Source organism: Neopsephotus bourkii, unplaced genomic scaffold (genome assembly GCF_033783945.1).
Source record: "Neopsephotus bourkii isolate Nb327-2 ecotype Australia unplaced genomic scaffold, CSIRO-AGI_Nbou_v1 NB_1328, whole genome shotgun sequence".
Taxonomy (NCBI): domain Eukaryota; kingdom Metazoa; phylum Chordata; class Aves; order Psittaciformes; family Psittacidae; genus Neopsephotus; species Neopsephotus bourkii.
The window spans coordinates 3,564,444-3,686,339 of NW_026901808.1; the positions used below are offsets into that span (position 1 = coordinate 3,564,444).

At 39.3% G+C, this 121,896-nt stretch overlaps 2 protein-coding genes and 1 long non-coding RNA gene across 7 annotated transcripts; 2 read left to right on the forward strand and 1 right to left on the reverse strand.

Moving 5' to 3' along the window:
• Positions 1-2,154: 2,154 nt before the first annotated feature.
• On the forward strand, positions 2,155-3,918 carry LOC133219222 (coiled-coil domain-containing protein 146-like). Its single transcript, XM_061366392.1, has 2 exons — positions 2,155-2,429; positions 3,567-3,918. Exons 1-2 carry the CDS (start codon positions 2,223-2,225, stop codon positions 3,768-3,770), a joined length of 411 nt encoding a protein of 136 aa, XP_061222376.1. The 5' UTR covers positions 2,155-2,222; the 3' UTR covers positions 3,771-3,918.
• Positions 3,919-16,433: 12,515 nt separating this feature from the next.
• LOC133219206 (uncharacterized) lies at positions 16,434-18,648 on the reverse strand. The gene is made up of 3 exons (XR_009727378.1): positions 18,545-18,648; positions 17,170-17,240; positions 16,434-16,514 (listed from the first exon to the last, which is right to left on the reverse strand). It is a non-coding gene; the product is annotated as an uncharacterized LOC133219206 (long non-coding RNA).
• Positions 18,649-34,017: 15,369 nt separating this feature from the next.
• Positions 34,018-107,489, forward strand: PTPN12 (protein tyrosine phosphatase non-receptor type 12). Of its 5 annotated transcripts, none has more exons than XM_061366341.1 (18): positions 34,018-34,060; positions 65,428-65,536; positions 70,253-70,329; positions 71,327-71,422; positions 72,410-72,448; positions 73,236-73,307; positions 76,000-76,059; positions 78,403-78,545; positions 79,843-79,909; positions 80,522-80,599; positions 80,699-80,797; positions 90,029-90,114; positions 97,590-98,554; positions 101,860-101,937; positions 103,274-103,362; positions 104,336-104,366; positions 105,430-105,546; positions 106,172-107,489. In XM_061366341.1, exons 4-18 carry the CDS (start codon positions 71,399-71,401, stop codon positions 106,231-106,233), a joined length of 2,010 nt encoding a protein of 669 aa, XP_061222325.1. In that variant the 5' UTR covers positions 34,018-34,060; positions 65,428-65,536; positions 70,253-70,329; positions 71,327-71,398; the 3' UTR covers positions 106,234-107,489. The 5 variants fall into 5 exon arrangements, with proteins under 5 accessions (XP_061222325.1, XP_061222324.1, XP_061222323.1 ...); XM_061366337.1 differs by lacking the exon at positions 34,018-34,060 and adding an exon at positions 34,109-34,433; XM_061366339.1 differs by lacking the exons at positions 34,018-34,060; positions 105,430-105,546 and adding an exon at positions 34,108-34,433.
• Positions 107,490-121,896: the final 14,407 nt, after the last annotated feature.

Here is a 121,896-nt window from a genome sequence, read left to right on the forward strand (position 1 = left end):
CTCTTGCTTCCTTCTGCTTGCTCAATGAAACCAAATTGTGAATTTCACTTTCTATTTATACTTGGTTTCCTTTTCTGATCACCATGTTCAGTTAGTTTGGATTTCTAGAGCCAGGCTGAAAGTGTGTGCAGGCACAGGGGCTGATCCTGATTGAGCAACCTCCAGGACAGGGATGTGAAACTAAAACTCCTAGAAAAAATGATTAAAGTTTTCCTTTCTTTAATCAGGAATCTGTTCTTGCCTTCATTCTCCCTCGAACTTTTAGCCGGAGTGAGTCTAGACCATAGTCAGGTAAATCATCAGAAGTTGTAGCAGCCCTGCTGATCACACTGCAGTCAGCATCAGCATTTTTTTTCCTACTAACAACAATTTTTGTGTTGATTGTGTGCCCACCATCCCTTTTCAGACAGCTCATGTGGCAGGAATGACAAAATCACACCAAGAAACAAGCATGGGGCTGATGAGGGATTGCCCCCTGTCCTGGCATGGACGAGTCTAACTTACCTTTCAGCTCTCTCAAGCAGAACAAAGCTTCTTTCATGGAAAAAAACATACAAAGCCATAAATCATCAAAGTGTTCCACATCAGGAAATTATACTCGAGACTTTGTATGAAGAATGAATATCTGAAATAATTATTTAAACGCGTGACAGCCTGGCAAACAGCTCATGACTACTTTGGGAAGTACTGCTTACTGAGGGCAACCTCTTTTCCCGCCATTCCAGCAACAGAGGGTTTATTGTCATCATGTCTAGACAGTTGCTTCCTTGAAGAATATTTTCAGCCAGTCAAACACAAAATACATAAATAAATTGTTGTCCTCAAGGAGGTGGCTGGTATGTTTATTAAACCCTCTAGGAAACATAAGTAAGATGCAATTAGAAATATACTGGCAGTAAAAATAAAGGCTGTGATTCAAGGTTGGTGGAATAAAATACCTTCATTTCAATGTGTGAGAGTAACATTTTGTTCGGTGTCTTTAATCACAGAATATCAAAATAAATCAGAGTAGTTTCACTGAAGTCAGTCAGCATCTGTTACAGATGCCAGCGCTTCACGAACGTGCTTTGCTATGCTTTGTTTAATAATTAATCATAAGAAATAATCTTTTAACTACCAAGGAAAAAAAATCCGTCTTGCTATTCGTACTCATGTGGAACAGCACCTTCGCTATTTAAATACCTTCACTGAAGTCAATAACATGCTCAAGCCAGTAAAGTATTTCAACTCAATGAGGCTTCTGAAACAATTAAGGTATTCCTCAAAGCCAAGGAAGGAAGAGAACGGGACCTAGTGAAGTCCCTGACTGTCATCCAAGTGGCCTTTTTGTTTCCGCTGGTTGTCCCTCAGTGGCCCAGGCTCTGAGGCTCCTTTGTTCCTTCCACAGGCTAACCCCTGCTAGCGCTGATGAAAGCTCTGTGAGTGCACACTGTCTCAACAGCTGCTGAAGGAGCTCTTTGCTCTGCATTTATACTTCCAGCTACAGCCTCAGTAGGACTCATCAGTACTGTTTAGAGACTTGTCCTTTTTTCCTTTGTGATCGTACAGTTTTGACTTCATTTTGCATTGCAAGAGGACGGTGTTGGTACACTGCAACAGGCTTCCAGTTCCTTTGGGAACAGGTATAATAGTGCATTTATCAGCAGATGGTTCAAATTTCTTTAACTTTTTAGGTGTCTTTTCATTGCCATTCTTCTTGTAAAATATAGAAGAAATAGCGCAAATGCATTCTTTCAAAATGTAAGGCTACAGCAAGGTAAAGTGGGGACTACAGACAGGGGCAGCACGAGATGAATGAATCAGTTGAATTTCATCTCACTGACTTTCAACTGGTTTAAAACCAAGGTTCTAGTAGGAGTTTTGTCCAGGCTCCCTCTAGTTAATGAGGAAAGTAAGAACTCCAGAAGGCAGTTGATTCAACCTGAGTGTGACACTTTATGGTGCATTTTGCCCCAGGCGGGATGCTGAGTCTCCTGTCCCTTTCCATCTACAGTTATGCCAACTGGGAATGTGCAGCTAGAGGCCTGGTGGAAAGTAAGACCATCCCTTTCTGTGTCTGCCTCCAATTAGATCATGTACAATGTAATATGGAACGGATCCCTGAGGAAGGATGGGAGTGTCCTGCCCAGCAAGTGTCTTTAGGGAAGCCCTAAAGAAAATGTAATTGTTATTTATTCCAGACAAACAACACGAAGAAGAAGATAAAGGCAAGAACCCAGAAGATGATGGCTCTTGTTGCAGAGTTATCCATGCAGCAAGAGTTTGCCCTGAAACTCCAGCAGGAAGTGAGAGACAAGGAACAATTTTTGATGATTGTTTCATCAAGGATAGATCAAGGCCTTCCCCCTCCTGAAGAAACAGAGAATGAGTGCTTGAAGATACTACACAATGAGAAGATGCAAAAAGAAGCAGCTGAAGCCAGAGCTAAAGTAAGTTTTTGCCACACGTTGCAATTAATCTCTTTTCACTGCTCTAGCTTGTCTTTTGGAAAGAGCTGTGCTCACTTGCTGCGTAACTGGTTGCTGCCAAACACAGAGCTCCAGGACTCTGGAGATGATGGCACAGGCAGAGATAACTACTGAAGTGGTACACTGCAGTCCAACAACACCACTTAGAACTGGCCCTTGAATCTTGGGGAGACAGTACACTAAAAGGAAAACTCACCTTCGGTTATTAACGTAATTTGTGAGATCCTGTTGAGGGCTGAAGGGTGCATCCTGTGTTCCACTTGTTTTCAAGGTAAAGCTGCAGAAGGTGGGTGTGGGCTTCAGGAAAAACAAATTTAGTGTCTTCCACACACCAGAGGCAGTGAACATCAGATGAGAAGTAGCAAGAAACCAGACTGCTGGGCAAGGCACTGAGGGGAGGCAGGGCAGTGTAGCAAAGAGTGCTTCAAATTGTACCCTGCTGGGTACTTTCCTCTGTGGTTGAGACCATCAGTGATCCCAAAGAAGAAAAAGCAGTATCAAGGAGAAATGCGCATATAGAGGGAACTCTCGCTGATGGGAAATTAGCTTTGCTGTACGACTCCGTTACTTGATCATTGCAAGGGACCTGAAAGGTGCACAAAGCTGGGAGAGGTACACACTGTGCATACACTTACAAGAACCTGAACTCATACAGAAGTGCTGCAGTAAAATTGGGTTTAGGATAGCAAACTTCTCTGTCATTAACACTTCTCATGCTATGATTTGGTTTCCTTTCAGTGCTGTGGATACAGCAGGTATGTCCGTGTATGCAGGTATGTCAGTGTAAATAAAGCCATTTTGAAAAATAAAAACTATCATCTTGTTCCCAAGATGTTCTGTGACACTTCCTACAAGTTTTAAAAGTTCATCTAATCTGTTTTCTTCACAAATACCAAAAACATTAAAGGCTCAAACTGCTTAGTATTTGAAAGGACAAACACATCTACATAGTCAGTAACTCATGCTTTTCTTCTAATCCCACTCTGGGCATCCTGGTTTGCTAAGGATTAGACAAGGCACTTCCTCTGCAAGGCATCCTGTACACTGGCTGAAGAGAGCACCGCAGTGTGAAGTACATAACCCCTGTTTGTTCCACAGCGCGCTGCAGAAGAGGAACAAGCTGCAGCACCCAGATACATCCGCACGACAGCCGAGCCACTGCCCACTGCCTACACCCCCAGTGACGAGCACAGCTTCCCGCTGTCGCGGCCCTACGGTGCTCTGGCTCCCTTCAAACCAACTGAGCCTGGGGCAAACATGAGGCATTTCAGGAAACCTGTGGTGAAGCCAATCCAAGTCTGAACAGGCAGCACCTGAGACAGCAGAGACATTGCTGGCTGCTGAATCTCAAAGGTCAACAGCATTTACACTACACTGAAAGCATGTCTGTTACCATTCAGCCAAGTTAAATACTGACCACAAAGTAGCTGTTAATGTCACAAGCACCGTGACTCCATGTCTTGGTTTAAACCCTGTCGGCAAGTCAGCCACACAGTCCACTCCCTCACTCTCCCCCGCCTTTCTCCAGCAACAGCCCCCAGCTCCTGAAGGGACAGGGAGGAGAATCAAAAAAAATGTAACTCCCACGGGCTGAGAGAAGAACAATCCGGTAACTAAGGTATAACACAAACCACTGCTGCTGCCACCAATAATGATGATCGTAAGGGAAATAACAAGGGAAGAGAATACAATACCACCTGTCGATACAAAGCCTGACCGAGCAGTGAGCCAGCCCTTCTGGGTAACTCTCAGTTACATGCTGGGCATGACGTGCTGTGGTATGGAATACCTCTTTGGTCAGTTTGGGTCAGGTGTCCTGTCTCTGCTTCCTCCCGGCTTCTCCTCCTCCCTGGCAGAGCATGGGTGTTATCAGCGCTGTTCCCAGCTGAAAGTCAAAAACACAGCGCTGCACCGGCTACTAAGAAGGATAAAAAATGACTGCTACTGCTGAACCCAGGACAGTATCCACCCCTTATTCCATACCATTCATGTCATGCCCAGATCCCACATTTTCAGTATATCATCGCTCTTACATCCACACACACACAGACAGAGAGAGATCATTCCTTAGTGCATGGACCAATCCCTAAAAAGCTGCTGAGTCCATTTGGCCCATGATGCCGGGTTCCATCCCTTGTAACAATTTTTCAGGGCAGGAAAGGCTGTGTGCAGTGTTGGATCGTTGCCTGCTGATGCTGGTTGTTCCTTTACCGCAGAACTCATCTGGTTCTATCAAAGTTCATTCTCTGTTGGTATGGTGGTTGGGGGGAAGTCAGGGCCAGTTGCTGGTGACTTGAATCCATCTAGTTGATGGTCTATAAAAGTATTACATAGCAGGCAACAGCATACAATTGAGTTCATTGGCTGTTCTCCCCTAAAATCAAATCCCCTTGAGGCATACATCGGACTTCCCCATCTTCCCGCATTACCCACCAAATATATCCAGGTCCCTGAGCAAAAGCAATCCCATGAGTGGGTTTGCCTTTACCTGAAGCAGGAATAACCCAGACTTCCTTCCCCAGCAAATTCTTTATGTGCACCACAGGAACTTCAGTGCCAGTGATTTCTGAAGCAGCTCGAATCCCTTCACAGGCTGCCAGTATTTCTTTCTCAGTTGGGGTATAGCTGGCTGCAGATCACATGCAATGTAATATGGAAGGGAGCCCCGAGGGTGATTGTCGGAAGGATGGTTCCAGACTTCCTTCCCTTCTCATTTTTCCCTCCTACCCTCATCCCCAGGTCATACAGCCTCTTTATTTGCCAGATGTGCTGCACATCTGACATCCCTGTCATCCAACTCTGCTGCTAACCCACTAAAATCTATTTACTTTTTTTTTTAATGGCTTAATTTTCTGCCAGGCTATGAAGGTGTCTCTGGTCACAGAGGGCTTTTTACAAGTGCCATAGCCATTGCAAAGGGAAGTGGTGGTAGCATGCAGTTGGCAGCAGGGAGGGAAACAGAAGAACAGAAGACCTTCCTGTATTGGTAGCAGTGAAGTGTTAGATCTGTGTGGCTTATTCAGAGCCTTTGCCAAATGCTTTCCTCTACCTCCCAAGTTGAAAGAAGCAATCATTTTTGCCCAGCATGGCTCTGGTCTGTTGCCCAACTGCTGCTTTTTCCCTTGAGGGGAAAATGGTGGTGATGGAAGGGGCTAGTTTCAGTAGTATCGGCTACCTATCAAGTTTACTGAACCCTTATGTCAACAAAATAAAGATACTTTGCAGAACTGGGAACAAATAACTTATGCTGGGCCTTGGGGAGACTGCTTTTCTTGGAGTTAGTGCTTTGTTAGGCCAGTTTAAGCTTGTGCCAAACTACAGCCTTAGGATGCAGTTAATTGTCCATGGAGGCAAGTGCTTCTCTCAGCTTACAGTAAGAGGAGTCTAGGTATCAGCTCTTGGCTGATGTAAATCAGGGGAATAAATCCCATTCTTAGTATCCTTGGCCTGATTTCCCATTTCCACTAGGATCAATAGAAAACACTAGTTTTTAATACCTTATTTGTATGCAGTAACAACCATTCCTTTGATACAGTGGAACACTTTAAATACATTCAAATTTCTCTCTCAAAATCTGAATAAATATCCCTGGAACATCCTAAAAATATCTTTTATTTATTATATGTGTTGGTTCCAAACAAATGTCACATTAATAAGCAGAGAGGCTCGAGTAGGTGTACATCATTAGTCACGCAGTGGTTTCTTTTTCCAAAATAATTCCAGAATTCAATCCGACCTCTTTTAACAATGAACTATTTATAGGATTCATAAGGGCCTTATCCTCCAACCCTGACTCAGCCAAAACTCACCACTGACCTTGACCTCCTCTAGTCTATTCTTACAGCCTTACTCATGTGGGGAGCTTTCATTCACTGACCTGACTTGGGGAGGGTATTCTCATGAGTATGATTTTGCAGGCTTAGTTCCCAGCACAGTGGGACTTGGTAAATGTCACAGAATCAACTCATATATGCATATATTATTTTTACAATGTAATAAATACAAAACCAAGGGAAAAATATGCAGCTAAGTTCTGCTTCAAGTACCAAAGCAACAAACTGAGTGTAATTACATGTTTACAGCAACAAATGAAATCACTGAGTTCTCTTTATTTTGCAAGAAAATGCATATCGTTTTAGAAGAAAGCAGTCACTAGATTTCTGAATCATAACAATTATTAATAAAGTAGTTGTTTTTTCTCAGCAACATACAGTTGTGTTTAAGTAGAATATTGTTGCAGTATTAGGTGATTACACCAGCACAGTATGACAAGGGTAATTTTTTCCTTCATTTTTTGCATCTCCTTCTGTAACAAATAAAAAACTCTATAATTAGTGTTGATGTCCTTAGTAATTTTCTATTTTTCATGCTTATGTGGGATGATACCTTTTTTGCAAGCTAATATATTGTCATTAGTGAAGATGGGTAACAAAATGTGCCATCTATCAAAAAAACCACTCTTAGTAGTATACTATCTTTCAGTTTGTTTGAAGTCTTCCACTTATAAAAGTTATAAATAGGTATACTTGGTGTGTCTTCTTTCCAAAATGTACTGTGTTACATATCTCTTTCATTTCCCTTCTTATTTTCTCACTTTAAAGTGAAAGAGTGCAACTCTTTAGGTGCTTTTTCTTAAGTTCCCAGTACTTTTTTTGTTACCGTCTGAACCACTTCTTTTTATTACTTGTATTTTATTGTACATGGTGAATGTGTGTTATATACTTGAATCATTAGTATATTATATGGTGGTCCTTTGTACCTCCTGTATTTGATTTTTTCTTTTAAATATAAGCATGCAATTAAAAGGTGCCTTCAGTGAGCTGTCTACTACGATGCCTAGGCCATTTTCTTGAGTAGTTATGGTAAAGGTGGAATTCATTATGCTTATGAGTAATTCAAAGAGTTCCTTCCAATCAGCACTGTGATGCATTTATTAGCATTTGACTTTATCGGACTGTACTGCCAGTTAGCCTAGTTTCACCAGCCCTTGCAGTTTTTTATATTCTTTTATAGTTCCAGATACTGAAAAAAATTGGTAACCTGCAAATGTTGCCAATGTACAACATACTTATTCTTCCAGGTATTCTAAAGTATAGATAGATACTTCCCAAAGCCAAGTGGCAGCGTTTCATTCTACAGTAGTTGTCTTCCTGTAAAAACTTAGTGAGATGTACTTGATCGTCATGATAGCACAACTTCTTTGAGGTTTGCTTGGAGATCATGTAGACATACAGACGTACAGGACATACAGAGTTTAGCATCCTTCCCCTCTTGTTTCTTTTCCCAGCTTCTTCACACCATGAGTGTAATTGCCACAACTCACTGTTTTTTATGTTGGAGGCACATGCATCTTTCCTTGCTTCTGAAGACCAACAAACAGCAGGGTCACAGGCAGAAAAGAGCTGTCCTTTTATCAGACATGTTGGAAGCTGAGGCTCTGCTTTTCTTCCTCTCCCAAGATCAGGCCAAGGCCATTGTGGAAAGCAGATCATGTCTGCCCTAACTATTCTATTATTGGCATCAGAGGAGACAGTTCTGTTACTGGACCCCAGGACAATTCTTACCAGCTAGGCCAATACTTAGGAGCAGCATCTACAACAGGACTTGCTTGGTTATTGATTGTATGAAACTCCACATGGATAAGAATTGTAAGAAACTCCACTTCTCTTAGACCTGAGTTCAGCACTTCTATCCATTCCAGCTCCTTCATGTAGTCGTAATGTTTAATGACCATTGACCCACATGTCTGACCAGCAGCAGTTTTCATACCTTGTCATTTTTTCCTTCCTACATCTCCAGCCTGCCTCCATTCCCTCCAAAACACAGCTGCCATAGATGTCTGTGCAAAGTTCCCTACAAGCACAACTAGCAGCCTCCTATTTCATCTTTTCCTCTGTGCACTCCTCCCATTTACCCCCAGTCAGCAAACACAAGCATTCAAATCATCATATCTGACATGCTTAAGCTGCCCAGCTGTCCTGGTGTCTAACCAAAAGACTTCTTTCTCTCATTTTGTGCTAACGGCTCCTCATTCCACTACAAATGCCACCAGTCCTAAACTGAGGAATGCTGCAGCTGGGCTTGATTCTACCTCTTCCCACAGCACTACTCTATTTATTTTTTTTTGCCATGGGAGGAGTACAGAAATTGAAAATGTATTTAAAAATGCATATGGATCACACTGTTGTACCTTCAGAAATGGTCAATTCCAAATGCTTCTGAGACAGATTGCAAGAAGCCCTGCGGCTGTCAACTAAAGATATTATGCACCAGTCTTGGACATTAAGTTTAATTCCAATCTCTAATAGTCAGAGACTGATTTATGCCTCAAAGTCTGACATTTATATTCCAGGATATTCAGATTAATTTTAATTCTGCATATTCTTGAAATCCATAGAAATGTTTAATTCCTTTTTAACTTCTAGATTGAATGACCTTTTTTATCCACAATCTAATTACAGGGCACATGACAAGTAAGAGAGAAGTAAGAAAGAGAATTATTTAAGAAACTGCCATCATTTAATTGCTTTGAATTAAATGCAAACTCCTGGTTGAGCTTCCCTATAGCACTTTCAGTCTTCTGTGCTCTTTCCTAAGTTAACCAGGATAAATCTTTTCAGTTTGTCAGGAGAGAAGATGCTTTCCATGCTCTGGAGCATTCTTATGGCCTTTCCTGGATGTCTTCTGAAGAGGGCATTTGAAAAACTTTCTTTAAAGAGCAGAAGTAAGTTATATGCACTCATGTTTCCATTTTGTCAGCACACTTAGATGATAAGGCAGATGGTTTTCCTTTACATGGGCAGAGCTGTTTGTCTTATCATGCTCATTGTTAGGCCTTTTATGAGTCTGTCATTAGAGTCTGTGTTGACCACTTGACCTTGTGATAAAGACTCTCATCTTTTAATTCCTAGAAATCTCTTGTGGTCTTAATTTCGCAGATATATACCCATGCAACAGCCTGGGTTTTATTTTAAAGTTATCAGTTTATATTAACATCTGTGTTATTTACTCTGTGGCCCTTCTGCTATTGTATTTTTATTACAAGAAAAATATGATCTTAGCCAATCCTGGAAAAAAGCTTAACAGGGGTTATTATTTGCTTTGCATAAAACTTCAGACTAACTGTGTCAGTCAGAACAAAAGTCCATCTAACCAGCATCTTGCCTCTGACAGTGGCCAGTAATAGAATACTAAGAGAATGTATACATAAAACCATAAAAGATTATATTTCCTTCTGATATAACTCCCAGGTCATAAAAATTAGGGGTCATGACAACCTGGAATATATTCATTCTTCTGGCATCCAAAAAATCCTGTGATGGTTAGTTTAATGATTTAATAAATGTGAAAAGTTTATTTAATCCTCCTGCCTGCTAACTCTGTGTAATGTACTCTAGTTTTTATATTAAGAAAAAATAGTGCATAAGCATTTTTTAATCAGGATTTTATACACATTTATCACATTTTCATTCTCTACCATCTTTATTCCAAGGTGAAGAGTCTATTTAATGTCTCTTAATGTGAAATCTATGCCCTACCTCTTATCATCCTTATTACAGTACTTTGAGTTTTTCTGTGACTACATTTTAATTGGGATACAAAAGCCTTATTCTTTTTAGTTGTTGTTTTATTTTCTTGGGAGTCTCACTGATAAGTTATATCTTTAATATTGTAATAAAGTTCCCAAGCAATAGGTCAATGCCTGTTTGCTTGGCAAATTCTCACGTAGGTCTTCTAATTTCCATTTTATACATTATTTCCTTAAGTACCTTATATGAAGACATGTAAATGAGTGGTTTGCTTTCAACAGGCACAAAAGCCATCTAATGTTAATTATCACTTGTAGTTCCCACATTGCTTTTAGCTTTAGGCCCAGGGCAGGTAGCAGCTGTCTGGAGTGGCAGATATGGGGACAGTGAAATCGCTGTAGAAACAGCCTGTACTTGGCACCATCCACACTGAAGACTTCAGAATATCAAGGTGAACTGTATTCCTCAGCCCCAGTAGTAAGACAGCACAGCATCATGTGAACTTCATGAGGTTCAGCAAGGCCAAGTACAAGGTCCTGGTCAGGACAATCCCCAGTATCAATAACACAGTGACAGTATCAATAACAGGCTAGAGGATGAAGGGATTGAAAGCAGTCCTGTGGAAAAGCAGTTGGGAGCACTGGTGGATAAAAACCTCGACATGAGCCAGCAATATGTGCTTACAGACCAGAAACAAACCATATCCTGGGCTGCATCACAAGAAGCATGACCAGCAGCAGGTCGAGAGAGGGGATTCTGCCCCTCTGCTCCGTTCTGGTGAGACCCCACTTGCAGTCCTGTCTGTGGCTCTGGAGTCACCAGTTCAAGAATGTTATGGACCTGTTGAAGTAGATCCAGAGGAGGATCACAGAGGTGATCAGAGGGCTGGAGCACCTCTGCTATGGAGACAGGCTGAGTTCAGCCTGGAGATGAGAAGGCTCTAGGGAGACCTTATTGTGGTCTTTCAGTACTTAAAGGGGGATTATGTGAAAGATGGGAAAAGATTTCTGACTGAGTCCTGTGGTGACAGGACAAGGGATAATGGTTTTAAACTGAAAGGGAGTAGATTTAGATTGATATAAGGAAGAAATTATTTACTATGAGGGTGGTAAGGCATTGGCACAGGTTGCCTAGAGAAGCTGTGGCTGCCCCATCCCTGGCAGTGTTCAAAGCCAGGCTGGACGGGGCTTGGAGCAAGCTGGTCTAGTGGAAGGTGTCCCTGCCCATGGCAAGGGGTTGGAACTAGATGAGCTTTAAGGTCCTTTCCAACCCAAATCACTCAATGATTCTATGGTCACTACTTGTCAATCGCATTTTATTACCTGTTCTTGCCCAGCAGGAAGAAAGTGGCCACAGAAAACAGCAATGTCATGCGGGTTCAGTAGGGTTTACACGTTCACACATTCTTGGTGGGGGCTGTGGGTAGAGAAATGTGCTGGGCACACAGGCAGTGAGGCCATGGTTCCTGGTTATGGGAACAGGAAGCTTGCTTAGTTTTCATGCTCTGAACTGTTTGAGGTCCACAAATTAGATACTCTGAACTACTTTCTGGACTGAGAGCCTAAGGAGGTTAGGCAATGAGTTGTATGTCCCATATTGTGCAGAGTGAATGTTTCTACGCAATTTTATTTTAAGAACTCCATGAATAATAGCCTTGAGTGGTATTCTCAGGATGGGAAAAAAAAACACATTTACATCAAAAATGTAAATGCAGCTTAAGAAAAAAGTTAATTATTTAGCAGCTAAATGCACCAAAGAATGATCTAATTGTCTGACTGTTGTGTGACTTCCCTTTGAAGTGAGGTTACAGTTGTTTAGGTACCTTAAGGATACAGTGCTATTTTAACTCATTTTATTTCTATTGTATCTAACCTGGGCTTCAAAAAACCCCCGGTTTCTTTCTGTTAATTACCACAGTGTTATTCTTTATTCTCCACTTGATTTACTGCTCCATACTCTGCATCAGTATCAGTTCTGCTTTTCTCAAAACCTGAAATAATATTTTTGGCTCTCAATGTAAAGGTCAGCTTCATAGGTCAGTTTAAATATCAGTACATCTCAAATTGCCTGAACTGAAGCCAGTGAAGTCAGTTGAAAGTAATATAGACGACTGCTGACCTGCTTTTTGTCATTTCTAGAAAGGTTTGAAGCCGTGTAATGTATGGAAAGTTTGCAAAAGTGTAACCTTTCTTAAAACCTAGGTGGATTTAGGAAATCTACTCCACAAAGAAACCCAAAGATGCACTCATCAGGGTCACTGGGAAGGGCAGCCAGCATCGTGCAGAGCTGCACTTCCAGCTTGCTGATTGGGCTCTGCTCATGCCGCTGGGAAACGTGTTGAAGAGCACTGCGCAAATGCACAACATGCAAATCTAACCAGTTGGTTGCACTTTGTGTAGTTCTCACATGACCAAGAAGCTAATGATGATGAGTAATGTATTTCAGCCTTTTATCCTATGTCTTTTTATCTAAAGATGGCATCCCCAAGACCCCAGGTTCTCCAAACCATGGGGGAGCACAGAGCACTGATTTGTAGAGATCCTCTCAGTGCCACATATTCACATGTGTCAGTCCATAAAGCCAACACTTCTCCAGCACACCTAATGGGCTCACCACGCACACAGGATTTACTACTCACTTTCAAATAATCAGCATGAGTACATTTGTGTCATTGGACTGCACTACTGTAAGAGTAGCTGTGTGTATGCTAGCTTTCAGGGCTGCAGCCCTGCAATAATGATTGCTCCATCTTTTTAGTAAGAGTCATCACAAGCAGGGAAAGCTGAGTGCTTTGAAACATGCTGTTGCTCCTGGATGACCAGTTTAGTCAGTGCAGACTGGTCCTTTCAGGTAAAATGCCATTCCTTCACTTAGATGTCCAGGATGCACAAAATTTGTGGCTACTTCAGAGGGTGAAGTAAGAGTCATTGCCATGATAGAAGGGGATGAGAATGAGGTGGAAAGCTTGATCTTCTCCAGTGGGGGCTAAAAAGTTACAGAACACAGCTAAGGTTAATGAAATAATCTAAGTCATTGAGAATTACCTAAGAGACTAAACTGTTTAGCCAGTGGAGGAAAAGGGAAAGAGTTGTTCCTCCTCCAGGTGCTTTCTAACTGTCAATCCTGTAATACAAAGCCGTGCAAACAATGTGTAAGAATAATGAACTCAGCTAGCAAAACAATTGCCTGCTGCTGAGCTATATAGTCTGCAAGGGTGAATTGTGTTCATAAAGGTAGGGGAAACCTGTGGTCTTTTCTTACGGGTTTGTGGTTTTGGACTGGACGGGGCTATAAAAGTTGCAGAAGCAGAAAAGCACAGGAATTACTGCTGGGGCAGAAAGATAAAGCTGCAAATTTTAGCATAACTGTGCACATGTAAGCCGTGTCATTTCTTGCTTAAAATGAGCTGTCTTTGAACAGTAAGAATCAGATATGTTAGGGTCTGTAAGTAGCACAGTATTTATCTTCTGGTTTTATTTGCCCAACAGAGAAGAGAATGTTGTTGAAAATTAACTGGCTTATTGGTCTCAGAGTGTCCCAGATGCTAGATTCATATTTCAGCTGCTGTTACCCCATGAGTATATAGCTGAAGCTATTGGGAGTTACATTTTACAGCATGCTTTCTAAACACCATAATCCAACCTTTGGTTAGGTTTCCACCTCTCCCAACCCACCTAAAATACAGGATAAGTGCAAAGAGAATTAGAGGCAGATATTAAAATCTTGTAAATGTAACTAATAAATATAAAATCTGGGAAAAACCTCTGTGCGGCAAACCCAAATGAACATGATTCGTGTAGCATCTTTAAACTTTCCTTTTTTTAAATTGAAACAGTTCCAGAATTAAAGTCACTTAAGGCTTGTCTTCAGGCCAGACTGACTGGAAAATGTTTCAATTTCAATAAACCACTGTTTGGCTTAGTCTAAAACTGGTAGGACGTGAAAAACTTCAACAAAACCTCATTTAAATATAGTAATGCCCAATTTCGGTAATGTAACATGTACAAACACGATGTCCATCGGTTCAGTTGGCAATTTCCACTAAATGCTCTGAGAACCACAAATACCATGCACTTTTTTGTCTGCCATTTAGAGAATAAATTTAGCTTATTCTCCACTATTATTTTATGTAGTACTTTTTATACCTGCTTCAGTGTAGTTGGTGCAGGAAAGCTTTTGCTCAGTCTTTCGTTCTGTTGGCTACTGGTTGTACCTTTGACCTGCACAATCTGGGCATTTACTAGTGCAAAACTGGAGCATAATTTGGTTTTGGTTTGGACCAGGATTTGACATAGTGTTTATAACATTTGCATTCTATTTGCATCTTTACAGGTCACACTTACAGGCAAAGTATGGATGCATATTTCAAAATCAGCTATTAGCTTTCCAGACACTAGCTAGACAGGTAATTTTGCTGGTTGGAATAAAATCAGGATTTAAGGGGAACATTAGTAAAGTTTATCTGATGAGGGGGTTTTGGTTTGCTTTCTCTAATATTAATTATAATGACTGTAAAAACATGTCATTTCAGCTTTCAGTTTCTAGTTTTACAGTATTAGATGGCCAAGACTGCATTCAGGTCAGAGCTTGGATTTTTATAGACAAATTTAATTTAAACCACAAAAAAATACATATGTAAATTCAAGTCACAAATTTGCACAAACTGAAGAAAGCAAAAATCAGGTTTATACACATCAAAGGAGCTACAAGGAGAAGAATTTGGTTCAGAGGCTGGGCTCTGACTACTCAAAAGGATTTGCCTTCTCTAAAGGGGTGATGAAGACAACATGACTACAATAGGGCATCAGCTTTCAGTTTGACTCACTTAAACTGTTTCTTTACCAGAAGTGCAGGCAGTTAGCCATAAAAGTGGCCAAACCAGGAATGTATTGTTCTGATGTTTGTGCAGTGAAAAAAACCCTTCAGCCATTCTACCCCACTTTGCCAACGTTTCTGAAGTCTTGCAAAGGCAGTGATGCAAAACATGGTTCATTTGCAATAAAATGTTCCCAGAGAAAATTCTGAGGCCATAAGCCACATTTCTGAAAACTGCAATGACTCAAGTGACCTCTTGTTCTGACAACTGCAATTTTAAGCCTCTACTACTCTGATCTGTAATCAAGATAGGGAAAAAGAAACAGTGATGTGGGCAACACAGGCCGGACTGGATTGCGTCAGAATATGGTATTTGCTTTCTTGGCTGACCCAATATGATGCATAACTTCGAGATGAACACTAGTAAGAAAACTGGAAGGACATTTCCTTTCCCTTGAATTTATTCAGTTGTTCAGTTGTTTCCAGTTGGTCATTTACTTTCAGGACTGTTTGTACTGCACTGGCCTGAGGGCAGTCTGGCCCCTATGGAATAGCAGTGCTGAAAAGCCTAATAGGATCTCAAGAGATCCATGGTCCATTTCCCTACACTGAGCTGGCCATTCTAGACCATCCTCAATAAAATGATGCCTAACTGTTCTTAAAACTTCCAGTTTCCTAAGGTCTTCCTAGTCTATGGCCTTCTGAGCTAACCTATTTTGGTGTTTAACAATCCTTTATGTTGGAAAGCATTTTCCTTATGCTCAGTCTATGCTCAATCTCCCATGCAATAAATTAAGCCAGTTATTTCTTGGGTTTCCTCTTGTGGCCATGAGTAAGAATTAACCATCTGCACTTCATTTAAGGACAGTTTGTTTCTTTCTTTTTTTTTTTTTTAATCCACAACAATATACATAAATTTTTAATATAATGATATGCAATAATACTGGAAGGATGAGGATTTGCTGTGTTGGACCTAGTTAGTGATCTGCGGACTCACTCCCCTTTCTCTGTGCCGCTCTACAAGCATGCCTCTGCAGTAAGAGAAACCCTCCCTCTATTGGAGTAATATCTGCAAGTATCAGCATGCACTGGTGTAGCCATGGGTAAATTCAGTAACATCTTGCTGTGCTCTGAATCTTTATACTTGTAGTGCATATGTAGCAAGGACCTGGAGTATTGGCAAATACCTGTATTTGTATTCAGTGATTTTGTCTCAGGCATAGATTTTATCCCACAGAGTAATCTGTTACCCAAGCTGAACCTCAAAATGAGTAGATCCTGTCATGGCTCAAAACTATGGAATCCTGTAACCACTGCAGTGGCTTTGCTGATCAGGACAACATTTGGTTTGGTGTTTTAACCTCTTTATAATATTTGTAAAGACTAAAAGCCAAATTGTATTATCATGTAGTATAATGGAAAAACTGAGCTCTGCTGAGTTAATCCTAGTAACACTGCTGCCCATGAAAACAAGTTTGACCTCAATGTGTATGACAGGATTAATCAATTTAAAATGTTTTCAGTATTTCAGAAACATGTAATTCTGTGTAAATGGAAAATATTAATTTCTTTACAGAATGTGTTTTTTAGTTGACAAGGGAAAAAAAGTGTTTACCCCAGTGGTCTTGGTGTGAGTTCCCAGCTTAAGCTCTGCAGAGTGGCTGTGGTCATCCTGCTCCTACTCCAGGCTGTGTAGAGGGAACTTAGTACAAGCATAGTAAGTGCAGACAACAGAAAGCTTGGAATAGTAAAAGCTCAAGAGCAACTCAGTAGAACAGAACTAACTCTGAGAAATAACAAGTGTTTCAGTGGGTCTCACTACTTCTGTCCCCCTGCATGCTTTGAAACAGGGTTATCACATACACAGACTGTACAACGGACCTGTGTCATTTAAAGGGGCATTAATGGGGACTATCAACTAATTCAGACTGTGCAGAATTTCATAAGTCATTATTTTTACCTCATAGTTATGGAAAAATGATGAGAGCCATTTGGTGCAGGATGCAGAACTGATGCTGCACTATCTTATCCATCTAAAGTGTGAATATTTCTGACTTTCTTTAGGTCTTGTGACAATAACACCTTTATAATACTTCTGTAGCAGTATCATCTAACTTGTTAAATGCTGTCCAGATTCTAACCTTCGTTGCTGTAGAAACCGTCCACTGGTATTACTTAAGAAGTGACTGGGGAAGGTGTCTTGGAAATACTGTATTCCTCTAGCCTTTCTGCAGCTCTGAACATCCCTGTTAAGATCCAGCATCATATTCCTGAGTGGAAACTAATGATGATAGCTTCCCCAAAGGCATCCAGGCAACACAGTCTTAGTTATCAGTTTCATACTGTTTCATACAAACCTAAGTATTCTGCTTAAAATTCAGTGGGATTTTTCCAGAAAATTCAAAGTAAGTGGGTATTTCCATGTGTGCTAGAACAGAAGCAAGAAAATGGAAATAACTCTGCAGCTTGCACTCAGCATTCTTAATGGAAACCTCAAGCACTCCATTTCCCAGTAAAACTTCTCAGTGCTAATTTTAATGCAAACAAACTACTGCTTAGAGTGCTAATGTGTCTTTTGCTATGACTTGTGAGACATGTTTTACTGTTTTATGATATTCTTTTGTAGCTGCAACAGCAATCTAGTGCCTACATAAGATTACATTTTCAACATGCAGGCTTTCTTAATGTATGCACTATTGTTCTGCCAATTTGAATTGCATATAAAAATTAGTATGAAATTTTGCATTGTAAATTGGCTTTTAGTGTGCAAATGAAAATGCATGCATGAAAGTTTTGAGACAAAACATTTGGGAAAATAGACATAAAATGCATTTATTTATTTTTGTTTAATAAACTGATAAGGAATTATGTGGAATATGCAGAAATATCTAAGGAAGGGAGAAAGAGCAGATAAAATGTCAGCCCTGACATTTCTGTCACTGCTCATTTCCATTTTTCACAAATGAAATAAAGTTCAATAAAATGCCAGATCAGCTTTTCTTTTCCTTACTTTGGAGATGAATTTTTAATAACTAAGGTTGGACATCTACTGTCTACTGTCTGCTCGGCTCCTTGCTTTCAACTGTTACTTTCTATTAAAGTTTTCCAGAGTAAAGACTTGGAGATTGAGTTGTTCCAGAACATGACATACAAAATCCCTTCTGCTTGAAACAGGCTTTGCTTCTCAAAACAAAGAAGCAACGGGATGGGATAGCTTTATTCTGTGCTTACTGCAGTAAGCAGGAAGTCTTCTACAGAAGAGCATCAACCTCATAGGGAACACTATAATCAGTAGCAAGCATTTTCTGCAGCAGAACCTTGACTGCAAACTTTTCTTTGCATCCAACACAGTCACCAAGCCACCTCCATACATCAGGGCTCTCTGGAGTTGCATAAAGACTCAACTGCTCTTTGAATTCCTTCCAAATGGCCTTCAAGTCTATCTACCTACAGTTAAAGTCATTGGAGCTCTGCAAATGCATTAGTTTTTTATTAAAGTTCTCTTGACTTGTGCACCCAGCACAAACAATGAAAAGATGTTTTAATGCTGTAACTACAGACATCTGAACGACAACCAGATAATAATAATCTCCTTATTTACTTTTGCAATTGATAGAAGCTGAGAAATGAAGCCTTCCAGGTGCTGTTCGAAACCAGAAAGGCCACATGAGGAGAAAGTCCATGTGAGTGTATTGGTAGAAACTACACAAAATAATACAGAAAAGTGAACACCTTGTTCAGATTGATAGGTGGGATTAAAATCAACCAGGCCTCCAAGTGACAAGAAAAGAATAGCTGAAATGTATTCTCATAAACACTTCTGTAAAGCAGGTTCTGTGAAAAACAAGAGACCACTTCAAAAATGAAGAATTTTGCATTAGACAAGTGTGTCTAATGACACATGATGAGTGAGAGGATCAAGTATTTAGCATTCATAGGCTGGAATCTACATCCAGCTAAATCATGAAGTAATAATACTAAAAAAATAAATACCTGAGCTTCAGAAAGCTATTTTAGAAACCACAGGGTTTTGAGACAGATGCTTCACAGGTTTACATGCAGAAGCTGAATGTATTTTGGAATGCTAAAGCTTCCTTGTGTATTCTCTGCCACAATGGATTATGGTATTTATGAGATTGATTTTATTTTTACCTTTTCAAGTTACTGCTAGTGACAGAATGAAACTGCACATCAGAAGCCCCCAGTATTAATGCTCTTAAGCTTAAGTCTTAGGTCTTAATTTCTTGTGGCCGCACCACAAAGAAGAGATCCAGAATTCAGCAGCTACCTATATATTCTAAGTAAACAACTGCCAGAGCCAGTGCTGACTGAACTCCATCAGTAATTCCGTGTACCTCTCTTCCTGTGGTTGACCCAAACAAGTGTCCATGCTGGCTACATCCATTCCTCCTCACAGAGTGGTGGAACAAAAAGTCCAAGCAGGGAGATCTCCTGTAGCAGAAATACTGCATAGGGCAAAAGGCCACCAACCCCTGCTCCTAAATTGTGCCCTCTCTGGCTTTGGGCTGCCTAAGAATCTCCCACAAAAACTGTATTGCAGTTGCTGTTGGGGGTGTCTGCAATCACCAAGTGTTGTCGTTCGGGACATTGTGCAGCTTAAAATATGACTTCATAAAATGTAAACTAGGCTGTTCATTATTGATGAATTGCATTTGCTTAAGCCTTTAGGAGATTAAATGGGAGGAATCTGTAATAACTAACTATACCCATGTATAATACTTCCTTTTAGAAAAGCCAAGCAGTTAAAATCAGTGGCGGCTCCAGCTTTTTGATGATTGAGTGGTTCTGCTGAGCTGACTGCTAACAGCAGGGTGAGCTGGAAAGCCTGATCATTCCTGAACATGTGTGAAACAAGGGAAAATGCTCCAGGTTTATAAGCTGCTTCATAAGCAGCCCTTGGAGCAGCCTTGTGGCAGGAATGGAATAAATGGAGAACACTGGTGCTGGGGCAGCAGAACTATGCTCAAGCAGAAAAAGATTTGACATTGTCAGTAGGTGATGGGAGGTTTATCTGTGATCATTTCGTAACAGCCAAAAGCACCAGCCTCCCCCTGGTAGAAAGTCACATCAGTAGCAGTAAGAAAACTCTCCGTATTTTGTTATGAGACACATGAAAATCATAATGTGTCTACAAGAACTTGCAAGTGAGCCACAGCAATAGGGGACAGCAAGGGTAACAGTCTGGACAAGGTCTGGAAAGGTGAATGGCATAAACAATTCCTATAAAATATCCTTGAGAGAGGTTTGGTAGCTCCACTGCCAACTTTTCAGTGAGAAAACTTAAAAGATGGAAGAATAGACCTTGTAATTTAACATAAGCCTGGAGGCTGACCTTACATTTTGACAAACAGGTCTCACTTACTTCATTTCACAGCATGAGAAGCTGTAAAAGATGTAAGGCCAAGGAGAATCAGGAGCACAATACACTTACCATAATCTACAAATCATCTGTCAGACAGAGAGAGGAGCAGTGTTGTGCTTTTAAGGAAACAAAACCACTTCTGGGTGGCTCATGGAAAACTTCATCAATTCTTAGGGACATCTCAAATGAAAACAGAGGATTGACTGCAGGGAGAGGATTAGTCTTAGAAGAAAAAGAAACGGCTCTTCTGAGGAAAATGCATAATTTGGGGAAAATCCCTCAGAACTTTTGTCTCTTTCCAAAAGTATTGTACTGACCAAAGAACATACAAGAATCAGAAAAATATTTTTTTTCATTGTACAGAGAATATTGAGGATGAACGCAAAATAAATCTGTGCTCATTTGTGAGGCAGCCAGCAGAGCCTGGGAGCATTTGGCAATGGAATTGTTTGAACAGAGGTGACCAGGACCTGCTCAGAGTTGACTATTACATTAGGTTTTTTAAAGAAATTCAGCTAAGTAATCCGTTAGTCAGCAAGGAAATGAGTCACGACAGGCCAGCATTTGCCAACATCTATGGTAAAGTTGTTTCAGATAACAGGACACATTAAATATCTCAGGAATTTGAAATATTTGAAAGGTATGGAGGCTTTATAGGCATGCTTGCAGCCTGTATTATTCAGAGGTCAATGGACTTTGAAAGCTATGTTGAAACAGCAAAGCAAACACTAAGGCAAACTAAGATGATTAAGACCCTATCTTGGTTTACTTCACTGCAAAGCCCCACCTCTGCATTCAAGAGCCTCATTCACGTCTGTAATACGGACCAGGAAGATCATCAGTTTGGAAAAAAAGCAGACATTTGAGGTATTATCAACCACCTCTCATTATGAGTGCAACAAAAATGATGAGGGTAAAGAAAAGTAACTAACAAACCTTTAGATCCTACCACCAAGCAGAGACAAGAGGCTGCTCATTTGCAGACAATGAAAACGAGAACCACCAAATTATGTAAAACCTATCTTTCAAAGTCAGGGAAGTCCCATTAGGTCCAGATAAAAGATCAAATAGGACTACAATCCTGTTTTCTCATGAATAAGTCTTCTCTTTCACTTAGAAATCATCTGGCACAATCCAGAGGAATTCTGTATTTGTCTAAGATTTCAAGGTATGCAGCAGCCTTTTTCCTGGTAGATCTGACAGTTTTGCAATCACAATGAGCATACACAGCTGTGAGTAGAGGCTTGACATAGTTTTGTAAACCCCGGGCAATTACAACATATTGGAGATGCTGGCTCCATGTGTAAAGCAGATTTGATGTTTCCCCAAAAAGTGCAGCCTTGTATGCACGGTATGATGGCATTGCTCAGAAATTCCAAGCTCATTCTGCACATCCAACAGAGGAGACTTTTATTGTGCACGCTGACTCGACACTGACAGTGCATAACCTCAGTCCAAACCTGAGTAAGAGCAAAACAGGTAAGATCAGAGTTTCAGCTGGCTCTGCACCTTGGCTTCAATAGCAACCACCAAGTGAGTGTCCTGAGAAGATTAGTACCCTTTAGAGACCCTTCGCAAAATATTTTCTCAGTATCTAGTGATCAGTTATTCTAGGGCTTCCTAAACTGGACGCAGGGGGTTTGTATTGAATAGCCATTGGTGTCCTTTTCTCCCATCATTTTTTTTGTCCTTATGCCTGTAACCACTCCATATATTTAACCATACTTCCTGCACTTATGTGTATCTTTTACAGCCTTCTGTGTCTGTCTTCAGATGGATGTGTAACTGCAAACACTACTGAAGATGTGAATGTGTCATGTATTTATACAACAGCAAAAGGATATTTTCTGTTCTTGATTACTTTTGTGGTGATTTCTAGCATTGTTTGCCTTCATTTTACATTCCTCTACAGTGAATTTTTGTTGCCTATTCACTACATGGTATAAGGTTCTTAATGTGAGTCTGCAATCAGCTGTAGTCTACATCACTGACTAATTCAGTCTCATCATCAAACATTTGAATCCCTTTTCAGCACTGTTTTCTGATCATCTGTAATCTGTGTTGAGCACAGAGCCATGTGGGAATCCACGTGTGATCTCTTTCTACTGTGAAGAGCAACTATTACTTCCTCTCCCTTCTTCCTATCTTGTGAACATTTCTTCACATCTGATTAGCTTTCTTAAGAGCCTCGGGGGAAGCAACTTGAGTGCCTTCTGGAAATCCAGGCAGATGGTGTCAAAGAGATCTCTGTTGCCAGCATCTTTTATTGACTCTGCCAGAGGAGTTTGGTACATCAGTGAAGCACAACTTCCCCTCAAAAAAGCTATGCTGACTCTTCTTCATTGTACCGTACTTATCTTGATGTCTACTAATTCTGTTGTTTATTATCATTTCCTCTGGTTTAACCAGTACAGGTTATTAGTTCAGAGTATTGAAGATCTGCCCTAAAGTCTTGCTTAAAAACTGGTGTCAGTATAATAAGCACTAAGGTTAGCAGTGGCTTCTCTGAGCTGTCTTTTATGGGAGATGTATTAAATGGATACACAATTCAGCTCTGCACCTTTGAAGTATACACAGGAGATGGCTCCAAGACAACTGTGTCCATACTATGGTATGGGTTGAGCAGTGCTGCTGGGATCACTATGTTTGGGAAACCCCTTAATACAAATCCTGCTGGGTGTTTGCTCTCCTATGTGGATCTCAATTTCTGCAAGCAATATAGAAGAAAACCATTCATGTTTCACTTAGAATGAAATCAGGCTAAAAAACCCCCCACTCAGACAGCATCTAGATTTGAACCTTACCATAGATCAGGCTTTTCAGGAATTGCAGATTTTGCTGAGCATATTAAAAGACTCTTTATTTGGTTCTACTACTTTTACAGTATTATGACTGTTGACTTCACTGGATTTGTATAATGGAAGTAAAGGCTAAAAATTAAAAGCAGATTCAAACCATGACTACAGCTAACTTCATGAGCATTCTGCTCTAGTAGTTGTGTGTGGACCTGACAGTAGTTTGGTTTTCTCTAGTTTTATATTTAGTATTCGAAGCATTCAGCTGTGATATTACCTACTCATTGACTTTGACACATAGATTATGGGAAAAAGTGGCTCATTGTGTTACAGGTTCTTGGGTTATCTGCTGTTTGGAGGGAAAATAATGTAATCTAAAGAGTTTCTAACAGATGCTGCAGGTATTTCCAATAAGACAGCCTGAATGCATATATAGCAGATTTGATCTATTAAATGTTTGTTAATTACATGTCCTATTCTGGCCACTTCTTCAGCAGATATGTCCTTCCAACTCACTGACACCATCGTAATTGTAAAAAATTTCAACAGTCCAGGCAGTGTCTATCACAGGGTATGTGCTGTAATTTAAAAAAGCATTAATGGAATAGATTTGCTCTTACTGGTTTTGTACACTGCCTGTGATTGTTGCTATCATAAATTGAAGAACACAAGTGTGTTCTCCATCACGTAAACTTTCAATCTGGCTTGATGCTATCTGTAATGAAAGGCACAACTTTATCTTTGCTGCTCTGCCTACATGCTTATGTTGTCTTTCTCTTTCTTGACATTAATAATTTCCACCCAGTTGCATTCTTTGACACATAGTGCTTTGAAAATGCTTAGTATATGCTATAATACCTAATAATGATTTGTTTAGTGTGTGAAATTATACCAATAGAGGAGGGAAGGCCATTCTCAGTTTGTAAACACAGAGTCCCTCGCAGTATAGCAGTTATGTCATTTATTCCATGTACAGAGAGCATGTTGCACTTAGAAAATATAACCAGGTAAAATGATTCCTGGCTCTGATCAAGCAGAGTTTCTTTGTGATGAATGGAAATTGAGGTGTTCCCTACTCGTGGAAAATATAAATCGGTACAACAACCAGTAAAGAAAAAACAGTGAGCTGTTTAAATAATTAACCAGAAAACACATATGCAATCAATACTGCAACAAAGTGATGCTAATGCTGAAGTCTTAGCACCTTCAAGCATGCATGCTTAAAAATTATAGCCAAATACATGTGCAAAATAGTTTTATGACAAATTTATTTGAGCAGTTACTGAATTTTTGCATGTAAGAGCTAAATAAAATAAGGAAAAGAGATCACTAAAAGAGGGTCATGTTAATTTTCTTTGATGAGTGATGCTGAAATCTAACAAATTGTAACAGCTATGTAACAGCTACATTGCATTGAAATGTATTGTATGGAAATGTAACAGCTACATTGTATTCTAGCCTCACCCTTTCAGCAGATTTCCTTTTAACACCACTGAATCATTTCTTTCTTCCTCGTTTTAGTTCAGAAATGCATAGATTTTACCATCCACTTTAGCTTGTTATGAAACTAAGGAGCCCAAAGTTGGTACTATGAAGATGGAACAAATGAATGTTGCATGCTAATATTTTTTATTCTCTGGACTCTTTTGTTCCATCAAATTTGATTCAACAAGTGTCAATATAGATGCCAGCAGACAAAGCCCAGCTTTTAAAAGAGAATATTCTATCATAATGGTTCAGTTAGAGAATCTGTATGCCAGCATTTTTTAAAATGATCATGTTATCCTCTAGCTTCAGTGCTGATATTCATTTATTTACAAAACAAAATCAAATAAAATGAGATAAATATAACCTCGATAAACAGGCAATGCTTATCAATGAGTAGTCACAGTAAGGACATGGGGATTAGTTCAGGAGTTGTAAGGTAAATATGAAACCATCTAAAGCAAAGAGTGGGCTGTCCTTGCAAGATGAACTTCTGGATTGCTACTTGCAAGTTAAATTTATCAGAATTCAGTCATGGTCACAGTATCATTCAATGGCTCTATTCATCACCTTCATTAATAGTCAAAAATAATAATATTCCAATGAAACTTTTTGTGGCAGAAGGCTAAAGTATGTCTAGAAGGAAGAAAGGCAACTCTTGAGAACATGAAGACTGGGAATAGGGTGGAAATTAGAGTGAACTCAATTGCACTGGAGGGCAGCTCCTCTACAGCCTTTTGTCACAGAGTCTGCATTTAGATCTTCTAGATGGTGTAAAAATCCTGCCCCTTGAGAGCTGGCATGTGAATGCACCACCTCCACTGTGTTGTGATTCCTCTTTCTCATGGCAGCCACCTAATTCTGCCCCTGCCATCTAAGATGTCCTTTGTGAGTCTCTTGGTCAGAAACGTGGTTCCTGAACCAAGACGTTTGGCCTGAGGCCAAGTCTCTCTGGGCTTTTCTACTTCCACAGCCTCCAGGTTTTCAAGGAAGTTCAACACTCGGGGAGAAAATACCAGGGACCTTACCTATTTATTTATCCTGCACTTCTAGTGGGTCTGAGGTGCCAAGACTGAATCATATGAACTGTTTTCTGAAGAGCAAGCCCTCCTTGAATGCTGGGCCAGTTGACTTGTTTTCTAGATTTTGTGTCAATGTCACAAAGTCCATGGCAATGCCACAGCCTTCATGAGATATTAATGGGGTGTGCCATGAATGTCTATGTTTTATTGATAACTGCATTGTATTCCTAGTGCAACTCATGGCTTATGGTGGGAATGACAGCTATCCATTAGGGCACCTTTGGCCATTCCTTTGCTGTTGTCCTTGGGCAGCAAGCATAGATCCTGTAACATGCTGGTCTGCTCTTGCTTACCACTGAGCAGATAAACTCTAACCAAAACTTCCTCCTGTGACTGCTTCTTTTCCCTTCATCACTGCTGTCTTTTACCCTTCATCACTGGTAAGTAGACCCAGTGGTTAGGGAAGTTTTTCAGTAATCTGGAACTTGGCACATATCTAACCTTCTTTATCCAAGAAAGATTGATTCAGTTTAAATAATTAATTTGATTCTCCAGCTATGGAGAAGACCTGTTAGAATTTATTAGAAGTTTATGGCATAAAAGGGGAGCAAAAATCCAGCTTCTCTAATATAGTAAGACAAATATGACTGCAATGAAGATATTTGCACAGGAAAAGAATATCCTTAAAAAACTAAGGTTGGAAATCAGAAAAGCCTCCCAGCGTTACAGCAATGAGGTTTTGGAACTGTTTTCTCATGTGGCCAGTGGAGGCAGATAATGTGATTTGAGATGAAGCTTGACAGTGTTATTAATTGGATTATATCCAGGTTTACAAGTGAGGGCAGGAGCTTGGAGTTGGTGACTTCTGCTAGTTCTTTCCAGTTCTTATCGTATGTTCATCTACTCTTAAAATTGAAGGGCAGCCATGCCTAATTTCAGTCCCACAGATTTCAGCTATATGTGATGCTATTACATCTTTTTTTTTCTCTGTACAGCATCTGGCATAGCTGACAAAGATGGTGAAGTAACACAGGCCAAATGAATTGCCACATTTTTTCGACATTGTCATTAACAACATGGTATGCATCAACTCACAATATTTAGAACAATACTTCAGATAGATTTTTGCAGAAGGGAAACTTCAGTAATGGTTTGTGTGTAATGTGTATTTCTCATGTCACATAAAGAGCATTTTGAAGAATTCCTCCTTTTCTGAAAGACTTCCTTCTGAGATAGATGTGGTCAACAGTCAGGGGATTCATAGGGAACCGAGGACTGTAGGGGATCTCCCAGGTGAACTCCACACAATGATCATGAAGGCAATAGCATTTGATAATTCTTTTACCAAAAAACCCAGCTTCCTCTCCTCACTCTGTAAAGGCTGCTTGGGACCTCCTTATTCTTCTCAGAATAAGATGCCTATTCATTTCTAGATTTCACAGTCTGTATTGATTTATTCTTATGAAAATGTCTTTTAGCTTAAGTAGAACTTCTTTTCCCTTGATTCTTTTTTAATCCCATGATACATTTATAGAGCAGTCGTATCCTTTTTCAACCTCCATCTCCACATCCTTATTATTCTCTGGAAAGAAAGACTTCCCGTGCTCTTTTCATGCTAGTAGAGCCTCTGGATGTAACTACAATCTCATTACAGACATATTGATAACAGTAAAACTAATTTTATTTGAAATTTTCTATTGGGTCTTGAATAATTCAAGTTGAAAAATGAAATTACAGAGAATTGGTTTTCCTACCTCTATTCAACCTGCTTATTTTTAGCTGTGTATTACTGAATATGGAAGCAGTCCAGTTTACATCCTGGTTTGATTTCCTGTTTACATGAGCCAGTCTGGTGTCACCACGTATTTCTGGACCACTCTGGAAGCCTGTGTACAGCCTTCCCTCCACCTCTGAGAAGAGCTGCCCTACACAATAGAACTATTGTGCTCACTGATAACGCAATATGAATATTGTTGCACACTATAGGTTGGGCTTACGTCACTTTGCTAAATGTGCATAGATGTAACAGCAAACCTCTTGCTGAAATGCAGGAGAAAACTCACATTAGAGACTAAAGTCAGAACTGTACCCCTATTTGTTTGAAGTTAATATAAAAATAGACCTGGTCACATACAGGGTGGCTCCCTATAGCATGACCTTCATGGGCTTGAGGGGGAGGGCATGTCTTTAGTCTTCTTTCTTGTTTTAATTTTCCATCTGGTTTTCTTTCCCAACTATAAAGCTCCCTATTTCCCCTAAGAGACTATTAAAAATACATTGTTTCAAATCTACAAAATAGTTGAGAATCTGAACTGGCCACTGACTACTAATGGTCATAACATCAAGCATTTTGCAGAGGGAACTCAGAGAGCTCAGTTTTCTGTCATATCTAATGCTTTAGTAGCGGCAGTCTCAATCCTTGTTATTATTATTTTAATAGGATTTTCGAAGTAAAATGGAATGATATGAACATCCAGATAATGCTAATGCCAGGTGAAAGAGCTGTGTTTGATCATTTTGCCTCAGATTTTGTCTAATTTTTAGTTTTATTTTCAGTAAAGACGCATTTTAGAGGAGTGAAAATATTTTAATTTGTATTGATTAATATAAAAATGGAGACAAGCACTAGCCTGATATTTCTTTAAGGATAATATAAATATTGCTTCGCTAATGGATCAGAAGCTTGAAACAGAACAGGTAACGAATAGATTCTTTTGTTCTTGAGGCTCATACAAAAAAAGCTAAATATGATAAATGATGTGAAACTTTAGATTTTACACATCTTTTGCATTCATTGATGCAAGATTTTAGTACTCAAGTTTGTTGTTTTGCTTTGTTTATTTTTAAGGGTATTGCAAACTTACTGTTAGTTCAATTACCTGTTTTCAAAATCAAATTTGGAATGAGTGCCTCTCATTAGAAAATCCAGATTCTTCCCTTTTATCTTTTAAACATGCTGAAGTCTTTTAATGATGCTTTTCTGATTCTTGCAGGCAAAGATTTGAGAGGCTTACCTTCTGCTGCTGGTATTTCCATTTCACATGTGCTGCAGCCATGTCTGGGGAATACCCATGATGAAAGCTTTGTCACAAGGAGGCAAATGAGGTTCCCCTGAAGCAGCCCACCGTAGTGCTGCAGCTGGCTGCCGGCTAGCCACAAACCAGACCTGTATTATGTCATGTCAAATGCACGGCAAGGTCACAAGATAGAAATTTCCCTGTTTCAGAAATCTTACGTCCAATTTTAATAAGGTCAAAAGATACAAATGGAAAATGGCTCCTAATATTCCTATCTTATGTCCAGTATTGCAAAGTAGGTATTCAGCTGAAACCAGCGTCCCTGTGTGAAGAATGACGGGCATAAATAACAGCCATCAGGCCTTTCAGTGATTTACAATGAAACTATCAAAAAGTTGCTACTGAAAGGACACACAGCAATTTATTTGGGGCCCATATGCTATTTATTTTAATACCACTAAAATCTTGCTGAAATATTAATTGTATTCTGAACCCTCCTTTTTACATTCACAAAACCCAAACAAAACACCTCGATCAACAATGTATCCTTTAATTCAAGGAATTGTTTTAAAAGGTAAACAGAGAAAAATTAAATCTGGACAGTGTTTCAGAGCTGTTTTCTGGTTAGAACTGCTTGTGGTAGAGGATTACGTTGATGCACACACTTATTTTTGTTTCAGTTGCCTGTTAGCAGTACCTACAACACACTCTAAATGCTGGTACAATAACTACAGCAGCAAGAGCAAAATTTCTTCTGTGTATGGAAATGGTTGTGTGTATGTTACAGTTTGAAAGGAATCCAAATTATGCACTGATTATGAAACTCGGTAATTGTGATAGGAAATATTTATTAGCTGTATAGGAAATGTCACATTTAAGTGTTTTAGCAATATTGAGCAATGAATCCCAGAAGATGGCAAGTAAATAAATAAAGATTAAGGAAGCCAGGTAAAATTAAATTGTAGTAGTGGCATTTTCACTGGTAATTATAGAAGAGGAGCCTGTCATTGCCTGAGACTAATAGAGGCAAATGTCAAGAAATCCAGCAGTCACATGGCACTTAGTTAATATGAATGGAACATATTATGCAGACACTGATCAGGTCTTCGTGACTCATTTAAAATGAGATTAGTTTCAGGTTTAAATCATGAATTCAAGTTATTTGTTGTATACAAAGGATACTATGCATCTTCCCCAGATTTATTGTCCATAATGCCCTTTATGTTCAAAACTAGTATTTTGAGAATCCATGGGGATTGTATTTTGCTAGTTTGTTACTTACAATGTAAGTGGTCAAAATATAACTGAGGATCAGCCACATGATACATTATTTTTATCCTCTTCAGAAACAAAAGTGGCTAAATACTAAAATGTTTTGAGGGTCAGAGCATACACGAAGTACTTGATGCTGATATTCCGGAATGTTTCATTTAACTATTTTCAGCCAGCATGAAACATTTTGACATTTGTGGAAAGACACACTGCATTTCAGTTTGTCAGATCAAAGACAAAATGTTTCATTTGGACTTGGTTTCATGTGTACCCTTGAGCTGTTCAACAGCTTCCTGGCATTTATGCTCCCCGCTCCAGTTCTTTCACGTGCTGGGTCCCTCTCCCAAGTTGTACTGTCTTCAATGGTAAAGACATTTCTGCATCAGTAACTATAACAGAGCATTGTTTTTGTTAAGAAGCAGAAAAACACTGGCAAAAATTGTTTCCTGTGGAAAATTTAAGTTTTACAGAAACAGCATTTTCCACTGAAACACCACATTTTAAGGACAACTTCCAACCAACTGCACATAAAATATATTTCAGGAGTGTTAAAATCTATGAATGGTAGCATCTATTTTTTAATCCTAAATATCTTGATTACACAAACTTTTCAGACTCTTGGTATCCATGAAATTAATTGAGGTTCCATATATGGGATATATTGATCATAATTTATTTATAATTACAGTAATATGCTAATAATTACACACCGCCATAATTAACATGTTGCTCCAAATAAGCAGTTAAACTCTAAGAGTTTGTAGATTACTGGAAGAGGGAGAAATTGGTGACAAAGTGAGCTATCACTGTAATATAGCCAAATTAAAAGGAATGCACAAAGTCCAGTTTAGCTGGACAAAGGAGGAATCAAACAATAGGAGATAATGCCCTTACTCAGAGGTGCAGGGTTCTTTCAGCCTTCCCTCACATCCAGTTCTTTGCTTTCTTTCTGAAACAGTTTTGGGTGAATGTGCACTGGGTTTTGAACATGGCTTCAAGCTACAAAGACCTTGTAGCCAAACAGCTTTGGGGTGAGCCCATGCTCCATCTCAGTCTTCAGGAAAACTTTTGAAGCTCGGTAAACTAGGACATTTGGTACTCCCACCCATTGACTGGGCATAACCATGGTATGCATGCGAAGAAACACATTTGTCAGTTCACACATGCTTACCTTGTGGGAACATGAGAATCCACCTTTGTACAGAAAAAACTGGCTGTCTTCCTTCCCTGCTGGGGCAGTGCACAGCAAGGCAAAATGAGATTAACAGCAAATAAGCTCCGGGTGATCTAGTTGCTTTTCTCCAAGAACCATACTTGTATGGATTGTTAAAACACAGAGTTTTCTTCTACAGATTCAGGTTGCAACTTCCTGTTCTATCTATAGGGTGAGTAATTCACCCTGCGTCTCTTTTTCCGCCTCTTTCCTACAGCTACACAAATACACACTCATGCACACATGCTAGATTGGTGAGATACCTGGGGTTAACCCAGACAGTTTGAGTTTCAAATCAAAAGTCTGGTTAAAGCACTGCTTTTGCCTTGGAAAGTTTCTATGTTCATAGCAGAGACGAGACAGCTTCATGCAACGTTTGCAGGGTGCTGTTGGGTTTGTGCTCAGGACTGTCTGACAGCTCTCACAGGTACACATGCATATGCAAACAATGCCAGCCAAAGTTCTCCACCCAGCTATTTCTAATGTCTTTGTTTCATACATGCCATTGTTTTGGCTTGCGACACATGCCTGGTGGGGAGGGCTTTTTCTTCTTCTGAGATTGTATATCCATCCTTCTTATCAGTTATCTTAAATGAAAGGTCACTGTTATACTTGCTAGGCTACAACAGTTTATTAAAATGCAGTGATGGATTATGAACCAGGCCAGACTGATAACTAGGTCTTTTTCACAGTGAGGCAATAATGACATCAGATTCAAATGCAATAAATCATGCCCTTTCCTTCTCTCCTTTGTAACTGTGTTGTCTAAATAAATGAGCAGACTGAAGAAAACCATACCACATTCACTTGGTTGCTTAGTCCCAGGTATCACTTTTCTAAAGTTACATGCCATCTGGCACTGGGAGCAGGTTTGCCAGAGCAACTGCTGAGCAAACTAAGCGACCTTCCTGAAGCAGATGGAAATGAAGCAAGGTGGCATGAAAAGATATTATATGACAATCCAAGTCACAGCTATCCTTGCTGATGTCTGTGCCCTATCTATCCATCTATCTTGTTTCTTTATTTCCCTTTAATGCTGCTTTTGGTAGTGGAAAAAGAGGAGGCTTGGAGAATGAAAAGGAGAAGTAAGAAAGGGATTAAAGCAAAAAAAGCAGGCACCTTTGTGGCTCTTCAGGGCTGACTGATCAGCTTACTTATGGAGGCTGGTGCAAAGGACCTGGAGAAGAGACAGCTCTGACCACTGTCTTTGTGTGAGCTGCTCAGGCTTCCATAAACCTCAGCACAGAAGTATTGATGATCTTTTCCAGTTCCTTGACATGCCCTTATGTCTGCTGTGCTCCACGAACATCTGCTGCTAAAAAAACATAACCCTTTTATAAAAGTCTGAAGTTGTGAGAATGCTAGCCCTTTCAAATTTCCAACCTGCACTGCCACCAGAGATGACTGCTCTGCAGCAGACGCAGAAGGAAACGTGCCCAACCACCAGCAGCTACAGTTCAGGGTCCTGTGCCACAGCTCATAACTTGCCTCCATTTGGGAGATGATGAGCTGACAGGCATTAAATTGGGCTGAAGGTAGTAACATGCCATTCTTCTAATTCCAGTGTAGAGGTGGTAATCTTTGGCTGTCATCTAAAACAGTAGCATCTTACACCACCACAGGAAGGCCAAGTTTCTACGTAGGTTTGTTTCAGTAACAAAGCCAGCTTAATTAAATCAGCCAAGAAGGAAAAAAACAGTTTTTCTATGGGCTTATACTGCAGCTGAATGAGCTCCCTGAGCTGGTGCAACAAATGGTTGTGCTGGTGTGACTGCAAAAACAACGTACTACGCTGGGTGGGATATGCAGTAGAAAATGGGTGATTTAGTAGGAGTGCCTTAACCAGGTTACGTTTCTCTTCACAGACCTTTATTGTTAGTCCATGTGATAGAGTTTTATTGCATCAACTACACCCATAAAGGCTGTTTAGTTCTTCACCAACAAAAGCATACTTTAAAAGACTTAGTATATTTATTATGCTATAAGGCCACATACACACACCTCTAAAATGACTTTGCTCAAGCAGAAGTTGTAATCAGGACATCAAACATGACGCTGCTTTAATGTTTACCTCTTTTCCATGTAAAAGAAAGACACAGCACTCTCGTCATATTCTGACATTGCCAAACCATCAGGTAGGAAATGAACCCACAGTATTCTCTGGTATGAAGGCCCGAAGAAACCCCGCTGCAGTGCTGAGGGGTGCGGGGACCTCACTCCTCCCGTCAGGCCGCGCCGAGTCCGCCCTGCTCCGGTCTCCCTGCAGCGTCGCTTACAGCCACCAGACCCATCCCGCAGCCCCTCAGCAGCACTTGCCGGCACCAGTTCCGCGTGCGAACGGACATCTTAGTAAGCCCAGACACATACAGAACGCGGGAGCTGTCGGCGGCCCATCACCTGCTCCAGCCCGCCCGCCATCTTCCCTCCGCACGGTGTTTACCACAGCGGCGCCGCCTGGGGCCCAGCCCTGGGGAGCCCTTCATCCCATCTCGGTCACCGCCACCACTGGGACCCCGGTCTCTTTCCACGGCTTCGGGCTTCCTACCCAGGGCAGGAACCCCCTTTCCTCCCGGTGTTTCAGCGCTTCGTCAGGAGGCTACAGACCCTCTCCCGCTACGGACGGCAGAGCGCGGGGAACGCAGCGCTGCCGCGGGTACAGGTCCCGACACGTCGCAACGCCGGCCGCTGCCTCTTGGCCGCGGAGTTGTAAGCACCCACCGCAGCACCCCTGTACTCCGATCAGGCGAAACCGCACCCCGCTCCACTCCGTCTTCCCTTCCTCTCCCCCTTCCCCCCCCAACCTTCCAAGTGGTCCCTTCCAGAGCTCCATTCAGCGCCCTTCGGAAAGTCCCATCCGTGGGAAACGGGAGGGGCTGGCGGACCGGGGCGATTTCCCCCTCGAGGCGGGGTTAGCCGGTGATTGGCGTGTGCGCCATCCACTAGGACGAGGTGTCCGTCAGAGGAGCCAATGGGCGGGCAGCGGCGAAGGGCCGGCTCCCGAGGAGGGGCAGGCGTAGGAAGCGGTGCCGGAGTGGGAGTCGCGCCTGCGCGGGGGGAGGAGGTGGGGACTTCGTCGTGTCCCTGTGTCGGCGGCGGCGTCCAGGGAGGGTCGAGCAGAGGGAGGGGAGGATGGAGCGGGCGGGCGAGCGGCCGTGAGCGGGGTGGGGAGCTGTGCCGCGCCTGCAGGCCGCGGGGCAGGCCTGGGGAGGTGAGAGAGGCGAGGCAAGGGAAAGCAGCCGGGTGCCGGGCTCGTGTGGCGGAGGGGGCTCAAGGCGAGGAGCGGGCGGGCTGCTGGAGCTCGGGCTCCCGCTCCGCAGGGCGGCCGCCGGGGCAGGATGAGCCAGGAGGAGATCCTGAGGAAATTCATTAAGCGAGTCCAGGCCATGAAGGACACGGACCACAATGGGGAGGACAACTTCGCCAGCGACTTCATGGTGAGGGGCGGCGGCGCGGGGCTGGCGGGCAGGCAGCGCTCCTGCCTGCCCTCGGGGCGGTGGGGGTCCTAGGTGCCGGGCTGCCCCGAGGCCCCTTCGCCATCCCCTCCAAGCACGGACGCGCCGGAGGAAGCGCCGCTTCCCTGGGAGTGACCTGCTATTGTGTGCCCCCAGAGCTCGGCCGGCTCCCCCGTGCCCCCCGCCACTTTTTGAGCTCTGCGGATGGCGGGGGGAGGTGGCTGCCTTATTTTACCCTTCTTCCTGCCCCATCCCCAGGGAAGGTTTGTGACTGCAGCCCCTGGCTCCCGCCCTTCTCTGCCCCTGAGGAGGTGGTAGGTGATCGGCTGCTGGAAAATAAACGGGAGCCCCCCTCCGCTCATTCCTTCCCTGAGCAGATAAAGGGGACAGAGCGGCTTGGGGGGTTGGGAGGGGGGCTGTTCGCGCTTCCTCTGCCTTACAGCCCCTCTTCTCGCGGGGTTGCCATCTATAATGTCATCTGGGGATAATGGGGCACTCGTTTCTTTCTGTTCCCCTTTATCTGCCCATGTAGCCGCCTGCTTGAGATTGCTCTTCTTTCCGAGGAGATGTGTTAAATGTACTGAATAGTCCTTGGAGGAATATTCATCTTCCCCAACATCTCCCTTCGCTCCCCATCCCCCACCGCAGCCCTGCCTGTATCCCTCGTCCTTTCTTCCTTCCAGATCGGTTCACCGTCAACCTTTGGTTAACGTGTGTTCTCGGGGGAAGAATTTATTGGAGAATTATCCTTTTTCCTCGTTTATTTAAGCTGTTTAATCGGGCTGTTATGTTTGAGAAGATTTATCTTTTGAATAGATGGCTTGAGCTGTGAGCAATAATGTTGATTGGGCAGATGCCGCTGGCACTTTTCAATATTGTTTAAATACTTAATACCGAAATACAGTTTGACCCACGGAAGAGTTGAAGATGAGTGGGGATAGCCGTCTCCGTATGCACGTATCTTTATAGCTTGTTTTATTATCCAGTGGTGTTTGGGATTAACTCCCCATCCTTAGCCCTTTAAGCTGTCAAGCCTTTGCCAGTGGTCTGGGAACAAAAAAAATAAATCTCGATGTAAATGTCGCATCGGGGATTGTCTGAAATGTGGGGAGGAGGCCGCGGATGTTGCGCAAGGCAGAGGGGCGTTGGGAGCGCTGGCAGGTCCAGGGGTGGAAGAGGAAGTGGACTTTGGGAAGTAACGAGTTCATCCAGGGTGGGGTGGAAGCCCGTGGGAAATCGGCCACGCTCTTTGGGCAGGATTTTGCAAATACTGAAAGTATGCTGGCGAAACATCTGAGTGTGTGGGAAAGGAAGAGAGAAATACGTAGGATGAAGGATGGCGCTGGAGCAATAGGACGCTTCTGAATCTGTTTTGCCGAATAGGATATCTTCACACAAGATTTTAAATGTTGCAGACTTTGACAGGACCATTTCATTAAGTGATTGTTTTAGTAATATAATTGCTATTAAACACAAATTGCCATCTTGTACTGATGAGTCTGGCTTGTTCATGTGCTTTACAGAAAGGGTGGCCTGGACTAGTGGAAAACGCAGGATTTTTGAATGACTTTTATGTTAAATACTTTATACTAGATCTCTGAACCCACTTCTACCATTTCATGCCTGATAAGCAGCCTTATGGTTTAGCTTTGTTCTAGTTGAATGATATACTGTAGTTTTGTCTTCTTTCTAAGTAGTGGCACCTGTGTATGGAAAACCAGCTTTTGTTTCAATTTCTGTATTTGACAGCAAGTTGTTTCTATAGTCAGTAAGCTTTCCCATTGCTTTCACAGGGCAGCAAGGAAAGAGAATGCTGCTAAAAATGGGAAAATAGGATTGTAGGAACTAGTTGGCAAGGCATTTTGGGAGAAGGATGTGTTACCTGAAACAGTGTTAAGTGCTTTGGGAAGAGTCATGTCCAAAATTTCTTTTGTCCTTTTAACCTTTTTTATTATAAACTTTAATTTTTTTATTTTTTTATAATAAATTCCAGGAGAAGCAGGAAACCGTAGTGCTGATCTATGGCCTTAATGCTCACATTAGTCTCAACATTCACCTTTTTAGTAAAGCAGATACAGGTTAGTGTGGTGACAAGAATCCAAACTACTGACATTTTAGGGTTTGTTTTTACATTATGAACATGTTGAGGTATTCTGTTTGCTTTTCTTTTTTTTTTTTTTTGAGAGGGGAGGGTGTAACATGTTAATGTGGGGGGGTTCTGATTGATATTTTTTTTTTCTTAACAGAACCATCCTCTTTAAAAAGATTGAAAAGGGAGAAGAAAAGAGAGGTGAAGAGGGTGAAAAGCTTTAGTATTTTGTTTTTAAGATTTATTAAAGATTATTTGGGAGGGGAGAAAGGGAGGAAGTTGTATTTTCTTATTTAGGTGCAGGATGTACTGTTGCTGCTAAGCAGTGGCAACTTCGTGGAATAGGAATTGCTGTTACTCATCGCTTCATTTCCCAGTCAAGATGGAATCTAAAATAGGAACAGAATAGTGTGTGAATGCAATTGAAAACAATTCTTTGTTTTTACATGTTTATTGCCTTTGAATGTGTTTAGTAATAGGCTTATGGAATTATATTTAGACCTTAGTGAATGAGCTAAACTGCACTTGATAGGCAGGTGCCAGAGAGCACTGGGAGAAGGGGTAGAGAGGCTCCAGTTACATGCAGGTAGACTGATTAGTCTGGCTGGATGCTATTGAAAGCCCACAGTGTGATGACTAAGACTGCTATTTAATAATGCCATTGACATGCCTGAAAATGTGTTCTGCTTGGAAGCTGGAAAGTTGATTATTCACCCTCCCTGCTGCCACTTACAAGATAAATGGTATAATCTAGGTACCAATATCAAGTTTGTTACTGGAAATCAAATGTGTTTAATTTAAATTAGTTGTCCCTGGAAAGTAAGCAGGACTTATTAGGAGATCACTTCAGAACTATGGGCATGCACAATTGGGTTTAAATGAAGCAGAGAGTTTGAAAGCAGTCTAGGCTTGTCTCTGTGTTCTGCCAGTGAGCATGTACGTATGGATACAGGGGCAAGTGGGCTTATTCTTAAAATAATGTAGGTTAGGATTTTACTAGTATGGTTGCTGTATGCCCAAGAGTATACTTTTTCCTTGTTTTCTGCTGACATTGCTATTTGGGCTAAAGGAAGTAAGTATAGATTGCTTCCTCTGGGTGTTTCATGTTGTATGAGTGCAACCAGCATGGTCTAGATGCTGATATTTTATAATGAGCATGTGTCATACATCAAAAAAGGGCTGGAAGTCAAAGCTTTATATGGAGGCAAAGAAAACAGTTTCCTATATCCTAGTTTCTAGAAAGATTTTGATGAATATTTTTTTCTGATTTTTTTCATGTGATTTTCTACAACCAACACATTTTTATTTTCTTGTGCAGCAGCCTCATCAAAAGCATTCCGATATTCTTGTTTTTATTGTTTGTCTGATGTACATTGTCATTGTTATAGGAGAACTGAAACAGAATGGTGTAAAGCTTTATGTTAAAAATCAGATGCTGTAGTTCAAATGTTTTATGGTATATGACAGTCTTGCTTAATCTTTTGAGTCATATCTTTGGCTAATCTATTGTCATGGAACACAGAATAGCTGAAAGTGGTTTTGGTTTTTGCAATGGGTACTGTGTAGGGGACCCTCAGCTGTTGTCTGAAGGTAGTGGTATCAAACGACCTTTATCATTTGTCTTAGATGACATGATGTCTTAGATCATCAATCTAAATAATACTGATTTTTAACAATTTTGCAAGGATTTACTAGGTCCCTTTATGTGGTGTCAGATCTTGTTATGCGTTTTATTCAAGAGGACACTGGTATATTGTGTATCTGTGTTCTTTTCATTCCATCTAAGCTGGAACTCTTAGGTTTGGAGATAGTAAAGAACTCCATGTGCTGTTTGTTTTGTTATTTTTTTAAAGTATGAAGGCTGGTTTGAATGGATCATTGGCTTGAAACAGGTGAAAAGGTAGTTTCTATGCTTTTTTTTAACCTCCTGATGGTTTTATTCTCAAAACTTTTTAAGTACTTCTACCTCCTTGTTTTGTGAAAATCCTATTTAAGAAAAGGGAAGGGGGAATGTGTTTGGATTCTAAGGATAAAAGCTAAGCTGATCATAAGCAGTGCTACACCAGATGTTATAAGATGTTATAAAACTTGCCTTCCCTGTGTTTTTTGTTGTTTGTTTGGGCTCCTTAATCAGTAGAGCCCATCTTTTCTAAAATGCATAACACTACTAGAAATGAAATGTCAGTCTGGACTATTCTAAACCACTGATCAAGGCTACTGAGATACATGAGTGAAAGTCCATGTGCTAATGGCAATTGTGACATTGATTTTTCTTCTAACTCCTGTATATTCTGAAATAGCATTAAATATATTACAAATACCATATTCAGCCATGGCCCTTGAGAAACACCCTACTTAAAAGCTCATTTGTATATTAGTGGGCATGTCTGTAAACTTTTCTGATTCAAATAATGAGTCTTGAGTATCTGGGAGGGTGTTTTTCAAATTTATAAGGCAAGTGTTCAATCTGAAAACAGTCAGGAAAGGTAAGATTATAATACCTCTGAGTTGTTATTTTTGAAGTTAAAAATACCAACTGTATAAGACAGTTTTGGCAATTGTCTTCTAGCATTTGCTTATGTTTCATTCTTCTAATACGTAGTTTGCAACATGAACTCTCAACTTATGCTTTATCATATATGTGCATGACTTTCTTAAAAATTGGCGGTTCTGAGCATTTCTCTTCCTTAAGTGTGATAGAGTAATTACCTTGGAGAAAATGACCCGTAAGGATGTTGTACAGCTGATCTGTTATAAGGAGCTCTGCTCTTAGAGATGTTTTAATGGGTCATAGATAGCTGTCACTTTTGTGACTGATTTGAGCCTTTTTATAATTTTAGGGTAAAAAATGGGTCTGTCATAAATAGTTCATATTATGCTTTAATTTGAGTGTTCATGTATTTTTGCAATTTTATTTCCATTAACTGTGTTTTAGCTAGATGCTGTTGATTTGATGGGAGGGACACACACCAAGAGATGACTTCATTGTGAGCAGTGATAGTCATCCAGGCCATTCATAAAGCTTCATTTACATATACTACATCTGGCTGGAGCAATATGACTGAATAGCAATTTTGGTAACCCTTCACTTCAGAGGCTTCTGAAATTTTTCTAAAATAATGTTCTTTAAATGTTATCCACAACTTTGAACAACCATTTATTTTAAATATTCAGCTTTTTTGTCCCCTCCTGAGGAAATGAGTGCTGTTCCTATTGTTTCAAAGATGCTATTCTGAATTTTCATAGAGGCAACTGAATACAACCACAAAGCTGCTGTAGTGACCCTGGGGTATAAGAACTTGCAAGCGCTGCCTGAAATTGCAGTAGCTCTTTTGGGCAAATGAAACTAAAACAAATCAGGCAATGCTCTGGGTTGTGTCAAATAGCTTGCATGGTTATAAGTTCTGTTTGCTCAGCCTCCAAAGACAACCACGTGTAAGTCTACTGTTTCTTATGGAGTAAAGGGTTGTGTTGGTTTTGTTGAATATTACAGAATTGTTCAGGAGGAGCAAACAGTAATCTTGACCTTGCATCTCATGACATACTACACATACTCCTAATGATTTAAATAGCGTGTCAAATACATACTTTGCTTTTATTCTGATCTCAGTCCTACAGTGCCTTTTGCTGTATATAGTTATACATATATACAGATAGATACATAAATACCTACATATAGATGTGTCTCTTGAGACCATAGTTGTTCCACCCTAGCCTTTAATCTATAGTTCTGTAGATCTATATACATCCAGAGATATGTGTGTATACATATATATGTATATATCTGGATGTATGTCTGTATACTTCTCTGCATGTATGTGTGAATGATTTGAATGGTACAAATTTCTTGTTTTGGTGTGCTTTTAATTTACCTCAAAACTGCAGTAGGTCAGGGTATTTTTCCTTAATGTTGTTACAGCTGAATAGAAGTTATCAGCTCTGCAAGCAGGGAAAGATTAGTCTGAATGTCTGCTTATCTAATGTGTATACATTTGTTAATGGTAGGTGAACAAATGCCTGTGGCTTTTAAATTCATGTTAAGCCATTGATATGTAAGAAACAAATTCTATTCGATTTTCTTCACTGTTACTGTTTGAGATTTGTGTACTGCTGCAGTTCTACTGTAATATGCTTAGTACACAGGAAATATGGAAAACAGTAATGCATGTGTTATTGTCACCCTTTTCTCAACACTGTAAGTAGTACCTTGAGTGTGCATTTGTCAAACTGAAATCAGAAGCTAGATGGCCTTTTTTTCCTCAGTCTTGCAAAATGACCTTCATTTAGGGAGAGGCATTAGTGTTAAAGGTCAGATATGGAACTGAGTAAAGCATAAGTTAATTGGGTAGAGCAGAATCTCTTTGTGCTGTTAGGAAGTGTGGCATTTCCATCCTGGTGTTTGCCTCAGCCTGTTGTACTCCACAATTGCTACAGTTTTGCCAGTGCAGGCTCGGATAACTCAGCTGTATATATTTGCCCTAAATGAAGCATGGATATGCATTTCTTTTTCTGTTAACTAGCTTGTGAATGTTGCGGGGAGATTAAGCTCTTTGTTTTCCTGCTTCATCTGGCACTAAACCTTGCCAATATAAACTTAACTTATGAATTATTTGTTCAAATTGAACAGTCACAATGTGCTTGTGGAAGGAGAGTGCTCTGGTATGGCTGTGGAGCTTCTGATCCAGAACTAGGAGCCCCAGAGAGCGGCTGTGTTGTTAGAGTGTTGCCTCAAGTCTCTCTACATCTTTGAGAAACAAAACTGTGTTCAGACCTAGTGCTCTTAGGCAATACAAGTACAAAGGTAGTAGATTTACTAGGGAAGCTGAGAGTGCAACAGCAAATAAGGAGAGAGTTGTATGGGGAGAAAAGAGAAAAACATGGTCAGGCCTGACAGACTTCATGATCATTGTTCTGAGTTGGGAACCGTTGTTTCAAAGTATCTTTCAGTACTGATGTCAGGATGTTTCAGTCACTGCTAGGCTTGCATAGGAGAGTTACCGCCTATATCTCTGGCCTTGTTCTAGCTATTATTTGCCATCAGCTTCAGAATAATAAAAAAAAAATCTTACACAGCTAAAAAGATAAATCAGTTTCCCAAAAGGTACCAGATAAATAGAGGTATAAATGGGTGACCTAGTTTGGTTGACCTGATTTTTTCCTCCTATCTATCCTTTTACAAAGTGATACTTTTAATTTCTTTAAAAGGTAATTTTATTGGTGGTAATCAATTTATGGAAAGACTTAAAGGCAGTTTTGCTCTAATGGAAGTGTCTTGTGAAAGAAAAGGCAAGAAGAATTGAATTATCAGCTGTAAAAAGTAGCAAGCTGATGTAGCCAGCTACTTCAATGGGGGAGAAGACCTAGCTGTTATAAGAGGACTGAAGCTATGAATGATGTTGCCTCATGGGCCAGATGTGTCATTAGAAACAAAAGCAAATAAAGATACATGTTTCATTCATTCAGATTTCTAGAAGGAAGCAGCAGTAATTTTGTAGGAAATTCTACCATAACGCTTCTGATCAGCTAATTTTTTGTTTAATTTATTTTACTTCTGAGATCCCTTAGTTCAATTAAAAAAAATTAATTGCCTTGTGTTAGGAACGTGCCAAGGGCAACTACATTAGTAGACTGAAAGTTGTAAAGTGCTGTATGGATCAGTTGGCTTGTTCAATTTTTAATTTGCTGCTATTTGCAAAAATCCTAACCCAGTTGTTAAATGTTCATAAGCGTGTCCATATAACTTAGGATATATAATTCCTCCTCTTTATAGAGGAAGGACTATGCTCTTATTTTTTTATATGTCATAGACCAGGCCTTGATTCTTAAACGTTACTGAAGCATCTAATTTTTAATTGTATGATCTTAGCTATGAGGTTTCGTGTCTAAAGTCATGGGTTGGATATCATTAGTCTCTAAGGGGAAGTTAACTTGGTTAAACCCATATTGCTTTAAAGAATATATAGAATCATAGAATAGTTAGGGTTGGAAAGGACCTTAAGATCATCAAGTTCCAGCCCCTCTGCCATGGGCAGGGACACCTTGCTCTAAACCATATCACCCAAGGCCCTGTCCAACCTGGCCTTTAACACGGCCAGGGATGGAGCATTCACAACCTCCTTGGGCAACCTATTCCAGTGCCTCATCACCCTAACAGGAAAGAATTTCCTCCTTATATCCAATCTAAACTTCCCCTGTTTAAGTTTTAACCCATTACCCCTTGTCCTATCACAACAGTCCTTAATGAAGAGTCCATCCCCAGCATCCCTATATGCCCCCTTCAGATACTGGAAGGCTGCTCTGAGATCTCCACGCAGCCTTCTCTTCTCCAGGCTGAACAGTCCCAACTTTCTCAGCCTATCTTCATACAGAAGGTGCTCCAGTCCCTTGATCATTCTTGTGGCCCTCCTCTGGACTTGTTCCAACAGATCCATGTCCTTTTGTATGCAGTACTTGAATCTTACTTGGTTATGATACTGACCTTGTAAATTTAAAACTTTTACACTTTTAAACTTTTGCGTAGTCTTGCAAAGAGTCAGTGGCTTTGATTGCTCTTCTAAAGTCAGAATAGAGTGGTGTCCTCTTGAACAAAGGCATCTCACTGCGTTTGTCTGTCCTGCTGTCTTGTCACACTTACTGCCTCATGTGGATGACATCTGCTTTTTGTTTTTCATCTGAAAACACACAGCTGTTTTGTACTCTGTGATCACAGGAAGAGCAGCTTCTATGTGGATCAGTGAGATTGAGAGCAGTTCTTTCTTTGCTTATGAAGAGGTAGATGACCATCTTTCAGCTGTGCAGCTGAGCTGCTGTGGGAACAAGAGGCCAAGACTTTCTCTTCTGGGCAGATAATAAGAGACAATGAGAGGCTAGTAAAGAGTATGGTATATGAGTGGCATTCTGTCATCTTCCTGCTTTTATTGAGCTTGAACAGTTAGCACCTCTGCAGTCATTGCTATCTTTTATAGCTACTGTAGGGTCAATATCATGGATGAGAAATCCATTTCTTCTGCTGAGCTGGATGTCAGCAGCTGTTCTGACAAGTTTCTGCATCATGCAGGCTTTGGCTGGTCTTCAGAGACGAATAGGCATGATTCCCAGCTATTCACCACATTTGAGGCTTTCAGGGGGCTCTTGGTCCAGAATTCTCATATTATTTTCTGTTTTAGATTAAATAGATGTTGTCTTTCATTTATGTTACTATGGCATCATTTTTATTCCTCTGGTAGTTCTTAGAGGACACAAGCTGTCTTTGAACGACTGGGTTCCTAATTCAAAGGGTGCTTACATGGGTTTCTTGTCTTTAAGTGTTCAGGGGATTTGCCAGTGTAGATTATGCATCAAGTTGAAATGGCTGATTGCTGTGGGAAATGCACAGCTCTTGGGAAGCCTGAATGGTATTCCAGTCTGTCCTAAATGTTTCATTTCTTACGTGACTGTATTTGACTCTCCAATGCATAACCCTCAGTAGAATAGTGTCTTGTTTTCTCAAGGCACTCAGTGTTCTGGTAGCACATACTGGGTATAGCTTTCTACTTAAACAGGTTTTCTTATTGGATTAATTGGCCAGCATTTGCAGTGTCTTGCTGCACAAACCAGAAATTAGTTAACATAAAAAGCAGAAAAACACCAAACCAAGTGAAATGCATAGCACTGCAGTCAGACTGTGGATAGGTTGGGTTTGTAAGTTGATGACCAGCTGATCTCTGAGTAAAAATGATCATGGGGATGGCTCTGTGGTAAAAATATTATGTCCTGTATTTTTGCAGTGCATGGCTTTATTATTTTATTGCTTTTCCACATGTAGAAAACAAGTCTTCATTCTTCCTTTATTTTCTACTCGAATATTTTCCTTTGTGCATAGGAAGCAGAATTACAACTGGAAGCTATGCTTTCATCACTAGTTACTTACTCCGTGTTGTAGATGCTAGTAAATTTACCAAAGAGGTAATTGTTAATTGAAAAGAATACGGTTGTCCAGTAGGAGTACTCAAGGGAATGATTTAGCTCAAAATATAGCTGGAAAATGAAACACTATGCTGGAGGGAAGGGCATATTTAGGTTAGTTTAACTGCTTCAAAAACCTTGGAGTGCCTGCAGAAATGAATTCATTATAAGTTGCCTATGCGGCAGCACCCCTATTCCACAAAGTGCTAAAGGGAGGAAATAGTCTCTTAGATGTTGTGAGTCTCCCCAGATAGCTCTTAGGTGTTTGACAGTTTCTTCTAAGACTTCCATTTTTAGTAGTTTATGTGGCTGCACAAAGCTGTGCTGATTTTTATTATGACCAAATTAAAATGTAAAAACTAATTTTAACTCGTTTCCTGTGAGGTTGCTTAAAAATAGCTGTGTATAAATGTTAATGGACATATAGGGAACTATATGTAAATGTTAATGGAGAAAAAATGACTGATTTTTAGGTAGGTGGAAGGATCTTGGGACATACTTCAGGGACTCACTGGAATTTATTTTAGTGAAGAAATGCGTTGTTTTATAGATATATATATATACATATATATATATATTTTTTTTTTTTTTTTTTTTTTTTGGTCCAGAAGGGAGAAATGTAACTTAGGTTGCTTCCTTCAGCAGTTTATTGCTATGAGACTGGCACATGGGAGCTTTGCACTTAAAGCTTTGGGTATGAGTCTGGGTTTCAAACTGAATGTCCTGAAATAAGTTGTCATTAAGCTGGATGTTAAGCTATGAGGTCACTTATAAATCAATTACAACCTTTTTATACTTTCTTTATGAACAGAAGAACTTTTCCAAAGGCTGTTCCACGGAGCTGCTGTGGGAATTGTCCTGATGATCTGTGTTAATACTGCTTCAGTTGCTTCAGCTGGTCCCAGATACTTTTTTCATGTTTTGATTAAGAAGATAAAATTTGAGCTTTCAGTTTTTCTTGCAGCACAGATGCAGCCTGCAATCATTTAGGATGTCAACTTCCTTTTTTTGTTGTTCTGAAAAGAACAGGTAGAAACTTAACTCCATGAAACTCTGGCAGAGAAACCTAGTTGTATTTCTTGCAAATCACAGAAATCTGTAGCCTATTAATAAATAAATTGAGAGACCATTACCATGGAAAAAAATGTGTGTATCTTAAAGTCAGCAAGCTGTTGCCATAAATCCATGTGTAAACTGTGATTTCCTAAAGGAAAACAGTATTTGCTTCTAAAATGCTTAGCTAATTCTGTAACTAATTCTAATATGGAGTGGCCTGGATGAGAGCTTACATTTGGTAACTTAGACATTGTCAAACACCATAGCATTTGAGATGTAAAGCTATAGCAAGATATCTTTCTGCCACTAGCATTAAAAAAAGCATTAGGACTGTTTAAATTGGTGTTTGTGTGAAAATGAAGCCAGCATCCTGTTTGTACAGTCTTATAGCGTACATAATAGGCTTCCCTTCCTGTATTCATAGAAAAAAATATTCCATGTCTGGTAAAGTGAGGCAATATGATCATCCAGTGAAGAAAGTATGTGGATATAAAAACCTCATTGATGATATTTCTGGCTCTGATGGATGAAGATAACTTCCAGACGTATGAAGTGTATATCAGGCCAGGATGTGTTTAGAAGTGAGGAAAGTAGCAGTGCAGTAAAAAGGGAATTCAGTGCAGGGATGTTAAATAGTGAACTGGTTTACTTCTGGACAGACAGTACCTTTGAACTAGAAATGACAGTCATTTTAGTCAGGTGAATGATCTTGTAGGGTGTGTTAGGGAGTCCTTCATGGGGCTTGGGTTTTATGGGGCTGTGGTATTACCACTTTTAAACCTCCAGAACTTGATCCTGAAGTCAGGAGTTTCCCAAAGCATGTACAGATGGTGTAGATTCTCAGGTGATGTTCCTTGCAAATGAGTCTTAAGACAAATGATAATAACATAGCAGATAATCTTTACTTGCAAGATGTGGGGGTGCTTTTGTGTTTTGTTTTGTGGTTTTGTTTCTTTTTCTTTCCTATTAATGGATTCTAGCATGGTATTGGAATTTAGCTTTTGCTGGTAACAACTGAGAATGTGAAGTGTTCTGTTTATAGGGAATGGAGCTTACTAGCTTTATATGCTTGAACTGAAGATTTGTTTGGGTAGAGGTCACAACTTTTCTCCTTCCTGTGGTAAGTCAGCTTGATGGGTACATGATTGTCATGTTGTATGGAAAGTTAGTTACATAAAACCTTTTAATATATAATTTAGGCTTGGGAAAACCTCCAGAAGAAAGCTGGGAACTTTGATTATGTGAAGCATGTTGTGAATTTTAACAGTATCTGATATGCCATGGAGGAAGGATTTTTACAGAAGGTAGAAGAAACGCTTGTGTGGGCTTCCTTTTGTATTGATGCTGTCTTTTGGTTTGTCTTCAGCTTGTTTGATCTAGCTTCTGGACATTGTATAAACAAGGTACCCTTTAGGAATTCTGCATTTATGTCAGCTAGTAATGGAATCATCACTGCAAAGTGTATAGCTTTCCGCTGGGCATAGTACTTCTGTCAGATTTTATGCAAATTGCAACACGATTATTTTTGATTCAACACATACCAACTCTGATCTGTCTTGGATGGTTGTTCATCTTGCTCCTGTTGCCTTTTCTGTTGTGGTGTGGGTTTTCTTGTGTTGTTATTCTTTATTCCCTCCCATTTACTTCTGTGCTTGTACTACCTTATCCCTGTACTGCTAGAATGTTTTCCTTACATTTTTAAACCATTGGTTATTACTGGTTTTGGAACACAGGCCCCATTGCATGATGAGTGGAAAACCATGTGCATAAGTTAAGTATCTTGAACTTTGCCTTGCTTTTAAACTGGAAGTTCTTCAGAGTAACCATTAGCTTTATGCAGGTTGTTATGGTTTTAATGAACTGAAGACAAATGATTGTCCATAGAGTAGTTTGGTACCTTTTTAGGCTGTGCAACCATTGAGTGATCGATCAGTTGTTGGGTTATAATAAAAGAGAAGGTATATGGGTGGATTTTTTTTTTTTTGCTGGGTTTTAATTCAATGATCAAAGTAGAACAACCTGGTCTGTTTGAGTCTGATCTTAAATTCAGAACAGAATAGCTTAGCTACGCATTTTGTTGGCTTTATTATTCTTTTAAAGAGAAAGTCAAGTTTGTGAATGTTACCTAGCTCTGATAATCAACATTTTCTTAATAAGAAAAATCTTAGAAGTATGTTAGGTCTGCACAGCAGAGCAAGAAGCCTGGGAAGCAGGACGTTGAGGCTTAACCCAACTGTTTAAAAGCCACTGCAGGGATTGAAAGGGTTTCTCAAAACCGTTTTGAATATAACATGCTATTTTCTCTCTAAGTCTAGATGCTGGATTTTTTGATTCTCTTTAGGAATGGTTCTTTGGAAACATACAGACTGTTCCATATGAATTTTCATGTTATGGTTTGTTCAGTTCTCATGATTAATATTTCAGGGATTGTACTGGATCAGGTAATATTGCTTACAGATCTCTCTCAAAAGAGTAACTGTAGTATTGAACTGATGTCTAAGCTTGGTTATTACAGAGATTGCTGGAGACTAAAGCCTAATTTGAGTATCTTGAAAAATTTGCTGAGGCCTGGCAGCCTCAATGCAGTCAATATTGAGAGAGAGTAGCAGTACAGCTTGCACTGGGATCAGGATGCAGTCTTCTAGTAAGCAGTGTACTTGATTCTTTTCACATCTGTAAGAACCACTTGCATCCTGGTAAGACGTGATACTTCACTGCTCCTGTGAATTAATTCACTTTGGCTGTAGAGTATGTATGTCTGTATCTCGCATTTCAAAGCCAGGATTTAGCAATGATGAGATCCTATCACTTGTCATGCAGTTACTGTCTCTTTAGAACAAATGTGTATTCCTGTCTGGGCTTATTAGCATTAATAGCTGTTCTGGGTACCCAGTGGAATACTGATGTACAATGCTAGCAACTGGGAATGAGAAGAAGGTAGCATTTAAGGGAAGGCACAATGCAAGGATTAAAGAGGGCATTGCTTTAGAAAAATGCTACTCTGCCTTAAAGTCAAACTGCAGCAGACATTGGGTTTGAGTTTAAACTTAACTGATGTGTTGAAAATAAATTGAGATCTTTTAAAGCTATTTATTTTGTTTGGAATGCTGCCACTTCTATCAAAGGAAAATAAGACTGAGAAACTTGGTTTGTGACCTACTTATGGTGTACTTAAATAGTTCTTCGTTTAGTAAGTGTGGGGAGTTCATTTATCTGGAAAGGGTCATTGTTTCTCACCAGTCCAAACTGCGTGCAATATCTTGCCTACTTCCTAGCTAGAAATACTGCAATAGGCAGTCTTACACATCTGCAAGAACTTAGAAGTTTGGGGTTGTTTTTCTGACTAAAGATGTATCTTTTTTCCACACTGAAAAGCCAGCCAGATAGTTTTCATGGCTGTTAGCAGCAGTGCAACCTGTTTCTTTCAAGTTGTTCAGTGCTGAGGAGCCTCACTCACTTTCCCAGTTGTATAAAAAAGAAACCCACTCTGCTTGCTTTTAGCATTTCCTATTTTACTTTGTACAAATTTTAGGTTCCATTCTTTGTTATCTAGCCTTTCCCAAGAGTGGCTTTGATAGATCTGAGGAAGTAACTTTTGTAATGCAACTTTCCTCATTTCCTGTATTTCATCTACTTATTTTGTCATTCTGAAGAGCCGTCACTCACAGTTTCACAAACTTACATTTCCAGTATCTAAAAGTGTTAAGTAAGTGTCAATTCTCCAGTTTTAGATCTCTAAGTTCAGTACTCAGTAAAATGCTATGGAGTTTAATTTGTCATGAGGGAGGTAAAAAACCCAGCTTGATGGAGAAGGAAGCAGCGAAGAGTAGAAGTTAAGAGGAAGCTATTCAGGTGCTTCTTTGTGGAGATCACACTGCATTTTAGTAAGCTAAAATGGGAAGGTATTAATGGCTTATTTGTGTGCAGGTTAGCATCTCTGTGAGTATGTGTGTTGAGCAATGTGCTGAGCAGAAGGAGACAGTAAAAATGTGGAAGAAGTTCTGCTTGTGCCAGGAACCACCACCAGTATTTTACAGTCAAACAAGGGCTGACTCTGGTCTCTGCAGGCAGTGGACCTCGTGGTGCTAATCCACCTGCTGCCTCCCTGCTTGTGTCTGCAGCTAGTCTCACCCAGTCACCTTGTTCGTTCTGTGGCTTTGCTGAAATGATTTCCGATTTTCCAGAATTAGGATGTGAACTGACCACAGCTGTAGTGTTTTCTCAGAATTCTTTGAAAATGTATCTGTGACCAGAGAAAAGAGAAATACTTCATTTAGTGTTGAGCAACTTTCCTGTTCCTAGATAGGCAAGTGTGGGCTGCAGCCAGTGTCAGTAGCAGGTTATTATACAGACACTGTTCTGATATGAGGAAGGAATGCAATAAAGATTAGTGGCTTAGAAAATAAGATGAAAGCAAATGGAATAGAAGGCTAAGAGGTGGAAAACTGTTAAACTTGTGCACTGCCTAAGTGATTTGTATGTAAAACCTCAATATGTAAATAGCTGTATCACTGATAGTTACTATTGTCTTCAGTACAGTAAAACCTGTCCCGTTTCTCTGTAGGGGTGGGTATGAAACTGTCCTAGTGATGATTCATTGTACCAGAAGTTGAATAGTCTTGCATTGATGAAGCAACATAACGCATACCAAACTGAAAAAAAACCTCTATCTACATCTTATCATGTATATCGTCAAAAACTGTTTTCCCTGTATTCCATTTGTTAGCTTCTGTAATACACGGTAGATTGAAGCAGATGAATAGCAGTTTATGCACTTCAGGTTATAGTTAGAAGGAGATTTTAAAATCTGAGGTATGCCATAGAGTTTTACCCACAGTGGCTACTTGCCTTTCCCTAGAAGACAGGAAGACCTAGAATCAGCTTTTGCTGCTTTACCTTTTTTTTTTTCCGATTTCTTAAAATAAGAAACTTGTGACTTCCATCAGTCCCCCAAATCCACAGGGTATCTAAATACTGAATTCTGATTTAATAATTATTAATATACCCCTAAAGAAGCGTTGCTTTGTAAAGGCTACTTGTACGCTGAGATCATGGGTTTGTTACTTGAACATAGTAAATTAGTTGAATATTAATAATTTTAACTCTGGTGTTCAGGGGAAAGGAAGACTATGAATGAGCTTGTCCTAGGCTGCCTGGGAAGGATTTCCAAATGTTATAGACATTTTTAGTTCTGGTTTTTGTATAGTGGTGTTAAAATTAGAATCTTCCACACATGGTACAGTGAGTATATTCATAACTGGGAGAAAGATGAGTAGGTGAATCTACAGATTAGTTATGTTGGTGTTGAGTACACCTGCATTTGACCAACCAATATTGTGAACATGGTGGATGAAGAGGTGGTGGTGATCAGACCTACAGGAAACATTGCCAGAGTTGGAATTTGGCCAGGATGCTCCTTTTTTGCCTGTGTTGCTGTTAAAGGACCCCTTGTTCATGAAAAATGTCAAAACAATTACCTCAAAGACATGGACCAGCAAGCACAGTATTCTTGTAGAGCATATGTACATATGGTAAGAAAAACCTGGAGTCATTTCCATGTGGAGGGCAGGTTTTTTTGAGATTACTTTGGGTTTGTGGCAGAAGCGCAAAAAGGTGAAACTGTCTGAGACTTGCTCAGGCAAATAGGAGTTGGGTAGAAAACAGACAGTCCCTTAAAAATAACTTTGTTATAAAATAATGAACAGTTAAAGTGATTATAACTAGAATTGTGGTGTCTGGGACAAAGCAATAACATGAATGAGGTTATTTTTTTTATCCTTTCCAGGCAGCGCAGTACCATCTGCTGTGCATGGTGCAATAGGTAATGGGGGAGGAAAAGAAGTAGCTAAATTTTAGAATTGTATGATACTTTGCTTTCTTCAGAATGTATAAAAAAGTGCTGTTGTGAGTTAGATGTACAGCTACCCTAGTAATTTATTCTGACTGGTGGATACTGAGAGAAAGAAGAAATGAAGCAGCCATCATCCCAGCTTCCCTTGGTGGCAGGTTCTGTGTAGAAGCTCCTGGACTGTGTATGTGGCAGCAGCAGGCTGGGGCTCACAGGACACCAGGAGCTGTCTCTGCATGCAGACAGTCAGGATAGGGGCAGGTACCCTTAAACAAGCCCTCTGCTGCTTGCAAACGTTTTACCTTTTTTATCTCTGTATAATTTCCTTTCATTGAGCTTCCTCTTTTTTCTTTTTTTTTTTTTTTTTAAGTCCTTATTTCCAGGGGAAAAAGTTGCGGTGAATTTATATTTTCTTTTTTAGCCTTTTCCTGACTGCCAAGGATGCCAGCTATAAGCATGCAGTAACTACAGTTGTTTCTTCTGGAGCTCTGTCTTTAGCCAGGTCTTGGACTTGCTCTGATCTGCTTCAAAGTGTTTTTCTTGCTGGGGGATTGAGGGAGAGTTCTCTGGCAAATTGATTGGATATCTTTAAAAAGAAAGAAACCTGTACTTTGTACCCATCTGAAACTCTTGATTCCTTATTTTTTAGCTTCATAGCCTTCCTAATCTCTTCCATAAGAACTACCACATTTCTTGTGCATGCTACCACCATCCTGATTGTTTTCTTCATACTAGAGGTCTTGCACAATCCTGGGTGTGTTAAAATGTGTTGCAGAATCTTAGCTTGATTTTTCTCTCCTTCTCTTTGTCTGTCTGCTTTTGTTAATGTATGATGCTGCTTCCTCTGTGGCATGCCCTTGCCCATCAGTCCTCCATAATTTGTAGGGGTAGGATTAGATTCTGAGCATGTGGTCCTGCTGTCAAGTTTAAGATAAATTTTGTATCAGTATTCTCCTTTTAGAGTCAAATTTGGACATCCCTGAAATGGTCAGGCTGATGGACAAGATGATTGGTTTAGGTCCCTTCCATCTGAAATACTCTAAATTTATGATTTGTCTGATACCTGGATTTCATGCAGGTGACTAGAAGCACCTACCCATTTCTTCCTGGAACTGGCACTTAATGTGCCTGAACTTTGACTTCTGCTCTATCCTTTACTGAGGGTGTGGTGTTTTTATACCTATCACAGGGGATATCACACTGTGCTATAATAATTTATTCTATTGCTTCTGAGTCTAAGCCTGTTTAAGCCTGATTTAAATTTTGGTGAAGGTGGAGCCCATTCTTGTGTCTAGTATTTTTTTGTCCAAAAGTGTTTTCTTGTGATATTTTAGGCAACAGAAATACCTTTATCTTTCAGCCTTTTTGTCACCCATTTTCAGCGTTTCTTAAGATCTATTGACTGATGTGCTGTACTTTCATGAAACTGCATGAAACAGTTCTCAGTCTTCAGCCTCTTACCTTACTGACTAAACTTTGTGTCTATGCTATATTTACGTGCTGTGTCTGGTAACCACAAATGTTACTGTTGCTGCCTGCTTCTGTTGTGGCCCAGGTGATGCCCAGGGGATGGTTTATAAGAATTTCCTCCTTTACAGTTGACGTGATTAACCGAGGACTATATATAATCTGCCTTCTTTTTGTTGGGATCCAAGGTGGTTTTCCGCTGCCCAAGAGGACACTGACATCTAGTGGATGGGTTCCACAGACACAGGGCAAGCAAACTGCTGCTTTAAGGTCATCTTTCTTCTGGACTTCCGCCTAAATAGTGCTTTTGTTTAGATCCTCAGAGTAAAAAAGCCTAGCCAGTTTTGAGTAACTTCTGGGGTTTGTGCAGTCAAACTAGTTGTTGTTTGGTGGTGGTGGGGTTTGGCTTTTAGTTGGTTTTCCTTTTCTCAGTCAAGTTGCCTGCACACGAGCCTCAGATGCTTGCAATGGAGTGATTTAAGATACTGTGTTCCCCAGTTGTCCTTCCAGCCTGTGAAGATGCCATGCTACCTGTGTGGCAGGGCAAAAAGAGGCAGATGTTCCAGCTTCCCCCTCTGGGCAGTGCTTCTAAGTTACCTTCAGTTCTGGGCCTATTCTGTCAATGAAACTTGAAGCCTTGTAATGTGGTAATGGTGCTGTGCAGCTTGTATCAGACATCTGTTGGTTTAACTGGGAACCAAGTAGCAGGAAAAGCTACTTGGTAGCAGAAACACAAATTTGTCTAGGAATGTTCCAAAGTAGAGAACAGTGCTTAGAAATCAAACTTTGTGGAAACAGTCATCAAAATGTTAATATTGCTTTAAAGACAAAACCAGACATTTCAGTTGAAGTAATTAAATTCAGATTTCTTTATCAAAGAAAATAAGCACTGTATAAACCTTGATAGTTAAGCATGACATCTTCTGCTATCAGGTACTTGACAGTGAACTAGGTAAACCAGTGCCTGTAAGCAGTTAACACCATTGCTACAGAGCAGTTTGATCTAGGATGGTTTAAGTCATTCTGCACCAGTGTTCGTTAAATAATAAGGTACTGGTTTTGGGTTTGCTGATCATCTACTAACTCTCTAAATGAGGTTAGAAAATGAGTTAATTCAAGGCACTTAAATTATGGCTTAAAATAAAAAGAAGCCTTTCAGGCCCCTTTTAATCACAGAAGAGTCAGAGGAAGTATAGGCTGATGGTGCTTAGAATGAGAATGTTAGACTTAAATGCTTGATGATAGTCTTTAAAAAGGAACAGATTGCTTCCTTGGATAGAGAAAACATTGATTCTTACGTTTTCTGAAAGAAGCTAAGATTATTTTACTGTTTGCTAGTGTTCTTTGGATACAGCAAAAGTATCTTCAAGTAAAAACAGACTATCACAACCAAAAACAGTAACATAAAAATGATTCATGTTTTCTGTGAAAATATAATGTAAAGGCTACTAATATGTTTTCTGTGCTAAAAGGTACTTATGCCTTGCCAAGCAATAGATAAAGTAGAATATGAATGTTTCAGTCCTAAGAGGGAAATTTCAAGTTTAATCACTTTTATTAATATCTGACCATGAAGAAAAATAGCATACAATCCATCAGCAAATTAAAATGACAGCCTGTTATTTTATTTAAGGAGAAGGAAGAAAAATAGCTTTCTCTCCTGTTGGCTGCTGAGAATTTATATTGTCTCATCTTTAGAAACTTCCCAGCATGGTGGACATACTACTGAGTACAGGCTGTTTATCAGTAAATATCCTGTGTCTAGTCCCTTGGTGGCTACTGTGAACACTTTACGAGTTGCCACTTTATTTGGGATAATATGGCATATGTGCTTCCTTCAGTGTTGGCTTCTAGTACACAGTGTTACTTGGCTTTTTTTAAGTTTAGTCTTATTTCTTTTACCCTGAAAGTCTGTCTGCTTGCATTATGTTAGATTCCCATCTTCCCCTCCCATTGATTGTTTTCTAGCTTTATCATCAAATAACAGCATGCTCAGCTTTTCATAAGAAGTCATGAGAGAAAATGCCTGATTGCCCTGGGAAGTTTTTGAGAAACTTCTTTTGTAAAATCCCTCCTGTCAGATGATTCCTTTTTATCAATATTTTTCCTTGTAAAAACAAGCTAAAGAGACTCTTGTCTTGCCTGGATTCTTCTAAAAGTTCACCTACTCTTCTTTTGAATTGGCACCGTATCAAATACTTACTTGAAGCCCAGATTAGAACAGCTTCCTTTCCCAAGAAAGGAAGTAGAGTGTTATTACTTTGTCACTTATTCCACATAGATGAGAATTATAGATAAGAATCTTGAGGTTGGATCTGAAGGTATCCCTGTGTGTTTCTGAAATACCTGGCAGTAAATCTATCATCTAGAAGCCTGGGGTGTTGAATAAAGTTGTTTATATTTCAGATAGAAGAAAATTAATGAGGGTTTGCTATTGTTTACCAAACAAACCATCAGCTTCTACATTCTGGATTGTAAATAGTCAGCCTTTTAAAGACATGATAGTTGAGGGTTGTTTTAAATTTATCAGCAGTTTGATTGACAGGGACCTTGCCTGAACCAGATTCATTTTATCAATGGACTTTGGCACCTTTTTATCTGCTGAAATTTGGCATGGTAGAAACACTGTTTCACAAATTAGCTGTATAACACACAGCCTTCAGGGTACACACATCAATGAGAGGCTGCTTTTGAAAGCTTTATGTGATTGAGCGTGTACTTCATATGAGGTAAACATTTATCTGCTCTTCAAAATAGAAGAATTTTGGAAGTAAATACATTCTAAGTGTAATAAAGGCTTCTTATGGACTGGAAGTTTGACTTGCAGCTTTGGTGTACAAAACACAATAAAAGGTATATAAAGGCTTATTTTAATATCAAGGATTTAGGTTCTCAGTGTTGGTTGTGAAAGAGAATGTACCACAATATGTTTGTTACTTAGACTGATGCAGGCTGTTATGAGTCTTCAGATTTAAAAATGTCCTCTAAAATGCTCATGATTTAAAAAGGTTAGGCTTCAAACTTTTTGATTAAAACATTATTTTAATTTTATTTTTTAATAACTTCACTGCAGTATTCTTGTCTGTGGGTATGCAACGAAATGATTATATAGGGCTGCAGAAGAGGCAGCTATTTCTTTTGCTAGTCACTTTTGGGTTTGCATGACCTGAGAACACCTGTGGTTAAAGTTACCATAAATTAAAATGTTGTATGTCGAGCAGTACCTTTGAAATAGTTATATTTAAGATTAATTGCAGTGTTTTCCTTTTTTTTGAGGAGGCTAATTGCACAAAATGAGGAAGGAAACATTTTCTGTGTGTTACTATGATACTGTCATAGAAAATGCATGTGTGCCTATGTTACTCCTGTAGAAGAGAACTGCGTACAATATAGCATGTGTGGAGAAGGTTTCAGGACTTCTTTTAAAATTCAGCAGAAACAAGCTAAATGGTAAAGTTTCTGTTGTTCAGGCATTTCACAGTGTTATTTCCAACTCTTGAATGTTCAACCATTAACAAAAACGTTAATGGACAGAAAAAACGTTAAAATCATGCTTGTGAATAATCAGTTGTTTGGGTTTGTTATTTGTGTACTAGCCATGGCTGCTTTGGTTTCATTTGGGTAGTTGCTCTACAGTTCTTTCTGTCCAATAAGAATTTCATTGGGCATTGCATTGTCTGTTCTGTCTCTTTTTGAAACCAGAATGGGCATAATCTGGGTGGAAGGTGTGCGATTCGGATCTGTCAAGGACACATTTGTTCAGAAAAAAAACAACAGATGCTACAAACAATTATGACACAAAATTCCTATACCTCCCCATAAATGTTGTGCTAGTTATTAGGTAGGGTTATTACAGTTGAAATCTTAGTACAAGTTTGTATCTTTAATGAGGCTACTTCTTTCTGGCTTTTAAAATGCTATTGAATGCCATCATAAATGGCTTCTTTATAACTAGCACATTCCTTAGGTTCCAGGCACAGCCTCAAAGAAGGGGTGAAAATAGTTGTAAGTATGTCTTCTCCAGTTAGTAGAAATGTATTTTCTATTTGATACCTTCTTTTTCCTTTACGTTCTCTTACATATTCCCTGTATGTGTGTCACTGCATGGAAGTACGGATTCAGTGCTTATCAAAAGTTTTTTTGTATTTATCTGGAAAGGTCTTAGGCTGTTTTTTGGGGAGGGAATAGTAGGTAAAACTTTGGGTGTCTGCTTGCTAATTAGGAACTAACATAACTATATTAGCAATATTCTAATTGTGCGTGCTGAATACTGGGGGTTCTGAACTACTGAAAGTCTACAGGTACTGTTATTTCTATACAAGGTTCAAGCCTGCTTCAGAAAAATAAAAAAAAAAAAACAAAACCAAACTTCTGGGGAAAGATAAAGCTAGCATATTTTTATTGGAATTGCTTGCATGTCCAATAAACACCAGCATGTTTAACACTTGAACTCATGTCATTATATAGCAATTCAACTGCATGCTAAAGGATGTCACATAACTGAAAGGAACAGCACCACCTTTGAGTTCTAAAGATGATTCAGTAAGGTAATTCGTACTCCAGACTAGATGGCAGTTGCAGTGTTTCTTGACTGCACAAACAGCTATGCTTTTTCCTCAAAGCATTTGTTAGGCTTCAGCTTTTCAGCTTGAAGTCACTCAGCAAGTCTTACTGGGCAGGATCTCTGTTTCAGCTAAATGAGCAAGTCAGCCGGTAAAAAAGCCCTGATGCCTTTTTGCAAGGCAAAACATAACATCTGTGGCTGACCTTTCTCTTTGGGGGATGCAGATTTATTAAAAAGCTTAAGGAATCTCCTGTGCCTTTAGTTATGGCAGCTTTGGTAATGGGGGACCAGCAGGTAGGAAATTCTAGTTTACTGCTGTTGGAGTGAAAGCTCACCGTTTCCTGTTTCAGTTGTGGTGCCTTTTTTTCCCACCTAGTATGAATTGGGCTGAAAACAAACACTGACCTCAAGGAAATGTGTTCCAAGCCGTGGGAAAAGAGGAAGAGTTTTGCATCTTGTGAAGGAAGAGGGAGGAGAACTTAGTTGGTATTTTTCTTTTTTTTTTTCTCCTTTTTTTAGTGTTGAACGGAAACAAAAGCAAAATATATTCTCCCTGAAACTTAATGCCTCATTCCACACACACTGAAGTCACAAGCAAGGGAATGGTAAAGCCTGTGGGGAGAAGAAAAGTTTTGATGGTAACAGATTGTGGAATTTCTCAGGGAGAAGGCACATGATTAAACAAACTATAAATATTCTTCAGAGCCAGAGGCTTAGCTGTGACCCCTTTAGGTCCTTATGCTGCTTATTTATATCAATTGTTCCCAGTCTGTATTGTCTATCCAGCTCTTTCTTTGAATGCTTGTCACAGGGTGCTTTTGGCTGTTTATGTTTTAGTAATTTAATGTTTTGCTTTGTCTGCTTGTTTACTTGCTCATCAACAGACTACAGATCTCTTCAGTCTTCATCCTTGTAAAACTATCCCATTACCAGCAGTAGGTATGTTGCTTAACTGTTATGCTGAACATAAATGAACTGCAACTGTAATTGGTAGTACTGCTAATTTAGGCTGGGTTTAGGATGTAGATAGTATAAATATAGTTTCAGAAATGAGGGTGAGAAAAAGAGGCTTTTAGAGAAGTCAGCCCATATTTTGATGTGTGTGTAGAGTTATCTTCAGTTGTTAGCAGTGTGGGAGACATGCCTGGTCCTAACATTTTTGTTAGGGAAAATACAGGTTTGAAAAGAAGAAAAATGTTGGTCTTACTCTGGCAGTGCCTAATTCTTGAGACGGTGCTGTTGGGTTGGTTTTTCTATGTTGGTGTTGGTTTTGGGGTTTGGGTGTTTTTGGGGAGTGTGTACGTGTTTGGTTTTTACCAGTTCCCAATTATAACATGATACTGAAGAAAGTAAGATGTACTTCTTAACTGGCTCCTTTCACTACTGTCATTTGGCCTCCTCTGCATGATGGCGTACCAGTGTTGTCTTCATTGACTAATGCTTTACTGGATATAAATCTTCAATTTGTGAAGTCATGTGAATTCCCCTCTTCCCTGAGAAGCTACCAACTGGAGTTAACATGTTACAGAATACACTATGCTATCTAATACTGAAGTGATGCTGTTCTTGATTCCCTGGGTAATTTTTGAGGGGATTTTCTTCTATGTAGCTCACACAGGCTTCCTTGAACATAGTGGGGTTTTTAGACGCATCATTGTCTCGTGGTAAACTGCAAAAGACAGAGCTCCAAAGGAACCACAGTTGTCAGGTTCATCTATTTACCACTTCAGTGGAGATTCCCTTAGAGCACCTAGAGCTTGAGAGTTAGGAAGTGTTGCTATAGGAGAATGCCAAGGTAGTGAAAACTCTCCCTTCTTGTATCTCGTTCTTTCAATCAGTTCAGTTTGCAATCTCCTTTCAGGGCTTTATTTCAGAGAAATAAGTTAAATCCAGACTAATGGCCTGTTCCTTGCATCCAAAGCAATGTGAATGTTGAGATATGGTGAAGCTTTTCTTTTACAAAATTGGATCATTCTCCTTTCACTGTTGAGATATGCTGAAGCTTTTCTTTTACAAAATTGGATCATTCTCCTTTCACTGTTTATGCTTGACTGGTGTTTGAGAAAGCTTTTTTTTTTTTTTTTTTCTTCCATGATGAGGACTAGGAATTCTGAAAAATAATTGTTTGAAAGTGGTCAGGAATAACTGGGGGAAGATTACATGTGTCACAAGTGTATGCTGCTTTTCAATTACTTCAGAGACGAAGTGGTGAGAAGGGTAGTCTCAAGAATTAGTTTTCTCTGTAATTTCATATGCATGTACTAAGTATTAGTCTGATAACTAGTTTTAATTGTCAGCTTAGTCATTATCTTACATGTAGGGTTTTTTCAGGTTTTAATGCTGTGTTTATTTGTAATAACAAATGCAAAGCATTTAATGTACAAATGTAAACCACAGAGATGGTTGGGAGACTTATATACAAGTATGATACTTGAAATTAAATTAAATTTTGCATTATTTGTGCTACTTAACAGAGGAATAAGGTAACTAATGTCCCATGTGGTGCAGCTCAGTGTTGATTCAACCCAGCTGGACCTCTCTTTCCCAGACAATCTAAACTAAGCTGCACTGTGTCTGACTTTCCCACATGCAGCTCTTGTTCTGGCAGAGTGACTAAAGGAAAGCCGGCTCACTCTGTTCCTTTATTCCTTGCTACTGCAACCAGGAGTTGCAGAGGCACCCTGACTGAGAACAGTCCATCCTACAACAGTTTACTGGCATTGGCTTGTCTGGGTGTTTTCCAGAGCCCTTGGTGATAAGTAAGTGGTGTAGGGAAACTCCAGTAGGATTTGCAGGGACTTGAAAAAACACTTCCGGGACCAAAGCAGTTATAGAAAGCCAGAGCCCCATTTGAGCAGTGATATATCTGAGTCTGCATTTGAGCTGACATTTCTGAGAATGTCAAAGGCATCCTGGCGTCTTTGTGTTCACAGTATTGGTACAGAATCTGAAACCTGTGTAATCCCACAATAGCTAACCAGAAGATAGCTATTTTGATGTTTCTGTGGTAGCTTGGTTCATGTTGCTCCTGACAAGTACATTTTTCTCATTATATGACAGTACTAGGAAATTCATTCTGCCCTAGTAATGTTTATCTAAATTATTAGGATGAGAGCACAGCTGAACATAATTCATGTGGGTTTCTTCCCCTGCTGCTAGTAAGAACAATGTGATGTCAAGCTTACTATAGAAATAGCTGTCTTATTTCATAAAATGAATGCATCAGTACCTTTTTTTGGTGTTTCCTAGTATCTTTTATGCTTTGATTTTTAAGGTGACTTTTATGGAAGCTTTTCCTTAGTTTTCAGTACTTTTGAGTACTTTAATGAACTTAAGCAAATTTTTCAAAACATTATTTTTTGTGTGATTGGTGTTATTTCATGACTCTGCTGCCATAGCCAGCCGTGTAGAGCTTCTGAAGCTCATTACTATTACCTGTTGTCACATAGCAAATGAATCATGGGTGCTGTGGAGTATTCTAGCAGCTGATGTTTGACATTGATACATGCTGCTCCTCAGGTATGGTCAAAAAGGAGACTTAAGTCAACATCACTGGTTCACCAACTGATGTTTTGACTGTTGGAAATGTCAAATAAGTCTTAGGAGACAATTTGAGTCCTTTAAGTAAAGACCTGGTGAAGTGTTTGCCTGTGCTTTCCTGGAAAAGAAGCCCAGAAAGGAGTCACAAGAGCTTTCATATCTTAAATAAGGTTCAGGCTTTTAAAGTGAGATCTTCCAATCTCAATAGGCAGTGTAAGTTTTTTCTTTATTTACTATAATTTTCTTTAACAACATGTCTATGGCATTAAGCAGTGTGTCTTTACAGGCTTTCTAGAGTGTTAAATAGATGAAGAAATTGACTGCAAAAGTCAGATTTTCTTTATTTACTATAATTTTCTTTAAACAACATGTCTATGGCATTAAGCAGTGTGTCTTTACAGGCTTTCTAGAATGTTAAATAGGTGAAGAAATTGACTGCAAAAGTCAGATCTGTCTCCTGGACTGGCTGGACTGAGTTCTTCTTAATATGGTAGGATTCCACAAGCTGGGTTTGAAAAGCTGGTTTGTCTTTTTGTAAAAACACTGAAGCACATTTGTAGTACAGACTGTAAAACCACTGTGGAAGTTGGAACTATGTTTCTGAACTCAAATTGTTTCAAAGGCTCATCTCCCCACTGTCACATGTGGTAAGTGTTTGTCACCATCCCACAAACCACTTCTGTCATGCAGTGAATAAGCAGAATTAAACTCGAGCTTTTCTAATGAGAAAGGAACTTAAGGCCTTGTGAATGTAGTTCTTTAAGTATGATGAATCATGAGTATATACATACTTTTTGATCATTTTGTTCTTAAAAGAATAAATAAATGAAGATGTTTGTGGTACCAGAATAGCAGTTTCAGTGAATATGTAAGTCTCATGGAAGCATCCACTGTTATCTGCAAAGGCACCAGGCTGGATCTTCTAATGTCCCTGCTGTTGGTGTCAGCGTATCTTCTGGGAAGTGACTTGGCAGTTTACTGACTTAACCCTAGTGAGTGCTGCTTTGTACTGTAAACGGTTGTTATGAATTAGCATGAGACTGGACTGTGACCGATTTTACTGGCTATCTTGTCATCAACTTCCTTTAGGCTGAACTAAATTCTTTCTTCTTCTGCCCTGTCATTACCCCCATTCTGCTGTTGAGTACATTGTCCTCCCTCTGGTCACTCCAGGCTGTAACCTAGGAAGTACTGAATCTCTTGTATCCTACAGTGGCAGTGGGTGCATGTTGCAATAGCTTTCTGCAGAAATTGACTGTTGTGTGTAGAGCAAAATGTTCTGCTGCACTTGGCACTTTTCCATTCCTGTGGTACTTTGTTCAAAGCTCAGTTTTAGAACGCTTTCATTTGTTCAAAGCTCAGTTTTTTGAATTCTTTCCTTTTTAATGAATTCTTTCTCTTCCAAAAACATGAAGTAGATACTACTCTATGTAACAGATACTGCTACAAATTATAAACATAACTCCTTACTCTTTGATTCCTTTCAGGACCATACTTTCTTCTATTGTGGGTGTCTCAGAACAGCTGAGAAATATGCGTTAAAAGCATGGATCCTAAAGTATTTTAGGGACATATGTGTGTTAAAATCAACCTGTGTTTCATTTCCAGTCTTTGCCTCAGAGCTGGTTATGCTTATCCTACTTTCCAGGCTGTTCAGCAGACTGTACATCTATTGGCTGACACACGGGAGAAGGCTATGCTGAATTCTTACAGCGTCACTTTCTAGAAAAGTTGGTACTAGTCACTCCAGCCTTTTTGGCTTAAGATAGATCCAGGTTGTTCTTGGGAGAATGGTTTTTTTGTGGGTTTTTTGTTTTGTTTTGGTTTTTTTTTTCCTTATATGCGTTAAAAAGGGGCTAAACCAAAAAGGATCATCTTCCAAGGGTGTGCTTTGGTACCTAACCTTTTCCCTGTATGACTTCCTCAGGGGAATCCTTTCTCATGCAGAATTAACTTCTGCTTCTGCTCCTGGTTTTTAAAGGTCATTTTTTTTCTCTGAGCTTCTTTCTGTTACTTTTTCTAAGCAGAGTTATGGTGTTTTTCCCATAAGAAAATCAGTATGATAGGGAAAAAACATACAACCAGGTTACAGTATGGAACAATATACAAAATCATATTGATGGCTGTGCTTGGAAAGTATTGTTTGTTTGCCTTTTTTTGTTTTTCTGAATTGGAGGCTTATAGCTGATTTCAAACTATTAGTTTCAAACTATTGCAGTTCTTAGCAGATATAGCTAAATTAGGTGTGTGTATTTTGCTATTCCTAGACTCTTGGTTGTGCTCAGCCTTTAGCACAGGCAATATGTTTTGGTACAGGTAAGGGCAGTATTACATAGGACAGTATGTTTCCCACATGCAGTGATATTCTTTGTCTGTACTATGTTACAAACCAGGTTTCTCTGCTTCCTATGGGTACTGGTTATGAATTTGCTTTTAGTGTTGCAAAGATGAGGGTAGTCTGCATGGAAGCTTCCTTTAACTGTTTACATGTGTTTTCAAGAATTGAATCTTCCTGGCCTTCGCTGTAGCAATGTTCTCAGATCATATAGTTAGCACTTGGATCCCTGTGTGGTCAGGGACTCACTGCCCCACTGCCAAGTGTTTACTCTTTTTTTCATTGCTTAACACTGCAAGTTTTTCAAGAGCAGTGCAGTTTAAGAGAAGATAGCCCTGTGTGCTAGTTCTGTTGCTGGTTTTAGCATTCAGTGATTTCATCTGTGATAATCCTTGGAGAAGAGAATTTGTCTGAAAATTGGTGGTACTTGACTTGCTTATAGTCACAGAATGGGTTGGGTTGGAAGAGACTTTAAGATCATCTAGTTCCAATCCACTGCCATGGGCAGGGACACCTAACCCTAGACTGTATTGCCCAAGGCCCTGGTCAGACTGGTCTTGAATACTGCCAGGGATGGATGCCGTTTTTATGGATTATTAGATGCATATTATTCAACTAAGTTAATGCGCAGTTTACATTTGCATATAAAATCCGTGGTGGTTTTCACCCTATCTAAATTTTATCAAAGTGTTTTTCTATATACAGCAAAACCGCTAAATTTTGTGGTTTTCTTTCTCTTCCTTTTTTTGCCAGAATTACTGCAGGACTTGAGTTGCCAATTTGTTTTCCCTTTTCCTTTAAAAATTTCAAGTGTGCAGTGAGTCTCATGAGTGCTTCAGTAGTTTTGGAAGAATTAAAGAAGAAACCCAGCTTTCCAAGCAGATTGCCTTACGTTGCCCTTCTGCCTGTATGTTGTCGCTTAGTCAGTGAAAAACAGGATTTATATTTCTAACTAGCAACCAACATCCTTCATTCTTCCCCTTCCCTAAAAGAAAGCAAGTCATGAACTTTTGGGGTCTTAAAGGACGGTAATCAAGCATTAAATATGGAGGGGAACATGAACAACCTCTGTCCGTCTACTTGTGTAGAATACCACTCAATGGCAATCCAAAACTTGCTGGAAACTATGTTCTGTTTTCCTTTTGATCATCTCATATACCACCACCATGTCAGTGTCAATAGAACAGCTGGTTTTGCAACCACCTACTTTAACTAGAAGTCAGAATTAACTTTCTGAGTTCTTCAGGTTCCTTTTTTAAATCTGGATGTCTACACAGTCTAAAATAACAAGTCCTTCTGGCTCCTCTTGGATTTTTTTCCTTCTGAAGAGTATTCACACTCTTGTTCCTCCTCAGTTTTAAGGTTGTGAAGGCCTAGCACAAGTGTGATGATCAAGCTGTATTGCTCTTGTTATTTCCAAGGTTGTTGTAAGGCATGGGCTGGTTTTTATTATTGGATATTTTGACTCTCTTGGATTTCCAGGATTTGAAATACATGGATGTGGGGGAGCGGTAGTGGGGAAAAGACATACGTTGTGAATCTAGCAGACCTCCTGTCACCGTCTAAATTGCAAATACCTTGTGCCTGAGAGGCAGGGACTTTCTTTCTCTGAGTGAGCTTGAAACTCAATAGGATTTGGACATTAGGAGTTTGATGCCTGCTAAAAGTGAGATTTTCTGTTCAGATGTCAGTGTTGAAAGCCACATGCTTCAGAGCAAAGTACAGGCTGCTAACGACTGTTCCCAAGCCAGCCTGCTCTGAGCTCTCACTCCAGGTATTCTGAGCAAGAACAGGGTTTGCTGTTTAACACAGGTATTCTTAATGCAGTTGTCACTGCCTAACAGGGCAGTGTATTTACTAAATGAAATATGTCTGTATTCCATTACTGGTGCTGTAGTGGCTTTCCCAAAGCTCTATGTCTCATGATATATAGAGCCAGCTTCAACTTGGCTGTGAACTGATGATGAGCTGAAAGTACTGGATAGTTAGATTATTAAACTTCACCATAGTGAATATGTTGAAAGGAACAAAGAAGTTTTTATTGAGTGATCTTATACTTCATCAGTGAAGCTAATACCTTGTGATGTTTGTTATTTGCAGACTTGAAAATATAACATAAATCTTCTATTTCAGAGGTTAAGAAGATTATCAACAAAATACAGAACAGAGAAGATCTACCCAACAGCCACTGGAGAAAAAGAAGAAAATGTTAAAAAGAATAGATACAAGGATATATTGCCATGTAAGTCCGATTTACATGTTAATAGAAGGCAAAGAAAAGTGCTTGTTATTCTTAATGTGTTCTGAATTTTACTATTTAGTTATTACTGACAGGCAAAATTGGAGATAATTTGCTGAAAGATAACTTTCACATAATTTTTATTTTTAACTTGGAAGGCAAAGTAAGTGAATACTTACATATTAGGAGAGCTATTACCTAAAGACAAAATGCGTGCTAGGGCCCAAGCCATATCAAGATGACGGTTCCATTTTGGCTCCGAATAGTCTAGAACTTTACTAGGTGCTTAACTGTATGTTTTCCTTAGGACCATGTTATTAATGGTAGAAAATAAGTGTCAGTGTAAATTCCAGATGTAATTGTAAGGAGCCTTAAGGAACCCAGGTTTGTATTTTGAAGCAAAATAGGTTTGTTTTTTTGGTTTGTTTTCTTTTTTTTTTTTTTTGCTTGTTTGTATCCTGCAAGTGGTGTCGTAGAACTTTCAGTGCTGGGTTATGCTTGGTTTGTATTTTGGTAGAGCCCAGATGAAATTCTCTTTAAGGTACAATCACAGAAAACAAGAGTCAGAGCTGAATTTAAATTTTAAAGCCACCACTATGTGGCTAGAACGGTTCAGTGACCTCTAAGACAAGGTTGCGTGTTACAAGCTCACTTTGTGTAGCTCGTGGGCAGTGTATTTCAGAAGCTCTGTGCTTCTCAGTATGAACAGCTGACAGCAAGGTTAAATGGTAGTTGTCTGACAAATGCTATTTTTCATATCCCAGAAGATGAGCAACAGATACATTTCACTGTGCTCAGCTTTCTCAGAAGTGGTAGGAGGTTTATAACCAATTTGAAGTTGAAAATGGTTTAAGCTTCATTAGCTTTCAATTTCAGAGTATGAGCTAGTAGTAAACTCCAGTGACTGACTGCATAAGATTGTTGTACACCTCTATGCTCTTTTTCTAGTGCTGGAATTTTTACTGTTTACCAGCGCTTGAAACAACACTTCCAGCAGTAAACTTTGCTTTAAAGCCACAGGCCTTAGAATGTTTAAGGTGGTGACATAGTACTTGCTGCTGCACTGAGAAGGAAAGGCACAGGTATTCCTGTTTTGCTGGAGAGTTACGGTGGGGGTGGGGGTGTGTAGATAGATGTTGAAGAGTAGTGTAATACTAAGTTCAACTGCAGCAAAATTGTTTAATATTATTGGGGTTTTCATGTTTGGTTTAGTTGGGAGGAAACCTGTTCAATGGGTAGAGTGAAAGTGAAAAAGAGATGGGAAGTTGTTCTTGTCTTAAAAATAAAAGTTGTTACACTCTTTCTTCTATGCTGGCATTTCAGTAGATTGTAAAATCATAGAATGGTTTGGGTTGGAAGGAACCTGAAAGCTCATCCAGTTCCAACTTCACTGCTACAGGCAGGGACACCTTCCACTAGACGAGGTTGCTCCAAGCCCTGTCCAGCCTGGCCTTGAACACTGCCAGGGATGGGGCAGCCACAGCTTCTCTGAGTAACCTGTGCCAGGGCCTCACTCGTCATCATCATCATCATCATGGCTTGACTTCGCGAACGAAGATTTGGGAAGGGCATTTACCCACGCTTACTACAGGCGTGCTGATGACTAAGAAGGCCAATGTGGGATAGGCAAATCCGGCTACAAAAAGCACAGCAGAAGGTCTCCTTGGGTGGAACAGGTGGGGCGCGATTCTTCCTGTGCTGTCTTTTCTCCTCGAGACTAGTTCTTCGTGAACTCTCAAAGGAGTCAGCGGCATTATGTATGGTGTGCCTCCAAGTCTCCCGATTGGAGGCCAAGGTGGACCACTGATGGTAGTCAATATGGCCAAGGCTAAGGCATTGTTTCAGGGAGTCCTTGTATCTCTTCTTTGGGGCACCTCTCTTGCGGCTACCGGTGGCAAGTTCACCGTAAAACACGATCTTGGGGAGGCGGTGATCCTTCATTCTAGAGACGTGCCCTGCCCAGCGCAGCTGCAGTTTCAGCAATGTGGCCTCGATGCTGGTGACCCCTGCCTGTTCGAGGACAGTGACATTAGACACATAGTCAGTCCAATGGATGTTTAGAATTGTACGGAGGCAGCGCTGATGAAAGCGTTCCAGGAGTCGCAGGTGATGACGGTAGATGACCCATGATTCAGACCCATATAAAAGAGTAGACAATACAATGGCTCTGTAGACACTGATCTTTGTACTTTTCTTCAGGTGTTTATTGCACCAGACTCTTTTATGGAGTTTTCCAAAGGCTGTATATGCCTTTGCTATTCTGTTGTCTATCTCTTTGTCGATCGTGGCATCCGAGGAAATGATGCTTCCCAGATAGCTGAACTGCTGAACTGTCTTAAGCTCTGACTCGCCGATGGTAATATGGGGATGGCGATAATCTTCTAGGGGTGCAGGTTGGTAGAGAACTACTGTCTTCTTCAAGCTGACTTCCAGCCCAAAAACCTCAGCCGCCTCCGCAAAGCAAGATGTTAAACGCTGCAGAGCTGCTTCTGTGTGGGCGACAAGGGCGGCATCATCAGCAAAGAGCAGTTCACGGACAAGATGGTTTAGGGTCTTAGTGTGGGCCTTCAGTCGCCTTAGATTGAATAGGCTACCATCGGTACGATATCGAATATAAATGCCGTCTTGTTCGTCGAGGTCTGCTGTAGCCCTTTGGAGCATCATGCTGAAGAAGATTGTGAATAAGGTCGGTGCGAGAACGCAACCTTGTTTCACACCATTGGTTATTGGGAAAGGCTCAGAGAGTGCATCACCATACCTGACTTGGCCTTGCTGATCCTCATGTAACAGAATAATCATTTTCAGGAACTTGGGGGGACAACCTAATCGTTCTAAGATCAGCCACAAGCCTTTCCTGCTCACAGTGTCAAAGGCTTTGGTGAGGTCAACGAAAGTTACGTATAACCCCTTATTCTGTTCTCTACACTTTTCTTGCAATTGTCTGAGAACAAATACCATGTCTGTGGTACTTCTATTAGCCCTGAAACCACACTGACTTTCAGGTAGAAGTTCTTCTGCGATGGCAGGTACTAGTCTGTTCAATAGTATTCTTGCAAGAATTTTACCAGCAATGGAGAGCAGAGTTATACCACGGTAGTTTGAGCAGTCTGACTTGGCACCTTTTTTCTTATACAGAGTGACGATGATTGCGTCACGAAAGTCTGACGGTATTTTGCCTTGTTCCCAACAGCACACAACTAGCTCATGAAATTTAGCCAGGGCCTCACTACACTTTCAGTAAAGCATTTATTCCCTACATCTAACCTACACCCTCCCCCTTTCAGATCTGCCATTATAAAGTACATTTTAGTATTAAGTCTGTGACACCGTTGCATGCTTAGAAATGTTCTTCCTTTTATGTTATATATATGAGTGTAATATGGTGTAATATGCTTGAAGGGGTTTCTCTAGGCCTTTATGTGAGAGTGTGTTGTCTTTAGATCTGTGATCTAAATGTCTCATAATCTACACTTGTGCTTTTTTAGGAAGCATTACATGGTAACACAAACATTTTTTTGTATCTTATCAGTGCTCTGGCATCTTCAAAGCAAGTTATCTTGGAAACTTTTTGGAAAAGGCTTCTGTACAGAAATAACTCTTTAACATGTACTTGTGGGCACAGTTCCCTCTTTTATTACCAGTGATGTTTTGACAAAAAAAAAACCCTAAATCCAACCAACCATATTTCCTCTTTTAAGTAGACTCCTTTTTATATCTTTTTCTTGAATTTAGCTCTAATAAAAGTTTTAGCAGCTGTTCTGTGGTTGGGGAATTGACCCTGGGAGCAGAAAGTAACAGGAATCACTTGAGCAGATGCTGTTTCTGCAGAGTTCAAAGCTAATTTTTTTTTGATCCCAACTAAAACAGCCTCTAGTGTAGAGATAGTTTGAATGATTTTTTTTTTTTTTTTTTTTTTAAATACGATAGCTAGGAAGTGTTGGTATCAAAAAGAGCTGGAAGGACTGGTGAACCTACCAACCCCCTACACTACTTCTTAGTAAAAATCAAGTTCTTTCTGTATTAAAAATGCAATTAATTTTTTTTTTTGACACCAAAGAGAATTCAAAGATGTTAAATTTATTCTGTCAACAAGTAATAAAGGCTATTTTTAAGACTGCTGAGGATTTTGGTCTCCAAAGATGTGCTGTTTTTGTAAGAAGCTTTCTCCTGAGACAGTAATGCTCAAGGCAGAAACTTGAAATGTCAACACTCCTACATGAAGGAATCTGCTCCTTCTAGTTAAGAAGCGCCTCAGCAAAGTGCCTAAACCCTTGTGTTCAGAGACAGATGCCATTCTGTGCCTGAGCATTAAACCCCAGTGCATGTTTCAATGTTGAAATACTTGGAGTCTTCCCTGGCAGAAACTCTTAAGACCTGGTGGCTGCTTCAGCTACGCACTGGTGGTTAATTCTTTCTGCTTTCTGTAGCTGTGCTTTAATTCTGACCATCATGATCTGTGTTAATATTGTGTAACTATAATTTTGGTTATTTCTGATCAATTGAATTTTGAGCTGTTGTGATGAATTGCTTTTGGAATTCCAGTTAGGGGAGGGATATTAAATAAACTACCTTGCTTCTGTGACTTATCTTTGGGAAACATTCTTTAATGCTCAATTTCTTCTATACATATAATATGTACTGTATATATCATATTTACTGTTACACATTGATTTGAATATGTTGTAATTCTTGTATTTAAAAAAAAATATCTTTTTTTAGTTGATCATAGCAGGGTTAAACTGACCTTAAAAACTCCCCCACAAGATTCAGACTACATTAATGCAAACTTTATTAAGGTATGTATTAATATCTTAACAGTTCTCAAACTCTTTTTAAGCTTTTATTTCCTTTCAGTACCGTTTTAGTGTTATAAACTGAGATAAGAGTATAAAGGTGTGAGTGAAGATTTTCTTTTATGCAAAATTCATAGATGATGCCTTTCATGAGACAATTTTTTAAGTTTTAATCTTAGTCTAAGTATAATATAAAATAACTTCATTTTGAAGTGACAGGCAACTAAATTGGAACTTTGTACATAGGAAAATTCAGATACTGTTATATTAACAATTGATGGTGTTGAAAATACCACACTTGAGAAGTTTTTAGGCATTGTAAATGAGCTGTTTTGGCAAATTGTTTATGTTAATATGCACTTCCTATAGTTCATGGCAGGAGTGTGGCAATGGAATAATATCTAACATTCTTAAAGAGAGGCCAGAATTTGGCTGAAAGTGTTACACTTTTGTTTCAAAGGGTGAATATCTTGGGCTTTTCTTGTATCCTTATCCTGATGCTGCTTCTATACAGTAATGCTTATTCAGAAAGGGGTGTTCTTATAAATCTCAGTTGCTGAATGTTTAGTATTACAAGGTGAATGAAAATGCCTTCAAGCTTTATATAAAATAAATGTTAAAATTGTGGAGGTTTGATATGTGGCATTACTGGAAGGAGAAACTTAAATTTGTTCAAGGGGATGCTTTTTAGCAGCAGATTTTCGAATTATCATCGTTAAATGTTTGGGTACTAAAGAAAATGCATGCTTAAAGGGAACCTTCTGAATTTGAACATACAGAAGCTTCGTATTTTCTGTTAGTCTCTGGCAGCACAGTAGCTGTTGTCGTCTTGGGCCCCTCTTGAAATCACCTGTGGATGGGACCCATATTCACACTTCCTGTTGTATCAACAAAAAATTAAAGATATCCTAATTTTACATGATTATAACCTCAAGCCTTCTTTATTCAGTGCAGATAAATTTTCTTTATAAACATTAATGGTTACTTTGTGTAATCCTAGGGAGTACATGGGCCAAAAGCATATGTTGCTACCCAGGGACCATTAGCAAATACAGTAATAGACTTCTGGAGGATGATATGGGAATACAACGTTGCTGTAAGTACCTACTTAGAAAACAAAATTAAGTACTTCCTTATTTCATAGTACAGTGATTTGGTATCTTTTGCGTGAGCTGGCTGTTACTATTAAAATGTTGACAATTTAGTCCATTTACTTCTCAGATCTTGATTTTGTATTTTAAATAGCATTCTTTATATTTTATATTATTTATTCAATTTAATAATGTAAAATTCAAAGTAACAATTTCATTGAATGAATATGAAATCATGAATAGGTTGGTACTTGGTTACATCTGTCCTCTAGGAGACTTTACAACTCTTAAGAGGGCTGACAAAATCAGATACAGAAGCAGCATGTGAAACAACAAAAAAAAAGCCTACTGTTGGGGTTTGATTTTTTTTGCTAATTTTGGGTTAATTACTGCTGTTGTCAGGACTTTACTTTTAAATACTGCTAAAACTGGGTATGTTCAACAAATTATTTCTGAAAATATTTTCCAAGTGTTTTATCAGACACTTAAATCATGGTTACATGTAACAAATACCTTACCTGTGCGATTCATATTCATGTATCTGAAATAGCTTTGCCTAACACGTCTAATTCTTCAGTTTTAAATGTGTTTTTGCATGTATTTTAAGCAGGCTATGTAATTTTAAGCAAGCTATGTAATTTTAAGCAAATATAGCTCTATTTCTTCCAGTCAGAAAATGGTTCTATATTTTTATGATTAAATCTAGACTTTACAATCAGGCTGAACAAGTAAGGTGTTTGTACAGGATTACAGTGCATTCAGATCAAGTAATCTTAAAATGTTGTATTAATGTTGTAGATTTTGTGTGGAATAAAACTTGGGCACTATTTTAGAATTAAAAGGGTGTGCATCTGCAGTTTGCAAAACTGATTTAATTTGTCTCTTCAGTAGTAACCAATTACCAATTTTGGCCCAGACAGAAGAAAATAGTGAAGTGTTGAAGTTATTTGATCTAAAACCAGCTAACTTCAAGCATCTTTTTGTCTTTTCAGATAATTGTAATGGCCTGTCGGGAGTTTGAGATGGGAAGGGTATGTATACTAAATACAAAACTAAATGAGCATTGACCATGTGGGGCATTATGCTGATACCTGTGAAGTTCCGTATGCTAAATCCATAACTGTAAAAATAATCTGCCAGGTTGAAGGAGAATGCCTACCCTTCCATTTGTGTGTATAGAAAATTGTGAATGTAACCGCTTTTCTTTGCTTGTTTACAGTGTTACATTATTATTTAGGTGTCACCCCAGTAGAACATACCATACATGTTTGTAAACCAAACTGTACCAATTGTCTGTTATGTCACTATGGAAAAAGTCTTGCTCTTTGTGGGATGTAGGCCAACTATCAAAATCCCAAATCCTTCTGAATTTCCTGTCTATTGATACAGCTGCAAAAAGAATCTGTCTTTTAAATCTGCTATATTCATGTGACCTGAGGAGGAAGTAAAAAAGGAGAAATTAGTCCATTATGAACTCCAGACTTTCATAAAACCTAAATAAGCTCTCATCGTGTCCCTCTGTGCGATGTATGCTTACGCATGTGTAGGCAGTCGTGAAGTTCATGTCCTCATTTCCAAAGTGTCCTTTTTGGCTTTATGGGTCATCTGAGTCTTTAGTTTTCCTGTTTGTATCTAAGAGCAAAGACATTTTGCTGTATTTAAAGTCTAGCAAGGCACCAGCAGGCAGATGTTAAGGAAAAGCACCGGATAAGAGAGAGAATAAGGCATTTGAGATTATCATTTGGTCTGCTCTGCTTGTGTTAATCATTATCTTTCAGTACTACACATGAATTAAATTAGAGTTCTTTGCTTTAACAGAAAAAATGTGAACGTTACTGGCCTCTGTATGGGGAAGCAGCTGTAACTTTTGGACCATTTCGTGTTTCTTGTGTAAGTATAAAGCTTTATAAATTAGTTTTGAAGGATTTATGCTTTTGTAACTTAAAATAACTGTTCAACAAACTGTGTATTACAAAACAAATGCTTTTTTAATTGTTCAGTCCCAAGTTTTACAGGCAGACTCTCAAAGGAGTGTAGTGGAAAACAGTGTGTGTATCTAAGCTGTGTAGGGTTTTGAATCTTTCTTAATTTTTTAAGTAGAGAATCTGTCTGCCTTGGTCTGGTATCTTTTGTGTATCTTTAGCTTTACATGATGGAGTTCTGAATGTCAGTACCATGCTCATGAAGTAAAGTAATATTCATGCAGTTGTTTGTTATGACTTGTGTGTTCTGGGTGTGCATAAGAAATGAGAGTAATGCTGGAACAGGTTATTTTCCTTAATTTACATAAAGTTAATTATGAAAGCATGAATAAAGAAAATGGAAACTGAGCTCCTAATTTTTTTAACTTCTTTCTATTGGTAACAGATACAGGTTTATTTGAAATTACTTCCTTTGCTTCTATTGTTGCTTTTAAAGTCAAAACAAAACCAAGTAGCAGATCACCATAAGATCTCAGTCTTATCCTGGAGAATTCATGGGGGGTAACTGTCAAGTAAGCCATGATTCCAGGAAGATGGTGGAAACCTGAATGTTTCCATGGCACATTGTGTCAGTGTTATCAGGAGTTTCGATCTCTGAGCATAACTACTGGAGCCTCTTCCACTTTTGATGTATGCTCATAAATGCTCACGTAAGGATTTCTGGCAGATGAATAGGTGGGAAGAGGGACTGTGGATATCTCCTACACCAGCACAGCAGGGAACTGAAAGTAATCATTCTTTTGACACTTGTCATCTCAGCATCACACAAGAGAAACCCCAGTGGGTTTTTGCAATCATCTTTCCTCAGTAGAGAAAGCTGGGATAGTAAAAGAAGTAATGGTGCAATTGCCATTTCACAAAGGGGACCACTTACATAGAAGAAATTAACTTCAGCATAAGTGATTTTACTGTGAACTTTTTACTCTGGAGTTCATGATTGGCCTTAGCTGTTCACTTACTCTAAAACAGTGGAATTGATCTGTTCCAAATTGATTTCAAAACTGTTTTTATCTTCTCCTTAGTGCAAAATTATGTGGGTTTGGACAGGAATTGCTGCTATTTTCTACCTGAAGTGCTTTAAGGTGTTCAGAAGAAGCTAGCATGTCAGTTTATTGAGCTGTTCTTAATCCCGCTTTGAAATAGTGTACTAAGAATTAAGTACGTTTCAAGTTCATCTTGTCAAGAAAGCATGTACTTACAAATTTTAGTCTATGAAGTCTTTTCCTACTTTAAATTGATTTAAAACTTGTCTTGTGGGATTGTGTTTTTATGGGGCATTTTTGTGCCCAGTATCTACTGAGCAATGGTCACATACCTGGCAAGTGTTTGTGAAAAGGGATTGCATATATGCTGTAATTGACTTCTCAGCTGGATATGTTGTGTACACTGGTATATATTGGCTCCATTGCTGCTAGCTTTGCACTATCTCCTTTAAATCTGCAAGGTGCTGCAATCGTTTTCTTGATGGAAAATGGTATATTCCTAGTAGAGATAGGTATGCAAAAAGTGACAGACAGGCAGGCTGAGAGAGCTGGGCTTGTTCAGCCTGAAGAAGAGGAGGCTCGGGGAGACCTTATAGCAGTCCTCCAGTACCTAAAGGGGCCTACAAGAAATCTGGAGAGGGACTTTCTACAAGAGCATGTAGTGACAGGACAAAGGGGAATGGCTTTAAACTGACAGAGGGGAGATTTAGATTAGATACTAGGAAAAAAATTCTTCCCTGTGAGGGTGCTAAGGCACTGGCACAGGGTGCCCAGAGGAGCTGTGGCTGCCCCATCCCTGGCAGTGTTCAAGACCAGGTTGGACAGGGCTGGAAGCAGCCTGGTCTAGTGGAAGGTGTCCCTGCCTGTAGCAGTGAAGTTGGAACTGGATGAGCTTTAAGGTTCCTTCTGGCACAAACCATTCTGTGATTCTAAAGCACATATGAAGTCTCCTAAATTCACTGTGGGAAGCTATAATGCTAAGCTTGTAAAAGCATCTTCAAATTGTGATATTACTGACGTTTTATGTATGGCAATATTATTTGGTGTTTACAGTATAAATTGTCCTTGGTGTTCCAAAGGCAGATTTTAAAATTTTCTGAGCATAGAAGCTATGCTTTTTGGCCACAACCATGATAATTACAGTGATCCATTCAGATGCACCCTTAATTGAAAGCAGTAGAAGGGGGAGAAAAATGAAAGCGGATGTCACAGGATGGAGTGGTAAGAGGCTGAAGTCTATACAGCAGAAGTACTCCAGAAGGATGGCTGTGGGAGGCAATCTGTAAATTAAATGAATGTATGGAGAAATAAGACAACAGAAGTACTTTGAAATACTCTTACAAGGTTATTGATACTTCCAGGAGCAGGCTAGACACTGGTTTGAACACTCACATTTTTATTTTAAGTAAAAGTAACATCTTCCACAGTATTTTTTTGTAGCAAGGTAAGTTGCTCTTTTAAAATCAATGCTTCATTGCCCATTTTGGGGGGAAACTGTAGCTACAAAACCAATAAATTAAAGACATACAAGTTTGGTTTTTTAGTTATATCCTTTATGCTGCATATTGACATATATTTATTTTTTTCCCCCAATTCATTACTGGTTTTCATGTTTAGGAAGCTGAGCAAGCAAGAACAGATTACTTCATTAGAACATTATTACTTGAATTTCAAAATGTAAGTATGCAGTCACTTCTGGTCTCAACTTTAGTGGTTGCTTAAAGGTCTCTAAAATGATACAGTGGGGGAAACTCATGAAAGTAACATCACCCTTTAATGTGCTGACTCTGTGTAAATCATAAAGTTTTGAAGTGATGTATATAAGAAAAGAGTAGTGAAACTCTTCCCTTGTCTTTTTATGTAAGTTCTTGGCTAGCCAAAGTTATGTGATGGTCTTCAATACCATATGTTAACAACTAGAAAGCTTCTGTCACCCTAGGAGAATTTCACAGTTTACCCCAACTGAAAACATGATGACAAACTGAATCAAACTTATCAAAAGACCCTGTTTTTCTGGTTGGCTTATTTTTGGATAAAGTCTGTGTGCTTCTTAGAATTTGCCCTATAATTTGCTGTCAAGAGGATTTTACAATGTTAAAAGATATTTCTGATGCCTGCTCATATATTTGTATTGCCAAATAAAAATGAAGTCAGAATGACGATGACTTAGTAACTCTTTTTATTTTCTCCAAAGTTTCTCACTCTAGCTTGTAAAAAGTTACTCTTTTTGGAATGGAAAGAGATACAAGAAATGTGGAATTTCTTGACTAAATGAGTTGTGTTCTCTTTTTGCTTGGAAAACTTCTGCATGGGGGAGTTGTATGTAATATATTCAAGGGTCAAGATAGAAATGTCCTTTTAAAAGTGAGCTCAAGGCTTTGGAATTTTTGAAGATTTGACATTCTAGTGTCCAAGATGTAGAATTTGCTTACCCGACAAGTATTTTGGTAAAGCAGTTCCTTTACACTATTTAAGTTGGCAACTGTAAATGGATAATTGAACAAAATTGAATTTATTCATCATTGTGAAAATTTAAGACACAAACTACTGTAAAACATAAGACCTACTTAACAAACCATGTGTTACTTGTGAAAGTTGTCATATTTTCAGTGAAATAAAAGCACCTGAGTTCTCACATAAGTGTTAAGAAGGAATGATTTAAGCCTTTCTTGCAAACTTAAGTTTCAGATTTGATGTAACCTCATTATTCTGAAAAACAACTGTCAGCAAATAAAGACAAGTGTAGAGCTGTCCTGCAAAACCAGGAAGGTTAATGGTCTGTTTTACAGAATGTCTTTTTAATGGGCATCCTGTATTAAGAAATGATTTACTACAGGTTAGTCTCACTTATGGTTAGGTTTTGTTTAGTAGTGCTTTGTTCCATTTCAACAACTACTATTACACCAGTTATGAAAACTGTTGAATCATGAGGAAGGTGATTTTGAGAGGTACATCTTTTACTGGAGTAGCTTGTTAGATGCTTGCAGTAGGATTCATGAACTCTAAATCAATTCTTTTCTGTTGGTATGTCCTGAATGCTCATACCTGACCATGCTATGAAACTTTAGATAGCAGAAATGGACTGCATAAAAACTGTGGATACAATAACTGGTTACTTCAGAAACTGCAGCTAATATTGCTTGCATCTACTATACATACAAATAATGTTTAGCTGCTTCTGTGAATTCTGTTCTGGTTAATATTTATAGAATGACTGTGTACTACATAAAAACTAAGTAATAAAAAGAAAGCTATAGTTAGAGCTATTGTTCTTTTCAAAGATCCTGAAGTTTGCATTCCTTTAAGGAGTAACGTAACTGAAAGGATTAACAAAATATGTTGATATTTAACCTACGCAGCTGATAAAATGATCTTTCTTCAGACTTAGCAAATTTGCTTCAGCGTTTCTGTGGGCACATACTTTGGTAATGAATTACAGACTTTTCATCTCACTTTGAAAATTCTAAGCATAGCCTTGACCTGTGGAGGAAAATACATATTTGGGGTGTAACATAATACCCTTCTAAGTTCACTTTCTGGTTTTCCAGAATAATGGAAAGTCTTGCCAATTCTATAAAATTTTCAATGGAGAATCATACCAAATTCTATGCAAAAGAAATTGAAGTTCATAAATATACAAAGTTATTCCAGCTTCTATGCTGAAAAATGATTTGGTCTTTCTCTCCTTCAAAGTTTAAGACTGTAAGGACAGACTATCTTTTAACACAGTGCAAAGCTGTGGGTCCTTTAACCCATATGTTACAGACAGGGTCTTCTGTGAAGTATCCCGTAGCGCTTTCTCTTATGCATTAGTCACCACTCAAAGTACTACTACTTCAGAACTTCCCTTTTGCTTTTGTAAGTGGTATAAGCTATGGGGTTTTTTTTTAATACAGTAAATGGCTTTGCTTGTGCATGCTTAATTATGCAAGAAACTGAGGGTTCATAGAGCTAATTATTTCATAGAAACTCCTCAAATGCATATTATCATTAACACCTTTCTCCCTCCCCATCCTTTAGGAGACTCGTAGTGTCTACCAATTTCATTATGTTAACTGGCCTGACCATGATGTCCCTTCGTCTTTTGATTCTATTCTGGACATGATCAGCTTGATGAGAGAATACCAGGAACATGAAGATGTACCAATTTGCATACATTGCAGGTATCAGATATATTTATTTTTTCAACTTAAGTTTCTTTGAAGTTTAGGCTTTTGGTATGAGATGCACTAGTTAGATAAATTCTGGTTGAGAATCAATTTTTGTTTTCTAGAAAGGAATATTTCTGTTTCTTCGTGTCAAAACTTGGCTCAAAATCGTACAGCCTTCATTGTCTTTAAACTCATGCCACAGTGAAATTTTGCTTCTATTTCAGTTTAATTCTTTTCTGATTGATATTCTGTCTTAGTCTTTGAAAAGGAAAATGTTTTGTGGTTCTTAAGACATTTAAACCCTCATTAGGACAAAACAGACTTTGAAGATCATTGCAAATCAGATCTGGGAGTGAAGGTTTCATTCTCAGTAGGAGAGACTTCATAGCAGGTGCATCACTCCCTACGAACTTTTCTGTCTGCCTTCTAATACAACAAAAAAAGGTCTCTAATGAGCAGGCTGTAGTTTCTGGTTGGTAAGCCTTTGCTTCTGAGCACAAAAGCAAAGGTTCTTGCTTATGATATTTAATACTTTTTAAAGCAACAAAAGTTAATGTATATATGTCAAAAGAACTGAATTCAGATTTACAAGCCAGGAAGTGTTAAATTGTTGGGGCTTCTTAACTCTTTAGAGCTTGATTATACTCTTAAGAAGTAGTTGAGGTCTAAAACCATAAAAAACTTTGCTTAGCCCTGAAATCCATTTCACTTTGTCCTGTTTCTCTTGAATGTCAATACAGTTGTGAAGGTTGATTCTTTACAACAGTATAATTATAATGTAATAAACATGCATACGTTATAACTCTTTATGTGTAAAATAAAGAAACTCAGTAGGAAGAATAAGTGGTTGTTCACTGTCTTTTTTAATAGCTTTTAGATTTAAGCTGTTAAGATAAAAAGCAGAAAATACAGACATGACGCTAAATCAGAAAAATGTGGAAGTCTTTAAATGTATTCTGGTTTGCCATTTAACATATCCTCCATTAAACTTGGACAAAATCCCTGCTGTTGAAGCACTGGTAACTAGAAATAATGTGATGAAAAGGGCAATAAAAATGTCAGCATTGAAGCATCTTTCGTGGTAGCGGTTCCAATTCCATAAAATACTTGCATTAAAAGCTTTAATGCTCCATTCTGCATTTTGCACTGCCAATTCATTTTTCTTTTAAGACACTTATGTTGGGTTGAGTGAGCTAAACATGAAAGGTATTTAGATACTTACTTTTTCATGTGGACTCTGGAAATAAAGCTTATAGTGTGTTTTTTAACCAGTGAAAATGATTTCTAACACACCTGTTTATATTCATAGTGCAGGGTGTGGAAGAACAGGAGCCATCTGTGCCATAGATTATACATGGAATTTGCTTAAAGCTGGGGTAAGGAATCGTAAGAGAAGAAACTTTGTGGCATTCCATCATTTCATAACGGTGATTGACTGAGCTCCCAAACATTCTATAATGGCGAGATGTTTAAGATATTACAGAACTCTTTTGACAGGTTGGATGTTTAGTTTCATTGCATTCATGCTTTAGCATGAACTTACTTCCCTTTGACAGCAAGTTTTTATCTAAAAAAAAAAGTGATTGTAATACTCTAATTTTTAACATTTCAATATAAAGTGATTTTTTTAATTCAGCTTTTTCAATATCTCTGCTTAATCTTGCAGCTCCTAAAACCTGATATTTCATATATACAGGGGTAACTTCAGTGTGGGTTTTTCAGGTTATGAAGCATCATTAATATTGCAATATCACATTAACTCTTTCATTGGGTGTCTCATTTTCAAATTACTTGAACTGCTCTCATGTGGTCTAAATCAAATGTTTAAAACCAGTTCTGGAATGGCATCTGCATTGAATAGATGCAATGTGGAGAAGACAGATTGGTTTAGCTGTAAAAGTTAAACATACTTTTGAATGTCTAACAGCTTTTCTATTGCTGTTCTGACAAAGTTACATCAATGTAATTGACTTCCTTCTGTATTTCAGAAAATACCTGAAGAATTCAATGTATTTAATTTAATACAGGAAATGAGGACACAAAGGCATTCTGCAGTGCAGACAAAGGTATGGTTTGTTTTAAGATTAATCTTTATCATATGATAATATACACTCATTCTGTGTAAAGATCTCATGCACTAATTTTTATCTGGTACCCTACCACAGGAGCAGTATGAACTCGTCCATCGAGCCATAGCACAACTGTTTGAAAAGCAACTGCAGAAGTATGAAAGTTGTGCGGACTGGAAGATTGCAGATGGAGTGGTATGTGTCTTTCCCTTCTGAAGTTGTTAGTTTAGCTTCTGATTGGATTTCTCTGTAAAGTCTAGTTTAAGTTAGATGTCCAACAGTGTTAAGGCACGTACAGAACTTGTTTGGTCTACAAGTGGGTTTTGCTGTGTACGGACAGCTAGCCTGTACCCAGCTTACACTTCAGGACTTGGTTGTAAAAGTTGGATCAGATAATTAAAGGATATACCAGATGCAGTTGCAAAGGGGAAGTAACAGAAAAGATTATAGTATAGATGAAATGTAGGAGTCTAACTCAATATTTGAACTGTGAAATGTGCCCTTACTTTGGTGAGGTGGCAGTAGTTGACAGCTGATTGTTGCTTTGATTGGCAGTACTTACTCCAGTTCTGATCTATTGGCAGCACATGAAGTTATGCCTAAGCCTGACCTCCCACAAATTACTTGTTAAACCATGATACAGAGCAAGAACATATATAAAATAAAATATATAAACTATATAAAAAGTAAAACTCCAGCCTATATACACATGCGTTCATATATAAATAAACACATGCACCTGTGTGTATGCAAAATATATAGGTTACTTTTATCTGTTCCATGTTTAGGTTAAACTCTTGAAAGGGAAAATCTTCATAGACATTTTCTTTTCCTCCTTCTCCCTGGTGTGGTGTTGGGTCCAGTTTTAAACCCATAGATAAGCATTGATCTGACTCTTCAGCTGAGACTAGGGTATTACGTGCTGATGTGTACTGCCTTGGTCTTGGTCCAGCACAGCCTTTATGTAGTTGAGCAGGACTGGGTTCGCATATGTTGTGTTGAAGTACATGCAATAGTTCTGAGGTCTTCAGTCATGGTAAGAAACCTGATGGACTAAACACAGTATGGTTGGGGCAGGCTGTTTTAATGTGTTACAGATTTGATATTCAGCATAGTTAGCCTGTGAACTTTCATTTTATTTTGAGGAATGAGCATGATGGGGTTTGGATTGTGCAGATTTATTAGCTTTGTACAGAAGTGATTCCAAATTACTCAACTCTTGGTCATAAACTAATAGGCAGATCAGTCTACTGGTTATTTGACTTTGATTTGACCTGTGTCTTGAGTCAATCCAAACTGTCTCTTATTTGCACGTTTTCCAGAACATCTGAATAAGGAGGTGACACAGCATGTTGATACTATGTCTGTAACAAAGGCAAGTGCTGTCTGCAGAACACTGAATGGGATTTGAGTGACTGAGTAATAAAACAAGGACAGATAAATTATGGATAGGTAATGTGCAGAGGCTGAGACACAAGAAATAAAAAATCTGAACATGGAGAGCGAGTTTTGAGTTTTGCTTGGAGATGGTTCTGGTTATAATCAATAAGTTGTAAAGGAAATTAAATTTTAACAATTATTTAGAAACCAATAAGAGCAGAGATCATAATGTCATTGTCTGGATACCTTGCAGCTTGCATACTGTCTGTAGATCTGTTCTGCTTATCTCAAAAGTCTATTACAGAATTCAAGCGTTAAAAATTTGGACAAGGATCAAAGGTGTCAGAAGGCTTCATCTAAAGCACAACCAGATTGAGCTAGAAGAGAAATGGCAGAAGTTAGATAAGGTAGAGGTTAAGTAACAGTAAAAAGCTGATTTCTATTAACCTTTTATAAAGGGTATCGATGATACCTGGCAGGCTTAATATAAAAGGGGGTAGTCCTCCATGCAACATGAAACTGCAGAGCTCCTTGAAACTGAAAGAAAGCCTGTTGCTTTGAGGTGAATATCTCATCATCTTGGAATCCTCTTTCATAAATTTGCCCAACCTCTGACCTGTGAAATTCCACAGTTGCAAACTGTTGGAGAACATCCTGGAGAAGGATCCCTGCATGTCTGCTTTGTCCTTATTCTTCTCTCTAAGTTTCCTTTTGTCAGTACTGGAAATGGGACAAAATGAATCTTTAAATCCAGCTAGGTGCAGCCTTTTTTACACTAGGAAATGAGGCTTCTTCATATTTTAACTTGAACATTTCTACAGGAGAATTGAGGACTAAAAGTCTCATAAGTGAAGAGTTCCTGTATCTAAGAATTTGGTACTTGCAAGCAAATTTGCTACTATCCATTAGATAGTTAGGAAATTTGCCTTTGGGGAATGAACTGGTGTGAGCTTAGCTTCTGTTTTTCATTTTATTAGATGGTATTCTACCCATATACCTGGTTAAATATCTGCTTGTAGCTGTAACCTCACTCTCAGAACTTTGAGGCTCGCTGGGACTGTGTGTTTGCTGTTCTGAATATGCTCCCTTTTTTCCTCCAAGGGTGTTATGTAGCATCTGTTGTATATAACATCTGGTTTTCCGCAGAAATGTTCTAGTTAGTATTTTAACTAAGACACATCCCAGAATGTTTGCTTGTTTTAAAGGAGACAAACTGATGCAGAAAGTTTTCTAATAACTTTTATTAAATACAGGGTAATATCCTAAGGTTCCTTCCCAGGTCTCACTCTGCCTGCAGATGCTACAGCAACTGTGAAGTCGTGTACATGTTTTAATTATATTCAGTGGTAACAATGCCAAATAAAAGGACATGCCTGCTTTGGATATGTTACTGTTAGTTATACTGGAGATAGTACTGAAGTGAGGAGGAAATTCTCCTTAATCTTTCATCTGTTATATTTTGATAGCAATCTGAAGAGCTGGAGTACTCTGTAGGGTCTGTTTCATGGTTTTGTTGTCCAATTGCTCTTCACATTTCAAGCAGTGTTTGAAATGAATTGAGTTATCTAAGCTTTGTAAGCAATGTTTGCCAGTAACATCACAGTAAAAAGGTAATCTGATTGGCAACAAGTAGCAGTATTCATAGGGAAGTAGCTTAGACGCAGTCCTGGACATGTGTTTCTGTGAACTTGCCAGCTTTGCCCTGCTAGAAACAATACTGTAAAAAGTCAAGAAGAAAACCACATGAAGTGTTTGAAAATAGATGTACAATAGGGTTAGAATTTCTGTTACAATTTGATAGACTATTTCAAAGCCATGTAGTCTGATGCACATACGACATAGTATAGTGTAGTCATTGTATTTCTTACCATATAGTTATGCATACTGTGAACGTATAGAACTATAAATGTGCTTAAAATAATACAAGGTATGCAAATTAAGTTATATGAAGAAAAGCTTTCGTCAGATAGCATAGCACTTTCAGTAGTCCCCACAGTAGCCAAATTTCAGGGCAAAGACAAAGTTGCTCAGAAGCAATTTTTTGTGATAGGAAGACTCAGATGCTAAATTTGATAATCAGAACTATCCCCCTATCCCCATATCCCTGTAGTAGGATTCTTTATAGAGTATCAAATGAAATTGAAACTGAGTCTTGGACTCGACCCGATTTCCCCTAAATGTTTTCATCATATTGTGATGTACTTGAAGTTTAACAACTGTGTGCTTCTTGCCAGCATTGCTTTTGTTAGTGCTGCTGTGAAAATACTACATTTGGCTTTGTGGCTGGAAGTTTTGAAACGTATGTGACCTGATTAGTCTTGATCATCTGATATCAGTTACATTTGTATCAATAGAATGTTATTTAAGAGACGTCAGATCACTTCCATGATGTGAACTATGGTTGTCTTGGAAAGTCCAAATAAGATGAAATTCTGTCAAGTTGGATATTCTGTATGTAGAAAAAGGAAAATTGATTAGAAGACAAAGAACAGAAAGATTACTATCTTTTTGCTGATGTTTCATGTTAAATTTTGTCTTCTGACAGTAACAAGCATGTTACAGTACCGCAAGTCCTTGTTTTATCCTTATCCCTCTTGTTTTATCTTGCATTAAGATACTTTCTCCAAAATATGGCATTGCTAGTTCAAGTGTCTTTCGCATTTCTTCCTGTGAAAGTGACAGGATTCTGTTGCGGTGCTTGATTGCACTTTTAGAAGCTGCGGAGGAGTTGACTGCTGCAAGAATATTGATATTCAAAACATTAGTGGTTTGGAAACTCAAAGTGAAAAGACTTTGCTGTTCAAATTGTCTGCTGTTTTGCAGCTTGGAAAGACATTTTTGGCCGTATAGCATTCTAAAAATCGTCTGTCTTCAGACACATTTATCTTGTTGCCTATGCTTGGAAAGTTTTATTTAATCTGCACCATTTGAATGCATTGTTTGAGTCTGAAGTTTTTCTCCTCTTACCTGCTGATGCTCTTTGTTTCCCATGCAGCTTTATGATAAGGGAATAGGAATGCCTCAATTCCTTTTAAGGGAAGCCATAAGATTACTTCTGGAGGAGTCTTTGCAGTAACTTTGCTAGTACATTACCAGCACAGAAGGCTTCTGAATGACATTAAATATTTCAACTGGGAGTTCCAAAAGAAAATGATGCATTGCAGTCCATGGGCAAGAGGTTTTGAATTGTAGGCAATGCCTGTGAAATCTCAGTCTGAAACTGTGGTACTCTCTTTGCTCGATGTTAATGACAGCTCCAGTTGGTGATTCAGCCATTGGAGGAAGTGTGTGGGGAAAAGACCCACCTATGGGAGATGACAGATCAATTTAGGTCACCTTAGCAAGTTGAGTTAAGACATGGTGTGTGCCATGAGAATTCCTTGTTCCTCTGAATTACCACAGGAAGATGAGTTACTCTGTATTGTTGTGGAGTAGATGTAATCTACACTTCTAAGTACTTGACTTTGTGGTCTTTTCATTTGTTACTGTAGTCTTTCATAGATACACATATATAGGTTTTATGTATGTATGTATGTATGTAATTTAACAGAATACCTGGAAATTCTTAAGAGCATTTTCACTTGTCCTGAATAACTGCTTCCTCAAATCAGTGAGGACATTGGAACTCCTGAACTGTTCAGCAGTTGGTGCATATAGCGGTAAAGGTTGGCAAAAGCTCTTATTATTTTGTCTACCCACATATTGTTAATGCTTCTATTTTCTTACAGTGAGAAGCATCTTCTGTAAGAAAGCAGGGTGCTGCACTGAACACTTAATTGGCTGAACTGCACATTTGTTAATCAGTGTTTCTAAAAGACTAATTCTATACGATAACTCTCATGAACTATATATGTTGTCCTAGCTTTTCTAAGCTGATAGTTTATAAAACAGTTCTGCCTGAGAATTCAACATCTGTCCAGAGAAGCAAGAGTGTGTTGACTGATGCCAATAAGCTGTGATTAGGGAGGCTGGAAGGCTTTTCCTTAGTACTGCCATCTGCTCATCTCGATGGATGTGGTCATCCCAGTGGAATACCTTATATTCACTTCTACAGTTGAGCTTCCTCTGTTCTGCTCCATGCTAGTCGTTCTGCATGTTTTCCAGTTCACTTACGTTGATATATGACAGAAGGGGAAATGAGTGAGTAGGTATCACTCAAGGGTGCTGAAAATACTGGTTGTTCTCTATGTCTTGTGACACAGAACAGAGACCAAGTGAAAGATAGTTCAGCAAGCAGTATTTCTTTGATTAAAAACAAGAAGAGATCCAGTACTAATTGAGAATAACTACTGAAAAATGCTGCAGCAGCATAAAGTTTTCTTCCCTGCATGGCTTAGTCATTTGGTTACTGTCTTAAACTTATATAATCTTCAACCTTAAAAGTAAAAATCCTTCACTTACTGGGGAATGAGTTGTCTGAAAGTAAATGAAACCTTCACAGAAACATCAATGTGTTGAGCTAATTAAGCAAAGTAGGGAAGAACCTCTTGTTCGGTGACAATAATTCCATAATTCTTGCTCCTGATTTAATACAACTAGAACAAAGTGAACTGATCCTGATTTTATCCTAATGCAGAAGTGAAAGCTTTTGAACCCATATTTACCTGAAGCCTTCCCAATGTATGAAGTTGGGGCTAACCCTTTACTTCTCTTCTGGGGTGGAATTTAAAAGTACTGGTTTTTGTGTGTTATTTGGTTTTGTAAACTCTCCGTGGTTGTGTATGTGCCTCAGGCAGTACAGTTTATACACATTTGTGAGATGTATCTATACATTTTATTGCTAGTAGCAAAGATGGCAGTGCCTCTTCAGCTACTTCTGCCTGTGTCAGCTAGAAAGAGCTTCTTGCTGTATACATAGAGCTTAAAAATTTTAACATACGTTAGGTTCTTTAATAGGCTTTTTCTTCCACCTGGGAGAGGAGCATATCTCAGGAAACATTCTATTCACTAACGCTTCACTTTACAAACATAGAGGGACAGGGATGCAGCTGCTGGTTTGTTTTCTGGACACGTTAGTCTACGCCACAGCCAAGAGGCACACCCTTTCCCTTGCCAGTACCTCTTAGAAAACTGAGTGCATAAATAAGAACTCTGTTCCTCTAGACTTCCATGTGGGTGGAACTTAATGGGAATGCTTTTCTGCTCTGTTGTAGGACGGAGAAGTTGGTGGTAAGGGGAAGGAGCTCTTCCTGTGGAGTCTCACTCTTCCTAATATCTATTTGCCTTATGAAACATGGATGTGCTGTGGTGCTGAAACAAGGCAAACAGCCCCCTGTTCTCAGGGTCCAGTTGCATTAGCTGCTAATCCTGGTTGCTCGTGCTTATGTTTAAAGGAGGCCTTTTTAGTACAGTATCAAGGCATTTGGTGCTATCCATAGTAAGGGCTACATATTGGAGAGACTCAAGAGTTTACTTTGCACAAGGAAGCAGGGAGGGATTTACTTTGCTCAGGGAAGCAGAGAAGAGCATGACACAGCCATTGAGCAGGAAACTGAGCTGATGCTGTTGGATACTGTGAGCTGCAACATCTTTCGCACCAACCTTCAGAATGGTACTCTGCCTGAATGAGGGTAGTGAAACTCATTTTCATGTATGTTGAGAGCAAAATGGTCTGTATGGTCACCTGTCACTTGATGCCAAAAAGCTGAAATTGCTTTTCTGTCTTCTTGAGAGAAGGCTGGTAGAGGTTTGGATGTCCATGTCCCATGGCAACGTTTCGTTCCATCACTGACTAGAAAAAAAAAAAAGAGGCTTGTTCTGTGTTTTGAATTATTAAGACCTATTAATGTATAAAATCCCAGCTCACAGTACACTTTGAGAGCCAACCAATGAGACAAACTTCTTACAATGAGGGTGGTGAAACACCAGAACAGGTTGCCCAGATAGGTGATAGATGCCCCATCCCTGGAGACATTCAAGGTCAGGTTGGACAAGGCTCTGAGCAGCCTCGTCCAGGGGAAGGTATCCCTGCTCATGGCAGTGGTGTTAGGACTAGATGACCTTTGAAGGTTCCTTCCAACCCAAACTATTCTATGATTCTATGAAAACCAGCCAGACTTGATTGACTGCAATGGGAGCTTCAGTTGTGGTCATCTAAGCTTAAATGGCTTTTATCTGCTAATTGAATCTCGCTCAGAAAGTCTGAACTTGATAGTTAGAGCCTATGGTCGGCAGGACAATGAGCTCCCTGTTTGCCTGAAAGGGCTAACACAAGCCATTGATACAGGAACAATGGGGTGTTTCTGCTGGAGTACTTCTGGAATACTGTGTTTGACAGCTAGTTAATGGGGGAGGTTAGTGAAGAACAATAAGAAAGATCCAAAGATTCAGTACGTTTTCTTCACAGGAAAAGCTCTACTTAATACACTGAGGAATAGAATTTGATAATACTTTTCACACTAACAGGCAGTGATATGGTAACTTGTGGAAATGAAAACCATGTAACTAATGGATCTAAATTTAAGTGAGAGTATTAACCTGCTGAGTGTTAGTTGTGATTTATCTTCCAAAGCTGAAACTGTTTAACAAATTCAAATGCAATTATCAACATTTAAAACTGAAATTAATGGGGACTCCCCTTCTCTTTCATAAGACTGAGAAGGTTAGTCTCTGTCACCTAGCCTGAACAGGTAGGCTGGCAGATAGTAGACCATGTTGTATGAACCTGGCATTGTGCTTTGAAATATATGACACAGATTTGGGGTGTTTGTGGTGGTTCTTTAATACTGCTTTTCAAAAGAGTGATAGAACCATAGAAAGCTCCTGAAAGAAAAGTGTTAGGTAAAATACATATTAAATTCAAGATAACATGAAGATCCAACAAAACCAAAGAGGACTTTTGGCTGTGGCATGTGTATGGAAATGGTATATATGGTTTATATATAGACCTTTGTATGATCTATTTTTATTTCTATACATATACATTTATATGTATTTGTACTGGCTGCATTGGAGTTAAGATGCTGTGTTTTGGATTTGTGACCATAACATTACTGATGGCACACTAATGTTCTGGCTATTGCTGAACAATGTTTGCATAGTGCCAATGCCACCTCTGGTTCTTAATCTGCCCTCCCAGTGAATAACAGGGTGTTCAAGAGAGTGGGAAGAGAACAACCAGGCAGATGACCCAAATTAACCTGAGATATATTCCATAACACCATACAGCATTGCGCACAGCATTAGGAGGAAAAGAAGTGATTTAGATGAGGTTAGCCATTTTTTGCTCAGGAACAGTCTGGGCAGGAGTCTACCTGTGGGATGTGGTGAGTGGTTGCTTCTGTGTCACTTCTGCTTGTTTTCTTTCTCTCCTCTCCCACCTCTCCCTTGCTTATTAAACAACTTCATCTTGACTCACAAGTTTTCTTGCCATTCCTCTTATCCCTTTGGAGGTGGAGAGGGGGGAGAAATGAGTGAGTGGTTGTGTGGTGCTTAGCTGCTTGCCTGGGTTACCACACAACAATGTTATATATGTATATTTATAAATGTGGATGGATACATGTATTTAAAAATGCATACATATATAAAATCTATATATCTCTTATGGTCCTTCTAAAAGGAAATAAAAACCTTCTTGTTTTTCTGAGTAAGATAAACTTCATTGTGCGCAAATGGGAGATGATTTTAAAGTGTTTTGGAACACTGTGTTAAATCTTGTCACTTTACAGTAGCTGAAATTCTCATTTCCTTACTGGACTGTACATTAGTCTTCAATGGAGTGGATGTGCAGGTGAAGTTTATTAGGCTGCCTGGAAAAAAATGCTTTCAATGTGAATAATTTGGAGGGCAAAAGGGAGCCTGCTTACTTCTAACCTGAAAGATGAGCTTCTGAGAATTTTTTGTTACAGATGAAACAATGTTGTTAGAAAAAGTTGAAGTTATAAAATAATATTGTGAATTTAAGTAGAATTTTGAAAGTGATCTGTATGATATGTAATATTGCTGGGTGTTATTTTCAAGTATCATTGCAGATCTTTGGGCCTTTCAGTTTAAGTATTGTGTGATTCAGCTTTACAGCCATAAATGAAAACTTCTTCTTTTAATCAGGATGAAAATAACACAGAGAATGCTGTCAGTTCTTCAGATGCTGAGAAACAGGATTCTCCTCCACCAAAGCCGCCACGGACCCGCAGGTAGTTAGCTATCTTAATATACTTTATATTTTAAGCTGACAGATTGACATGCTTCATAAGTAAATAGTAGACTAAAACCACTGATGCTATAAAGTCTTTAAAGATTACTTTTTCTATTTATAAATGGAAATATACATAGTACAAATAGAAGTCTTCTAATTGTGTCTATAAATACAGTCTTTAATATCTTTGTGAAGTCTCTGAATATGCCATTCTTGTAGTGACTACATGTGGGTAGGCAAGCATTCCCCTTTAGTAGTCAAATGTGTTAGATCTAATTTGTGCTCTAATTCTGTTCGGTGATACTAGCAAAACATTCTTCAAAATAGGCTCCAATGATGACTGAACCTTCTCTTTTTAGAGGCACAGCCATAATGAAATATATCTGTTTACTCAATAAAATGTTACCTGACAGGCAAGTACTGCTATTGACTAGAGTGTGCCAATGAAATGCTTTTCTTATTGGAAAGAAAAGCTGGTCTCACCCATCCTTTCATTCAACAGAGGTGAAAGAAAACCCTCTCTAGTGCTCAAAAATATGTAGATGACTTTAAGGAAGCCAGAAGTAAATCTGAACTAATGAGTTCATTGGCCTAAAATGGGTATCCAAACTGAGTGATAGATGGCTAAAGCAGCAGCTCTCCTTAAGTAAGTGCCTATACTACCTAAGTAGTTTTTGGAAGGGAACTTTGACAGGTAATGTTGCTTGTGCTACATTGCCTGTAATTAAATAGACATTTAAGGTAAGTGCTGGGGTTTCCTTAAGTTGTAAAACGTTATGAGAAACAAGCAGCCACTTAATTTATCTTCATAACATTCCGTAGTATCAGGAAAGTATACTTTCTTTACTGCTTTAAAATGTAATCAGACTGGAGTAGTGCAAAGTTCAGGTTGGTAGTGGGAATATGAGTAGCTATTTTATGGTTAACTTGGCATTAAATATGTCGGGCAGAAGTTAAAGGAGAATAAGACATTGAAAGAAAGATGGAAATTAGTTGGGACTTTTCACAACCAAATGGCAGTTTGTTATGTAGTGATATAATTTTTACCTTATTTGCATTGATGGTAATGTATTCAATTGTATTCAATGATGTAGATAAAGGTGATGGCAGAGGAGGCTGTTAACCTGTGTTCTTGATAAGTTCCAAGCTTTTCTTGAAACTCAGTCATTGAACTTAGAGGTGATTTCTGTCCAATAAGTAATTTCCTTATTAGTGTTTCTTGAAACAATCTCAGATGTACCTAGGTTTTAATCAAATTTGTATATTCATGTAATAATAATATATGCATAACTGTTCTGTCTGAATATGCATCTGTTCTGTCTGATATCTGTATTGCATTGTTCTTGTTGCTTTAAGTTAAAATCTTTTAATCTCTCTTATAAAGCCTGGTCCTTTTTGGCCCTGCTTCCATACATTCATACTTTCCCATCTGCCAGCACTGGCAGGAAGATCGGTCCCTTAGAGGTGAATAAATGGAAGATTTTAGCAAAGTGGTTGTCTTCTTCTAACACATTATTTTTGAAAACAATTAATTACACTCCCCATGGAAGATGCTTCTGAGGAAAGTCTTTATTTGCTGCTAGTCACATCTGCTCCCAATACCCACTAATGAGCATGGGTTTATTTCATGGGGGAGTTAGTTTTACACGTCTGCAGCCTGATTCAGTCAGGACTTAGAGCCAGGTTTTGCATATCATCGATGTTCTGGCATGAGCTGACATCCTGTTCCTGGGGAGGATGGGAGAGTGGAATCTGTGAAAGATTCTAATTTAATCCCTGCACGGAGAAGGAAACTGTTAAACATGATACATCTCCTTATTGCTCCCTATAGCTTTGGTTTTTTTCCCCAAACCATTCTCTTATGACTTTTTTTTCATGTCCCTTCTATTATTTCTCTCTACATTGCTGACTAAAAATATCTTGGTAAAACTAATTTAAGTATTTGTCGGCATCTTTTCTGTAGTGAATGTTTCCGAGCGGTGTCTAAGAGTCATTGCCTTGAACAATAAGCTCACATTCAGTAGGTACTCTGAAGCAGCCTGATTTAGCCCACATTTTTAATTTGATTTAGAATTTCCTCTGGGAACTTGCTTAAAATACTTTGTTCAGTAACATTTTTAGATTGCCAGCTAAATGTGCACTGGAGTTGTACATGCTCTGTCTGATGAAGTTACAGGCAAGTTGCTAAAGCTAATACTTTTGAAAAGGAACGAGGCTTCTCAGTTCTTTTATGTGTTGGGTTGTAGTGGCTCTAGAATGTGTAATTAGTAAAGAAACTTGATTTGGTTTTAAGGGAAGGTTTAACAGATGTTCTTTTAATAAAGCTATAGGGCTACATGTGTGTGCCAGTGTGGTTTTAGGTCAATCTGCCTGAGATGTTCCTGACTGAGCAGGAGAATTGGTTTACACCTCTTGACCTCAGGGTGCTTGTCTTCAGACAAGCTATCAGACCAAGTTATGTTTGCTTAGACAGTAATGCTTCCTATTCCTGATAGTTGTTTTCTGATGCCCTGAGGCTGCTTGGAATGGATGATGCCATCTCCTCTATGTCACTTTTCAGTGGCTGATCACTCAGTGCATTATAGGATTTTTCTCTAAAGGTGGCTTGCTCACCAGTCTCTTCTGGGTGACAGGATGGTGGGAGAGGTCATCTCTGTATTGTTTTTAAACTTGTAGATTTCTTCTTAAAGTTTAGCTAGTATCAAGTTAACTCTCGTGTCTTAGTGAGGATGAGATGCTAGTAAAGACTTACACAATGTAAGATAGGAAGCTTACTCAGAGAGGAATAACTCATCTTTTTAGTACTTGCGTTGACCTGGGAGTATCTTGGGGAATAAATGCTACAAAGTGTAACATCTGTTTGTACTTTTGAGGCTTCTTTTATGTCTTTTTCTGCTTGGAAGTTACAAGGCTGTTGATATTAAATCAATATTAAATTGCAATTTTGTTTACTTTTATTCACTCACTGTGAAGCATCCAGCTGCGCTTGTTCTGCAGAGGTTCTGGAACTGTATTGCCTTGCTTTATCATCTTGTAATGCTTTAATGTAATTCATATTTGCTGTACAATATGTGTACGTAGTCATTTAGCTTAATGTCTATCTGCACTTCGTGTCAACATAAAAAAATGAAATAATATTACTCCTTGATTATTAGGAAGGTAAACAAGAGCAGCTCATGAGTGCTTACATCAGCACCTAACTCTGGAAATTGCTTAGCTTTGCAGTTTCTGATTACTTCTTCTGAAAGTCACCTTGAAGGTATATCTGTGTTAAATCTCTTTGGAGGACTTGGAGGGGTGGAAAGAGTTCTTTGTTAAACACATCTAATCATTCTCAGGTTAAGGCAGGAAAAGGGTATGGGTAAGTTTTGACTTTATTATTAGATATAAGACTGTAAAAAGATGAAGTTTTAAATTTACAGTTCAGGACTGTACATGATTTTACATGACTGTACAACTTGAGTCTTAGAATCTAGAAGCAAAGATTGGTCCTTCAGAATTCAAATAGCAGATCTTAATACCTTTAAGGCACTGTCCTTGAAATATTTATGTGATTTGTTCATTCTCAGGTATTTGGAAAAAGGGTTTATTTTAATCAGGTTGGTTATAGAAAATTCTTTTCCTTTCTAAGTGCAAATGCAATGTGAAAGAATGGGGAAACTGAGACATAAAAGGTGTGGTAACAGCTTTTTTGTATGCAGTGTAATGAAGAGCCACGTGCTACTTACTCTCTGAAGAGAAAAAGGTGAAATACTGGGGCAGTTAAACATTTCTTCAGATGATGCTTGGACTTCAATCTAATAACATTAAAATACATTTCAAGAGTTATGTGTATTTCTGCTTCGTTTCAAGCCCTGCAGGACCCTCTCTTTGCATCTTCTGCAAAGCTGAGATAAAACCCATTGACTGGTGTTCCTTCTTAGCAGTCTCTGATTTGTATGTCGCAATTAAAAAAACCCATAAAGCCTCATGTAACTAAATTTTACCAGAAAGATTCACCAGATGGTTACTTTTATGCAATCCTTATACTACGGATAATTTATATAAAAGTATAGCTTGTGACAGCTTCACTGAACAGCAGCTTTTCTTCCATGTGGATGGCAGTGATTTAATCCTTAAGTAGAATAATGTGGTTGTGTAGCTTCAGCCTGCTTACATGGAGTTTCATTTTCCTATTTTAATTATGAGGGAGGATGTAGAGCTTGGTATCTATTTTTGGTTGAGCATAGCAGCTGCATTCCACGACCTTGGCATCACTCTTTTATTGGAAAAGAAAAACCTACAGTATATGCTGCATAGAATAACTATGGATTACTTACGGGTTCGTTCTCTTTTGAACACTGGCCAAGTTTCACTTAAATCTGAACCCATGGTGCCCTGTTTTAATAATATAGCTCTTTTCCATTAAAACTAGAAAGGCTTAGATTCTAAAACATTGAAAAAATTAGAATATATTGTAGAAAAGGCAAAAATAGTATAGCTGTCACTTTGGGTTTGGGGTTTTTTTTGTTGCGTTTTTTGCCATATGTATATTTTTTGGTGGAATGCTGTGGAATGGCTTTTTTTGACAAATTATTGTACTTTTAGCAAATTATAATTTTTTTTTATTATGATAAATCATTAAAAAATACTACTTAATCCATGGTTTATCTGACAGGTGAGAAGTCATTACTTTGAGGTCTTTGGTAAGGCGCTACATCATTACACGTGTAAGCACGTTGCTCAGATCGTGTGGCAATAAAAGCATATGAAAAAGCTGCCTTGATCACCTTGGGAAATTCTGTATGCAGTTACTTATGAGGAGGTGCTCAGGTAGTGGAATTACAAGATTATCAATAGCAGTTGTATGTAAGAGACACTTAAAGGTGGCGTTACAAGTAGGCTTTCCATCTTTTTATTCAGAGAGTGATTTTACAGATGTACTTGAGAAATGCATGCTTTTATTCTGTGTGTGTGCATGTGTGTGTATATATATATAAAAGCAATGCAGGGTTAATTTAAAAATCTAATACAGGAAAGCTTACATCTCTTTCTCGAATGGTTTGGCATTCTTTGGTGCACTGACTCCTTTCCATCTCTTATCCTAACTTATGAGCTTTCTATTGGCTTCCTGGTGTAATCTAAATCGAGCTGGCTTTACTGTATGGTCTCCTGTTGTTTGTAATAATATTAGTAGTTCATCGTCAGATAATTTTCTGTCTCTGGGGGCAGAAGTGTCTATGAAGCACAGCTGTCGAAGGAAGTGCCCAAAGAAAGCGTTATGCAGCAGCCCCAAAAGCCTAGGATTTTCTGGCAAGAGTTACAGAAAAAGCTACTGCAAAACAAAGACCTCTTAAATGTATACAGAGCCCAATATTTCTGCTTTGTGAAAAGAAACAAAAACATCATTTGCAAGGCAGAACATGTGGAAATAATAATACTGTGATGTCAGTAAAAAGGAAAAATTGCTACATGTTGAGAGAAAACCGGGAAATCCTGGGTGGCATCTATTTCCTTTTAAAATAAAAAAACATCAAAATGCTCTTTGGGCATCTCATTTTCTGAGGATGGCCATTCTTCAGTGTCGATAAGGCAGAAAATGATTTTGATAAAGGATTTTTCATTTGATCACTTTAAGCTCTCATTTAATAGTGAAAGAATAAAATTTAACTTCATATTTGATGGGGAACATTTTCAACAGCTCTATTCAGCTGTGTATGATGATTTAAACAACCTTCTGGGTTGATGCCTTGTGCAGTATTTCCTGCATCATCCCTTCTATGCATACCTCTAAGGGGGCTATTTGTATACATGTGGGCTTCTGTTTACTAGTTGATCAAATGGGAGAGTGATTTCATTAAACAATGATCAGGGAAGAACCTCATGCATTTTGGGCCTATATCTTGTCCTATCTAGTTTCATGCTAACTTGTTTAGCTAATTGCAGTGCTTAATGGTGCATCTGTACCAGAGAAGTAATTATTTTTGCTGATTGCATGTGTATCTCTGGGTCAGGAAAATGGGTCAATAAGGGAAAAGCTTCATTGCTGGAAGGATTCAGTGGAGATTACTGATGAGCATCACTGCTGGTAAGGGGGCATGTAAACATTTGTGTAAGCAAACACTTGCACTGTCTTATCCCCCCTCCAAGATGAAGGAAGTTCTCTCTTTCTTAGTGGGTATTAAATTGGAGCAAGCGTTACTGTTTTCCTTTTCCCCTTATCTTTACTAATTCAAGCAGGTGGTGTGTTCTCAAGCTTGCTCATTTTCCAAGAACATTCGGAGGGCAAAAGAGTTCCCAAATCACTTTTGGTTAGATTGTTTTGTGATGTGCTTTGTATTCCTCCTATCTTAATGTAAAGCAAAATAAGAATATACGAGTGCAGGAAGAGGAGGAAGAGAAGCCGTTTGAGGCCCAGCACCTTCTTGGTGTCCCAGAAGGACGCCTGTGCAAACAGCAAGAAGCGATCTGAGCCTTGTATGTAAAAATGGGTGGGTTTCTTGGCTCAGGCATGTGGCCAATCACATTCCTTTGCAAACTGTACTTCACTGTGCTTTGATTTATCTGAGTGGATTGAAAGTGTCATTTCTTTAAATTATTTAATTGTATTTCTGTTCTTGTCACACATTTGGTTTGCACCTTGGTTACCTCTGTTACTGGTCTTACGTAATGAAATAGTTTTAAAAGCTGAGGATAAAAATGCCCAATTCCCGTTTGCTGACAAGACCTTAGTTGTGCAGAATGCTTGTAGTCAAATATTCTATACCTAATCTGAAAGTAAATTGAGCATATGCTTGAAGAGCTTTTCCTTTTGAGTAGCTGAACAGGAACTGTAGTAATAAGTGCTGTGGTCTCACTAATGTGCACTGTAATTTGAATCATATATTCTACAGTGAATGGGTTTTATACAGTGTTCAGTTCATCTCAGCTAAATTCGGTCAGCATCATTAACCCTACAAGTATGAGGAAACTATTAAACACACAGATACAAAAATGAAATCCTCCCAGACATGTGCAGAAAAATAAAAATAAAGGAAGATATTTGGTGTTAAGCTGTAAGGATTTTTTTTTTTTTTCTGAAGAAATTTTTCTTGGCTTTATTGCAAACTGAATTCCAAATGTCGAGTTCCTCTGAGACGCTTCTTAGGAAGAAAGCAGAAAGTACTGAAATCCTGCCACAAGAGGGCCTTTCTTACAGTCTTTGAAAAAATGCTTTTGGGAAAGGATGTGAGCAATCTTTGAACTATCAGTGAGGGTTAGATGTGGCTTGAATGCATTTCTTTGTGATATTCTGAAAGAAGTTTTGAGTGTGTTGACTTAGTTCTTGCCTACCCCATTAGTCATGTTCTATAATCATCGTCTGTATGTAGTAGAAGTGCTGCCTGGAGTTCAGAGTTGGCATGAAAGCATTACTGCTACAGAGATAGATGGATAGATATCCAAAATATTGCCAAAACACAGAAAACTTAAACAACTGTTTTGGTATTTCCACAGTTGCCTTGTAGAAGGGGACGCTAAAGAAGAAATCTTGCAGCCTCCAGAGCCTCAGCCAGTACCACCAATCTTAACACCGTCTCCCCCATCAGCTTATCCGACAGTCACTACTGTGTGGCAGGACAATGACAGATACCATCCAAAGCCAGTTTTGCACATGGTTTCGTCAGAGCACTCAACAGACCTCAACGAGAATTATAATAAGTCAATAGAACATTCAGGGAAGAATGAACCCAGTGAACGTGCAGAGAAAAGGCTGGAGCGCAACTTAAGTTTTGAGATCAAGAAGGTACCTCTGCAGGAAGGGCCACGAAGCTTTGATGGAAACTCTCTGTTGAACAGGGGACATGCAATTAAAATGAAGCCTGTGTCATCCTGTGTAATTGATAAGAGCTTTAAGCCACAAGAACAGATTTCAGGGGATTCATTTGTAGATGCTTCTCAAAACTCATGTGTGGAATGCAGTTTGCCACAGTCTAACACCGCCTTACTACCTTCACCAGAAAGCCTGCAGAGTCAGCAGGCTTCTGATACTCCACCAAGACCAGATCGTCTGCCTCTGACAGAAAAGGGACATGCCACGTGGTCACTGCATGGGCCTGAAAATGCACTGCGTATGCCAGTGTCTGAAGACACGTCTTCAGACATCTTATGTGATGGTGTTAAAACTCTCTCTCTGGTATCCAACACCACAGTTGAACATCCTTCCAGTGGTAATCTTGACCATCCCACTATTTCTGTTCGAGCACCCCTCTGTTTTACTAATCCTCTTCATTCAGATGATTCTGACACAGATGAGATGAACTTTGATGGAGCCATGAGCAGAAGTGCATCTAATGTTTCAACCGCAAGTGCCACAGTTTCTGCTGCCACTAATACAGAAAACATTTGTGCCAGAAAAGTGTTGCCAATGTCTATTGCTAGGCAAGACTTAACAGCTGTAACATGTTCTGAAGATGGCAAAGGTAGGTTTTATTGTGGTTCAGAAGTGGTACTCCTTAACCTGGTTGCAGTTGTATAGTTGGACAGCGTAAATTGCTTTACAATGCAGTTATCTAAATGTGAATTTAAACAGTGCAGTCTGGCAGCTTCAGAGAGGGGGCAGCTCCTTTCCTTCCAGTTTTTGGTTTGCATGTAAGCTATGTCTGTAACAAGCTACTACAGACCTTGATAAGCTGCTTCAAAAGCTTTATTGTGGGATATGAACGCATCCTTAATTGCAGGTTTCTGTGTTGTTGGTTGGTGCATTTTTTTCTTCGTATCTGCTTTCATGGAAGCATCTATAGTAATGGCAATTTTGGATAATTGAAGTATTTTAATCAGGCTTGTCCAAAAACACATCAAAGTCATGGTTGCTGGTTGATGTGCTGGTCATAAAAATGTAACCTCCTTCACTGTGTCAGTCTTTGAACTTGCTTGTGACTTGGCTCCTGCATTTTAACAACATTATAAATATTTAGTCCTGCTTTCCTCTTTCTTTACATGGTGGGGGGAGATGAATATTGCTGTTCATCTAAAAATCCGAGTTCTGCTTCAGTAGTGCTTTGAAAATTATTCAGTCACTTTTAACCCTTTCCTGCATTGGAGAATGTTTTGAGCAAGGCAGATTTCCAAGGCTGTTTCTGCATAAAGTTACAGCATCATTTATTGGAGGCAGAAGGGTCCTAAAACGTGCGGATTCAGACTTCAGTCAGGCTGGCACACTCAGATCAGATGGAGGACATAGCAGGGGAGAACAAATCAGGCCTGTGAAAAGTCCAGTGAGGCACATAGTAAGGCTGCAGAGCAGAAAGGAGAATGTGAGCTGCTATATTTACATCAGACTCTTGTGCTGGGAGCTCCTTACAGTGACAACCTTGCTTCAGGAGTCCATGCAGGCTGTGTGACTTCCTGAGGTGAAATCAGGCTCTGTGTGTGATGCAAGATGCAGAACCAGCTGAATTGAATACATTTGCGTTTGTGAACTCAGTTTTCACCAAAAAAATCATACATTCAGAAATGTGAACTATTTTGCAGTTTAAAATTAATCTGTTTCTATAGATTTTGTGGTACTCTGTAGACACACAAAGCAATACTTGCATGTATGTGTATGCTTTTAACCTTGTGACACTTCAAAAAAGCTCTGCATAGGAGACAAACCCTGTATGTTATAGTTACTCCAGTGTTTATACCAAATAGTCCTCCTTGATTTTGTTTTTGGTAGGTTTGTCTGCTGGAGTATTTCTCCAACACTGCTTTTAGCCAGTTTCCCCTTCCTTTCCAAGGCAATCACTGTTTGTCAGTGTTTGAAAATCGTTACCTCTCTACACATCTCTATGTAGATGCTGTAAGAATGTGCAAATAAAATATGTCAAAACCATGATAAAGAATGGGAGAAATGTCGCTCAAGAACTTGTTTCATGTAACTGCATATCAGAAACATCCTGAAATCGCAGTACAGGCTTTGAGCTGCTGTGAAGTTGCTAATTTCACAGGAATGGCTTAAAATCTTTCTCTCTTATCAAGGGTGTCTCTGTTCCGTTTTGCACACTAGTATACTGTTCCCATTTTATATTCAGGCTGCAGGTCTTCTAATCCATCTTGGAGATTAGAATATAGGTTTAGATCACTTTGCACCAGTGATCCTAAACCATGTTTTACAGTGGCTTTTTCATTTTCATGCTTGTTCAGTACTTTCCCAGCTGAAGCTGTGGATGTGGGTATAATCATCAGTGAAGTTGCTTGACCTGTAACTGTTGGTGTGCATGATCTTACCGCATCATTACATCCTTTTTTTTTTGTTCAAATTAACTGAGAAGTAATTGTACCTTGAAGTTAAAAAAAAAAAAACAGCAAAAAAATAGACCAAACAGGCAACAACAAAACCACAACAACAAAACACCAGAGCAAACCCCAGAAAACTCATTTGCAGTTGGTGCATACTCTATAGTGGCTGTTGGTTGGTTTTATAGAGACTGTTTTAATAAAAGGTTGTCTTATGCTGCATAGTAAACTTGAGATGGAGCAGATCTCAGAGAAGTCACTTTGAACACAATGACATAAAACATCACGGAGTTCCTTTCCTGCTGTTGGCATGTTGGCAGGGCAAGCTTCATGGCTTTATTAGCTGAAACGTCTTCTATCTTTTCATGAATCCTGTGTTACAATACAGTTCTTAGGTGAGATTTCTTATAGCAGCAGCTACTTTGAAGTGTTTTAAACCTTTCATTTGTACTCCAAGTTCCTTAGCAGGCTGAAGTGGGGCTTTTGCTGCCAGAACAGGATGTGTTAGCACAGTACTGAGAGCAAAGATGGAACAGACTGGGGATAGGCTATGTTACTGGCACCAGCATCAGCCATGTCCTCTGGCTCCTATTTACTCTTCTGGCTAGTAAACATCACACTAGACCGTTACACTAGCTTTATCAGTAGTGTGGAAGCCAGCCTAAGATGAACTTGGGAAGCAAGACTGAGACTTGAGGATTTAGGCTAGTGCTTATGTGGAGCTTCCATAGCACTGAACTACAGTGCAGTCTTGTAAAGCAGCGCTGCTTAATGTCCTTGCATTGTGCAGTCTAGCTTTGCTGTATAGACTTTGGAAGGAAGTATGGTTAGAGCCACATAAGAAAAAATGCAAATTGCTGTTCATCAGCAGTAAGTTACTGTCTTCAGCACACCTGAAGAGCTCGTATATATTGTCAACACACTTCTTACCATGGTTTGGGAGCTTCATCAGTAGTTCAGCTGGTAGGCACCAGATGTGTTAAACTGTATCTGCAGAAGAGTTCAAGAAGCCAATGAGTTGTAATGAGCATAACTTGCTTGCAGTGGCTGCAAATTGACCCATAATGAACTGCAATTAAATTACAGTAACTACTATGGTTACAGTTCTTGGCAAGTTACTAAGCAAATGGTACTGCTGCAGTGCAGACTGTAATTCTGCTTGTCTTCTGTTTCTGAAAGAATGAAGCAGAAGTATTCATTGTTGCTGAGGGTTTGGGGTTTTTCCCTCCAAATTATTTAGACTGAAAATGTATTTTACTTTTCTTTCTGCTGTAAAACACAAACCGATCCAACTCCCTTAATGTGAAGATAATGGCATCATGAAGTTGCTCACAAGATGTTAGTGTGGTGAACCGAAGTGTTTAATAATATTTAGAGCAAAATTTCCTTTTGCTTTAAAACTGATACCAATTTTAGGATGATCTCATGTATCAAAAGATCAACTTCTAAAACTCTAGGAGGAAAATTTCAGTGTGTTTAACTTATCTGAATGTTATGTTTCATTTAGATGCTGATGCTAGCGAAGATTCCTCTCCCCCGCTCCCAGAAAGAACACCAGAATCATTTGTATTAGCAAGTGAACAGAGTGAGTCCTTAATGTTTTGTGGCAAACCCAGCACAGAGATAAAGTGTGAAATGCATTTCATTTTTGTATTTGAATGTCCCTGCTTCTTGGTTAGTCTTGTGTTATATAGCAGATTTTGAACTGGAACAAAATCTGGCATGTGTAATGGCTTATTTTGAGGTTTAGCTTTCACAAGGCCTTAAAGACTTAAATTATTTCTCCCTTTCTGACTAAGCATTCTGTTATGTGATATTTAAGTATATTGGAGACTTCAGTATTGATTTTAGTGGAGCTGTTTTTCAGTCTGAAGGGTACAGAAATGAGATACAGTTGGGAAAAGCATTACAGTTAGGGGATTCCCCAGCTATCTGTTCCCTACTGCTCCTGGGTAGGGAATGGGAAAACACAGTGCTTATCTGATTCTCCTTACTTGGGCAAAGGAAAGATGACATTTCATACTGCACTGCATCTAGTGACAAGCCCAGCTTGCTTAAGTTAACACAGTTTACTCTTTGCCTTCATCAGCTGAAAGAGAGAACTTCCAGACGTTATGGGCTTGTATCTTCATATTTAATTCATGAAACTGCAAATGGCAGAATACCAAAAGATTAATTGAAGCGATAAATTAGGTTGATGTTTGGTATCTTCCAGAAGGCTTAAGTGTGACATAGGCATTTACTGAGGCTTTTGTTTAATGTCACTTTGTGAAGCTTTCAAATTTTTTTGAACAAGTATGATTCACTTAATGTAATTTAACTTAATATGGTTATTTTCAGCATAAAAAAATCGAAGGCTTGCAAACATAGCATAGGTAGCTCAGAATCACAGTGATCCTTTCTGTGGATATTATGGACTTGCTGCTTCTCTGGGAGAACACAAGAAGCAGAGCTTTTTCTTGGGGGGGAGGAGGGGCACAGGGAGAATCTCTTTGGAACTGGAATCACTAAAACCACTTCAATTTTGAATGTGTTTTTGCATGATGTCAGGAAAGGACAGGTATGGCTGTCCTGACTTGAGTGTTTTCTTTACTTAGTGTGTCTTTCTCAGGTCTGCTATCATTGCACAGCTGGTGTAACACCATTTTAAAAACATCCTTGAAAAAGAAGCTATTCTCTTGCTGGTTAGGAACCCCCAAAGGAAGGAAATGAACATCCACAATGCAAACACTGCAGTCTTGTGCTTTGAATTATGTTGTGCATTTTTCCCTTGCCTTGAATGCTCTATATGAAGAAAGAGTCGTGTTTTTACAAGCATTTAACTTTTAGAAGTTGCTTTATAGCACATTTCTAATGCTGTGTTCTAATACCTCATCATGGAGAGAACTCAAGTATGTTGAGTTTGATTTAATTTTTCCTAGGCACACCCTTGCCGAGGCCGGTTCTGATTGCACAGTCTGAGTGGAGCATATTGCATGATCAGCATCTCCCTGAGCAAACAGCCCCTACAGTGAGTACAGGAGACAAGTCTGTACTAATCAGTCATTTCTCATTTGGTTGGGAACTACAGAAAAAATCAAAATACATAACTGTGAAAAGTTACAGCTGTTGGTTATCTACAACTGGCCAGTTTTCTCTCTGCCGGAGCTGCTGAACTGATGTGTTAAGAGCATGTTTTCTTTCCCAAAAGAAACTATCTGATTTTCCAGGTTCAACAATACTTTTAAAAATCGTTCTTAATACACCTTAAATTATGGCTTTAAGAGTGTAAATATGCTGCTTTTATGGAGTTTGCTGTCTGGCCTTAATTGATCAGAGGATAATTCAAGCTGGAAAACTGCAGCCTCAACCTGTGGCATGAAGCAGGGACTTGGGCCAGGCTGCTCAGGGCTTTATCCATTGGGTCTTGAAAACCTCCAGAGGTGGAGACTTTCACATCCTCTATGGACAACCTCTGTCACTGCCTGCTTAAGATTTTCTTTATATCCATATTTATTTTAAACAAACTGCTTTCTGCCCATCAGATTTCCCTTTTCACATCAGTCTGTTACTCAGAGTCATCCAGTATAAAGAGCTGGCAAAACTTAAAAGCATATTAAGTCCTTTTTACTTTTACTCAAGTCTGTCTTTTTCACGCACCTCCAACACATTTTACAGTCACATTTAGACACCACTTAAAAATGTGACAAAAAAGATAGATGTGAATTTTCAAGGACCATAAATTTAGCATAAGAACCAATCTACCTCATCTTACAAATAAACTGCAATGTGACAACTTTTCATTAAGTAAGGTTCTGACAGCGAAATCTGTAACTACTGTAGCATTTTTGACAGTTACAGCAAGTCAGCAATGTAGGAGCATGTAGATGTATCCATGGGTGGTGTGTATTTTTTGAAAACATTTTCATCCTCTTCAATTTCTGCTGTTCTTTTGTGTTTTGGAAGGATTTCATAGAATGATTTTAAATATTTCTCATTAACAGGGATTGAAAACGACTTCTCCAGCACTACCCGGTAAGTGATGGGGAAGTGTTTGTTTGTTTGCTTGGTGGTTTTTGGGTTGGGGTTTTTCCCCACCAAAAAAATACCTTTTTCCTACTGAGCAAAACTTAGTCTGAGCTTGGCTTTTGCTCTGATGGTATCTGAGTGCATTGCCAAGAAAATGGCATTTCTGAAAAGGTCTTCTGTTTTTAAAGCTTCTGAGGTTTATAGGGAAGCAAGGTGCAAGTCTGACTTAAAAAATAAAGGTAAGCTTTGGATACGCTAAAATATTGAAGACCAAAAATACTGAATTTAAATGCATATGTTAATAGCAGTATTTTTTTCTGCTTAATTAGAACATTCCAATGTTATTGCAACAGAAATTGTAAAGCTGGCTGAATTAACATCTTTAATTTCATAACAACAGAAGTAAACCTCAGATAAGTTCAACAGTGATGTATGTGTGTGTATATGCATGTTGCATATTCACCCAAGTCTTTGATAGTCTGAAAAGGCTTCAGTAAGAAGAGCAGTCTATCACCTGATGTTTGCAGCAGCCTGCTTCAGCTGTACGCTTAATTCTGCCATGTGTCTTCTGTGTACCCTTGGACGGGCTTGTACAGTCCATTTGGAGCTGTACGTTAAATGCTTTTAGCACAAATTAGTTTTCAGAAATATTACAGATTTGCTGATCAGGTGATGATACAAGTAATGCAAAACATAGCAACTTCTTGTGTTGTCTTAAACATCTTTAGTTTAGCTAGAACATGAACAAATGCATTTATATCAGTGTATTAAATGGTACTGTGAGCTCTTGCTATAGATAGGTGCTCCGTGGGATTTTAAATATCCACTAAAACCTTCTAAAAATGTAATAATCCGTACTTGGCAAACAGGAGTGTGTCACTGGCATTGAACGTCTGCCTCGTAAGCAATTTTGAAATAATGGTTTTTAAGAAATTAGAAATTGGATTTTAAATCTTTATTCTTGTAAATAACGTTTGATTCAAGTTGTGTTCTGGACTGTGCTGTAATGAAAAATACACAGTGGTGACTCAGTGAATGTTACAGTAACGGGGGGGGGTGTGTTTTCCAGATCGTCCTGAAAGAAGCAACAAGACACCAACTGATGTTTTACCTCAGATTTCTTTTTGTGGTTCCACTGATACAAGAGGTCAAATTTCAGAATGTTCTGCAGAAGTAACAGATATTGGTAATTACAATTCATTCAAAGCATAATCACTAGGTGATTTAAACAGGAGACTTATTAACAGTACTAGCTTGGGTAGCTTCTACTACTGATAGCTGCTACTACTGTCTCCTTCCACCTCGCTGAGGTGCAGAACCCAGCCAAAGAATCCTTCCTTGTCTCTTCAGCACTGCTGAAAGAGTTGTTCCCAGGTTGAGCAATTCAGCCATTCTTCACTTTGCTGTTTAGAATGTATCAAACACAGAATTAGACAAATGGGATGTGATTTCTGTAGAGCACTAAAAACTTTCAGAAATAATAGCTGAGAAAACTGCTTTGGTATGCAAGGAGGGAGGAAAAATAAATTGGTAAATGAGAACAGAGGCTGTAATACTGTATTTACTGAAAAATACTGTCAAAGTGAGGTTTAAATAGTGAATTATATGTATAAATTCTTCATGTTGGTATCTCAAATGGCCATAATGACTTTAGAACTCTTAATAATACAAAGTCCTTTTCGAGATCTGAGGATAAACCTTCTCTGTAAGAACTGGGACATCTCTTAAAGTAATCCTTTAGACTGCTGCCAGCATATGTGAGACTGCATTGCCTGGGTGAACAGAAGTATTAAATACATTTCTTTCCTTAGGTTTTGGTAACCGCTGTGGAAGGCCCAGAGGACCAAGAGAGCCGCCTTCAGAATGGACATGATCCAAGAACCAATGGACATAACATAATATCAATAAATTATACTGGAAAATTCAAGTGCCACTGAGAACTAGAAAAAAATAGTATTCCACTTTTTGGGGGGGCAACTAACACAGAGCAGTGTAGATCTAACTACCAAATGGTACACTCTTACAGTACATCCCATGCAAAACCTTAAACATTGTTCACGACAGTGGATTCCAGTATTACAACTTAACTTTTTGCTGGGGCCATCTACCTGCCTTATTACACTTAGGAGAAAGTATTACATATGATTTATTTTGTAACTTCAAGTATTATTGCCTTAATGTCTTTTAACCCTGTTACACGCTGCTTGTAGACATATGTTAATATAGTAATACTTTGGACAGATTGTGTTTATGGACTACTTTTTGCTAACGTTTGACTACCATGTATGCATTATTTTGTATATGTACAGGGCAAGTAAGTATATAATTTGATAAAGTTGCAATCATAAAATATTAACAGAAGATGTAAGAAATCTCTGCATGAGCTAAATTTTTTGTGTACCTTATTTGTAAATTATTTGCCCTGAAGTTTTAGAAAATAGTTTCTGGGTTTTTTTACCAAACTTGCTGGACACACACAGCCGGAATTGCAGGTTAGCAGAGATAAAGATTGTAATACATTTTGTAAATTGTAAGCAAAAGGTTATTTTTATATTATATACTGTTTAATTGTCAGACCTAATTTGTTCTGGTTTTCATCTAGTCACAGAGATTCAGTAAGTGCCTTGGAACAGTATTGAATTCTCTTAGCCTGTGTATGTTACTTCAGTGTTTTGAGTTCATCTGGAATTAGATTATCAAAAATATTTGTACGTTTCTAGTATGTTTGACCTGCCAGTAAAAGAGAAACCATTCTACATGATCGACACTCCTTAGTTTTCATTTGAATGTTTCATCAGTTGCAATCTTTAGAGAAATCATCTCTCTCAACTTTCTGTATAATAGGATTTTACAGTTTTAATACGGCGTGTTTCTAATTTGGGAAAACCAGAACACACTGGTGAAAGGACTGTTTAAATACCACTGTCTTCTCCTACAAATGGTAAATACCGTTTTTGTTGTTCAGCGACTGTGTATGTAAGAAAGCGACTTATATGAAGGTTCACATAGAGCCCTTGCAGCTACACTGTATCTTGGCAACATATTATGTCAAGAGTTAATCCTTATAAGGATTCCTTACTTAAACTTTTCTGTAATACAATCTTTAAATTAAAGACAGTCAAAATTTCACTATGGGTGTTTTTACTCTTAGGGAAAAAACGTGTTCAGAAGCAAAAACCGAGTGAAGAATTGCTTAGTTTATAGATCTTGTACTTTCAGGGCCTTATTTTTAGTAACAACTACCTTAAAAGTTCTGGCTGGCAATGTTTGGGGGTAGCAGGCAGGGGGGGAGAAGTGTTTCTTTAAGGTAGTGAAACTATCTATTAATCTGAACTTTAGCCATGGAAACATTGCGCCTGATTTACTGCTTGTATCCTTAGGGCCTCCCTGCTAAAAGAGAGCTAGTGCCCAGATAGCAGCCCTATTACAACTCCCAAAAGGTACAGAACTTGCAATTACTTTGTCTGTGGATTAATCACCCTGCATTTGCTACAGGTGACAGACTGCTTAGCTGGGAGCTCTTTTCAAAGAACTACATGCACTTAAGTTCCCATGGACATAGTTTTGTAATTATTCATTTAAAAATAAATAACTCAATGATATATGCCATTTGGGATAACCTAGAGCAAGTAGTTTGCTGCTTTATAAACAGTTCAGACAGCTGGGATGTCTTAAAGTTGGCCTGAACGTGGTTTCCCCTTCCACTTCCCCTGCACTGAAGATTAGCTTTGATTTTCCTATGGACCTCCTGCGGTTTTGCAATGCTTGGTGGGCTGTTGTCACCACTGGACAGTCCAAATCATTGCAACTTTGTGAAACAACTGTTAAATAAGAACATTTCCAAATAGGGTTTGGATGTACAGTTTAAGGATCATTTCTGTATTTCTCTACCCAGAAAATATAGAACCATGCAAATTCTAGATTTTCTGCTTTCCACATTTGAGTTTCACTCAGAGCAAAGGCTGACAAGAATCTGTGCACTATATACAGGCCATCTGGTACATCCAGGTTCCTATTTTTCCCTTAGATTTGCACAGATTTGGATCATATTCCAGAGTGAGTTCATCACAGAAAGCTCTCAGCCTTTCTTTGCTTTAGCAATATGAAACTGCAGTTTTCCTGTATGGATTTCTGTATGCTTTGACAGACTTGTCTTACAGCTCACTGCTGCTGCTTACATTCAACGTATTTTATTTCAGGTAAGCTGACAGTTTTAAATGCAAGGCAAAACCTGCCCAATGCCATTACTTTCTCTCCACTCTTGTGGGTGGCGCAAAGGTATGCACAGGTTGGGTGCTGGATGCTGGATAGTTTCACGTCATAACTTTGAAACATTATCTAGTCTTAACAGCTTCTGCAGAAACCCAAGACCTTTCTTTGCTGTGCTTTATTTTAAATTGAATCTAAAGGGGTTTAGAATATTACTGAAGTTTGCAAGTTATCACTGAATACAGATGTAAACCAAGTCATTTGATACATACATTGAAATCCATCGTGGAACAATCTTTCCTTTTGTTTAGTTCCAGTTTGCCATGTTACTTATTCTGAAAGCAGTCTCCAGTCTATTTTAAGTGCTGCTTTTATGAGGCATACAATTGACTTGAGCGATACCAGTGCTCCCCAGTAGGGAACCAGCACTGCTACTCAACTCAGCTATTCTTATTAGAAACCACTGCATTGGCTTGTTTGTTTCCTCACTATTTTTCTTTTATTCTGTTTATTAAATTTCCTAAATGTAGTAATATTGAACAAACCATGCAGTAAATTACCACATCAAGAGAAGAATGTGTTCTCCGGGTTTTGTAAGTGTCAATATACTTGTACTGTTGGTTACAAGTGGCTCCTGTGTTACCTGGTGGATGTGGAAGGAGAGTTGTACAGCAATTAAAGCCTCTTTCATCAAGTCAAGCACAGACTCTGGGCTGCAAAGGAAGAGCTGGGCAATGGCTGTACCTTAGAGCATCTGCTGTTCGGTGTACCTGAGGCGTGAAAGATGGTGGTAAGGAGGGGTTTTGTGAGGCATAGTGGAGATAAGGCAAGCTCTGTGTAGCCTGAACGCTTCAGAGAGTCTTTGGCCCAGTGCTGGGCAGACCACCCACAATCCAGCTGCAGCCATTCCTAATTTATTGAACTTCTAAATATAACGTGTCTGTGTAATGTAAGATGGTTGAGATGTTCCAGTGACGATCAGCAAAGAACAGTTATGACTGCTGAAGCAAGGAAATGGCCTGGTAAAAAGTGAAGATCATGAGTGGCATTCAGGGGAAAAAACATAAAAATTGCTTTTTCATTATTGCTATTTTCAGTCTGAAAATACTCTTTCCACTGATGGATCATAGCAGAAATGAGAGCTAAGCCTTACACTCCCTGGCAGGAAGGAGGGGATGGATTATCAGCATTAAGCAGGTGATATGCCCTGGACCACACAGAGCACACTGCAAACAAGACTCTTTCTCCCAGCCTGATTTGGCAGCTCAGCAGGGTTAAGAAAAGCCTGTAACCTCTGGCAAGGGTATCCTAAGGTGTAATGACCCAGACATAAAGGCTTTTTTGTTGGTTTTGTCTGTGCTGATTTGTACTTAACAGTGGAGGAATAAAAGAATAAAGAACTTTGAAATGTACTTTGAGTTTAGTAACCAACTTGCTGGCTTTCAGAGCACCCAAGTGAAAGGGCTGGTGTGTTGCAAAGGCAGCGGGAGCATTGCTACAGGTGGAAAGGAAGAAGCGTATGTTGGATCCAGTCAGAGTAGTCAGATGATGCTTCTGAGTGGGAAGGACAAAGCCAGGGCCTCTGCCTGTGAGATGTGTTCAGCAGGAAACATAAGGGGTACTAAAGATGTTTTAACCTTGAAATAGTAATTTGAACAAGTCACAGTAAGTAGTTATGAATACAAAACTGGCTTTATAATACAGCAAATTACTTGAAATGGAGAAACTCAAGTTTTAACACAGACTTTTCCATGATAAATATTACCCAGAGGCAAAACATTGTCTTGTAGGCAATAATAAATACACAGTTCAGTGGATTTTGATGCAGTCATACTGAATTTGTCTGACTAGTTAAGTAACTGTATTTATGTTGATATATTTAACTGAAAGTATTTTCTTCTTTCTCTCCCATGGTAGGGATAGTTGCAGGTCAGTTGGTCTATAGCACCTGACGGAATACTAACCTGATGCACTGACAGAAGTACAGCAGAGAAGTCCAGCTGAAAGGGAATGGGCATCAGTGATGGCTGGGGTGGTGGCAAGCAAGCATGATAATGAGAAAAGTGGGTAGGAGGAGGAAAGCAGAGGAGGAAAGTTCTGATTAAGCCAAATGGAGTGTCGGCTGATGGCCAGGAACACCTTTGTGCAGGGGAGACAGATCTAAGAGCACATCTACGTGACATTAGGGACTGCTCAGAGCGCCCATGCTGCTGGAAAGCTTTGGGGAGGACTGCTGAAGTGCACTGACAGGGTATGAAAGATGGGAAAGAAGTATGAGCCACAGGAAGTATTTTCAGGGCAGTGTGAGGCAGAAAGAGGTCCTGCATTTGATGTGTCTGAAATCAAAATGCCTTTGGAAAGTGGTTTGACAGAGAAGCTGCATTGGACACAGCCCAAGAGCTTTCAGGAGTTGAATGCAAGAAGTGGTCATGGAGGTGAAAATGAAAACAAATATTAGGAAGGCGAATTAATTTGGGAGGCAAAAAGCTCAAGCATTACATAGGCCCATGTGCACTCACTGACATGGAAATGGAAGCATGTACTGTGAAGAGCTTTAAAGGGAGGAGCAAAAGACAACAGCAAGGTGGAGATCAAGGTTAGGATGGAATTGAGGTCAAGCAGAAATACTTGAGGAGAAAAGACAAAAAATGCATGCATTTGATGGGAGAAAAATGAGATGTGACAGAGGCAAATCAGTTGGAGGTTCCCTGCAGTCAAGGGAGGGCAAAAATGGAAAATTGGTGGAGCTGAATTAGGTGTATGTTAGATTCTGCAAGCAGACTGTGTGAAACTCACTTCCACATTATCCCTTACAGCTGTGCATGAGAAGGTTGAAGACACTGAAACAGTTCACTACCTCTTCTTTGAGTATGAGCACGTTTATAGACCTGCAGTGAGCATCTCTCAAGCCTTGATACAGAAAAATCCTCTGGCTCAAAGCCGCTTCAGCCCCACTGCCAGCTGAACTGCAAAGCACAACTGGTTGTGACCTCTGAGCCATGTCTGGCTTGCTCTTCCTCAAGGGTTCATCATGAATTTTGCCATCAACAATATGTAAACAATGTGTGGTTTTATATACATATTCAGTGCAGCCCTCAGCTCTCTGACACATGAACTGGAGAACGTTACCCTTTATTTCAGTCTGAGCCAACTAGGTTAATGTAAACCAGACTGAATAAGCACGACATTGATGGATACAGGCTCAAAGATGAGATTTGCTGTCTTAGGGCTTTTTGTAGCAGCGTAAGTGCCTACCACTTTAAATGATCTAAATTGATAAAGCGTAAGATGAAACTTTCTAATAGGCTGCATACGGGTGAATTCTGTACGTGCTGTTCTCTACAGGTACAGGCTGGAACTAAGGGCATAGCTTTTCTCCAAATCAGGTGTTAAGCATCACCAGGGTTCCACTAATTCAACCTGAAAGTCTTGAAATCTGTACTCGACATTGAATGTGAGATCAGTACATGTCTACACACAACATGAAATCACAACCGCTCCCGATGTAATTGCAGCTGTGTTTGGAATGGACATTTACTTACACGGCTTGTAACAGACTGCTTCAGCCCTGTCCTCTGTGCCAGACTGCAAAAGAAGCCTTGCTTAGCTGTAGGTTCCAGGCTAACCTACTTCTGTTGATTCAGAGCCTTTTCTTGCTTTTCGAGTATCTATTTACCTCCAAGCATGTCAAGCAGTGCTATAGGAGCCAAGTTCAAACTGTGCTTCTGGGGAGTTTATTGTTGCAAGCTGCTGTAAGTGTGATTTAGTAGTGAAAGCTCAAGTCAGTTGGATGATGTGAATATACGTGAGTGGTTAAGGTGCAGGCTGAATTCTGGTGGCTACCAGCTCAGCACAGCTTTTGGCACTGTGTGGTCCTAGCTGCCTTCCTACTGAACTGGGCTTTGCCCACAGTAGTGGGCAAAACTACCTATTTATAGTTATCCTAGCTATAAAGCTCATGCCTGCAGTGTAACCCTGTCACACTGCAGCCAAAGAGAGAAAACCAAGAGAGGGCTGGACTAGAGAAAGACTAGAAACGAAAATCACCTTGAAGAGGGGAGTTGAAGGAGCAACAAGGAGTTAAGGACTTTGGACAATGCTGGCTTTATACTGAGCAAATACACCAGCATATGCGCTGGTGTGCAGCTACCGCTTTGAGAGTTTTCTCCATGCTTGAGGGAGAAGGAGCATCTCAGCAGTATAAGCAAGTCATGATTACTGCAGCCCTTCACCAAAAAAGGGCCTTTCACATGATCCTTAAATGCTCTTCAACTCTGAGGAGTTGAAACAGCTTCCACAGGAGGTTATGCTCTATGGGCTTAAAAAGCAGGGGTAAATGCAAATGACGCTTTAAACTAGGACACAGTGTAGCTGGGGCAAGCCAGAGCAATGCACCAACTGGCCTCCTGGAACCCTCAGCATGTTTTAGGCCTTTTAAGATAGAAAGTCTTCAAAGTGTTTAGTAAGTCCTACTGCCACCCAGTAATTGACAGACTCTGTCTGATACGACTTTTTCTGACCATTTCAATGCATGCACTTAATCAAAACACAGGTTTGTTGAGTGCTGGACCATCAATTAGAGCTAGAAAATACTGTTTTTTCCTGCAATGCCATGGTATCCCCAATAACCCTTAAGATCTGAACCAAATGCTGAACTTCATCACATCGAAGACCACGTATGGCAAAAGCTTAGTGTTCACAGCCTTAAAACAGTGAGTACATAAAAACCTTGTTTGCCTGTGTGCTTAAATCTCACAGTCTGAACTTCTGGGGTAAATGCTCTTTTCTTGAACAGGTGTAGCTGAACACATCTTCTGTTCTGATCCATTAAGTTGTTGTTCCTGTAGCAGTTGATTTCTTTAACCACTTGACTGTTGCCTCTGAAAATATAGCATGTCTGTATGAAAAACTTACTGTGGGGAAGCCAAGGCAAGAAATTAGCTTTGCATTTCGGCTTAAATGCTGCAAATAGTTATGTGAGTAAATTGCCCATGTAAACAGCCATAGCAAACTCAATGAGGGTATTCATTCACAGAGTGAAGCATGTGAGTGTGTGTCTGCATGGCTGGGGCTCCCGTAAGGACAGCAGTTAGTTCTGTCTTTGTTAGCATGACTGAGCTAGATTCCAGCTAGTGATGTGGAAGCTGCCTTTCACATCTACAGCTCCCATTTTGATCCACAGAATTACAGTCCTTCATGTAAAAGATCACAGGCATGTAAGGAAATAGATCTTTTCAGTAGGTAGGGCCAAAATCTCATGGAGAGCTTGACTGTGAAGTCAAAGGAAGAGCTGGACTTGGTTCAGTGGATCCCATTGTTGAACCATGGAATATCAAAGACTGTGATGAGCTTTTCTGCTTACTGACTCTGCTCACTGTTCACCAGCAGATACTTGGTTTGCAGATCCATCACATTATAACCTCCACCCACCAATCTGTGGCCTACTGTCAAAAAGACAAAAAACATCAGGTTCAAAATCAGGTTCATGAATCGGTCTTTTTAAATCTTTTGCTACATTTCTTCAAGTTGTAAGTAGCTCTCTTGCTGCTTTCACTTCTTGCAAGTGCATTCCTTGTCCAAGTGAGCCTGGAGAAGTTGGCAGGAAGAAGACACAAATCTATGAGGAAACACGCAAGCTCCCTGCTGCCCATTGGCTGTAGCTGCTCTCCTTTTACCTGCTGCATCTCCCAAATGGTTTCATCATTCACTGCATGTGTTTTGTTGTTAATAGGTAACTGATATCACTCACATGTTTTATTAGACCTGCCCAGTACACTCCCTGTTTTAGGATTTCACTCTTAAATGCACTGAACACAACTGGTTTGCTGTATGGGCAGGCAGGTTGGATCTGGTTCAGTCTAATTCCACATGTTCACTGATAATCTGAACACAGTCAAAACCCCCAAAAAAGGCTGGCAATTTTGTTACAAACAGTGATGTAGCTTATGATCTGTATTTCATTTGCCACCATTAAAAACTAAAATGGCCATCACTGCGAGCCCAGTAAGGAACTGAGGGTTGCATTTCCCATTGATGTGAACAGTCTGTACTGTCAGGCTCTTCTGAAAGAGAACTCATAGGTTGGTTTTTATAAAAGTTAATTAAAAATGACTCATAACTCAGGTCACGAGATCTGTGGGGAGTAATTTGTGAGCACTTCAAAAGTGAAGCAAGTTTCCTGGATAGAGAGTCTGAGCCAAAACATGTTCATAAAGTACTGTGGTCTCTGGTGTGTGGTAAGAAGTGAGTGTGGCAGTGTCAGGCAGAACGAGGAACACGTAGCTCAGGAGCAGCAAGTACAAGGAAGAAACTGTCTTTGCCTTGGGTAATAAAAGGTTGAAGTGAACTTGTTAAGCAGGTTTCCAGTTTTGTAAGATTCTTGGAGGGCAGGAGAGGTGTGGTTGGGTAACAGGAATGCAGGACCAGGAAAACACTTCTTTAAACAGATGGTTGGGGTTTGGGTTTGGGTTTGGGTTTCTACAAAACGTGCAGTTGTGTACCAGCCTTTTGGGTCTGCCTAATCACACCCTGGGAAAGGTCATTCCTCAGGGTTGGTAAAAAAACTGGTGTCGGGACCTAATATGGATAAACTGGTCCTTGGAATATCCTGGGGTGAGTGGGAGAGGTAGAGAAATACAGAATGACAAGTTTGGAAAGCAATCTGTTGTCACGTGTAGATTCCGAGACCTCAAAGTGACACTTGAGCAGTGGCAGTTTATTGTATCATTGCCATGTAATGAACACCTATTTATCTCAATGTCTGTTGATATGCAATCCACTGATAAGAAGGAAGCAATGCAAGTGATTATTTTGTTAATGTAAATCAACCTTTATCATACTTTATGACTAGTGGGACACGTAACAGTCCTGAAAAGTGAAGCCGAGCAGGTCCTTCCCTTTCTGTGCCCTCAGACAGTGAACTGATACAAGGTCAGTGATGCTGGAAAGAACACTCAAGTGGATTTTATTTTTAAATACACCCATTTTGGAAATAAATTTCCAGACCCTACAGAAATATTTCTGCAGCTGAAATTAGTTTTTTACAGGTTGGACACTGTGTGGTGGTCAAAGTTGGCCTGAATTTACCACTCCATCATTTGTGCCTTTCATGTTGGCCAGTTAGAAAAGCTGAACTCCAACTCAGGCAGTAATTCCCCAACAGGGAGGGTAGTCTCAGGCTCCTTGAGTTTCTATTCTTATAGTTAAAAACTGAAAGAAGTTGGGCCTGCTCTGGACCTCAGGCACCTGCCAGTGTTCTCCAGGTGACAAGGCTGGGATGGCTACACAAGACAAAAAGGTCTCTCTTACAGATGTTCCAGGTCAGGCTTCATGATTCAGCTTAGCCCTGCCTCTAGCAGATGTTTGGCTCCTGGGGAGGCAGCTCATCCGCTGGGCCCATCCACCGCCCCAAGATCACATAGAAAGTGTTTGGGAAGGGACCAGCATTTGTCACTGAACTGGATGCTTTGTGCATTGGTAACTCAGGGCTCCTGTCCCCATCCTCTCTGCTTCTGGAGCATGTGACGTGCTCTCTGGACTTCCTCGTAACTCATAAAATGTACAGGTTCTCTTGCAGACCACACTTGTGCCTATCTGAATTTGTATTTGGGACAATGAAACAAATCCCTGCTTTGCTAGAGACCAAAACATATGTGACAGCAAGATCCAGAAAAGGACACCAGCGTACATGTCATCATGTAAACATGCTGCACACTTCAGCTGCACAATTCAGAAGGCTGGCTGGAGTCAGTTTTCATGTCAATGGTATTATTTATCTCACAATGTATCAATCAAGCACTTTTCCACATCACTTCTTTCAGTGTTTAAGCTCCGTTTTGTGTGTGAATGATTTTTCTATCTGTTTTTCTCTCTCCCCTCCCTCTTGCTCCCTATTCCCCATTGTCTTTGAGCACCAGAAGCCATCAGCATGAGGGAGCTCACCTGGAGCAGGCACTGGGCCAGAGTCTGTGGTGAGATGACAAATCCTTTCCAAAGTTTGCTGGAATTCGGGGCTATCCACCACGTACGCTTGGCATTCATGCCCCTAAGCCAGGGCAAGAGTGTACAAGCAACAACATATGGTACAAAGGTGATTTTATGTAAACAGGCTGTGAAGAACCAGGTTATCGTCCATGTTTAAGACAGTGACCCGAGGCTGATGGTGATGTGTTAGATCTCCATTAATGTTATTCATTCCATCCTGAATGGATCCCAAAGCCCCTAATTGCCATGCAGCACACATATTTAAACATTTGTGGGTGACTTACTTAATGTAAATATGTTCTAATGAGAAATAAGTACAGTATCTTCCACTTAAACCTAGCCTGCAGTCTCTGTGAGATGCTCTCCTAATCCCATGGTCTAGACACTTCAGGTACAATTATCTTCCAGTTATGTGGATCCATCTGAGAAAATCCAAGGACATTATGGCAAATGTGTTTTTACTTGCAGCAGTTTGTCTTCAATTAGCTGTTTCCCAGAACCACTAAGGAAGCCGATCTGAGGAGCTGCTGCCTCTAATGTGAAATAGTTTGTGAACAGACAGAAAGCTCTTTACTGTGGATTTTTCCATATAAATGTTGTTTATGTTAAACTGAGGTGAGCAGTGAAAGATTAGCTGCTACTTATAAGTAGCTGTTTATTTTTATATATGTATAAACACACACACTTCTAAACTACTGCTCTACAAGTAAGTGCCAGTCTCTAAGACACAAGATCTGAATTTCCTAGAACTAAATGTACTGCAAAGAACTCTCTCTGAAACAGCTTAGATTATACGCGTCTAGGGACAGGGGAACAAATAACATCAGGAATCATTTAGATTTCAGTTTTTAAAAGAAACTACCCTGACGTATTCAGAAATACCTCACTGCTTCCATTGCAAAAAGTGCCAGAAGAAGAGAGAAGAAAGCAGTGTTTAAACCAGTGGTTTCCCTTTTTTTCCCTTCTAGATACATAGGAAGTAATTATTACAGCAGTTGAAATGATTAAAAAGGCACAAAGTGCTTTGATTTATTTAGCTAAAAGTGCCTGTAGCTTTGTTTTGAGAAGCACCAACAGCAGAAGCCTTGGAAAGATTATTAACATTCTAAACTGGGAAAGCCTGATCATTTCAATTGAGCCTTAGAAAAGTGTTCAAGGGTTTTATGAGAGGGGGAAGCAAGGAGCAAACAGCAAGCCCTTCTCTCCAGAGAGCTCTGGATGATGGAGATGGCAGCTTCATGCCAGAATTCTGGGCTTCTCTGTCAAATCTGTGTCAATAAACAAGATAAAATTTTGTATGGTCTATGAGGCTCTCAGTGGCTGGAGCACCAACCAGAGAAGCTGGTGATTTCCAGGCACAGTCCTGCAGAGTGTTGCCTACAGAGGAGCCCTTCTCCTGTGGCTTCCTGCCCACCAGGGCCAGCTCCAGCCTTGCTCTAGCAGCTGTGCTTTATACACTGCAAGAAGGTTTAGGCTCTGCACTGTAGGTTTAAAAATGCAGATAGGTTATGGTCAATAATTCTTGGTGTGGTCAGACCCTGAGGGAATTTAAATGAAGGTGGTTATAATGGTAGTGGCTTCTAAGGGAAATGAAAAGAAAAAGACTACTCATGTAACTATCTGCACAGATCTGTGCTGAGCAGAAGAGAAACTGGGTATCTCAAATGGTAATGAGAAGGGTGTTAACTCCAGAGGGGCAAACCAGCATCTTCATTTGAAGAAAATTAATTGCTAAATGAATATTTACTAAAATAAGAACACGAGTAAGACCTGTTTTGCTTGACCTGCATCCTCTTACTTTCATACTCAAGTTTTAGTCATTATGTTCCTTTTGTAATGAAAAATCCTAAGAACCTTCCAAATAGTCTAATTTCTTTGGATGCTAGGAAGACAATAAGCAAATTATCTTTTCAACTGCGAAAAGATGTAACTTGAAATTGTGCATATGAATAGTCTACAAGTTTGATCCATTGCTGTGATTGTTATTATGTTTCAAAACCAGAAACATATGAGCTCAGACATTTCACATATTAAACACAAGTGAGGAAAAATGTTATAAAGACTGAAGAGCTGTTTCAACAGTGCTACACAGCCATTTGAAAACCCATTAAGCAGGAAACAAATATTGTAGGTCCTTTCTGAAGTGTAATCTCCCTTTTGTGGTTTTTATGGATTCTACAAAGTGTTGGCAGATGAACAGTGTAATAAAACCTATTACTGTTCCCAGCTGCCTGTTGTGCCCCCCTCCCAACCATCTGACCCAGCACCCCTGAGTGGACAGACAAGAGACACCCGTTGATTCTGTGAAGTTAAAGAAAAAGCTTTTTAGCATAAACTTGCCTTTGTCCTGTGTTTACTCAAAGATGCTGGGCTGCACATTCCCGATGCTTAGGTGTGGGGATAGTGTCCCTTGCGAAGGACAATGGAGGGTGGAAATTCTTACCTCCCTGCGTCAAGGCTTGTCATGCTGTCAGCAGCTCCCAGTTATGAACCAAGGGAGTCCCAAGTCTCATTTAGTTCAATTGTTTGGGTGGTAATTGCAGAAGTATTTGGATATGCCACTGGTTGTTTTGAAAACTTCCACTATGGAAAACGAGGCTTTTCTAAAATAAATCACACTTTTATGTGATGAAGCTACCTTTGGAAGCACATTCTGTGCACATAAGGTGGTAAGTTTTCTCCTCTGTTTTGAAAGGTGGTTAAAGTTACTTTTAATGAATTGTAAGACAATATAAATAACATTCAAACTGACATTTAGCTAATTTTGCAGAAAAGGAACAGCATAAGGATGTCTAAGTGTTATCAAATGTTTTCCATTTAGTCTTGGCACAATTACTTCCATGCTTGAATTAGGAACTGAAAAGATGCCAAACCAAGGAAGGAAGCACATGGAAAACAAACTACTGAAACTATAAAGAGATTAAATAATGCTTCTGAAAGCTGTATTTCTACTTGCAGACCTGAGTGAGGTTTTGGAGCATCACTTTGGCAGGAGCTAAGAGCAGAAAGCCGAAACAAGGCAACTCAGTCAGGGAACAGCAGTTACACATAGCTTTTTATATTATAGGGGATGTCTGAAATTGGCAGAGTTTAGGGGAGCATATACACTAACTTGTTTAGCTTCCTTAGTTACTGAAACAACAGAGGTATTTAAACAAGAGGTTTGATTCATAATCTAATTCAAATGGCGACACATTTGTAACAAGCAGGCCAATAGTCTGGTAAGCTTGTCCTTAATGTATGTGGTTTACTAGACTGATATGTGCCTGGCATTTTTGCTGTTACAGTTTTGCCTCTTTTAGACTTTCATGGTCTAGAAAATCTTCACAGATTTCCCTATGTGCATATAAAATTATAGAGAAAAGCACATTGATATCATTTCCATAATCAGTTTAAAGACTTCTACTAAACAGGTCTCTGTGTTTCTGGGTGTTGTACCATGCTGCTGTCACTCCACCAAGGACAAATCCCCACAAGGGCTCTCTGAGTTCACAAATCTCTGTGCAGCCACTGTGGGGGACTAGCATTGTGACAAAAGGTGTTACTGTAACAGTTTGGGTTTGGGGGCAATGTTTTCAATGCTGTTTCACAATATCACATCATTTTATTATAAGCATTTATACTGTGCTGTTTCAAATTACCATCAGAACAAATCTGTGATTCAAAGCTGGATTTTATGCAACAAATATTGCTTGTATTTACCCCTTTCTTTTCAAAGACTCTCATTATTCTGAAGTCTTTTTGGTGTTTCTCATTTTGTCTGTGTCTTGCTTATAAGTGGCTGTCTGTGGAATTTTAATTAAAGTAAAAAGACACAGAAAGAGAGACACACTAAAATTGGGTTTCAATGTTTTGGAATGTGTGCTCACCACAGGTACAGCAACATCACAGTCCTGAGTGACATAAGTGACAGGGACCCCACCTATTCCTGGAACCTGGCCACCACACAGCAGCAGTGTTGTGGGAGCTGGAAACATGGAACTGGCTTCTGAATTCAAGCATCCTATAATTTTCCTTGTTGACAAATGGACCTGAGATAGCAGCAGAAAGCTCCAAACATTAGTCACGTTGCTTCCCAGCAAGCAACAATTACACCTAATAGGTACTCTGCCATCTTGCTCCAGTTGATTTTGCTAAACAATTCACTAATAAAAGCTTGGCTTATGCTTACAAGCATGTTATAGTGCTTCAACAAGCACAGCAAACTACAGCCTGATTGAAGTTTAGTAGCATATTGTCAGCTTTCTGTTCAAGTTTGCTGCACATTTGTTAAGTTTACAAGTCAGTTTTAGCATCCAGTTTTGGGCTGACTCCCTCTCCCACTAATTTTATCTTCATATCTGTTTTCACATCAATATGTTGCATTATGAGTCAATGCATTTTTATTTAAACATCCACCATGTCCAATAAGAAGTTCAGAAATATGAAAATTTGTCTTATTAACTACATTAATGTAAGTGCACCTTTGAAGATATTCAGCTATTTAGACAGCTATCTAACTAGTCAGCCTAGTAAATCTTGCCAAGCCTGCCACGTGGAGAAAAGTAAGGTACTTCTAGATGATTTTGGCATTTCAGAGAGGTTGTGGTCAAGTTTCATGGACTGAAAGAACTCGCTAGCATTTATTCTAGTTAAAGATCAAAGCCCTCAGGAAATGCTGTTCTGTTTTTCAAAGCCCCCCAAATGTGATAGGGTGAAATTACAGTTGTGGCTTATATGAAGTTTATTGAATGAACTTAACATACTGTGGTTTTGGTGTCAATACCAGCATAGAAGTAAGATGAAGTAGGTTGTAAGGCCTGCAAGGCTGAGACAGTGCCATGAGGTGCCTACAATTTTTCATTCTAGGGTATTAAAATGCATAGGTTTTTATTCACCCATAATACAAGTAATAAATTTCTAAGTCAGCTGAAGATGACCTTCACATTCATAGTCCTATTCTAGTTACACCAGCTTACATACATACAGGTGGATTTGTACCTGGATTTCAGTCTGGGATTGGATCTTAGTTGACTACTGCTCAAACACATGCTGTAAAATGCTCTGCCTGTGCTTTGACGCTGATGCCGATTCCATTTTCCCCATCATGCCCAGAAACAGTGTGAGGATACACACTCACAGTAGTGAGATTTGAATCACGTGAGGGGAAAAATCCTTTAAGCACAGTTGGCTGGGTATGGAAAATGTATTCTTCACTGCTGTTGAGATGAACACTGAACCAAATTCTGTCTGGTTTATGATCTGTAAAAGATAAAACAAAGCAGAAGATAAAGAGCTAGGAGCAAGCCTATTCTGAGGCTGATCAGCTGCAGCTCAAATGAAAACAGCATGTGGAGCAAAAGAA

Bases quoted from the DNA above. Each gene is read 5' to 3' on its own strand.
- LOC133219222 (XM_061366392.1), top strand. From the start codon at position 2,223: ATGATGGCTCTTGTTGCAGAGTTATCCATGCAGCAAGAGTTTGCCCTG. The intron at 2,430-3,566 runs GTAAGTTTTTGC...TTTGTTCCACAG, and splicing joins CAGCTGAAGCCAGAGCTAAA to CGCGCTGCAGAAGAGGAACA.
- PTPN12 (XM_061366337.1), top strand. From the start codon at position 34,335: ATGAGCCAGGAGGAGATCCTGAGGAAATTCATTAAGCGAGTCCAGGCC. The intron at 71,423-72,409 runs GTAAGTACCTAC...TTGTCTTTTCAG, and splicing joins TATGGGAATACAACGTTGCT to ATAATTGTAATGGCCTGTCG. The intron at 105,547-106,171 runs GTAATTACAATT...TTCTTTCCTTAG, and splicing joins TGCAGAAGTAACAGATATTG to GTTTTGGTAACCGCTGTGGA.